At 31.6% G+C, this 144,179-nt stretch overlaps 1 protein-coding gene across 2 annotated transcripts; it reads right to left on the bottom strand.

Annotated features, from left to right (window-relative positions):
• Positions 1-51,143: 51,143 nt before the first annotated feature.
• On the bottom strand, positions 51,144-142,517 carry eya (eya transcriptional coactivator and phosphatase 2). Of its 2 annotated transcripts, none has more exons than XM_065501686.1 (5): positions 142,395-142,517; positions 61,956-62,002; positions 52,613-54,598; positions 51,506-51,750; positions 51,144-51,423 (listed from the first exon to the last, which is right to left on the bottom strand). In XM_065501686.1, the coding sequence occupies exons 1-5, from the start codon at positions 142,446-142,448 to the stop codon at positions 51,242-51,244; spliced, it is 2,514 nt and encodes an 837-aa protein (XP_065357758.1). In that variant the 5' UTR covers positions 142,449-142,517; the 3' UTR covers positions 51,144-51,241. The 2 variants fall into 2 exon arrangements, with proteins under 2 accessions (XP_065357758.1, XP_065357757.1); XM_065501685.1 differs by lacking the exon at positions 142,395-142,517 and adding an exon at positions 73,355-73,492.
• Between the last annotated feature and the right edge of the window lie 1,662 nt (positions 142,518-144,179).

Here is a 144,179-nt window from a genome sequence, read left to right as displayed (position 1 = left end):
TGAGTTACAACATGTTTGTATTAAATGGAAAATTGGTTGTGTTTTGTTTGCTGTGGAATATTTTGCGTGGAAAATGAGAAGACACAGCAAGAAATTGTGATTATACGATTGAGTCTAGTAGAATTTAAGTAAAGAAAGGTAGAGTTAGAGCTGAGTTAGGGGTACGTGAATGACGTTTTGATCAAAATATCTTTATTTTATAGCAGTTGATATATGCTTCGTCGGTATAGCATTGAAACGCCGCCGAAGTAAAATAAATAATTAATGGCGCCTACTCACCACTAGAGGCGCTGCAATCTGTACTAATAACAAACATAACGCGTAATTACAGAGTTGTCAAATAAAAAGCTTTTCTCCTCCTTTCACCACCTTTCCTTCTCCGATATATTGCCTTTCCAAAGAAAGTAACACAATTAATAGGCATTCATTGGTTCAATTCATTCATTCAGATCCAAAGCTGAACATACTATGTCCGTCCGTCTGTCTATTGAAAACACGATTGGGCCCCAACGAAAGGAACCATCCGACAAATACTCTCTGTTCATAAGGTTTGTTTAGTACTGAAAATGGGCAATATCGGTCAATGATTTCCCTTAGCCCCCATACAAATGTTCACCCCGGAATATTGTATGATCAGTCATAATTATGTTGATTATATGCAAATCCTTTATAAAAATTCCAAAATACTCCAAAATTATAACGTAGACCACGATTTGGAGGCATTACTCCATGAGGATTGTTGTAACACTCAACAAAAGCTTGCAAAATCATTGAGAGCTACTCAAGCAGCAATTGCAAAACGTTTGCGAGCTGCAAGATTCATCCAAAATTGAATACCATACGAATTGTAGCTGAGAGAACTTGAATGACGATTTTGTATTTCTGAAATACAAATTTAACACTCCAAAAGAAAATTATTTCTGCACCGTATCATTAGTTGCGATGAAAAATGCATCCTTTACGATAACCTGAAGCGTAAGAGATCGTATGTGAAGCCCGACCAACCAGCCAACTATCCATGGTGCTAAGGTAATTCTCTGTATTTGGTGGGAGCAAAAGGGTCCTATCTATTATGAGCTGCTGAAATCTGACCAGACCATCACAGGCAACTGTACCAAACGCAACAGAATATGCGGTCAGACATGAAACCGTAATATTCATCATGGCAACGCTCGACCACATATTGCACTACCTGTTAAAAACTATTTAGAATGAAGTAGTTGGGAAGTTTTGCCTCGACCGCTTTATAGTCCAGACCCGTTTTGATCAATGCAGGACACTCTCTCTGGGATACGCTTCATTTTGGAATATAGTATCCGAAATTGAATTGATTCGTTATTGGCCTCAAAATATGAGCAGTTCTTTTGGCGAGGAATCCGTATGTTGCCAGAAAGATGTGCAAAGAATCATAGCTAATAATAGCCAATGCTTCGAATAAATGATTCAAAATAAAAGCTACAAATTTCAAAAAATCCTGAATTTTTTTTCATATTTTGCAAAGGAAATGTTTCGTCCTTATCTTGGTACCGTCAATAGAGCCAAAAGTCTAAGAAATCATATTTGTGTGATTTTTGAAAATGTTTCAACATCTCTCTATTTTGTGCTAATGCCGTCAGATCTAGAGAGATCTTGCCACTGATATTTACTTCAGCGTTAGGCTGCCATTTTCGTATACTTATTTCAATGGATAGGATTTGTTGGCTTGTTCTAACCCACAGCGTATGGTTCTGGGCCAGAATACAAGTAGGATCTTACGAAGACAGTGTTTTCCAGTATATGTCAATTCTAGTGATGTCGTTAGGCTGTCATTTTCATCTCCTTATTTCAATCGATTGGATTTTTTGGCTTATTCTTTCCCAAAGCGTATGGTTAGATATGGGTCTCGGCCAGAATAACGTAGGATCTTACAAAGACAGTGGTTCACGAATACTTGCATTTTTCGTATATCACGAGAAGGATAGATTTTACATTGGCATTGAAGATGGCAATTTTCGTATGCAGAGATAAAGAGGGTGAGGCCAAATGTTTAACTTGCTTCTGCAAGCGACATAAACATAAATTACGCAATAAATCTAAGTAGAGATGATGAAACAGGCCTTTGTTATAAAGGCTCTTCCAAGAGGCACTTCCGAACTATGAGAATTGATAGCGGCAATGTTGTTGAAGTTAAATCTGTCGAATTAGCTGTTATTAATTCAGCGTTTAACAATACGTGCAAATGATAAAATTGAATCAGCTCTGGAGCAGTTGGAAAATTACCTTAAAAAAACAACTCAGCAATGAGGACTATACATGAATGGAACCTTTAGCGCTTTAGGTTATGATTACCAACTTCTTTTGGCCTGAATTGGATGATATGAACACCAATGATATGTGGTTTCAGCAGGACAGTGCTAAGTGCCACAGGGCATGGTCATCGTGATTTGACCCTGTTAGACTTATCCTTGTGGGGTTTTCTTCAGTAGCAGGTCTACGCGAATAAGCGACAAACCAAAGCGCACGGATTTATGCGCCAGAGTAATGGAAAATTGAACATTTTGAATGCGCGCTACCCAGCAAAGCTGCGGCCGTCATTTGCACGATGTTTTAGTTCATATATAATGGAATATAAAACTTCGTTGAGATCTCACACACACTTTGTTTTATTTCAATTTAATGATAGGAATTGCTTAATGAAATGCATCGCTGATCTTTAAATCTTAATCTAAAGGGAATCAGGAGAACTCACACATATCCGAACCATATATGACAACTTGAGAACTTGTTATTTGATAAAGTACAGCATGATTTTTTGATATTTATTGAGAACAAAATTTGATAACTTGTGGACTGACCTTTAACCTCAGAATGTGGTTGTAATAGTCACTGTATCTATGAGCTGTAATTGGATGTATCCGTATTGCCTTCAGGTATAAATTAAATGAAATTGCTTCTAGCGTTGATATGGTCTGACTTCAGAAGAGATATGTACAGCTCGATTTTTTTGATATTTATTGAGAACAAAATTTGATAACTTGTGGACTGACATCTAACCTATGAATGTGGTTATAATATTCACTATGAGCTTTAATTAGATGTATCCGTATTACCATCAGGTAAAAATTAATCTAAATTTCTTCTAGCGTTGATGTGGTCTGACTTCTGAAGAGATATGTACAGCTCGATTTTTTTGATATTTATTGAGAACAAAATTTGATAACTTGTGGACTGACCTTTAACCTCAGAATGTAGTTGTAATATTCACTGTATCTATGAGCTTTATTTAATGTATCCGTATTGCCTACAGGTATAAACTAAACTAAATTTCTTCTAGCGTTGATGTTTTCTGACTTCTGAAGAGATTTTTACAGCTCGATTTTTTGATATTTATTGAGAACAAAGTTTGATAACTTGTGGACTGACCTTTAACCTCAGAATGTGGTTATAATATTCACTGTATCTATGAGCTGTAATTTGATGTATCCGTATTGCGATCAGCAGTGTTTTCCAGTCTATGGCAATTCTAGTGATGTCGTTTTCGTCTCCTTATTTCAATCGATTGGATTTTGTGGCTTGTTCTTTCCCAAAGCTTATGGTTAGATATAGGTCTCGGCCAAAATACACGAAGGATCTTACGAAGACAGTGGTTCAAGAATATGTACTTGCATTTTTCGTATATCACGAGAAGGTTAGGTTTTACATTGGCACTGAAGATGGCAATTTTCGTACGCAGAGATAAAGAGGATGATTTCCAAATAGGTTTTAGGCGGCCAAATGTTTGACGTGCATTCTGCAAGCGACATGATAGTAAATAAAATTACGCAATGAATATAAGTAGAGTTAACGAAACAGACCTTTCGGATGCATGCCACCAAACGAAGCCAAGGTTGATATTTGCACGATGTTATATTACATATATAATGGCATCGATAGGCATTTCAAACGAATAAAAAACTCGTTTTTTAATATTTATTGAGAACAAAATTTGATAACTTGTGGACTGACCTTTAACCTCAGAATGTAGTTATAATATTCACTATATCTATGAGCTTTAATTTAATGAATCCGTATTGCGATTAGGTAAAAAGATCTGGATATCTTAATTGTTAGTTAAAGAATTTGATCGCTTAAATTCTGATCTGCCATAAGATTTAGGTTCTCTCGGCTTCAACTCGTATGATACTCAATTTCCCTGTTTTTGGATGAATCCTGCTGCTCGCAAACGATTTGAAATTGTTGTTTGAGGAGCTTCCAACGATTTAGCAAGTTCTTGTTGAGTTTTACAGCAATATTGGAGTTATGCCTACAATTCTTGATCTTCAAACTTTTTTATGCTGACCTGGGCGATCTTTGTCTTTCGTGTAAAAATCCGATGGAACACATTCACCATAAGCTTTGGTTAGCAATCGGTGTGATTCAGCGACACTTTTCTTAAAATTAAAGAAGTAAGTACAACTTCCCGCATATGTCATTATTGTCATTATTTATTTCTATGTTTTTCAATACTTTTTATTAACCATAAACTACAACAATTTTCTTAAAAATATTTAAAGAATATCCTATATAACTTTTTTGTTTACACTACTAAAAGTTGCATGAACTTCCTTCCGTTTGTCTGCAACTTTTGCTCCATTAATGACACTTTTGCCAACAAAAATCATAAAACTGTTATTCCCTGGTTTTTTCACTCTAGGTAAAATTGTGTATGTGTGTGTGTTTGAGTGTATAAATCATTATCACTTCCAATCCCCGGAAATTTAATAAAAGCTTAACAAAGTACTTAACAGCCTGGCCTCCCAGGCTTTAGTTGGCTGGCCATCATAATGTTTGATACAACGACATTACAAAGAATACAATTGACTGAAGAGCAGCAACAGGCAACATCAAATGACATTAATTCCAGCAGCAACAATGCTTTACAAAAATGGTGGTAAAAAATGTAACCTGAGCAATATTCAATCAAACATGTATTGTTGAGATAGTTCGAGTTTTTTTGTTCTGAACAACCCAATAGTTAAGCAAGTTAGTCAATGTATCTGACTCCAATTTGTATACGTTGAGACATTTGACATGTATATGCTCTTTGTGGTGCAGAGAGAAGTCATTTGGCTACTTTATACATCCCTGGTAATCTAGTGTGAACTCAATTGTCACTTAAGTGTCTCTAAGTAACCTAGAAAGGAGCCACTTTATACGGAATAGTCTCCTAGAACTGCTGTAAAGTCACCATTATTTTATTAAAGTTGTATTATGTTTGCTGGTTGTAAACAACCATACACCGTGCAACATTTTACATAGCTGCATATTTACATATATTTTTAAGTGCTGCAATAATATTGTCTTTTAATTTTTATATTTTGTATATTTTCAACCATTTTTGGTACCACAAACAAGCCATAAAATATTGTATTATTGTGTATTTTTCTGAAAACCAGCAAATACGTTTGTATGACTGGATAGCTAGATGTACTTGTATATAATATGATGATGGCCTTAAAATAAAAAAGCAAGCACAATCAATTCTTGCCGATAGTATTTAAGTAGTTGAAGTGTAGAGAAATATAAAAAACAGTTTTGTTAAGAGTTGTTTTAGACGTAGAGATGACCAACTATTGTAGTAGTGTTGTGTTTAGGAAAAATTGTGTCAAACTCCTGCTGGGAGGGAGACGTTTATATGGTGTCTAAGAGATAAATGTTTTATAAAGATAGATATGAAATGATTGACAGATATTATGCGTAAAGAAGAGCATAATTAAATAACTGCATTGATTAATCCTATGAATAGCGTTAAATCGATGGGGTCGATAAGGGGACATAAGAAAATATAAAACTGTATGCATTACAACTGTAGAAATATTAATACATATTGCTTTAAAATATAATAGCAAAGGTAAAATTGTTAGAAAACATTCAACCATTTAATTTGTTTATCTTATGTGGTAAAAATTTCCGCACGTTAGGTCAAAGGTCATTAGTTTTTCGTATAATTGTTTAAGGCGTACTATGAATACTGCTACGTTTTTACCTTTTAAAAACGGTGGTTATTTCCTTTAAATCAACCTGATTCTTTTAAATTGTAAACAAAAGCTCCAAGTATTAAAATAGAGTGACTTTTAATACAAACTTTAAAAACACACTTGTAATACGTTTTATTTTAACTCTAACAGCGCCTTGATATATTAACTGACTGACAACTCGCTATTACTATTTATATTAACCGGGCCATCCGCTAGAAGTCTCATGAATAATTTTATAAATTTTTTTTTAAATTTTAAAATTTTTTTTTTTAAATTTAGCGAAAAAAAACTTTTGGTGAAAAAAAATTCGGGTTAAAAAATATTTTTTTTTTGTTTTTTTAATTTTTTTTTAATATTTAGAGAAAAAAAACTTTTGGTGAAAAAAAAATTCGGGTTAAAAAATATTTTTCCGATTTGGACCCATTGTAGGTCCAACTTACTATGGTCTTATAGACGTCGTTGCAAAGGTCTTTGAAATATCTATCATTAGATATCCATATTGTCTATATTAATGACTTAGTAATCCACACAGAGAAAACAGATTCGTGATAGCAACCGAATTTGTTGCCAATCGAATGATTCGGTTGCACACATAGAATTTTTCAGTTCTAACAACAGAAAGTCGGTTGATAAAGAAGAATTTCAGTCGAGGCAACCAAACATTAGTTGCCCCTTCAAAGATATTGTAGCCACAACTGTAAAATTCGGTCACTAAGACAGAATCATTCGATTGGCAACAAATTCGTTTGCTATCACGAATCTGTATTCTCTGTGCAGATATAGGTCAAAAATAGGTCAAAAATCGAGGTTGTCCTGGTTTTTTCCTTATATCTAAGCCATTTGTGGATAGATTTTCTCGATATTGATGTATGAATCGTGTATGTAAATTATTTGGTGGCTTCGGAAAGTTGATTTCAACAGACAGACAGACGGACATGGCTTAATCGACTCCGCTATCTATAAGGATCCAGAATATATATAATTTATAGGGTCGGAAAATTATATTGTGGAAATTACAAACGGAATGACAAACTTATGTTGTATATCCTTATCACGAAGGTGAAGGGTATAACTAGAATGTCATATTTACTTTTAAAGCTGCTTCACAGTTAATGTTAAACAATGTTAAGAACAGCTTGTTATCAACATTGTTGATAAGTAGAAGATTCAAATTGATAATGCAGTTTCGTATTAATACTTAAACAATATAAAGAATAATTCTGCGTTTAATTTTTATTTTCGTAAATTTTATTAATGCCACAACGCTACTAAAGAGAAAAACGCGAGCTACTAGAGAGAGATACAAGGAGAAAATTAGATTGAAAAAACTTCTATTCCGGCTCTAGAAGACGGAGATGTAAAGACGTAAGTATGAGGAATTTTAAATAATCAGGAGTAGGAATGAAGTACCAAAATTCCACCTTTAGGGATTCCTGAAGGGATGTAAATGTCAATAGATTTGAAAAATCATTTTTAAATCTATTAGTATCTGATGATAGTGACGTTAATACCTTCGATATCCACACTTAAGAACAACAAAGCTGCGGGAGCATATGGTTTGCCGGTGTAACAATTTAAGGCTGGCGGAAGCAAGTTATTCGAGTACATGCATCAACTCATTGATAATATTTGGCTGAATAAACGCATGCTTAAAGATTGGAAACTCAGCTTGATGTGTCCTGTACATAAAAAGTCAAGACCGTGACACCATTTTCAGTTTCTACTGCGTCATCTGATTCAATTCTAACTAGACATATTTGACTAGGGGAAAAAACATTCACCCTTCGATTTTCTTTCCAAATGGATGTATTATCTAATAAACCATACGACAACTAAGAGAGGAAATCACGAAAAATCTCTTCTATTCGTCAAATGGAGAACTGAGGTCTTAGGCTTACATGGGTATCACTAAAGTATTTCTTTCACAATCCTTCAAACAAGTTGACAAGGCTCTGTTGATTGGCATATTTAAATTTCAAGATCGGGTGCTTTTGATTCATCATTCGATATCATAGATAGGCTCAAGAAAGAGACTTCATAGCGACTATGTATTGAACCAATTAAACAGTCAATCCGGATCTGATAAAGCTTCGTCGTGTTATATTTTTTAGTCCGTATTTTGCGATCCACAATTTCCCGTAGGTCTTCTAAGGTAGTGGGGTCTGGCCTAGAGGTGTGTTTTGGGGTCATTGTAGGGCTGGAATTTCCAAACTAGGGCCATATTGTTTTCCTCAGCATGTGGCTACATAACATCGTTTAAAATGGATCTGTATCCGATTCCAGTTATAGTTTCTGTTATGATATGTATTGGACTCATAACATGCCATGAACAGCCCCACACCATAATATTGCCACCTCCAAACTGGACTGTTTAATATGTGTACTTGGTTTCCAGTCTCATTCAATTCGGCTATCTCTCTCTACAACCGAAACAATTGCAAAAATTCTCGATATTTTGCTGGTCGATCGGATATTGAAAGTGCTAGAGATTATGGAAGCCATAGGCATCTCACATGGCTCAGTGGTTTCAATTTTGAAGAATAATTTGGGTATGAGAAAGCTGTCCGCAAGATGGGTGCCGCGTTTGCTTACAATCGACCACAAACACAAACAACTTCGCAGGAGTTTTTGTTTGACGAGATTTTGTGACGTTTCGTAACCGTGGATGAAACGTGGATCGACCACAATACACCAAAGACTAAACAGCACTCAAAATAGTGGGTATCTCGGGGTGAATCGGAGCCAAAGGCCAAGGTGGTTTTGTCAGCTAATCAAGTCGACCGTTTTTTGGAATGCACGCGCTATTATCCACATTGACTATCTTCAATGGCGAATATTAGCCAACCTTTTGGGTCGATTTAATGTGGATTTGAAAAATACGACCGTATTAGGCCAAGAAAAATGTATTTTTGACCAGAAAAATTCAAGGCTGAACACATGTGCAGTTTTCACTGCAAAAATCCATGAATTGGGCTACGAATTTCACCCTCATCCACAATATTCTCCGGATTTATCACCGAGTGACTATTTCTTGTTTCCAAACCTGAAGAAATTGCTCGGCGGAAAGAGATTTGACTCCAACGATGAAATGAATTCACTTATAGATGATGATCTCGGGGGATATGTTGGACAAAGTGTATAAAGCTCAAAGGAGACGGTGTTGAAAAACGGACTTAAAGAGGGGCTTTTACTGATTTAAATCTTGTATATATTTTCAGACAATACAATGGGCCAAATACTGAACTCCACGGGAGAGTAAGTATTACAGTACGTGCATCTATTTAAATATTTGTAAAATTAGTTAAACAAAACATCACCTAAACCCGGCAAAGCGATTGCTTCAAATAACTTTAAGATACAATAATATATTATTTTTCTACTTAATTAATAATGTAGAGTTATGTTGAAGTAACGAGTATGTAAAATTGTTTTTATGTGACACTAATTACTTGATCCCTCAGGGGTTAATACTGTCATTTATGGTCTTAATAATTATATAACTATTTTTGTTCATCCTTCCTATACCCTCAGCCTGCAGCACAACTTCTTAAGAATCATAATATTCTTCTAGCTGGTAAAGTCGCGACGCGTCGCCTTCAGTTGGGCAAATCAAATTCATTGCGTGTTATGTGTAAATTCAACTTTTCCACAACTTCACTCAACATCAGCAACCAGCAACAATTGCAACATCATCTTCTTCAAGTGGCTTGCCTAACTCCCCTTCTTAAGAGTTTGTTGTTGTTTGAAAAACCTGAACAAAAAACACAAAATCATTTATCTGTAAATGAAGTTTACAGAAATTAACATCATACCTTTGGAACACACTTAAATACCAAAAGCAGAAGACGACAACGACAAAACGTCCAAGAATTACAGTTTTTTTTCTTCTTCTTTCTGTTTACTCCTTACATGAAGATTTTTATTCTTGTTGTATTTATCTAAATGTGAGTTGCATAGTAAAATAGTTATAATTGACATAAAAGTGGTCATCATGCTTGTTCTTTAAGAGTCCGTAATGTTAAATAAATGTCAGTCAGTCACTCAGTTTAAGTTGTCTAGCACAAATAGCAACAAATTCAAAAATTATACTTGCAACATGCAGTTGTGAGTCCGTCCCTCCATCCATCCGTCCGTCCGTCTAGCTGTCTGTCTTTACTTGTTTTGTAAAGAGTCAGTTTGATTTATACAATTCTAAAAGTGTTATAACTGCCCTTGACGTTGATGTGTTGATTAATGTGATGAGTTAATTTAAAGTGTTGAGATTTTCAAATAAAAAAAAAAACTGAATTTGTATTAATTTAAAGGCCACAAGAGATTTTCTAATAGTAATAACAATAATAACATTCCATGACATGAATGTTTTGTTGCGGGTTTATAAAGGTTATTTTGGGGTCATAAAAGTTAAAATAATGTTATTATGAACATGTTGTAACATGCCCAATCATGTTGGGTGGAATTATTATTATTCAAAAAGGAGAAAGACATGGGTTGAATTTTAAGGTCAAGCTACAGTAATAGAAATTGGACAGTGTTTTACTAAGTCTATCTCAGCATTATAACTTATGCTATCATTCCTAACTACTTAGCTACATTTAGCTTCCTTTTTCTTAAAAACTTTTTCTACTAACCATAATCTTTTCTAAGTACTTCCTGTTTTAACCATCTTCTCTCCTGTCTAATTTTCTGCAAATTTCCGCTGTTTAATTAACTTAATTGAATCTTATTTTTCTTCAAAATCAAATTCTAAACATGCTCATCTCTTCGTTATAATTCTCTTTTGCCATAGTAGTTTCATACTAATTTTCAATTCTTGACACATTTGGTTTTGTAATAGCGAGTAGTAGCCATCATTAAAACATGTCAGCGGATGTTAGGAGATATTATTACTACCTTTTCTTTCTACTTAAATGAGAAAAATAAACTAAACTAAATGTTGTATTTAATACAGTAGTACTGAAAACATATATACTTTTAGCTGCTGTTGAAAAGCTATCAAAGGTTGCGGTTTAGCGGATGAGTTTTTTTAGGCAAAAAATAAACAGTTTCATTACTTGAAATATTAGGTGGGTTTAAATTTACGGAATTAAAGAGGTTAAAGTTCTATCTCAGTTCAATTTTAGTTATTGCTCAGGATCTAGTATATTTTCTAGTTTAGGTTCTAGTTCAAGTTTTACTTAAAACTCTATTTCAATTATAGTTCAGATTCTAGCTCAGATTCTAGATCAGATTCTATTTCAGGTTCTAGTTCTAGTTCAGGTTATTGTTCAATTCATAGTTCTGGTTCTAGTTCAGTTCCTAGTTCTAGTTCGGTTCCTAGTTCAGATTATTGTTCAGGTTCTAATTCAGGTTCTAGTTCAGGTTCAAGTTCAGTTCCCAGTTCTGGTTCTAGTTCAGATTCTAATTCAGTACCTAGTTTAGTTCCTAGTTCAGTAACAAGTTCAGGTACTAGTTCCGTTCCTAGTTCTGGTTCTTGCACAGTTCCTAGTTCAGTTCCCAGGTAAGGATATAGTTCAGTACCTACTTCAGGTTATTTTTCAGGTTCTAGTTCAATTTCTAGTTCAGGTTCTAGTTCAGATTCTAGTTCAGATTCTATTTCAGGTTCCAGTTCAGGTTCTAGTTCAGGTTATTGTTCAGTTCCTAGTTCTGGTTCTAGTTCAGTTTCTAGTTCTGGTTCTAGTTCGGTTCCTAGTTCAGGTTAATGTTCAGGTTCCAGTTCAGGTTCTAGTTCAGTTCCTAGTTCAGGTTCCAGTTCAGATTCTAGTTCAGATTCTATTTCAGGTTCCAGTTCAGGTTCTAGTTCAGGTTATTATTCAGTTCCTAGTTCTGGTTCTAGTTCAGTTCCTAGTTCTGGTTCTTGTTCGGTTCCTAGTTCAGGTTAATGTTCAGGTTCTAGTTCAGGTTCAAGTTCAGTTCCCAGTTCTGGTTCTAGTTGAGGTTCTAATTCAGTACATAGTTTAGTTCCTCGTTCAGTAACAAGTTCAGATTCTAGTTCAGTTCCTAGTTCTGGTTCTGCTTCAGTTCCTAGTTGAGTTCTTAGTTCAGTTCCTAGTTGAGTTCCTAGTTGAGTTTCTAGTTGAGTTCCTAGTTCAGTTCCTAGTTCAGTTCCTTGTTCAGTTCCTAGTTCAGTTCCTAGCTCAGTTCCTAGTTCAGTTCCTAGTTCAGTCCCTAGTTGAGTTCCTAGTTCAATTTCTAGTTGAGTTCCTAGTTAGGTTCTAGTTCAGTTCCTAGTTCAGTTCTAGTTCAGGTTCTAGCTCAGTTCCTAGTTCAATTCCTAGTTCAATTCTTAGTTCAGTTCCTAGTTCAGGTCCTAATTCAGTTCCTAGTTCAGTTCTAGTTCAGGTTCTAGCTCAGTTCCTAGTTCAATTCTTAGTTCAGTTCCTAGTTCAGTTCCTAGTTGAGTTCCTAGTTGAGTTCCTAGTTGAGTTCCTAGTTCAGTTCATAGTTCAGTTCCTTGTTCAGTTCCTAGTTCAGTTCCTTGTTCAGTTCCTAGTTCAGTTCCTAGTTCAGTTCCTAGTTCAGTTCCTAGTTCAGTCCCTAGTTGAGTTCCTAGTTCAATTTCTAGTTGAGTTCCTAGTTAGGTTCTAGTTCAGTTCCTAGTTCAGTTCTAGTTCAGGTTCTAGCTCAGTTCCTAGTTCAATTCCTAGTTCAATTCTTAGTTCAGTTCCTAGTTCAGGTCCTAATTCAGTTCCTAGTTCAGTTCCTAGTTCAGCTTCTAGTTCAGTTCCTAGTTCAGTTCCTAGTTGAGTATCTAGTACAGTTCCTAGTTCAGTTCCTAGTTCAGTTCTAGTTCAGGTTCTAGCTCAGTTCCTAGTTCAATTCCTAGTTCAGTTCCTAGTTCAGTTCCTAGTTCAGTTCCTAGTTCAGGTCCTAGTTCAATTCCTAGTTCAGTTCCTAGTTCAATTCCGAGTTCAATTTCTAGTTGAGTTCCTAGTTAGGTTCTAGTTCAGTTCCTAGTTCTATTCCTAGTTCAGTTCCTAGTTCAGATCCTAGTTCAGGTTCTAGTTCAGTACCTAGTTCAGGTTATTTTTCAGTTCCCAGTTCAGTTCCTAGTTCAGGTTCTAGTTCAGGTTCTAGTTCAGTACCTAGTTCAGTTCCTAGTTCAGGTCCTAGTTCAATTCCTAGTTCAGTTCCTAGTTCAATTCCGAGTTCAATTTCTAGTTGAGTTCCTAGTTAGGTTCTAGTTCATTTCCTAGTTCAGTTCCTAGTTCAGGTTCTAGTTCAGTACCTAGTTCAGGTTATTTTTCAGTTCCCAGTTCAGTTCCTAGTTCAGGTTCTAGTTCAGTACCTAGTTCAGTACCTAGTTCAGTATCTAGTTAGGTTCTGGTTCAGTTCCTAGTTCAGGTTCTAGTTCAGTACCTAGTTCAGGTTATTTTTCAGTTCCTAGGTAAGGGTATAGTTCAGTTCCTAGTTTAGGTTCTAGTTCAGTACCTAGTTCAGGTTATTTTTCAGGTTCTAGTTCAGGTTATTGTTTAGGTTCTAGTTCAGTTTCTAATTCAGGTTCTAGTTCAGTTTCTAGTCCTGGTTCTAGTTCAGGTTCTAATTCAGTTCCTATTTCAGTTCCTAGTTGAGTTCCTAGTTCAGTTCCAAGTTCAGTTCCTAGTTGAGTTCCTAGTTCAGTTCCCAGTTCAGTTTCTAGTTCAGTTCCTAGTTCAGTTCCTAGTTCAGTTCCTAGTTCAGGTTCTAGTTCAGTTCCTATTTCAGTTCCTAGTTCAGGTTCTAGTTCAGTTCCAAGTTCAGTTCCTAGTTTAGTTCCTAGTTCAGTTCCTAGTTCAGCTTATTGTTCTGGTTCTAGTTCAGTTCCTAGTTCAGGTTATTGTTTAGGTTCTAGTTCAGGTTCTAGTTCAGTTCCTAGTTCAGGTTCTAGTTCAGTTCATAGTTTAGGTTCTAGTTCAGTTCCTAGTTCAGTTCCTATTTCAGTTCCTAGTTTAGTTCCTAGTTCAGTTCCTATTTCAGTTTCTAATTCAGTACATAGTTTAGTTCCTACTTCTGGTTCTAGTTCAGATTCTAGTACAGTTCCTAATTCAGTTCTGGTTCTAATTCAGTTTCTAGTCCAGTTTCTAGTTTAGGTTCTAATTCAGTTTCTAATTCAGGTTCTTGTTAATTTCTCCAGTTCTAAATCGGTTTAGTTCTGATTTATAAATATTATTAGTTGTTTTTTGAACCTCCCTATCAAACCTACCAACACGTTAAACATACGGAGAAAAATAAACCTTATATTTTATTTATTTTCTTCATAATACAGCAAATGTGTCAACACATTTTATTCACAACCATGACGGCAACGATGATAAAAGGATGATAACATATGAAGAATGTAATGGCGGTAATATATAGACTAGGACGAATTTCAAGTACCCTTCAGGAAAAAAATAAATGTAGAGAAAACATTTATCAGTTTATTTTTGAAAGACCTGAGGCTTTCAGATTGAAATTGATTTTGGTTGATTTATCGAGCTTCCATTTTTTTAAAAACAATAATTGTCAAAGTTTATAAGAACGCAATTTGTTTAGTATCCAAGAAATCAAGTTTCTCACAAACAATATGACAAACAAATACCGTATAACTTTATCTCAAAAACCACCGACTAGATCATGACGATGACAATTTCCAGCACAGTCGACAACAAACCAAACCGCACGTGAATAAGATAAATATTATGAAAACATCAAAAAATCATTGAGCAACAGGAAGAAGAGATATTCCTACAGCATTCTTAAACACTTTTAAATAAAATATATGTATTTTTATGTAATCTGTAGCCTTAGTTTTATGTTACTCTGTTCACATTGGATGTATCTATGAGCCACTAAACACATGTAATGAAAAATATATTTATGAGTTCACGTTACCAGATGACATTTCACTTTTATTTTATTTTAAAATTTTTCTTTTATGTTGCTACACGTAAGTTTTGTATTTCTGTACTTTTTATCTCTTTTTGATAAATATGAAGCAGTTAAATGAATTTTTTATTTTAAACATGTTTGTTTTCGAGCAGATGAGACGACAGTCAGTTGGTTGGAAGGAATAAAATTAGTTTAATATTTTATATTTTATTAAAATTATTAGGAAATATACAATATGTTGAATAGATGTATAACCCAGCAGGAAATTTGAGAATTCCAGAACATTGCCGATTAACTAGCTATGTAATGAACACAACATTTTGTTTGCATTACTTGGAAGTAGTTTAGTAATAACTGGATTATAACACAGCTCAACAAATAAAGAAAAACATGTAGCTTTGGATTTACCATCAAATTCTAGCTCAGATTCTAGTTCAGATTCTATTTCAGGTTCCAGTTCACGTTCTAGTTCAGATTCAATTTCAGGTACCAGTTCAGGTTCTAGTTCAGGTTATTGTTCAGATACTAGTTCTGGTTCTAGTTCAGGATCTAGTTCAGTTCCTAGTTCTGGTTCTAGTTCGGTTCCTAGTTCAGGTTATTGTTGAGGTTCTAGTTCAGGTTCAAGTTCAGTTCCTAGTTCTGGTTCTAGTTCAGGTTCTAATTCAGTACATACTTTAGTTCCTAGTTCAGTAACAAGTTCAGGTTCTAGTTCCGTTCCTAGTTCTGGTTCTTGATCAGTACATACTTTAGTTCCTAGTTCAGTACCTAGTTCAATACCTAGTTCAGGTTCTAGTTCAAGTTCTAGTTCAGATTCAATTTCAGGTACCAGTTCAGGTTCTAGTTCAGGTTATTGTTCAGATTCTAGTTCTGGTTCTAGTTCAGGATCTAGTTCAGTTCCTAGTTCTGGTTCTAGTTCGGTTCCTAGTTCAGGTTCAAGTTCAGTGCCTACTTCTGGTTCTAGTTCAGGTTCTATTTCTGTAAATAAATTGATTTTAATATTATGTCCTCATCGCGTAAAAGGTGTCGCAATAAAGGAACATTGTGTGTAGAAGGTGTAGTGAATATTTAAGACAGATGTGTCTAAGATTATCGTGAGTAACTGTCACATGAGCCTAACCTCACAGTACTTTTAACACCGGATTGAATCAATGCGTCTATCAGCGCCATTGAACGACTTGCAAGGAATAAGCCCAGGACAAAGCAGCAACATCCGTCCTGGTAATCAAGTCCGCTGTATGGTCTCTGACTCTGACATACTCTATTGACCTTGACCGACCACCAAGTCCATTGACTAGTAAGATACTCAGATACTCATCAGTACTTCAACCAACGATCTTCTTCCCGCTTTGGGTTTTAACCACAACCATAACGTGCTCATTGAAGTGAACGGACCAACGATCCTACACGACAAAAAGTCCTGAGCCAAAGGATAAGACTCTAGTCAGCTTTGAATTTTAAAAAATACAATTCTTATCAGGAATGAGGTCCCCGGATTCGCTCCATATTTCCCCGTTTCTTGAGCACAAAGCTAATTGTTATCTGCTACTTTCAGTGGCTTTGTTGCTTCGGCAAACAACACTTAGTGTCCCGAAGTTTGTCACTAGCCAACAATATTCTTCCCATTTTGGGTTTTAATCACAACAACAGCGTGATCACCGATGTGGCCTGATCAATGATCCTACACGACAAAAAGTCGTGGGGCCAAAGGATACCCTCTGTACTTGGTACGACTCTAGTTAGCTTCGAATTTAAAAAATTAAATTCTTATCAGGAATGAGGTCCGTGCATCTCGGATCCCCGATTTCGCTCCATATTTCCACTTGATGCTTAACATCAAGGTGTGGAGCATCACCAAGATGTATAACCATGTCCCAAGGGGGGAATATTTAAGACAGTTGGAAAGCGGTCCCGAAGTTTGTCACTTGCTCAAACATTAGTACTTTAACCAACGATCTTCTTCCCATTTTGGGTTTTAACCACAACCACAGCGTGCTCACCAAAGTGACCTGACCAACGATCCTACACTACAAAAAGTCGTGGGGCCAAAGGATCCCCTCTGTACTTGATACGACTCTAGTTAGCTTCGAATTTAAAAAAATTAAATTCTTATCAGGAATGAGGTCCGTGCACCTCGGATCCTCGATATCGCTCCATATTTCCCCTTGAAGCATAACATCATGGTGTGGAGCATCACCAAGATGTGTAACCATGTCCCAAGGGGGAAATATTTAAGACAGTTGGAAAGCGGTCCCGAACTTTTTCACTAGCCAAACCAAACATCAGTACTTTAACCAACGATCTTCTTCCCATTTTGGATTTTAACCACAACCACAGCGTGATCACCAAAGTAATCCGACCAATGATCCTACACGACAAAAAGTCATGTACTAGACAAGACTCTAGTCAGCTTCGAATTTAAAAAAAATTAAATTCTTATTAGGAATGAGGTCCGTGCACCTCGGAGCCTCGGTTTTTTCCATATTTAGCCTTGCAGCATAACATCATGGTGTGGAGCATCACCAAGATGTGTAACCATGTCCCAAGGGGGGAATATTTAAGACAGTTGGAAAGCGGTCCCGAAGTTTGTCACTAGCCTAAACATCAGTGATTTAACCAACGATCTTCTTCCCATTTTAGATTATAACCACAACCACAGCGTGCTCATCGAAGTGGCCAGACCAACAATCCTACACAATAAAAAGTCCTGGGGCCAAAGGATCCCCGCTGTACTTGTTAAATAAGACTCTAGTCAGCTTCGAATTTTAAAAAATACAATTCGGAATGTGGTCCGTGCACCTCGGAGCATCGGTTTTACTCCATATTTATCCTTGCAGCGTAACATCAAGGTGTGGAGCATCAGCAAGATGTATAACCATGCCCCAAGGGGGGAGTTATTCGTACCATGCTCTCTTCTTTTCCAAGTTATTGAAGTCTAGCTGAGCATTGAAGACGGTAGACAGCCGATTTAAAATACAATTCCGCGGTATTGGTTGATAATGTATAATGTCGGTTATATTCCTGGCACGGGTTCAATTGCCCATGTTTCCCCCAAAAATACAAGTTTTTCTTTATTTTCTAAACCAAGAAGTTTTCAGAGTAAAAGTAGCAGAATTCTGTGATTATTGATATAAAGGATTTAAGTACAATTCAAAATAGTTTTTCTTTGAATTTAAACAAATAGTGTCTCTTATTATTTTATTAAAATTTTGTCTACATTTGTCTATGACATTTTCCATATAACCTCTGCTACCAAACCCACAACTGTATGGCCAAAAGCAATTTACTATGTTCATTTCTAAATAAACAAGAAAATGGTTAGACAATTGAACAAAAAAAAAAATAATCAATATTACACAATACTTTCAAAAACAGAAATAATCGTATCAATAAAATTTTATTTTAAGCCAATGGCTGAAACAGCTTTATTGACAATTTGTGAGGGTGTCCAACGTTTTTTTTTTGCAGTATATGAGCAGCAATAGCATTTATATGAAAATAGAGAAAAGTTTCTGTTTTTATCTTTTTGTGAGGAGATTTTCATACTAAGTCACCAATAACGCCTTTATGTCGCACACCTTCTGGTTATTTTTGAATTTATGATGTTGACTTGATTGAAAATTCACGGTTGCCTTAATGGATGCCAGCCAGCCTGTACAAAACTGGTACTTGCAACGAGGAAATCTTAACAAAATAAATGTATAGAATATGTACATGTGCAAGCTAAAGAGAAAAAAAATAATAGTGGTCTTGCAATTGCAACATGATTAAGCAATAAATTATGACAAGATTTGTTTCTATTTGTTTAAAGTTCTTTGGGGGGTTTTGCAGTTAGAAATCTTGTATTCATAATTTACAAATAATAATCATAATGGCTGTTTTTTTTTGTTTGCCTGCCAGTTATACATTCATTTTAGAAAGATACAGAGACTCACTCACAACTAACAAATCATTTATCAAATAAAAGCTTCTTTTGAAATAACGGTAAATAGGAAGTTACTTTTTTTATTGTAAACGATTTAAAGTTCAAATGATATTTGAAATTTGATAGCATCTAGTCATTACTTGGACAACATTAAAATAACTAGCTACATGTAAGGAATGTGATAACACACTGATAGTAAGATCTTGCGATCAGTAAACGTATAAAGTTGGGTTGGGAATAGGTGAAACCCAGCTACTTGTGCTTTAAATACGAGAATGGTATATAAATTTGAGAGTGATAGTGAGTTTAGAAACGGAAAAATTTAAATTTTTACATCCCATCTTTCTGGAAACATATGGATTCAGAACCAAAAGAACTGCTCATCTTTTGAGGCCAAGAACGAATCAAGCCAATATCGAATATCCTATTCCAAAGTGAAGAGTATCAAAGAGAGAGTGTTCTACAGCCAACAAAATAGTATTCAGCAGATGAGGCAAAACTTCCCAAATACTTCATTCCATAGTTTTTAACAGGTTTCCGAGCGTTGACATGATAAAATATTACGGTTTCATGTCTGGCCGCATATTCTGGGCATTTTTCGGCCAATGCTTCCTTCAAACGAATCAATTGTGTTGGGTACAGATTCCCTGTGATGGTCTGGTCAGATTTCAGCAGCTCATTGCTCCCACCAAATACAAAGAATTACCTTAGCGCTATGGATATTTGGCTTTGGTGTCAATTCGTCTGTTTGTCCAGGCTTCACATACGACCTCCTTCGCTTTGGGGTATCGTAATTGATCCACTTTCCAATGCAACTAATGATGCGGCGTTTAAGAACTATTTCGGACATGCAAAATCATTTTTCAAGGTCTGTCGGATTCAATTCGTATGGTATCTAATTTCCTTACTTTCGGATGCATCCTGCTGCTCGCAAACGTTTTTAAACTGCTGCTTGAGTAGCTCGCAATAATTTTGCAAGTTCTTGTTGAGTTTTACAATATTCTTCATGGGGTAATGCCTTCAATTCTTGGTCTTCAAACTTGTTTGGCTGGCCTAAGCGATCTTTATCTTCCATGTCAAAATTACCACTTCTGAACTGCACAAACCGCCATTCGTTTCCCTGAAAAAGCAGAGAAAAATCCAGACTTTATTCACAATTTGATAATTAGCGATAAACCCCATTTCCTATTAAACGGCTATGTCAACAAGCAAAACTGCGGGATTTGAGCTACGGAGAATCCCACTTAAGTATATTCCAAAATGACAATTGGCGAAAATTTTTTTTAAAGACATTGGACTTTTACGTTCACCGGATTTAACAGCTCCTGGAAGTTTTCTTTGGGTTTTCAATAACCATTTTCAAACTAAAACCCAACATTCGGAATGAAATCATGGCCATTATAAACAAAATTTTGCGAAAAGTTATGGAAAATATGTTTTTTGCTTATATCTCAGTCCGATTTTCTCGATTTTAAATTACAACCTAAGTTGCGCATACATTGATGTATCAATCATATATGAAAGTTATTTGGGGCTCAAATGGCTCTGATGACAGGCCATTACTCTTTTCATGAAATTTTCCATGAGTTTTTCCCAGAGATGTGGCTGTATCTCACTGATGATGAGTTGGATCTCGAATTTGAGCTCAAGAATTGTTTCTGGTTTATTCGCATAAAATCGAGATTTCAGAAAACCCCAAAGAAAAAATTACATGGCGTTAAATCGCATGGTGGCCAGTTGACATCAGAAGTTCTTGAGATAATTTGTTTTGGAAATCGTAGCTGTAATAAATCAATTGTTGAATGCGCAATGAAACCACATGTCGTCCATATCCAATGCCGTCCACTTGAGGCCACAATAACTCTGTCGTTATCATGTTCCTGTAAAGAATGCCTTTCACAGTCACTGCAATTTCGGCCTAATATTCAAAAAAGTCTTTTCATGGTCTGCTGGTTTGAGCTCCTGAGTAAGCTGAATTTTGTTCGAATGAAGGTGGAGGTCTTTTATCAAAATTAGCTGCGTAGTGCTTCGAGAAATTTTAAGTTGTTGAGATCGATCGGTTCGTTTACGCACAGGAGTCTTACTGTCCATAACCGACCCAGATTCTTTACACTTTTTGACCAATCATCGAATGGTTGGCACATTGGGACCACTTCCTCGACGAATATAATTAAAATCGGAAGGCCCAAGGTCAATATGTTTGTGATGTATTGTGAAATTCCAGTTTAAGACTTAAAATTTATAAAAAAAAACTCTCTTTGAATGACAATTTTGTATAGAGAGAAATTTTTCAGAGAGAATTTTCTATAAGAAAACTGTCTTTCAGAGACAAATTTCCTATAAGAAAACTGTCTTTCAGAGACAAATTTCATATAAGAAAACTGTCTTTCAGAGACAAATTTCCTATAAGAAAACTGTCTTTCAGAGACAAATTTCCTATAAGAAAACTGTCTTTCAGAGACAAATTTCCTATAAGAAAACTGTCTTTCAGAGACAAATTTCCTATAAGAAAACTGTCTTTCAGAGACAAATTTCCTATAAGAAAACTGTCTTTCAGAGACAAATTTCCTATAAGAAAACTGTCTTTCAGAGACAAATTTCCTATAAGAAAACTGTCTTTCAGAGACAAATTTCCTATAAGAAAACTGTCTTTCAGAGACAAATTTCCTATAAGAAAACTGTCTTTCAGAGACAATTTTCTATAAGAAAACTGTCTTTCAGAGACAATTTTCTATAATTTCTGTAAGAAAGTTTGTAAGACAGTTTTCTGACAGAAAACAGTTTTGTAAGATTTGAATAAACAAAAATATGTTTTCTATTGATAATGAGTGCTATTTTACGATTTCAATAGAAATTAAATGCTATTTTTAGTTGTCCATTGAAAATTTTATGCTATTTCTAGTTTTCCATAGAAATTTAATGCTATTTGAAATTGTTCATTGAAAATTTTATGCTATTTCAAGTTCTCCATACAAATATAGTTCTATTGTAAGTTTTCCATAGAAAATTTAATGCTATTTTAAGTTTTCCATAGAAATTTAATGCTATTTGAAATTTATCATTGAAAATTTAATGCTATTTCAAGTTTTCCCTACAAATTTAGTGCTGTTTTAAGTTTTCCACAGAAATTTAACACTATTTTAGTATTTCATCGAATGCTATTTTTAGTTTAGCAAGTGTTCCGCTATTTTATGATTTTCATAGAAAATTTAATGCTATTTTAAGTTTTTCATAGCAAATTTAATGATATTTAAAATTTTTCATTGAAAATTTAATGCTATATCAAGTTTTCCATGCAAATTTAGTGCTATTTTAAGTTTTCCAAAGAAAATTGAATGCTATTTTATGTTTTCCATAGAAATGTAATGCTATTTTTTAATTTTTGATTGCAAATTTAATGCTATTTCAAGTTTTCCATACAAATGTAGTGCTATTTTAAGTTTTCAATAGAAATTTAATGCTATTTATACAAATGTACTTCTATTTTACGATTTTCATAGAAAGTTTAATGCTATTTTAAGTTTTCCATAGCAAATTCAATGCTATTTTAAATTTTTCATTGAAAATTTAATGCTATATCAAGTTTTCCATGCAAATTTAGTGCTATTTTAAGTTTTCCAAAGAAAATTTTGATGCTATTTCAAGTTTTCCATAGAAATTAATTGCTATTTTTAATTTTTGATTGCAAATTTAATTCTATTTCAAGTTTTCCCCACTAATATAGTTCTATTTTAAGTTTTCCATAGAAATTTAATGCTATTTTTAGTTTTTCATTAAAAATTTAATGCTATTTCAAGTTTTCTATAAAAATTGAGTTCTATATTAAGTTTTCTATTGATAATGTGTGCTATTTTCTTATTCCAAACCCAAGTTATCTTTCAAATTCATTTCCAGCTTTAAGCTGTCTCTGTGATGTTTAGTACTCATCTCTAATTATCTCCACATCTTAACATCATTATACAAGTTCATTTATTTAATTTAATATTTATCTTTAATACTTATACATACAATATAATTTCAATTTAACTGATAAATTAACTGTCATTTAATTTACTTATTTTTATGAGCTCCCGGTTTTTCACTTTAGTGTTTGGCAATATGAAATAGTCATAAATTAAATATTAAAAATGCAATTAAATCTTGCACAAGAAGAACATTAAAGAAGATTTATAACTAAAACAAAAATAATATACAATAAATACTAAATAAAAATCTACAGGTATGAATGAACCAATGAATTTGGGCCTGTACAGATAAACTTGTGTCTAATAAATAAGCCACGTGTTAGGTTGTTTTGTGAGGATGGATGTAAGCAGATTTATAGCTACTATATAGAAAATATACGGTAAAAATAATAATTAAAACTAAATACTTATAGGTAGTTTATTTACCACAAATATGGTGGAACGAAATGTGAGAAATTTTAATTTATCTCCTTTTCCTAAATAAGCCCATTCGTCTCTATTCAAACAAATCTATTATGTGTAGGACTTTGGCATGGTCCATAACTGAAATATTAAGTTACTTCAAATCGCTGTAGGGGGCAATAAGCCATTACTTTGGAATATTCATGTATGTCTGCTTCAAATCCAAGCCCTAATATCTTCATTGCCGATCAATGCTGATCACTGATCCAACAGTTATTATCTCTAGTTGTAATTGAAGCTTATGAGACCAACCATCTACTACAGATTTTCCCAGCTTTTGGATGAATCCAGCTGCTCGCAAAAGTTTGAAATTGCTGCTTGAGTAGCTCCCAAAGATTTTGCAAGCTCTTGCTGAGTTTTACAACAGTGTTAATGGAGTAATGCCTCCAATTCTTGGTCTGATAAGTTGGCTGTAAATAACAGAAACAAGTTCCTGATTTTATGGTGCAAATTATTCAATTGAAGAAATAATTTATTTTATTTCCACATATTTTAGCGCCACCCTGTTTAAAGGCCCTACTAAACATATTAAAAGCTTTGCCATAAAGTCATTTTCGTTAAGGCCAAATCTTCTTACTTTTTTTTATTCCTGTAGATATTAAAACAACAAAAACAATCATCATCGCCATAAAGTAAAAATAAAACAATCTTTAACAAGTGCATACACGTACTCGTATGAAACTGAACACGTTCATATCTCAACCTCGCCCTGTGTACAACTTCCATATAGTTAGAATTAAGGCCTAAATCCAAACGTATTCATGCTCACACACGCTTATCCGCAGTCATAAACGCCCACCATATGTATAATTAGTTGCAGCCAATACCCTACAACACTTTGAACACTTAAAACCTCAATGTGGTTGGAGGAGATTTATTTATGAGTTTGATGCTCATGGTGTTTAGGAAGACAATTAATGCCGGAAATACTAATAGTTATTGGCTTGGGAGGGACATCAATTTAATTTGAAAGAGATTAAAGTGAATGATGAAAAATGACACTTTAAGGATTTGTTTAAGTTAAGGATTTAAATTAATAAGGATAACAAATTAAGATCCTCTTCCAATAGTATAGGATTTAAAATTGCAGTTAATTAAAAAAGGGTTTGTTTTGTTCAGAAGTACTGATTTTGATATGGAAGGCAAAGATCGCCCAGAAAAGCCAAAATAGCTTCAAGTCCAAGAATTGCAGGCATTACTCCATGCAGATTGTTGGAAAACCCAACAATAGCTTGCCAAAACATTGGGAGCTACTCAAGCAGCAATTTCAAAAAGTTTGCGAGCAGCAGGATTCATCCAAAAGCAGGGAAATTGAAGCCGAGAGACCTTGAAAGACGATTTTGCATGTTCGAAATGATGTTTGTACGCTATAAAAGAAAATAATTTTTTTCCGAATCATTACTTGCGATGAAAAATGGATCCATTACGATAACCCGAAGCGTAAGAGATCATATGTGAAGCCCAGCCAACCAGCAGAATCGACAGCAATGCCAAATATCCATGGAGCTAAGGAAATTCTATGTATTTGGTGGCACCAAAAGGGTCTTGTATGTTATGAGCTGCTGAAATCTTCCCAGAACATCTCAGGGAAACTGTTCCGAACGCAACTGATTCGTTTGATGCGAGCATTGGCATTGGCCACATGTTGTAATACCTGTTAAAAACTATTTAGAAAGAAGTAGCCCTTGTAGACCTTGCCCCAGTCGAATACTATTTGCTTCGATCGATCAGAATGCTCTCTCTGGGATACGCTTCACTTTGGAACAGAGTAGCCGATGTTGGCTTGATTCGTTCTTGGCCTCAAAAGATGTGCAGTTTTTCTTCGCTCGGAATCCATATCTTGTCAGAAAGATGGGAAAAGGTCATAGCTAAAAATAACCAATCCTTTGAAAAAATTTATATTGTACAAATGTATTAAATAAAAGTGATAAAAATGCTAATTAAGGTTAATCGAAAAGGTGATAAGATCCCACCAATCTTTCTTTAAATGCGCTATCGTTTGGTATTTGATAATTTCTTTATTTATATTTCAAAGAATACTGAAGATCAGCAAACTTGCTTTAGACAATGTTTATGGTTTTCTATAAGTTATGTTTACGTAGAACATTTTGGTATAAAAAACATGTCCTATTTTTCAAATACGTCATCCCTGTGTCCTTCGGAATTTGAGCTATTTTTGATCAAAATTTCAACTATAAAATCCCAAAGCGGGTATCAGAAAACGGAAAGCAGCTTTGGAATCCTTGATGTGTTCCCTATTTATCACCAAAGTATTTTCCCAGCCCCCTAGAAAAAGTATTCGCTATTGGCAAAATTGTAAAAAAATACCATTTTTTGGATTTTCGATCCAATTTTTAGGAATTCCTTTGATTCCTTTGACCCTTTGACAAGTTTTTTACACTTTGTTATGCATTGCAGTATCAGTTAGAACATGTTGTTGATATCTAAAATAAAAATGTCCTATAAACTTCTATGATTTTCCCATTGACAGCGTAACAAATCGATTTGCCTAACAGATCCCTCATAGAGTTCCCAAATTACGAACAAACTCTGACTCACCCCAGAAGCCGGTATTTTCTCTAGTATACCCATTGGATCTGCCATAGAAAGGTCTTACAAAAATATGTCGAGCCAACAGGAGACCAAATAAACAGTCCGTTTGTTCCTGTAATGGCTATCATGAACAGGTATGTAATAATTGTACTTCTCTAGTTAGTAACACACATCGCCTACTCTTTATTTCAGACGATGATAGAGCCCGTCTTAATCTTCTCCTCCAACACTTTCTATATCAAATTAATATAGCGTAAATTTTAACGAGAAAAATCTTAAAATCGTTGCTCCTGTTTCATCGATCAATCGGATCAATTTGTCAATTCATGTTGGCAAGTATGATTCCTGTTTGGTATATGAAAGCCAAAGATCCTGTTGAATACACACGAGCTCTGTAAAGTCTAACAATTATGCTTCTCTAGTTCATTGAGAGACAATGATAGAGCTCTAGAGATATCCGATATCTCAAGAGTTCTAGCAATACTAAACATTCTCCTCAAACACTTCCCAGATCAAATTAATAAATTTCAACCTGAGAGATTGATTGAATTTTCCGCTCCAGTTTCATCGATCGGATTAGTCTGTTATCTCATGCCAGCAAGTCTGATTCCTGTTTGGTATTAGAACGCCAAATATGCTGTTCAATACCAAAACCAATAGGCAAGTATCCAGCCAAGTCGATGTTATAAAACATAGTGCCAAGTAGTTTGAAAATTTCCACCGATCGATTGAATCAATTTGTGAAATCACTCAACTCATGCCAACAAATGTTTTGAATATAAGAACATCCAAGATTTTGTTCAATAGCAAAACCGGGATTCTGATGTATGAATCATTCTCAAATAGTTTGAGAACACACAAGTAAACTGCTAAGTTGACGTTAACATAAGGATGACATCCAGCTTCTTTCATAATTATCAGAGAAACTTCGTACAGAATGTTGCTCTTCACCAAGCATGTTCGGTCATTATGACTTGAAGAGGCTGTAGCATTGTCCCGAGTTCATGTAATAATACAGTACACGACTTCTAAATGGCATCTCTGTCAAAGTTTCAATATAATCCGAAATGGCCATTGTTAGCTATGACCTTTTCCCATCTTTCTGGCAACATATGGATCCGAGCCAAAAGAACAGCTCATCTTTTGAGGCCAAGAACGAATCAAGCCAATTTCGGATACTCTGTTCCAAAGTGAAACGTATTCCAGAGAGAGCGTTCTGCATCGATCGAAACAAATAGTAGTCGGACGGTCCAAGGTCTGGACTATAAAGCGGATCAGGCAAAACTGGTTCCAGCGTAATCATTCAAGATCTCTCAGCTTTAATTCGTATGGTACCATATTTAACTGCTTTTGGATAAATCCTGCTGCTTGCAATCGTTTTGAAATTGCTGCTTGAGCAGCTCCCAATAATATTGCAAGCTCTTGTTGAGTTTTACAAACAATATTCATGGAGTAATGTCTCTCATTTCTTCAAACTTTTTTTGCTGAGCTAGGCGATCTTTGTCTTCCGTGTCAAAAACACCACTTCTGAACCGCACAATCTATCTCTCTCACGTTGAAACCGTTGAAGCATATTCTCCATAAGCTTCATATTCTTCAAATTAAAGAAGTAAAGCAAAACTTCCCGCATATGACACATTGATTTGACATTTTCGAAGCAAAAAAACTTTGTTAAATAACTAAATGAGAATAAATGACAGCTATGTACCCTACAAAATGACATGTAAGTTATTAAAGACAAAAACAGCATTCAAAAGGTATTGTATTGTAAATCCCACATTTTTAAGTCATCTTCACCATACATCAATAAGACGATACAAAGGTGGTTAATGATCATCTGAACTATGGAATTTTAACCGATTTTGACTTCCTCTAGAACCAAGAAGATTTGGTAGGCATTTCATTACACTGTTGCCATTCTATTTTCATAAATAATGTCGGCAATGTCGAAAGTCCTTGTCTGGGGGAAAAACATCCAGTTGATACAGCTGTAAAAAAGAGATGATAAATTTGAGTGGTTTTGCTGCGATGATCCAACTGTCTTAGGAACGTCTTGAATTTATGCAATTACTGTTTTCTCGCAACATATAAAGGAACTAGATTGAAGTCGATGAATATCAACAAGAGATGAACATCTTGAATTCATCGGAGAAATACTTTAGTTTGCCTGTTGGTAGTTCAAATTGCTGTTGTTAAGTCAACATAGTGAGTAAAATTACGGACCTTAACCGTGAAGGTAATCATATTTTAAGAGCTGGACTTGAAGTTGATTATTTTTTTGAAGCTGGTGTAGTAATTCCCTTAAGGATAGTTTTAGATTCTTGTGTATTTCCTCAGTAAACTACGTGAGGGACGGCAATGTACATGTGACATGCTTATAACTCTGATCGATTGGTGATCCTGATAGATATTTCACGTAATCACCTGCGGAATTTGGTTACGCAGATCAAAGCAATGATTGCGTATGAGTTTTAATCTCTGGTTTACTATGGAAGACGAGATCATTTAATCTTGTTTCCTTATACGACTTAAGTAGCGTCCCCAAAAGTTTTAGTTTGTCTCCAACATCATCAAACTTCCCATGTGTGTGCCCCTTCTTTCCTAGTTTATCAAACTGTTTGTACGCCAAACCTTTTTAACAATTGTAAAAATGTTTCTTTTGTGGATTTACTACACAGCTACAAAAAAATCCACATAAAAGGGGGATATAACAGAAAGGCGTTTTATAATGTGCGAATCTTGCTATAACTCTTTTCAACCACAATACAATTAATACAACACATCGACATCCTCTGTGCAACAGCATTGAAAAAGCCTTCCAAATGGCGACTAATTAAGATGCGTATCAAGTTAAATACATTTATTTCATGTTAGAATTGTGATACGATGTAAAATATAAGGAGGCAGAGTAATTTAAGGCAGCAAAAATAATAATTATTTATTTGAAAAGAAAATATAACAATAATAAATTAAATTCATAGACATAATGCTTTAAAGCTGAAATGATAAATACAAAATCATGAAGGGTTATTAAATTTATTTAGTTTTTATTAAAGAAGAAGAAGGATCATAAGGAAAAAGAAGCAGTTAAGAGGAATTTAATATAAGGAAGAATATCTTGGGCAAATTGAATAGGGAAACCTCTAACTTTGTTTTTAAACAGAATTGAAAATGTCTTTGGTATTTTGGTCCCATTGCTGGAATCACTTGATTTCATTTACGGACTCTCTGCAACTCATAAAATTTATAGAAATATATTAACTAATAAGACAACTTTAAACCACAACAGATTGTACTATAAACACAGAATGTGGAAAAAAACTAACAGAACAAATTATTTCAATGGTCATAAACCATAATCCACAACATCGTCATAAAAAAAAGAAGAACAATTCTAAAGGTCTTTGTTTCTTCTCATTGTTAAACTTCATGTTGTTATTTACTGTAACAATGAATAATTATTGTTAATAAAAAATGATGCATTATTGTTGTGATGTGTTCTTTCTTTCTTTCCTTCATCGTTCCCATACAATTTGTCTACAAAAAAAATAAAAAACACTGACCAAAGATAGTCTAAAGGATTGTGTAAATTCATTCTCCTAGACCTAGTCAACATTTGTAATAGAATTCTGTTCAGTGTTTCTGCTTTGGAAAATTGAATCATGTTAAAGAGTTGCAATATATTTTTAGTTTTATTACAAAACATAATAATGGTGAAAGATTAAATTAAGGGTCCAGTTTTTACAAAAGCTAAATACATAACAACAAAAAAAGGTTGTTAACAAATGTCTAGTAAATTAGAGAAAATAAGTGTTAAAAACATAATAGATTTGAACAACAAAACTATGATGAAATGATGCAAGGAGTTGAGATAGATGTGAGAAAATAAAATTTTATATTTTAATGATGGTTAATAATGTAGACAAGGTTATTTAAAGTTTTAAAACATTTAAACATATTCAAAGCAATCATTTTTAACTGCCACCTGACAACTTAAGGATTAGAGAATTACGGCTCAGAACATCTTTTCAAGAATCAAGAGAATTTTTTAAATATAATTTTTGGATGAAGCCGATCGTTCCACTTCATCTGTAATCACGAACGCTCTGTTTTTAATTGTCTTTTCCAGGTACGAGCTGGTCTCCCAACTCGTCTGCATCCCTGCGGGTTCCAGTCTATACTTAGTTTTTGGAAATGCCATCGTCCATCCAAAGGTGGCTTTGGCAATTATTACAGGCCAGAAACTCCGTAAGATCTTGCGCAGGCTTTTATTGAGAAACACTTGAAGATCTCACATCCATACAACAGAGTAAATTTTATGTTGGAATTAAATCATTTGATTTTGGTTTGTTTCGAAATATTAGACGATTTCCAAACCGGATTTAACTGGACAAATGCACTCCATGCCTTATTTATGCGACTGGATATATTTTCTGATGAGCCACCAGTTGTATCAGTTGTCCTTCCCAGGTAGCAGAAGCACTTTACATCTTTAATATCTTGGTTGAATATGAAGAAACAGCGATCTGTGTTACAATTGATCCGCAGCGATTTAGTTTCGGGTATTTATATTTTCAGTCCAACCAGTTTTACGATCTTACTGATGGTGGACATTTTTGACTGCATCTCTGAGAATGAGTAGCTATGAAGACATACATATTAATGACAAAAACATACTGAATTAATGACAGCAAATTCGACAGATTTAGCATCAACAATATGGCCGATATTAACTGTCAAAGTTCGGAAGTCCCTATTAGAAGACACTTTACAAGCCAATCACATATCCACATCAAACAGTGAACTTGGTTTCCCATTTAAACTTCGCTTTACTTGGTTTAATATATTTTTATTGGTTTAATTTTTTTTTTAATTTTGTTTCGATTTAAATGAAATTTATACTCACTGAACAAATTTTAGAGTTCTATAGAATTAAATAGAAACATTTTAAACTTTTTATAAGGTTTTTTCGATTTTTTAAAATTTCGTTCGTCGCATATATTTATAGAAGTTCAGTACCAACCCGGGTACATATTGGTAAACCATGTACATAAAAAAACCTTTGGTACAACGAAGGTTAAATCTTTATTAAAATTTGTATTATTTTTATAAACAATTATTTCAAAGAAAATAAAACATATAAGTAACAAAAACTTTTGGGCGCTTTATACCGCGTTGTAAACACTGCTAACAACAAATTCTACTCAGCTACCATTTCCCTTAGATACCGTTGACATATAACCGTTTCGTATTGGTTGTTAACATTGCTATATTTCCTATACATTACGGTAATTTCTTATTCGTTGTCAGTGCATTAGGTGGGTGTCTATACTACAAGACCCAAAGGAAATGTAGTTAATTCAAACACCTAAAAGTTGTTACTACTTAACACTACGTGGCGCTAGTGGCTGCATTGCAAATGGAGTGTCAAACAGTGGTTTGCAAACCAGAAATGTGAAATGTGGTTAAAATGCCTCCTATAATCTACAGTTTATTTATATTCATTGAAAAGTTTCAAAATATATTTTTGTACTTTTTTCCAACTCAACAGTTTTGGAAAACCTAAGAAGCGTGCAATTAGTATAAACATGTTTAAACAAAGTTATAAACCTAAAGTTAAAAACTCACCATTTTTTCTTGAGCACTCCTTATTTGAATTTCTTTCAATTGATTTTCATTTTAGCATTTTAATTTGAATTTTTCCATTTTTCATTACTTTTATTATATTTATATTTATTTATGTTTATATTTTTCATCAAATATTTTTTTAATTTTTATTTCTTTTTTTTTACAAATATTTAAAAAAAATTTAGATTTTTTATACATTTTTGTTTGGTATTTTTAATGATATAGCAAAATTAATTTTATTTGCTTTAATTTATTTATTTTGAATTTATTTCAATAGATTTATTTTTAGCATTTTATTTAGATTTTTTTTACCTTCATTTACTAATTATAATTTTTTTAATACTTTTCATTAAAATTTTTTAAAATATTTAATATTTGTGAAGATTTTTTATTATTTTTTTTTGTAATAGGTATAAACAAATTAACACTTTATTTGCTTGAATTTAGTTTTATTTTTTAAAATATTTAATATTTGTAAAGATTTTTTTATTAATTTTTTGCATTTTTTTATAAAATAATCAAATTAACACCTTATTTGCTTGAATTTATTTTTTATTAATTTTATATATATTTTTAAAATTAATTAACATTTTTAAAGATTTTGTATTTATCATTATTTTTCTCTTTTTCATTATTTAAATTAAAAATTTTGGATATTTTATATTGAATTTGTTTCAATTGATTTATATTTAAGAATTTTAATTTAAGTTTCACAATTTCAGTTACTAAATATAAATTTTGAATTTTTTTAAACTCAAATATTTTATATTTTCGTAGATTTTTTTATTGTAACATAATTGTGATCATTTACTAATTAGCATTTTATCCTATTTTTTCATTATTTATATTCTAAACTATTCAAATTAACCAGTGATTTATCTTTATTTCATTTGCTCTAGCTATTTCTGCAATAAAATTAGGTATAGTTTTTTTATTTAGCCTTTATTTATTCTACTTAACTCTGGTCTTACAAAAAGTGATCTATAAGTGAACTAGGGCAAATGAATAAACGTTATTAGAAGCCTGTATTGCTGCCCAAAACAAATATGAATTGAAAAAAATCATCCTTTTCTCTCCAAACTCTAATAAACATTTATAAAATCATTAGTAATACTGAACATTTTCTATATAAGTCATCAAAACCTTTTCATTTGCTACTTTTTATTTTATTTTTCATTATTTTCATTTAAAACGATCAGTATTTTTCTTCATTTCCTCCTAACAGCTACAAGCATTCATACAAACCAATACAAAACATATTTTTCCAAATCACACTAACAACAAACACTGGTTACTGTAAAAATAACCTTGAAAATGCCTACTGCGCTGCAGTACTTCACTATGACAAAAAACGCATAAACAAAACAAATCCCCCTTCTCAAACCATTCACCACCAACCAATAAACATTCAATAATTCCAAACCAACCAACACCCTCCACCTACTTACTCATCATTACACTTGTCTCATTCACAAAAATTTAACCTTGAGAAATGGTGCTCCGCTGGCACCACACTCGCACCCATCCTTAAACAGGCACTCTCTTTCTTCTTCTTCTTCTTGTAGGTATATTTTTTTTTGGCCAAAACCACAATGACTTTGTAAAATTATTAGATTTTTATTTGTCTCACTAAATTTCCCTATAAATTTCACATTTTCTTTTAATATTTAATTATTTTTTCATTCTTTAGTTATTAAATTAACGTTTTTCATTAAATTTCTTTAAACATTTTTAATATTTATTACACTTTTCTTAATAATTTATTAATTTTCCCGGAGATAACTTTAAGCTAAACACGCACATATTAAACTCTGCCACTAAACCACAGAATATACAGAAGTGTCAAATTTGACGTTTAAAAAACGCCAAATCAGATGTTAGGGCAGTACTCATAAAAAGAGATAGCAATATATTTTGTACTACAATATCAGTGATGTGTTAAAGAAAAACGCTATATACAACACGAATTTGGTAGACAAAGAAATGTGAACAAAACAAACAAATAAATTCGTAAGACAATTTTTTCGTAGTCTGTGGCACAAAATTTTTTAAAATGGAAAATTATAAAAATGTGTGTATTGTTTACGTGTAAATTTAAATGAAACAAAATTCTTGGTTGTTTTTTACATTTGCAAAATAAAACTCCACATGTACAATGGCAATTAAAAGTGAAATATTACAAAAATAAATGATTGCACCAAACTAAATCGGAAAGAAATTGAATTATTGCGGCAGAAAATTAAGACTAAAACAAAATGAAAAGGGCAGTTACTAAAAATGAAACAAATATAGAACTATATTATTTTCTGTCTTGTGACGCCTCTGTATACTTTGTGACTAAACTAAAAGAAATGTGGAGAAAGAGACATTAACGCAGACGTATATAAGAGCAGAGCATGAAGTTTTGTTGTTGTTATTATGATTATTAACATACAATGAATGGGTGGTGGTGGGCAGATGTTTACATTTAACTGGGATTAAGAGGAAACAACAATAACAATATTTTGCTAGAGATTTATTAAAGCAAAAGCAATAACAACAACAACATACATTCATCATACAAGTCTCCCACTTTGTATGCAATCCAGGGATGTAACCATAAGAAATTTCACTTATATTTGTGGTCATAACTAATTGCAGGCTGGACCGATTTCAATGATTTTTTTGGATATTACTTATAGAAATCTCCCTTAACATTTTACATAGACTAACTCTCGAAAATAACAGAAGATAATTTTCTTTTGCTTCATACACCACAAATATAAGTGAAATTTCCTATAGTTACATCCCTGGATTGCATACAAAGTGGGAGACTTTTATGATGAATGTATGTTTTTGTTGTTATTGCTTTTGCTTTAATAAATCTCTAGCAAAATGTTGTTATTGTTGTTGCATTTTACTCCCAGTTAAATTGCTGTTAAATGTAAACATTTGCCCACCACCACCCATTCATTGTATGTTAATAATTATAATAACAACAACAAAACTTCTTGCTCTCCTCTTGTATACGTCTGTGTTAATGTCTCTTTCTCCACATTTCTTTTAGTTTAGTGGCAGAGTTTAATATGTGCGTGTTTAGCTTAAAGTTATCTCCGGGAAAATTAATAAATTATTAAGAAAAGTGTAATAAATATTAAAAATCTTTAAAGAAATTTAATGAAAAGCGTTAAATTAATAAATAAAGAATGAAAAAATAATTAAATATTAAAAGAAAATGTGAAATTTATAGGAAAATTTAGTGAGACAAACAAAAATCTAATAATTTTACAAAGTCATTGTGGTTTTGGCAAAAAAAAAATATACCTACAAGAAGAAGAAGAAAGAGAGTGCCTGTTTAAGGATGGGTGCGAGTGTGGTGCCAGCGGAGCACCATTTTTCAAGGTTAAATTTTTGTGAACGAGACAAGTGTAATGAAGGGTAAGTAGGTGGGTGTTGGTTGGTTTGGAATTATTAAGTGTTTATTGGTGAATGTAGTTGAGGAGGGGGATTTGTTTTGTTTATGCATTTTTTTGTCAAATGTAATTACTGCAGCGCAGTAGGTATTTTCAAGGTTACTTTTACAGTAACCAGTGTTTGTTGTTAGTGTCATTTGGAAAAATATGATTTGTATGGAGAAGGAAATTAAGAAAAATACGGATTGTTTTTTATATAAAAAATCAAAATATCTAAATTCGCTAATAACTTGGCCAATAAGCGTTTAATCAAGAAAAGCAGCTCGATCTGTGATCACTCATATTTCTGACCAAAATTCGAATTTTTCTATAAAAACTCAAAATATCTAAATCTGCTAATAACTTGGCCAATAAGCGTTTAATCAAGAAAAGCAACTCGATCTGTGATCACTCATATTTCTGACCAAAATTCGATTTTTTATATAAAAACTCAAAATATCTAAATTCGCTAATAACTTGGCCAATAAGCGTTTAATCAAGAAAAATAGCTCGATCTGTGATCACTCATATTTCTGAAAAAAATTCGATTTTTTATATAAAAACTCAAAATATCTAAATTCGCTAATAACTTGGTCAATAAGCGTTTAATCAAGAAAAGCAGCTCGATCTGTGATCACTCATATTTCTGACCAAAAAATCGATTTTTTATATAAAAACTCAAAATATCTAAATTCGCTAATAACTTGGTCAATAAGCGTTTAATCAAGAAAAAGAGCTCGATCTGTGATCACTCATATTTCTGACCAAAATTCGATTTTTTATATAAAAACTCAAAATATCTAAATTCGCTAATAACTTGATTTTCAATCACTCATATTCTGACCAAAAATCGATTTTTTTAAATAAAATCTTAAAATATCTAAATTCACTAATAACTTGGCCAATAAGCGTTTAATCAAGAAAAGCAGCTCGATCTGTGATCACTCATATTTCTGACCAAAATTCGATTTTTTATATAAAAACTCAAAATATCTAAATTCGCTAATAACTTGGCCAATAAGCGTTTATTCAAGAAAAGGAGCTCGATCTGTGATCACTCATATTTCTTAACAAAAATCAATTTTTTTTTATAAAAACTCAAAATATCTAAATTCGCTAATAACTTGGCTAATAAGCGTTTATTCAAGAAAAGCAGCTCGATCTGTGATCACTCATATTTCTGACCAAAATTCGAGTTTTTATATAAAAACTTAAAATATCTAAATTCGCTAATAACTTGACCAATAAGCGTTTAATCAAGAAAAATAGCTCGATCTGTGATCACTCATATTTCTGACCAAAAAATCGATTTTTTTATATAAAAACTCAAAATATCTAAATTCGCTAATAACTTGGCCAATAAGCGTTTAATCAAGAAAAGCAGCTCGATCTGTGATCACTCATATTTCTGACAAAAAAATCGATTTTTTATATAAAAACTCAAAATATCTAAATTCGCTAATAACTTGGCCAAAGAGCTCGATCTGTGATCACTCATATTTCTGACCAAAATTCGATTTTTTATATAAAAACTCAAAATATCCAAATTCGCTAATAACTTTTCCAATAAGCGTTTAATCAAGAAAAGCACCTCGATCTGTGATCGCTCATATTTCTGACCAAAATTCGATTTTTTATATAAAAACTCAAAATACCTAAATTCACTAATAACTTGGCCAATAAGCGTTTAATCCAGAAAAGCAGCTCGATCTGTGATCAATCAAACCAAAAATCCATTTTTTATATAAAAACTCAAAATATCTAAATTCGCTAATAACTTGGTCAATAAGCATTTAATCAAGAAAAGGAGCTCGATCTTTGATCACTCATATTTCTGACCAAAAAATCGATTTTTTATATAAAAACTCAAAATATCTAAATTCGCTAATAACTTGGCCAATAAGCGTTTAATCAAGAAAAGCAGCTCGATCTGTGATCACTCATATTTCTGACCAAAATTCAATTTTTTTTATAAAAAATCAAAATATCTAAATTCGCTAATAACTTGGCCAATAAGCGTTTAATCAAGAAAAGTAGCTCGATCTGTGATCACTCATATTTCTGACCAAAATTCGATGTTTTATATAAAAAATCAAAATATCTAAATTCGCTAATAACTTGGCCAATAAGCGTTTAATCAAGAAAAGCAGCTCAATCTGTGATCACTCATATTTCTTAACAAAAATCAATTTTTTTATAAAAACTCAAAATATCTAAATTCGCTAATAACTTGGCCAATAAGCGTTTAATTAAGAAAAGGAGCTCGATCTGTGATCACTCATATTTCTGACCAAAATTCGATTTTTTAAATATCTAAATTCGCTAATAACTTGGCCAATAGCATTTAATCAAGAAAAGCAGCTCTATCTGTGATCACTCATATTTCTGACCAAAATTCGATTTTTTATATAAAAACTCAAAATATCTAAATTCGCTAATAACTTGGCCAATAAGCGTTTAATTAAGAAAAAGAGCTCGATCTGTGATCACTCATATTTCTGACCAAAATTCGATTTTTTATATAAAAACTCAAAATATCTAAATTCGCTAATAACTTGGCCAATAAGCGTTTAATCAAGAAAAGCAGCTCGATCTGTGATCACTCATATTTCTGACCAAAATTCGATTTTTTATATAAAAACTCAAAATATCTAAATTCGCTAATAACTTGGCCAATAAGCGTTTAATCAAGAAAAGCAGCTCGATCTATGATCACTCATATTTCTTAACAAAAATCAATTTTTTTATAAAAACTCAAAATATCTAAATTCGCTAATAACTTGGCCAATAAGCGTTTAATCAAGAAAAGCAGCTCGATCTGTGATCACTCATATTTCTGACCAAAATTCGATTTTTTATATAAAAACTCAAAATATCTAAATTCGCTAATAACTTGGCCAATAAGCGTTTAATTAAGAAAAGGAGCTCGATCTGTGATCACTCATATTTCTGACCAAAATTCGATTTTTTAAATATCTAAATTCGCTAATAACTTGGCCAATTGCATTTAATCAAGAAAAATAGCTCGATCTGTGATCACTCATATTTGTGAAAAAAATTCGATTTTTTATATAAAAACTCAAAATATCTAAATTCGCTAATAACTTGGTCAATAAGCGTTTAATCAAGAAAAGGTGCTCGATCTGTGATCACTCATATTTCTGACCAAAATTCGATTTTTTATGTAAAAACTCAAAATATCTAAATTCGTTAATAACTTGGCCAATAAGCGTTTAATCAAGAAAAGCAGCTCGATCTGTGGTCACTCATATTTCTGACCAAAAATCGATTTTTTATATAAAAACTCAAAATATCTAAATTCGCTAATAACTTGGCCAATAAGCGTTTAATTAAGAAAAGGAGCTCGATCTGTGATCACTCATATTTCTTAGCAAAAATCGATATTTTTTATAAAAACTCAAAATATCTAAATTCGCTAATAACTTGGCCAATAAGCGTTTAATCAAGAAAAGCAGCTCGATCTGTGATCACTCATATTTCTGACCAAAATTCGATTTTTATATAAAAACTCAAAATATCTAAATTCGCTAATAACTTGGCCAATAAGCGTTTAATCAAGAAAAGCAGCTCGATCTGTGATCACTCATATTTCTAACCAAAATTCGATTTTTTATAAATTCTCTAATAACTTGGTCAATAAACGTTTAATCAAGAGAAGCAGCTCGATCTGTGATCACTCATATTTCTAACCAAAATTCGATTTTTTATAAATTCTCTAATAACTTGGTCAATAAACGTTTAATCAAGAGAAGCAGCTCGATCTGTGATCACTCATATTTCTGACCAAAATTCGATTTTTATATAAAAACTCAAAATATCTAAATTCGCTAATAACTTGGCCAATAAGCGTTTAATTAAGAAAAAGAGCTCGATCTGTGATCACTCATATTTCTGACCAAAATTTGATTTTTTATATAAAAACTCAAAATATCTAAATTCGTTAATAACTTTTCCAATAAGCGTTTAATCAAGAAAAGCAGCTCGATCTGTGATCACTCATATTTCTGACCAAAAAATCGATTTTTTATATAAAAACTCAAAATATCTAAATTCGCTAATAACTTGGCCAATAAGCGTTTAATCAAGAAAAGCAGCTCGATCTGTGATCACTCATATTTCTGACCAAAATTCGATTTTTATATAAAAACTCAAAATATCTAAATTCGCTAATAACTTGGCCAATAAGCGTTTAATCAAGAAAAGCAGCTCGATCTATGATCACTCATATTTCTTAACAAAAATCAATTTTTTTATAAAAACTCAAAATATCTAAATTCGCTAATAACTTGGCCAATAAGCGTTTATTCAAGAAAAGCAGCTCAATCTGTGATCACTCGTATTTCTGACCAAAATTCGATTTTTTATATAAAAACTCAAAATATCTAAATTCGCTAATAACTTGGCCAATAAGCGTTTAATTAAGAAAAAGAGCTCGATCTGTGATCACTCATATTTCTGACCAAAATTTGATTTTTTATATAAAAACTCAAAATATCTAAATTCGTTAATAACTTTTCCAATAAGCGTTTAATCAAGAAAAGCAGCTCGATCTGTGATCACTCATATTTCTGACCAAAAAATCGATTTTTTATATAAAAACTCAAAATATCTAAATTCGCTAATAACTTGGCCAATAAGCGTTTAATCAAGAAAAGCAGCTCGATCTGTGATCACTCATATTTCTGACCAAAATTCGATTTTTTATATAAAAACTCAAAATATCTAAATTCGCTAATAACTTGGCCAATAAGCGTTTAATCAAGAAAAGCTGCTCGATCTGTGATCACTCATGTTTCTGACCAAAATTCGATTTTTATATAAAAACTCAAAATATCTAAATTCGCTAATAACTTGGCCAATAAGCGTTTAATCAAGAAAAGCAGCTCGATCTATGATCACTCATATTTCTTAACAAAAATCAATTTTTTTATAAAAACTCAAAATATCTAAATTCGCTAATAACTTGGCCAATAAGCGTTTATTCAAGAAAAGCAGCTCAATCTGTGATCACTCGTATTTCTGACCAAAATTCGATTTTTTATATAAAAACTCAAAATATCTAAATTCGCTAATAACTTGGCCAATAAGCGTTTAATTAAGAAAAAGAGCTCGATCTGTGATCACTCATATTTCTGACCAAAATTTGATTTTTTATATAAAAACTCAAAATATCTAAATTCGTTAATAACTTTTCCAATAAGCGTTTAATCAAGAAAAGCAGCTCGATCTGTGATCACTCATATTTCTGACCAAAATTCGATTTTTTATATAAAAACTCAAAATATCTAAATTCGCTAATAATTTGGCCAATAAGCGTTTAATCAAGAAAAGGAGCTCGATCTGTGATCACTCATATTTCTGACCAAAATTCGATTTTTTATATAAAAACTCAAAATATCTAAATTCGCAAATAACTTGGCCAATAAGCGTTTAATCAAGAAAAGCAGCTCGATCTGTGATCACTCATATTTCTGACCAAAATTCGATTTTTATATAAAAACTCAAAATATCTAAATTCGTTAATAACTTTGCCAATAAGCGTTTAATCAAGAAAAGCAGCTCGATCTGTGATCACTCATATTTCTGACCAAAAAATCGATTTTTTATATAAAAACTCAAAATATCTATCGCTAATAACATGGCCAATAAGCGTTTAATCAAGAAAAGCAGCTCAATCTGTGATCACTCATATTTCTGACCAAAAAATCTTTTTTTTATATAAAAACTCAAAATATCTAAATTCGCTAATATCTTGGCCAATAAGCGTTTAATCAAGAAAAGAGCTCGATCTGTGATCACTCATATTTCTGACCAAAATTCGATTTTTTATATAAAAACTCAAAATATCTAAATTCGCTATTAACTTGGCCAATAAGCGTTTAATCAAGAAATGCAGCTCGATCTGTGATCACTCATATTTCTGACAAAAATTCGATTTTTTTATATAAAAACTCAAAATATCTAAATTCGCTAATAACTTGGCCAATAAGCGTTAAGTTAAGAAAAGCAGCTCGATCTGTGATCATTCATATTTCTGACCAAAATTCGATTTTTTATATAAAAACTTAAAATATCTAAATTTGCTAATAACTTGGCCAATAAGCTTTTAATCAAGAAAAAGAGCTCGATCTGTGATCACTCATATTTCTGACCAAAAAATCGATTTTTTATATAAAAACTCAAAATATCTAAATTCGCTAATAACTTGACCAATAAGCGTTTAATCAAGAAAAGCAGCTCGATCTGAGATCACTCATATTTCTGACCAAAAAATCGATTTTTTATATAAAAACTCAAAATATCTAAATTCGCTAATAACTTGACCAATAAGCGTTTAATCAAGAAAAGCAGCTCGATCTGTGATCACTCACATTTCTGACCAAAATTCGATTTTTTATATAAAAAATATCTAAAATATCTAAATTCGCTAATAACTTGGCCAAAAAGCGTTTAATCAAGAAAAGCAGCTCGATCTGTGATCAGTCATATTTCTGACCAAAAATCGATATTTTTTTATAAAAACTCAAAATATCTAAATTCGCTAATAACTTTGTCAATAAGCGTTTAATCAAGAAAATGAGCTCGATCTATGATCACTCATATTTCTGACCAAAATTCGATTTTTTATATAAAAACTCAAAATATCTAAATTCGCTAATAACTTGGGCAATAAGCGTTTAATCAAGAAAAGCAGCTCGATCTGTGATCACTCATATTTCTATGACTTCTATAAAATGTGTAATATTTTGCCTTAAAATTCATTGAACCCTGACAATTTTCTATTTTCAAGATTGGCAAAGTTTAAAGGTTACAAACAATTTATGTGAGACAATTTTTCCTTAAAAAATTAAGAAAAAAATCCATAAAATCAATAATTTAAAGGTAAACCTTTAAAGGTTAAATGGGGTTGAGAGGTTACACATAAATTTCAATATTAATTAAAGAAAATGTTTTTGCAAATAATTTATTTTTGCAAAATTGCTAGTACAATAGGGTTGAAGATGTTTTAAGAAAAAAATTATTAAAGGGTTAAGAAATGTTGTCTAAGATGAATTCAAATAATTTTTACCCTAAAATTCACTGAACCATGACGATCTTCTAATCTTTTTCCTTTAAATTTATTTAAGAATAAATTTCTCTTAAACATTTCTCAAAGCCAATATTATTAAGTTATACTAAAAAACTGTAACCACTGTAAATGGATTAATAGGTTACAAATAAATAAAATTGATGACGATTTTATGACAGTAATATTTGCAAAGTTTGAGGGTTAAAAGTGAATTCTTTTCTTGACTTTATTTGAAGTTAAAAAAATTGTTTGTATTAAAATTGTATCCCATAATTGTGTACTTTAAAGGGTTTAGAGAAATTATCAAATGATTACTGAGAATTTTTTAATATTTTTCCAAGCACGATCAAGGATCTACAAAGCCTTGATTGTATTTGGCAATGTGCGAGAATTTCTTGTGATAGGTGGACAGTCATCCCTTCTGAGAATAAATGTGATGTGTTTACCATGTCTCCATGAGTCTGAGGTTATGGCCAATTCTGCGGATCAGCATGGGAGCTAATTATTGCCGTACCACCAGCGAATATCGATATGTTGTATTTTAGCTATTCAATGATGACGAGTTAGGTATAATTGGTCAGGCTAGCATCCCTACTGGGATTTCGGACCATAGACTTTAGACTTCGGTTTTCATGTAAGGACGAGTGCGTAGAATCTGAACAGCTGTTTGAAGGGGGTGCAGTTTTCACTGTTGGATCCAAAATGGAATCTGGTACGGGAACCGGAACCGGAATCTGCTCATGCAGTAGATGAGGACATGAAAGTATCATACAGAATGCCAGACGAAAGCCAGGGACTTGATAAGGGAACACGTCACAGATATGTTTGTAGTTAGGCAGCACTGAGTGCTTTGAAATGCCATATGGTACACTCAAGCATAGTGCTGAACTGTAAGAGGGATCTAGAAGCGTTAATGGAACTATGTAGCATACAGGGAAATGAGATAGCAGTGAACTGGCCGGACAGTGTTCGGATCTGGTAGGGACGAGAAGGTTAAACCTCCTATATGCCACTATTATAGGTTGATCTTCGAAAGACTCCGGGACTCTACGAACCAATCCTGGTGTAATAGGACGGATTGCAGGGTGTTCAGGGCTATTTGCCCAAAGTTGGATGCAAAGGCAACCAGAATGCTAATTGAGTTGGATAGGAAAAGTCTCAGGTCTTTAGTAGGAGTGATAACCGGGTACTGCTCAATTGGAGCCTTTATTGGTAAATTAGATATGGATGCACAGGACTTCTGTAGGTTATCCGAGGATATTGAGGAACTAGAACATATTCTGCGTAACTGTCCTGGACTACTGGGTCTCAGGCAAAAATGGCTAGTGCAAGATTGCATGATGAACTGGGGAATATAGCTAGTTATGATCTAGGAAATCCATTAGTATTTATCTGTTGAATAGGATGGGTATTTTTAGATAACGGAAATATGTGAATCCCAGTCTATACTTTTCATTCTTCTTTTCTTTTTTTATTTTTCTTTGAACTAGGTTTTTCATCTGACTTCTTTCTTTTATATATACCCTCATACTAGTTCTACTCAGTTCTAGTTCAGTTCTAGTTCAGTTCGGACGTGTTTATTTTTACTCCGAGATAACTCGTTATTTTAATGTATCTATCGGAAAATAAATATAAATATCTCCTGTTTATTATTTACGCGAAAGGACGCTTTTTTTTTAATAATATTATTAAATAAAAAATCAAAACAACAACTAAAAGACAAATAAGTAAAAAAAAAATTCTTTATATTTTTTTTTCTTTTTTTGAACCTTTTTTGTGCATTGACTATTAAATAAAGATCAAGAGTGTTAACGAAAGTAATTACAAATACTCTTAAATGAGTCTCTTCAACGAAAACAGTGAGCGAAGGTTAAGTGTAAACGGCAGAAATGCATACGTTACAGTTAATGTAGACGAAAAAAATATAAACAAAACAAACAGAAGAATAGATGACAACTTGTTTTTAACAGCCAAACCTGTTAACCGCGCTCGTTCTTGTTCCCCCGCATTGACAACAACTAATGATTGTCAAACAAAAGAAAATTCAACTCAATCAGAAAATAAAAATATTTTATCTATGCCTGAAAGTATGCTAGCTATATCAGCTTCAGATACGAAATCCACCACACTAACTACAAATAAAATTAACCCATTAAGCGGCGCTGTACCCAAGATTAGTCAACCATTAAATAATGAAAATAAATCCCAAATACAGGTTGGAATGGACCGGTATATTACAGTTTTAAAACGGGCACGAAGTCCCAAGTCCTCGAAAGCGGCACCCTTGGCCAAATTATATAAGGATAGTGAACCTCATAGACTAAACAATGAAAATCGTTTTTCTATTCTGGAATGTGAAACTAATGAACCAGTAAATAAAATCCATTCTACAAAACCACCCCCCATTTACTTGAGAGAAAATAATTCGAATCCACTGGTTCAGAGCCTGATCTCATTAATAGGAGAGAACTCTTTTTACGTAATCCCAATCAAGAAAGGCACGATTCATGAAACTAAAATACAGGTCAATAGTGAAAACGATTATAGAAAGGTTGTAACATATTTTGAAACTCAAAAGAAAAGTTTCTACACTTATCAGCTGAAAGGAAGCAAGGGTCTACAAGTTGTAATAAAGGGTATTGACTGTAATGTTGAACCACTCGAAATAAAGCAAAGCTTAGAAGATAAAGGCTATAAGACAAAAAATGTGATAAATATTAGAAATCGCGAAAAAATACCCCAACCACTCTTCCGTGTTGAACTTGAACCCGGTGACATAAACCTGAAAAAAAATGAAACACATCCCATATATAACTTGAAGTACTTATTGCATCGTAAAATTACGGTAGAAGAACCACACAAACGATTTGGCCCCGTTCAATGTATGAATTGCCAAGAATATGGACACACCAAGGCATATTGCAAATTGCCACCAGTATGTGTCATTTGCGGGGAGTTGCATAACACATCCCAATGTAACAAATCTAAAGATGATCCTAAAATAAAAAAATGCAGCAATTGCGGAGGTAACCACACAGCAAACTACAGGGGTTGTCCTGTCTACTCAATTGTTAAAAAATCACAAAGCCAGAAACCAAAGATTTTCCCCGCTCAGCCATTAAATAACATCAATTTGAACTACCCCCCGTTGCAACAGACATATGACAACAAAGTAACATATGCAAATGTACTTAGAAACAACCAAACTCAGCCGCAAGTCCGTCAACCCCAAAACGAAAATATGAACCCAGAGGTAAGAGAGCAAACGCCAATTTTCAATTTTACCCGACTAGAATCTACAATAGAAACTCTTGTGCAATCGGTAAATAACTTTACAAACTCAATGAGTAACATGATGCAAGAAATGCTTAAGATGCAATCAATGTTATTGCAGGCTGTGCTTAACAGACCATGAACTGCCTAAGAATATGTTTTTGGAATGCAAACGGCATACGCCAACACAAAAACGAACTCGAATATTTTTTAAGAAACCAACAAATTGATGTAATGCTGGTTTCTGAAACTCATTTGACGTCCAGAAGTTCCTTTCGAATAAATGGATATGTAATATATGACACCAAAGATCCCAGAGGTAGAGCATGCGGAGGCTCGGCAATTTTAATAAAAGCTCGAATAAAACACTACTTAATGTGTGATTTTTGCGAAGATTATCTTCAAGCTACTACAATCTGTCTTGAAGATTTTCATCGAAACTTAGTGATTTCATCGATATACTCACCCCCAAGATTCTCAATTACAGAAAGTCAATATAATAGATTTTTTAAATCACTAGGCCCCCGTTTCCTGGCTGCTGGCGATTATAATGCTAAGCACACATTCTGGGGATCACGACTGATTACCCCTAAAGGTCGTGTTTTGTTCGACTCAATCTCTAAAATGGGTTTGCATGTGCTTTCGAGCGGCCAACCTACTTACTGGCCTACTGACCCACGAAAAATACCGGATGTTATTGATTTTAGCGTGATGAAAAATATCCCTAGAGAAATGATTCAAATTGAATCCTCGCTGGAACTATCTTCAGATCACTCACCCACTATTATTACTTTATTGAGCCCCCTAGAAATTGTATCCCCGACTGGTAATTTAGCGATGGCAGGCACAAGAATAAATTGGCTCAAATATAAAAAATACCTCAGTACACATTGCTCGGAAAACATACCGCTAAGAACACCAGAAAATATCGATCACTCTCTTATCAATTTCGATCAAAATCTCAGAATGGCTGCTCAACATGCTACCCAAACACCCCGAAAATTCAGATATAATAGAATTAATTCTGCAGATGTCGAACGGCTCTTAAATGAAAAAAGAAGATTTCGAAGAGAGTGGCAATTGCACAGATCCCCCCAACTAAAATCGAAGCTTAAAGATTGTATAAAAAGACTTAAAAAGCTCTTGGAATTTCGAAAAATGGAATCATTGAAAAAATATTTAGAAAGCCTGGACGCAACCCCACAATCGGATTACTCATTATGGCGAGCAACAAAAAATCTTAAAAGACCCGTTATATGTAAGTCCCCCTTGCGAAATTCAAGTGGTGGTTGGGCAAGAAATGATACTGAAAAAGGGAATCTGTTTGTTAATCATTTAAAAAAAGTATTTACACCGAACACATCAAACGAAGCAATTGAGTTGCCACCTGTTGCACCCTATTTTGCAGCAGCCGTACCCCTACGTTTTGAGATTCGAGAGATCGAAAATGCTATTGCTGATTTAAATCCCAAGAAAGCGCCTGGTATGGATAAGATCAGCAACAAGATGCTTATGGAGCTACCCCGGATAGCAATAAAAATAATTCTTTTTATTTTTAATGCTATATTACGACTTGAATATTATCCTCCAGAATGGAAGGTTTCACTGGTTACCATGATACCCAAGCCGGGAAAAGATCACACAAAAGTAGAATCATACAGACCCATCAGCCTATTGTCTAATATATCAAAGCTATTTGAGAAGATACTTATGAACAAGTTGTACCCGATGTTAACTGAAAACAATTGTATTCCGAATCATCAATTTGGATTTAGAAGAAAACACAGTACTATCGAACAAACCCATAGACTTGTAAATATGGTGAGAAAAGCGTTTGAAGAAAAGAAATACTGTTCTGCACTCTTCATCGACATCTCTCAAGCGTTTGATAAGGTATGGCATGCTGGATTAATATACAAATTGAGTCAAAATTTACCGGCAAACACACATAAGCTGTTGGAAAGCTATTTAACTGGTCGAACATTTAAGGTTAAAGAGGGAAACTTTTTAAGTACTGCACAACCCATTGAAGCTGGAGTCCCCCAAGGCAGTATCCTGGGACCTTTTTTATATTTGATGTATTCGTCTGATATGCCAACTAACAATCGCACTCATACATCAACATTTGCTGATGATACCGCTATTCTAAGCATTCATGAAAACCCTCAAGAAGCGTCTCGTCACTTACAAAACCACATATTTGAATTAGAAAAATGGTTAAAACAATGGAAAATTAAAGTCAACGAGCAAAAATGTACACACATTACATTTACATTGCGTAGAGAATCATGCCCCCCTATTCATATCAATAACCAAACAATAATTCAACAATCGGAAGTGAAATACCTCGGAATACATCTCGATCGTCGCCTTACATGGAAAAGTCATATAGATGCAAAGTTGACTCAAATGAAATTGAAATCAATTCAAATTAATTGGCTTATTGGCAGAAACTCCACGCTTAGTTTAGATTGTAAACTTCTACTTTATAACATGATCATAAAACCGATATGGTGTTATGGCATACAGTTATGGGGCACGGCCTCAGCGTCAAATGTAGAAAAGATCCAAAGACGCCAAAACAAGTTTCTAAGAATGATCACAGTTGCCCCCTGGTATATCAAAAACGCGAATATACACAAAGATCTAAACGTGCCCATTGTAAAAACTGAAATCTCGAAAAACGTACAAAAATATTTAAAAAAACTTGAAGTTCACCCAAACCCGCTGGCCCGCAACATATTAGATAACCGTGGCCACACTCGATTAAGAAGGAGGGACACAGCAGACCTAATCTAGAAGGAAGAATGCCAATTTAACCAAAACAACCATGAACACAAAATTTTTTCGTCCGGCACTGGCTGGACTAATTAAATAATAATATTAGATATAAGATTTGAACCACTTATTGTTAGTTCATTAAATAATGAAGATACAATAAATAAATGATGAAAAAAAAAAAAAAAAAAAAAAATATATACCCTCATTCACCACCACAAGTGGTGAATGAGGGTATATATATGAATAAGTTTGTCATTCCGTGTGTAACATTCAGAAATATTCATCTTAGACCCAACAAAGTATATATTTTCTTGATCCTTATGAAATTCTAAGTCGATTGAGCCATGTCCGTCTGTCTGTGTGTCTGTGTAAAACACGCTCAAGTCCAAAATACGGAAACAAACTTGATAGACTTGCCAAAAATATGTTTATTGGTATTGAAAATCAGCAAAATCGGTTCAGTGGAACCAGAGTTATGAACCAAAATGTGAGACAACCTAAAAAAAAACTTGATAATTTTATTTGTTATTTGTGCAAATGTATTGCAGATAATACCATAAAATTGTACACACGTTATTTTTATATTAAAGGGACTAACTCTGGTGAAAATTATAAGAATCGGTCCATGATTTCTCCTAGCCCCCATACAAATTTCTTCCCGAAATATGGTTCTATGGTCTATAAATGCCTTTAGAACTGCAGTATCCATACAAAATTCAGCAAAAATAAGTTTCGTGCTAAAAGAAATCACAACACTAAATTTTTTGTGGATCGGCCCATATTTGACCATAGCCCCCATATAAAGTTCACTTCCGAAAATGACTTAAATAAGCATAAATGTCTTATAAATATCGCTATTAAGTTGAAATTCGTCATAAATAGTCCCCATATATGCCAAAATCGCTGTACCTAATTTTATGAATATCGGCCGATAATTGGTTATAGCTCCTATATAAGGACCACTTCCGAAAAACACATTAACCTACATAAATATCTAAAAAATATCAATATCAAAACAAAATTTTACACAGATCTGTAATTTATGTTTAGAAATCATACTACAGGAATTTGTGAATATCGGTCCATATTTGACCATAGCTCCCATATAAGGTCCATTTCCGAAAATAAGTTAAGTACTCATAAATCTCTTATAAATACCTTTAACATGCTAAAATAACAAATAACACAAATAATACTCATATACATAGAAATCACTGTACCTAATTTTACGCTGATTGACCGATAATTGGTCATAGCTCCCCTATAAGGCCCATTTCCGAAAAAGATATTAACCTTAATAAATATTTAAAACAAATCGGTATCAAAATAAAATTACGCACAGATCAGTAATTGGTATCCAGCAATCATACTACTGGATTTTGTGAATATCGGTCCATATTTAACCATAGCTCCCATATAAGGTCCACTCCCGAAAATCACTAAAATCCTCATAAATTTTTTACAAATACAGTTATCATTTTGAAATTCGAAAAAAATTTGTTCAATATATTCAAAAATCGATGTACCAAATGTTACGATGATAGGTCCATAATTGGTCATAGCCTCCATATAAGAACCACCTCCGGAAAACACATTAGACTGCACTAATATACAAAATAATCTGTACTGAACCAAAATTTTACAGCGATCAGTAATTTGTATCCAAGAATCGTACTACAAGATTTTTTTAAATATTGGTCCATAATTCGGCATAGCTCCCATATAAGGTCAAATACTTAGGTCCATAACAGGTTACAGCTTCCAAATATTGAACCAAAATAGTACACAGAACAGTAATTTGTATTCAAAAATCATACTACTGAATTTTGTGAATATCGGTCCATAATTGGCCACAGCTCCCATATAATACATAAAAATCACGTTAAAATATTTTATGACAATCGAATCATAATAGGTCATAGTTCCCATATAAGTCCCACAACCCAATATTTTGAAATTTGTATACCCTTCACCTTCGTGAGAAGGGTATATATAAGTTTGTCATTCCGTTTGTAATTTCTACATTTTTCATTTCCGACCCTATAAAGTATATATATTCTGGATCCTTATAGATAGCGGAGTCGATTAAGCCATGTCCGTCTGTCTGTCCGTCTGTCTGTTGAAATCAATTTTCTGAAGACCCCAGATATCTTCGGGATCCAAATCTTCAATTTGGTAGAAGTTTGCTATTTAAAATCAGCAAAATCGGTCCATAAATAACGAAGATATGAGCAAAAAACCGGGACAACCTCGATTCAATGGGTCAAAATTGGAAAAAATATTTTTTAAGCCGAATTTTTTTTTTACCAAAAAAATTTTTTTTTTTTAAATTAAAAAAAAAAATTTTAATTTTTTTTCCAAAAAATTAATAAAACTAAAAAAAAAATGTTGTTCACCTAAAAATATTTAAATTTTTTTATTTTGAAGTATAATTTGGTGAAGGGTATATAAGATTCGGCACAGCCGAATATAGCTCTCTTAATTGTTTTTCTTTGGACTAGGTTTCTCATCTGACTTCTTTCTTTTTTCTCTCCAATATATATGTAAACTTCCTTTTAAACAAATAAAACTCCTTTTTCATTTTCATAATAATAGTGCGATTTTCGTTTTTTTTTTTATTTAATTTTTAATTAATTTAATTATTTTTGTTTTGTTTTATGAATTTTAAAGTTAAATAATTTTTATATATTTTTTTGTTGGTTTGAATACTACAGTTTTTTTTTAACTAGATAATTTATATATATTTTGTTTAATTAATAATAATTAAAGGTTGTTTTAATTAATGTTATACTCTAAACATTAAAATACTAAATAGTGCTACTTATTAAATGTGCTTTTAATATATTTATATATAAAATTATTAAATAAATTTATTACTTAAAGAAACTAAATTACTTATTATTTAAAAATTTGAAAATAAAAAAAATATACAAAATTTTACAATAAAATAAAATAAATGTGCTTTTAAAAAACCAAAATAATTAAATTATTTTGTGCATAACTTTTTAAAAATTTTCACGGCTTTGAACTTCTTTAATAAATTATTTTCAAAATATTTTGAAAATTTTTAATTTCTTTTTTTTTAATTTGTACACAAAACGTTTGTTAAATTTAAAACCAGTAAGTTAATATTAAGTATGTTTTTAGTCTTAAATCTTGTGGGGTGTGTTTTTTTTTTGTATTAGTGCGTTTTTTCCGTTTTTGTTTAAATTTTTATATGATTTTTTTTTAGATTTTTGTTAGAAAAAAATTAGAAAAATTTACATAAACATCTTTAAAATGGCTAAAGATTTTCATAAGAAACCCATATCCAAGGCGGTATATAAAGCCCTTATATCACTGTGTGAGGAAATACGCCAGAAAGGGAAATTCATGGCCTTGGCCGCTGATTCCTCTTCGGCGCCATCACCCACCACCACATAAGTGCTTTTACGGCCAAATCTGGTAACTATGCGCTCATAACAGGTTTCCTGACCTAGAAAGATTAATAAAAGAGAGTTGGAATTAGGAAATCTGTTAAATCTAATATTTATTTAGAGGGAATTTTGAATACATACCTATTTTATGAGCTGAGTAGATATTTTCTATATTAAAAATGCCTCCCAGGCCAAAGAGTAAAACTTTGGCGAGAGCTGGTGCCAGCTGGGTAGAGGTTACCAGCACATTAACACAATTTTCACGTTGAGCAATCATATTTAAGCATTTGGTGGCCAAAGAAGCCCAATTATCGGTGGCCATTTCTATGTCCTGCCGTATCTGCAGCCAAGCATCACGTTTGGCAGGACCCAATAAGCCACCCACACTAAAAACAAAAAGGAGAAACAAAAAAATTAATATAAATAAAAGGAATATAACTTAAAATAAAGAAAAATTGTGTTTAAAACCTGATCATAAAAAGAAATAAAAAGAAAAAAAAATTCAATCTTAATAAGTGAAAGAAAAATATCCTAAAACCTTAAAATAAAAAGAAATAAAAAGAAAAAAAATAAACTCAAACAAGGAAACAAGCAACAGAGCTATATTCGGCTAAACAATTCACCAAAGTATACTTTAATGAGTCAATTATGGAGGGAAACCGTACTAAAGTTGCATTGTCAGTTTCCAAAATGGTATTACAGATGGCAACTGGCCGCCAAATTGGCAACCAGAAATTTGTGTTTGCCCTCTGACAATGCAACCATAATCGATCAATAAGTTAAATTTTGCAAATAATTTAAAAAAAAAATTGGAGAATAAAAAAATTCGTTAAAAAAATGATTTTTCCCGATTTTGACCCATTGTAGGTCCACATTTCTATACGCCTTTGGAAAGGTCTTTGAAATATCTATCATTTGATATCCATATTATCTATGTGAAGGACTTATTAATCCACATATAGATCGTAAATCAACAATAGGTCAAAAATGGAGGTAGTCGTGGTTTTTTGCTTATATCTCAGCCATTTGTGGGCCGATTTTCTCGATTTTAAATAGCAAGCGAACCGTAACTACAGCGGATATATTAATGTATGAATCATGTGTGTAAGTTATTTGGAGGCTACGGAAAGTTGATTTCAACATGCAGACTGACATGATCGCTGATGAAAGATCAAGAAATTCCAAACGGAATGACAAACTTCCAAGTAAAAATAAATAAAAAGAAAAAAATAACTCAAATATACTTACTTTCCCCGGTAGGTGTTATAAATCTCCTTGATCTTGCGATATCTAAACGCCAATTTACGCATCCAGTCCACTCCTCCCCTCACACCCGTAGGCAAACACAGATTGGGTGGAGCTCCGGGCGGAGCGCCCGTATGAAAACCATCTGTGGCAAAGTTATATGTACTCAAATCCTGACCATTATCATCCGACGATACATCATCTATGTGCACTTGATCACATTCTTCGATTTCGTTGAAAAAGAAATGGGTATCGGCCAAATTAAACACCATCTCTTCCATTCTAAATGCAATGGTCATTAAAGCACTATGATCTTTGGTATAACGGCTGGCAAAAGAACCCGACAACAGGGTATGGAAGATGATGATGGTCTCATCTAAATCCCAGATGAAAACACGCTCTGGTGGCTTAACCGCTTCGCTGTTGGGTGTATCGGAGGTGGTGCTGCGGGTGGGACTAGGTTGCTGATGGCGACGGCCCCTTGATCTGCCTGTTTTGCCGGTGGGTGTGGTTTTTGGTAGCGAAGCTGAGGTATTAGCCGAGCCCACATTGGCCGAGGCATTCATATTGTTGTTGGGCGAGATCGGTAAAGGTGAATGGGGCGAGTGGGTATTGTGTAGAATGGGTGTGGTGGAGTGAGTATCGGTGGGACTTTCCGAGAGATTGGAGGCTGCCACGTGGAAACCATGACTGGCGCTGGAACTAGGCGAGCTAACGGCATAGGGCGAATAATTGGCGGGATTGTAATAATTGCCATACTGATCATTATAATACGAAGTGTAATCCTGTTGAGCAGCAGCCGCCGAAGCCGAGCCAAATTGGGCAAAATTATTGTAGCCATAAGCCGAGGGATAAAGTTGAGAGGCATTATTGTTGGTGGAGGCATACGAGGAAGTCAAATACGGTGAAGTAGGCTCTATTTTGGTGGGAGCACGACCCGTGGCTGTGGTAAACGGTGTACCATAGGTGGAATAGAATGGTGGCGTATACTGTTGCATGCTGTTGTAGTAGTTATAGTAATCATGTTTAGAATCATAGGCCACAGCGGCGGCAGCAGCAGCTGCTGTTGAATTGACCGCTGCCATAGAAGAGGAACTTAAAGAGTTACCGGGAGAATCCAAGCCCGCTAAACCTGAGGCCGTATTTGCCACCGACGAACAGCTGTATAGATTTGCGGCTGAATTGGGATTACCGTTATCCAAATGACTGCTTAAACTGGCGGACGAGTGCAGGGCCGAGTGATCAGCTTGAGAAGACTGTAAATGTTGTTGTTGCGTAGACGTTTGAGAGTGCGTAGATTGTGTTAAGCCGGGCGAACGATTCTCTGACTTTACCGAAGGCAACTGTGTAGCAGACTGATCGGCTGTTAACCAGTGGGACATACCACTAGATGTTAAAGCATTCGTTGTTGCAGCCGCAGAAGACGTCGATGAGGAGAGAGAGGTGGAATTCTCATTGGCAGCGCTCGACGTATTCGCTGTGTTAGAAGAGTGCTGCTGTTGTTGATATGTTGAGAAACTACTGCTGCCAGCAGTGTGAGCAAATTGAGAGGCTTGTGTATTAGAAAGAGAGGAGGGTAGATTGTTAACAGCTGCTGCAGAGGATGCTGAAGAACTCAAACTACAGCTACTAGAGTTTTGTAGTTGTTGTGAAGAGGGTTGTTGTTGTTGATGTTGGTGCTGCTGTTGTTGTTGCGTTTGATGCTGATGGTGGTGGTTATGAGATTGCAGAAGCTGTGAGTGGTGAGGATGATGATGTGGTGAGGTTTGCAGAGAATGATAGGAGGACAATGAAGCCAGCGAGGTAATGGTGGGTTGTAAAGGTTGTGTTTGTGGTGGCAGAGATAGAGGACTACATTGACTGGAGGCCACGGCCGCAGAGGCTAAAGCAGACTGTGAGGCCAGCAAAGGACCTTGCAAGTGGGGTAGATGAGCCGAGGCTTGATGTGATATTATTGAGGATGTTTGAGCGGCCGTTTGTGAGCAGAGGCTGTAAAAAAGAAAATAAATAAAAATTAACTTAATTTTATTTAAATAATAAAACTTATTTAATAAGTTTTAAACTCATTAATATTAAAATAATTTGATGAACATAAAACTGTCACATTTTAAACTGTAACGTTTTTTTTATGAGTTGCTTTAAAAGGAAATTAAAAATAAATAAAATAAATGTTATTCTTGTTATCATAGTTTTCCTATAAAATCGAACACATGCCTCATTTAGTCAAGTGCCCGAAAAACACACACGCACTCAATCGTTTTTTCAAATTCCTCTTTGACTTTTAGTACCACACAATAACTGGGTACGCAAGCGTTCGAATCCATAAAATAAACAGATTTATTGATTTTGTCAAGTGTTGGTTGGGTTTTTTATTGTTGGAATAGTCTTTTATTTTCTTTTTATTACAATTGTATTTTTTTAAGATTTAAAACATTATTTGTTTTACTAAAGTGTCTTTTGCGACAAATTTGAAATTTGTGTGTTTGAAAAGGATTTGATTGTTGTTCTTTAAGAGAAATCTTAAACATGTGTAAGACAAATGTGGAATTTGGAAAATGTTTTAAGGATTTATAAAAATAGTAGTAGAGAATATTAAAAGAAAAAGCGACAGTAATGAAATTTGAAATACTTGATTGATTTTGGAGAGTGTTTCATTTTGACTGACAAGCAGTTAGTTTAGGTTAGACAAAGAGACTTGGGAAGAACTCACTTTTCACTTCACAAATTTTAAAGAAAAACTATTTCAAAATAAAAAAGTAAACTTTTTAGGACCGTTTTTAATTGTAATTGTTGCTATGAGCTGTTTTATGTACAGAAAAGTAGATTTTTTCATTGATGGCATAAAAGGTATGCCAAGGTATCATCAAAAAAACTATTATTTTCTTTAAGAGTATTTGAGGTACTTTTTTTAAAAAAACAGTACTTTCTTGAACAAGCGATATTTTTGTAATGTTTTAAATTAAAACTATTTTAAAATATAACGCTTTTCATTTAACCAATTCAAAAACCATAAATTTTCTCAGAAAAGTACTTTTTTGAAATGTTTACAAAAGGTACTTTTTGAAAAAAGTACTTTATTTCTAAAAAAAAATCTAATTTTTAAGACTGTTATTAATTTTAAGCATTTTTGTAATATATTTTCTAAACTGAAAAATACTGAAATTTTGATTGTATTTTAAAAGGTACTTTTTCTGTCATTTTTGTACTGTTTTAAATTAAAACCATTTTTAATTTTACAAAAGGTACTTTTTGAAAAAAGTACTTTTTTCTAAAAAAAAATCGAATTTTTAAGGCTGTTATTAATTATAATTATTAGGAAAGTACTTTTTACGTTCATGGTATTTAGAGTACTTTTTGAAATAAGTACTTTTGGGCAATAAATTAAATATTTTGGTTTGTTTTAAATTCAAATCATTTTAAATTAAATTTTTAATTCAAACCAATTTAAAAACTACTTTTTTCATCAGAAATGTATATTTTTTGAAAAGGTACTTTTTCAAAAAAGTACTATTTTCCAAAAAAATACGATTTTTAATACTGATTTACAGAGTAATAATTTATTAACATTTTTTCTTATCAAAATACTATTATTTTCGTTTAGAGTTTTTGGGGGTACTTTAAAAAAGTACTTTTTATTAATAAAGGGCATTTTTGTACAGTTTTAAATTAAAACCATTTTAAAATAAAAAAACTTTTAATTTAACCAATTTAAAAACCATATTTTTCTTTATAAAAGTACTTTTTCGAAAATTTTACAAAAGGTACTTTTTGAAAAAAGTACTTTATTTCCAAAAAAAATCATATTTTTAAAGCTGTTATTAATAGTTAGCATTTTTGTTATATATTTTCTAAACTGAAAAATACTTATTCTGATTGTATTTTAAAAAGTACTTTTTCTCAAAAGTACATTTTTCTAATAAATGCAATATTTTGCTCTGTTTTAAATTAAAATCTTGTCAAAATAAAATTTTTTTAATTCAAACCAATTTTAAGACTACTTTTTTTTATCAGAAATGTATATTTTTTGAAAAGGTACTTTTTCAAAAAAGTACTTTTTTCCAAAAAAAAACTACGATTTGTAATACTGATTTTCAAAATAATTATTTGTTAACATATTTTCTAATCAAAAAACTATTATTTTCGTTTAGGTTATTTGAGGTACTTTTAAAAAAGTACCTTTTTTAATAAACGGTATTTCTGTAATTTTTTTAAATTGAAACCATTTTAAAATAAAACGCTTTTAATTTAACCAATTTAAAAACCATATTTTTCTTTATAAAAGTACTTTTTTGAAAATTTTACAAAAGGTACTTTTTGGAAAAAGTACTTTATTTCTAAAAAATCATATTTTTAAAGCTGTTATTTGTTATAAGTATTTTTATAACAAATTTTATAAACAGAAAACTATTATTTTCTTTAACGGCATACAAGGTACTTTTTTTTAAGAAAAAGTACTTTTTTGAATAAACGGCATTTTTAAAATGTTTTAAATTTAAACAATTTTAAAATAAAACGCTTTTAATTCAACCAATTTAAAAGCCATATTTTTCCTTAGAAAAGTACTTTATTGAAAATTTTACAAAAGGTACTTTTCAAAAAAAGTACTTTTTTCCAAAAAAAAAATTAACACTGTTTTACATAGTAATAGCTTATTTTCTAAACAGAAAATGCTTCTAATTTAACCAATTTAAAAACCACATTTTTCCTCAGAATAGTACTTATTTGAAAATTTTATAAAAGGTACTTTTTTGAAAAAAGTACTTTTTCTGAAAAACATCCAATTTTTAAGTATAAGTATTTTTATAATATATTTGCTAAACAGGAAAGTACTTTTTTTTGTACTTTTTGAAAAAAGTACTTTATAAATAAATGAAATTTTTTTAAATATTTTATATTAAAACTAAAATAAAGCATGTTTATTTTAAAGTAATTTGAATTCTAGTTTTTTTTTTGGTGCTTTTTTATACACTTTTTATGTACTTTTTTATAAAAAGTACCTCAATACCTTAAAAAAAGAGGTGTACTTTCTTGTATAGAAAAGATGTTCTTTAAATGATTACAATAAAAAAAATATTTTTTTTTTTGAGAAAGGTACTTTTTTAAAAAAGTACCTTTCATGAAAAATTTAAGAAGAAGTTCTATTTTTGTAGAAAAAATTAATTTTAAATTTTATTTAAATTTAAAACAGCTTTAGAAATTACATTTATTAATCAAAAATTAAGTAAATTTCTCTGTTATATAAAAAAATGGAAAAAGTACTTTTTTGGTTTAATGATTTTAAAGTGTTAGGTTTTTTATTTACAAAAAAGTATTCTTGAAGGATTTAGTTTCTATATCCTCCATTTAATACGTCCTTCCCTCCTACCAAATCATTCATCATTTTGCCCCTACAATTATTTAAGTTAAACACGTGACACTAAACAAAGATTTATTTGAATCTACTCCAATATTATTTGTTTCTAACAACTAAAAACCTGAGACTCCAAAAGAAAATAGGTGTCAAATTCAAAGAATTTGTTTAAGACAAAAGGTTTATAAAAATAAAACTATTCATTGAAAGAAACAAATTTTGTTAAACAAAAATTTAATATTATTATTACTATTTTCATTTTCTTTTATTATGAAAATAAACCCAACATATTTTTCATAATTATTATTAACACCTTACATTTTTTTTTCTTTAACATTTTTGTTGGTTTATAATTTTGTCCATAATCTTTTAAGTAAGTACTTAAGGGGGCGCATCTTGAACCCTCATTATAAGCATCTTTTGTGTTTCAAAATTTAAATACATACTTTCAAGATTTAAAAAGAAAACAAAAAATTGTGTTTCTGAAAACGTGCTTGTTGTATGGTGACATTTTTTTTCTGGTATTCAAGTGTTAAATACTCTTAAGTATGACACTTTTATATTTTCGAGTTCACATTTTTGTTGTTTATGTTATTGAAAATATTTGTTGGGTTCTGGTACCCAACAAAAAACCTGCCACCTTTTAGTCTGTCTTATGATGATGTCCTTTTAAAGTTCCACGAAATTTTAGCATGTGTTTTCTTGATTTATTTTTCGAAAATATTAAAATTATGAGTTTGTTAGAGAAATAAAATATGAAAAATTTATTTTTATGGTTTTGAAGCAGATATGATTTGAAAATAATAGTATTTGCCTTGTTCATGTGTTACTTGACACTTAAATTGCAGTTTTAGATAGTTTAAAGTAATTTTGAAAACAAATTGTTGGTTAAATTTTAAAGAGTTTTCCAATAAATGTTAAATAGTACTTAAAAGGCTGTGAAAATATTCTAAGAAATGAAAATGATGCTAAAATTAACTTATAAATTAAAAAAATACTTTTTTCAAAAAGTACACAAAATATTATAGACAGAAAAAGTACTTTTCCGTACTATTTCTAATAAAAGTTACTTTTTTAATGATGTTTTAAATTACAAAATTTGTATGATTTTTTTTTTTGAAACAAAATAGTACTTTCTTCGACCAATAGTACTTTTTGAAAATAGTACTTTTTCCAAAAAAAATAATTTAAATACAATTCTGTTGTATACAGAAAAGTATTTTAATGTCAATACATTTTATATACTTTTAGATGTTTAGGTACTTTTTTTCAAAAAAGTACTTTTTCTAAAAAATATGATTTTTTTTAATGGTGTTCTGAATTAAATCTTTTTTAAGTTATTTTCTGAGCCAAAACTTTATTTTTGGGAGATTAAAATATTTAAGGTACTAATTTCGAAAAAGTACTCTTTCTACAAGATAGATTTTTTAAATTAAAATCATTTTAAAGCACTTTTCTGTAAAGAAAAGTAGTTTTTGGTCAAAAATATGGTCATTTTGAAAGGTACTTTTTTTTGGAAAAAAAGTACTTTTTGTAATAAATGTTATTTTTGGCTGGCTATTTCTAATTAAAGTTACCTTTGATGATGATGCTTTAAATTACTATTTTTTATAGTTTTTTTGGAAACAAAATAGTACTTTTTCGTCTTTGATATTTGAGGTACTTTTTGAAAATAGTACTTTTTCAAAAAAAAAAAAAAAAATTCAAATAGAATTCTGTTGTGCACAGAAACATATTTATGAGGGAATTAAGGGACCTTTTTTTCCAAAAAAAGTACTTTTTATAAAAAAATATTATTTGTTCTCAATTAAACCTTTTTAAAGTTCTTTTCTTAACCAAAACTTTATGTTTGGGAGATTAATATATATAAAGTACTATTTTCGAAAAAGTACTTTTTCTACAAGATACAGTTTTTGAAGGCTACTTTAAATTAAAATCATTTTATAGCTCTTTTCTGTAAAGAAAAGTAGTTTTTGGTCAAAAATATGGTAATTTTGTTCGGTACTTTTTTGAAAAAAAGTACTTTTTGTAATAAATGTTATTTTTGGCAGGCTAATTCTAATAAATGATACTTTTGACGATGATGCTTTAAATTACTAAATTTTTATAGTTTTTTTGGTAAATAGTACTTTTTCGTCCTTGATATTTGAGGTACTTTTTGAAAATAGTACTTTTTGAAAAAAAAAATAATTTAAATAGAATTCTGTTGCGCACAGAAAAATATTTATGAGGGAATTTAGGGACCTTTTTTTCCAAAAAAAGTACTTTTTATAAAAAAATATTATTTGTTCTCAATTAAACCTTTTTAAAGTTCTTTTCTTAACCAAAACTTTATGTTTGGGAGATTAATATATATAAAGTACTATTTTCGAAAAAGTACTTTTTCTACAAGATACAGTTTTTGAAGGCTACTTTAAATTAAAATCGTTTTAAAGCACTTTTCTATATAGAAAAGTAGTTTTTGGGAAATAATATAATAATAAACAGGTAATTTTGGTTGGTTTAATAAAAGGTACTTTTTTGGAAAAAAGTACTTTTTTTAATAAATGTTATTTTTGGCAAGCTATTTCTAATAAAAGTAACTTTTCTAATGATGTTTTAAATTATGAAATTTTTTTGAAAACAAAAAAAGTACTTTTTTTGAACATTGAGGTACTTTTTGGGGTGCATTTTTTTAAAAAAAAAAGTACTTTTGCCTATAAATTTAATAAGCATTTTTATAGTGAAAAGTATTGTTTTGGAGAATTTAGTATGTAAAGGTACTTTTTGGGAAAAACTACTTTTTTCGCAAAAGTAATTATTTGGACTGTTTTCCATGCTTACACCAATTACAAGCTCTGTTCCTTGCACTTTCTAATGAAAATCACATTTTTAAGGGATTTATCATTTAAAGGTACTTTTTTAAAAAGTACTTTTGCCTATATAATTAGAAAATACAATATTAAGAACTGTAATTATTAATTTAAAACATGCTAATAAGCATTTTTGTAACGAAAATTACTATTTTGGAGGATTTAGGTACTTTTTCGAAAAAAGTACTTTTATCATAAAATAATTTATTTGGGCTGTTTTTCATGTTAACACCAATTATAAGCTCTGTTCTTTGCACTTTCTAATAAAAAGCTCTTTTTTGAGGGCAATATCATTTAAAGGTACTAAGAAAGTACTTTTTCATTTAAAATCGAAAAGTGCAATGTTATGAACGTTAAACTAATAACGTTCATAACATTGCACTTTTCGGGTTTTGGGGGATTTAGCATGTAAAGGTACTTTTTGGGAAAAAGTACTTTTTCCGTAAAAGTAATTATTTTAACTCTTTTTCATGTTAATATCAGTTATTAGCTCTTTTTCGAGGAATTTATAATATAAAGGTCCTTTTTTAAAAAAAGTACTTTTGCTTATAAAATTAAAAAAATGCAAATTTTATGAAGGTTATTAATTTAATACTTTTTATTAAGCATTTCTGTAGTGAAAAGTACTTTTTTGAGGGATTTAACATGTAAAGGTACTTTTTGGGAAAAAGTACTTTTCACAAAAAAATGATTTTTAGGACTGTTTTTAATGTTAACTATATTTATAAGCACTTTTATAGTCAATAAAACTACTTTTTCCGATTTTTTAATTTTTTGGTAATTTTTGTAAAAAGTACTTTTTTAAAATTTACTTCAAAAAAAAAAATTACTTTTTTCCAAAAAAATTAACTTATAAGAACTGTTATGTATTAAAACCTGTTAAAAAGCATTTGTGTAGTGAAAAGTACTTTTTTGGGGGATTTGGCATGTAAAGGTACTTTTTGGGAAAAAGTACTTTTTTCATAAAAGTAATTATTTGAACTGTTTGCAATGTTAACACCAATTATAAGCAAAAATATGTTTTTTTTACATAATTTGGGGTACTTTCCATAATTTGGGGTACCTCTATAACAAAAGGTTTATTAAAATTCAAAATTCTAAAGGGAAGCAATTATTTTCTGTTTTTTATTAATTCTCAACTTACCGATTTCTCTCATTCGTATCCGTATGCTCTGTTTTGGGACGTTTAACCTGCAATTAGACAATGCAAAACAAAAAACATACAATTTAATAAATGATTTTTTTTTAAACAAAAATATTATTTAAACAAACAAAAAAAAGTATTTAAGAAAAGCAAAAAAAATCATAATTTATGCCATTTAAAAACAGATTAAATACCAGAAGTATTTTTACGTGCCCAAACAAAAACCAACATGACATTTCGTGCGTGCAAACGTGAGATGGCGTGCGTGAGGACTCCCCACATATATTTTTTTGCTGCTTTAACACATATTGCAGTTGGAGTTTAGCAGGAACCTTCTTAAAGGTATTTAAAGAAATTTTAACATATTTCAGTGACACATTTCAATACTCTATAAATTATTTACAAGAAACAGGCAACAACACCACCAGTAGAGAGTAGTAGAGTGGTAGATGGCAGAATGGTTTAGATTGCATGATGTTTTTTGTTGTTTTAAGTTATTAAAACAAATGCCAAAGCCCAGAAAACTTGACAGTATTTAAACAACAGAAAGACGGGTTCCTGAAAAAGCAACATTCACACAACAAAAAGAAAAAAAAAACGTGAAAAGCTAGAATTTTGTTAAGCATCTGTTTAAACGCTATAAAGTTTATGGACCTTTTTACACCAGATCATATTTTCTTTACGTTACATGACTGACTGACTGACAGACATGTTACTGTTGCAGTTGCAGAGATTTAATTAAAACAGGATTAATGAGGCTTAAACCCCAAAGAAGGCTCAATTAGTTTAAATAATGGAAAAAATTGTTAAGTCTGCAAAAGTTTTGTGTACTTTTGAGGCGCTATAGTTTTGTTTTATTTAATTTTTTTTTACTAAAATTTACATTTGAGTTGAGTCAGCTTTCGGGCAAAAACTCGTAAATAAATAATAATACATTTAGGCAAAAAAAGTGTCTGCTTTATTTAAAAAAAATGTTTTTTTTAACAATATTTAGCAACATTTGCAATTTTTTTTAACAACAAATGGTGGGAAAATTTTTATTATTAAAAAGGTTTTTTGTGTTGTTTTTTTTGGCAAAACAAATTTTTGTTTTTATTTGTAAAATATTAAAAACAAATTATGTATTTGTTTTTCATAAAACAAACTCAAAAAAATTTCCTGCTTATCTCAACAGCAATTAAAATTAATAAAAAAAATAACACTGAAAAAATCATGATGAAGATCATGATTTGTTAAGTGGCGTGTGTGTGCTGGGCTGGTTCTAAAGAATCACGGTTAAGAGAAGGGAAGTATGCAAAACAAAAGACTTGGAAAATGAAATTTCTTACCCCCAAAAAAGTAATTTTTTTGTTCAATAAATTGATGAGAAATTACTTTTATTGTTTAAAAAACACAATATAACCGATTTTAATCTAAATATTCGGTATATAAACCGAAATTTTAACGATTATTCGGAAAACCGATTAAATGAAAATACGATTATTTGGAAAATTGTCCATATTTCTTAAATACTATAAGAATATTAGTTGAAATATGTAATTTTTAACAAATTTTAAACGAATAATGAAAAAAACCGAATAATCGATTAAAAAATTAATCGAATAAAAATAAAGAATTTATAGAAAAATTGTGCAGAATTTCCTCTTATATCTATATTAACAGATCTTAATCCAAATATTCGGTATATAAACTGAAATTTTAACGATTATTCGGAAAACCGATTAAATGAAAATACTATTATTTAAAAATTTTTCCATATTTCTTAAATACTATAAGAAGATTAGTTGAAATATGTAATTTTTAACAAATTTTAAACGAATAATGGAAAAACCGAATAATCGATTAAATAATTATTCGAATAAAAATAAAAAATTTATAGAAAAATTGTGCAGAATTTCCTATTATAGCTATATTTACAGATACCAATCCAAATAGTTGCTATATAAACTGAAATTTTAACGATTATTCGGAAAACCGATTAAATGATAATTACGATACGATAATTGGAATTTTTTTCATATTTCTTAAATAGTTTAAGAATATTAGTTAAAATTTGTAATTTTTAACTAATTTTAAACGAATAATGAAAAAACCGAATAATCGTTTAAAAAATTAATCGAATAAAAATAAAGAATTTATAGAAAAATTGTGCAAAATTTCCTATTATATCTATATTAACAGATTTTTAGCCAAATTTTCTGTATATAAACTGAAATTTTAACGATTATTCGGAAAACCGATTAAACGATATTACGATTAATTGAAAAACGTTTCGTATTTTTTAAATTGTATATAAATATTAGTTAAAATATGTATTGCTTTCATAAAATTTCAACGAATAAAGGGAAAAACGAATAGTCGATTAAAAAATTAATCGAATAAAAATAAGAATGTATAAAAAAATTTACAGAATTTTTTATTATATCTCTATTAGCAGATTTCTATCCAAATATAAGATGTATAAACCGAAATTTTAACGATTATTCGGAAAAACGATTAATTGTAAAACTTGTCATAATTCTCAAATACTTTAAGAATTTTAGTTAAAATATGTAATGTTTTAACAAAATTTTAACAAATAATGGCAAAACCGAATAATCGATTAAAAAATTAATCGAATAAAAATAAAAAATGTATAGAAAATTTTTTTAAATTTCCTATTATATCAATATTAACAAATTTTAATCCAAATATTCGTTATATAAACCGAAATTTTAACGATTATTCGGAAAACCGATTGAATAATAATACGATTATTTGGAAATTATTTCATAATTCTAAAATACCTTAAGCATATTATTTAAAATATGTATTTTTTTTACAAAATTTCAACAAATAATGAGAAATCCGAATAATCGATTAAAAATTAATCGAATAAAAATAAAAAATTTATAGAAAAATTTGGTAAATTTCCTATTATATCAATATTAACAAATTTTAATCCAAATATTCGTTATATAAACAGAAATTTAAACGATTATTCGGAAAACCGATTGAATGATAATACGATTAATTGGAAATTATTTCATAATTCTGAAATGCCTTAAGAATATTATTCAAAATATGTATTTCTTTTACAAAATTTCGCCGAATAATGGAAAACCGAACAATCGATTAAAAAATTAATCGAATAAAATAAAGAATTTATAGAAAATTTGTGCAGAATTTCCTATTATATCTATATTAACAGATTTTAATCCAAATATTCGGGATATAAACCGAAATTTTAACGATTATTCGGAAAACCGATTAAATGATATTACGATTAATTGTAAAACTTTTCATAATTCTGAAATACTTTAAGAATATTAGTTAAAATATGTAATGTTTTAACAAAATTTTAACAAACAATGGCAAAACCGAATAATCGATTAAAAATTTAATCGAATAAAAATAAAAAATGTATAGAAAATTTTATTTAAATTTCCTATTATATGAATATTAACAAATTTTAATCCAAATATTCGTTAGATAAACCGAATTTTAAACGATTATTCGGAAAACCGATTGAATGATAATACGATTAATTGGAAATTATTTCATAATTCTAAAATTCCTTAAGAATATAATTTAAAATATGTATTTTTTTTACAAAATTTCAACGAATAATGGAAAACCGAACAATCGATTAAAAAAATTAATCGAATAAAAATAAAGAATTTGTAGTAAAATTGTGCAAAATGTCCTATTATATGTATTGTTTTTAAAAATTTTAACGGTTAATAAAAAAACCGAATAATCGATTAAAAAATTAATCGAATAAAAATAAAAAAATTATAGAAAAAATGTTTTTTAGAACAAAAAATAGATTTTAAATGCTTTAAAATTAAAAATTCAATAAAATTAATTAAAGAACTTTTTCTTAAAGCATACTTCCCCTTTAAAAAAAACTTCTCTTTTGTTGTTTTTGTATTAATTCTTCTTATTTCTATCACACACACATGCCCATTCCCTTACAGACTCCGCTTAACAAAACTCAAGGAAAGAAAAAAACTGTCAACTAATTTATGGCACAAGTCGCCAAACAAAACATTAAAAAAACTAAAACCAAAAAAAAGAACAAATAAAACCTGCAACAACCAGCAACAAATGAGAATACCTGTTTAACCCTTAAAGAGCCCAAAATACACACAGACTCCAAGACCAAATACCGATCACATATTTGCTGTGTGTATTAAGAGACTCTCTAAAAGATCTTTATCTGGTTTAAAATCATCATCTTTGGCTTAAAGTCAGTCGTACATGTTTTGTTTAAGTGTGTGTTTTTTTTTAATTTTCATTATTTAAACACAAGATTTTTGTAAATGAGATAGATTTATTAAAAAAGATTAAATATTAATAAAAATAAAGAATATTAATATTTATTTTTGTTCACTAGTTTTAAAGTAGTAAGCAGTTTAGTTGTTGGGGGATTTTGAACAAATAATTATTTGTGTTTTATTTTCATAAATTAATCACAATCATAATTCTTTACTCTTTTTTTTATAGTTTCTTTCAATTGTTTGTCATTAATAATCATTAATTCATTATTGAAGGCTTTCTTTTCTTTAACTCTTTTTAAATATTATTGGTATTTTTTCATTGTCGTCATTTATGTATTTGTTTAGTTTTGTGTTTGACCACAAAAAAATATGACTTATGAAGTGCCAAAAATCTGTTAAATTCGGGGTGTTGCTTTGTTGAGAGCTTAAAAATTTCAAACAAATCTTTAGTTTTCGATAAAACTTAAAATTGCCCGGGCTTATCATCAGTGTTAAATCAGTGACATTCATTATAAGTGATTAATATTGTATGAAAAATGATCGACGATATTGTTAGAGTGAGAGCAAGGACTTGAAGCTATGAAGTAGCAGTTTTCATGTTTGTTAACCTAAATTCAAAATACACACTTGTTGAGAACCAGAAAGAGAGAGAAAGTTTGTGCATAGTAATTTATTTAAGAATAATAGTCAAGAAAAAAAAATAACACAGGAAATATCATAATATTTATCTTAGGTTATTTTCTGATTTATTGTAAAAAGTACTTTTTCCAAAAAGTACCAACAATTTAATAAACGACAAAAGTACTTTTTAGTACATAAAACAAATAAAAGCACTGTTAAAAATTACATTTATTGATAAAGTACTTTTTTGAAAAAAGTACTTTAAATGTCATTAAGGTACTTTTTTCCAAATAGTACTTTTTCAATAAATGTAATGTTTAACAGTGTTTTTTATTTGTTTTATGAACAAAAAAGTACTATTTTCGTTTAATAAATTTTTGGTACTTTTTGGTAAAAGTACTTTTTACAATAAATAACATTTTAGGCATTATATTTAATTCTAACTAATTCTTGTTTTTGAATTTGTTTGTCCTTCGTTATCTAAACCATTTTTAAACCTTTATACTACAAAAAAGTTCCCTTTTCGTTTAAGATACTTTTGGTACTTTTTGAAAAAAGTACTTTTTCAAAAAAAAAAAAATAATATAATGAATTGTATTTAATTTAAAACATTTTGTAAAAAATTCATTTTGTTAAAGTAAAAAGTACTATTTTTGATAAAAAATCTACTTTTTTGAAAAAAGTACTTTTTTCAATTAATAAAATTTTTAACATTACCTTTACTTTAAACGATGTTTATATATTATTTTCTGTATTAATAATTAACTTTTTCGTTTATGAAATTGTTGGTACTTTTTCGGAAAAAGTACTTTTTTCACTAAATTAAATTTTTAGATGTCTTTTATTTAAATCGTGTTTTTAAACTAAAAAAAAAAATAAGTACTAAAAAGTACTTTTTTGTTTCTGAAATGTTTGGTACTTTTTTTTATAAAAAGTACATTTTCTCAGAAAAAAATAATAATTCAGTGAGTGTTATTTAATTAAAAGCATTTTAAGCCATTCTGTTAAAGTAAAAAGTACCATTTTTGATAAAAAAAAATCTATATTCTTTTTAGAAAAAGTACTTTTTTCAATAAATTAAAGTTTTAAGACTGAAAAGTTGAAAAAAGTTATATTTTCGATTAAAATATTTTAGGTACTTTTAAAAAAAAGTACTTTTTTGAATGAATAAAATTTTCAAGACTATCATTAGTTTAAATGATGTTTATAACCTATTTTATGTATTGAAAAGTACTATTTTCGTTTATGAAATTTGTTGGTACTTTTTGGATAAAAGTACTTTTTTCAATTAATTAAATTTTTAAGACCATATTTAATTATATGATATTAATAAACTATTTTCTGTATAAAAAATGTACTTTTTTCGCTTAATAAAATTTTGGTACTTTTTGCAAAAAGCTACTTATTTCCAAAATAAATTCTTTTAGTGAATTGTATTCAATTAAAAACATTTTAAGCTATTTTGAAGTTGAAAAAAGTTATATTTTCGATTAAAATATTTTAGGTACTTTTGGAAAAAAGTACTTTTTTGAATAAATAAAATTTTTAAGACTATCATTAGCTTAAATGATGTTTATAACCTATTGTATGTATTGAAAAGTACTTTTTTCGTTTATGAAATTTTTTGGTACTTTTTGAAAAAAGGTACTTTTTACAATAATTAAAATTTGTATGACTATATTTAATTATATGATATTAATAAACTATTTTGTGTATAAAAAAGTACTTTTTTTGCTTATTAAAATTTTGGTACTTTTCGGAAAAAGGTCTAAAATAAATTATTTGAATGAATTGTATTCAATTAAAATGATTTTTAACCATTTTCGAAGTAGAAAAATTTACTACTTTCGATTAAAATATTGTAGGTACTTTTTGAAACCATTTTTAAATAATTTTTCTGTATTAAAGTGAACTTTTTCGTTAAAAAAGCATCAAGTTCTCTTTGAGAAGACCACTGTTTTAAAATGTTGCTGGCTAGAGCATTGTAAGTTGTTTGTTGGTCAGAAAGTTGCAAATTTTACTTCTATAATTACTATTATGTGAGTTACGTTTATATATACGCCAGGTTATCTTTGTTTACAAAGTTTCCATTTTTTAAAAACTTTGCTGACCAGGGCTTTACAAAGGACTTCTATAATTCCTACTGATTTCGGTGTCCAATGTTGATGGTAAAGCATGTTCATAATAAGTATACTTAAACTTATTTGTGGTAAGACATTTACAAATATTTCAATTCCCCTTATGCCGACCACTGCTGTGAAATATTGGTGGCCTAATTGTAACTAAGAGTTGCAAGGGCCTTTACTCCTATATAATTGCCTTTGATTTGATTTGCCAATACATACTTCCAAATGCATCAAGTTCTCTTTTTGCCGACCACTGTTTTAAAATGTTCCTAACCACAATATTGCAAAACACCGAAGCTTTTTTACGTTCAAATTAACGGTTGATTGAGGGACGTACTGAGGTGATTTTCAAGAGTCATTGGTTTTATTAAGTTCTAAATAATTTCTTTATTAAAGACATGTGCTTTTAAAACAAAAATCCTATAGGAATTTTTTCAAAGAGCCAGATGGTAGTCCTCCGAACCTAACAAATTTTGAGTGCAGAAATTGAATTTTGTCTCCCTAATTAATAGATATGACGAAGCTTTTAATTGCAATCAAACAATATTTAATTGTAATTACTTGAAGAGTTAATCGAGATCTCTTTTTAAATCCTAGTACCGACGGCGCTATAATCATAGAGAAATACACATAGAGCGGAAACTAGAAAATAAACTCAAACAAAAAAATTACTCAAAATATGAGTGTTGGTTTGGTTTTCACATAGTTTTTTGTACTAATACATTATTAACACTTAGGTTTTTGACAACTGAGTTAGGTCTTTGACTGGAGAGTTTCCGTTCTATATAATTATAGACAAATAAAGTATCATATTAGAAAAAGACCAGGTCGATGTTGACAGTCTCAATAGAAGGCTATTATATCCACAAAAAGTTAGTATTTGTTTTACAATTTGTTCCGTCGGCATCGTTAATCCGTATTTCATGGAAGAGAATGGTTTTGAGACCATCGCTGCCAATGGCGAACGCTACAGATCATTGATAAACAATAAGTTTGTTCCGAATTGCACGATATGAATATGAACGACATATTGTTCCAGCAGGAAGAAGCTTCATTTCTCACAGCAAACGATACAATGATTATTCCGCATGAATGATTTAAGGGTATGATTATCTCACGCGGCGGTAATCTTATTTGGCTACCAAGATCTTGAGATTGGAGTTTTTTGAAGATCCAGCTCAATTCTAATGAACCGCAATAGTTAGATGGCTTCAAAGTCTATATAACCTAGGCCCGGGTCTATGCAGCAGAGTAATTGGAAATTTAACCTCTTGGAACCCTGCTACAGTGCCAAGCTGCTACGGACATTTGAGCGAAGTGACAAAGATCATCCAGGCCATCCAAAAAAGTTTGAAGACCAAGAATTGTAGGCATTACACCATGAAGATTGTTGTCAAACTCAACAAGAGCTTGCAAAATCATTGGAAGCTACTGAAGCAGCAATTTCAAAACGTTTGCAAGCAGCAGGATTCATCCAAAAGCGGAGAAATTGGGTACCTTTCGAATTGAAGCTGAGAGACCTTAAAGGATGATTTTGCATGTCCGAAATGCAGCTTGAACGCTTTATTTATTTTTGCACCAAATCATTACTTGCAATGAAAAATGTTTCCATTACTATAACCCTAATCCTAAGAGATGGTATGTGAAGCCCGGCCAATCAGCCGAATCGACACCAATCCAAATATCCAAGGCGCTAAGATAATGCTCTGTATTTGGTGGTAGCAAAAGGGTTCTATCTATTATGAGCTGCTGAAATCTAGCCAGACCATCACAGGGAACCTTTACTGAACTAAACTGATTCGTTTGAATATGAGGCCAGACTTGAAATATTCCATCATCATATTGCAATAACTGTTAAAAACCAATTTAAAAAGTTGTGGTTGAGAAGTTTTGCTTCACCCGCCTTTACTAAGTATTTGTTTCGATCGATACAAAACCCTCGCTCTTGGAAATGCTTCACTTTGGAACAGAGTATCCGAAATTGACTCGATTCGTTCTTGTCCTCAAAAGATGAGCAGTTCTTTTGGCTCGAAATCCATATGTTGCCAGAAAGAAGGGAAAAGGTCAATACTTTGAATGCATTTATATAAAATTGAAGCTAAAACTTTGAAAATGAATCCCACATTTTTAAGTCATACATCCAATAATATTCCTGATACAATGTCATACATATAGCGCTCAAAATTCCCCAGAATCTATGCAAAAGAGTCATTGAATATAGGACCTCTTGGATACTTGACACCGTGTAAAGTCCCATTTGAAAAAATGACCTTTAATACCTTCCACTTAGTTTGTTTTCTACCATTTCAACAGCGATCCTGCCTTATTGAAGAACCCTTTAGTGGAGGACAATGTATAAACCTGGAATATATTTCCAGTAATCTTCTATATATATATAAAAATGAAATAGTCCATGTATGTAATGGCATCACGTTAGAACGGCTGGAGCGATTTGGCTGATTTTTTTTTATTCGATTCGAAATTTTCCGGAGATGGTTTGTAAAGAAAAAAAATGCAGAAATTCCGGGTAAAACTCTGATTTTTTTTTTTTTAGTCCAGTCAACTGTAATAAAAAAAACTCCCTAAAGTATGCAGTACAAATTTAGATATTTTATTTGCAAATAAATAAGAACAGGCAGGTGTATGTGGGTTGGAGAAACTTGAAGAACTAACATTAGTAAATGCTACCGGGCGTAGCCGGGGCGGTCAACTAGTAACAAATAAATCTCACACAGAGAGAACAGATTCGTGTTAGCAACCGAGTTTGTTGTCAATCGAATGATACGGTTGCTCACATAGAATTTTTGGGTTCTATTAATAGAAAGTCAGTTAGAATTTCGCTTGAAGCAACCAAACTTTGTTACCCCTTCTAATATTTTGTAGCCACAACTGTAAAATTCGATCACTAAGGTAAAAATCATTCGATTGCTAGCAAATTCGGTTGCTGCCACGAAGTGGAGAGACCTTGTCCAGTGCTTGATTGTAAACAGCTGCTAGCCAGAGCCCTGGCGGAAATTTAAAGTACTTTAATTATATTTACAGATTGCTGAAGAAATCAGTTTCTTTGCAAGAACCAAAATCGTATGATTCAGCTCTAATGACAGAATTTTCCAATTCACCGAGAAAACTAATCCAGTATGGGCATTATTAAATAAAAGCTTTCAGTTGATTTGATCGTAAGTTGGCAACGCTGTATTCGAATTCGAATATTCAGTTAAAGAACATTGTAGAAAGTACACCACAGAGGGCGTATGTATTAGAAAGCTCTAGACAGTTAAAGAACAATCTAGAGTGCAGATGGCAGTGTTATAAATAGTGGCAGAGGTTGCAGTCGTTAGTAAGTTTATCAGAGACGCTTTGCGAATAAACATCAACTGAGCGCCTTAAAATGTGTTCTGTATTTTTCAAGTGAATTCGTGTAAATTATAAATTGTGTCTGTATTTCTGCGAATTTATAAACGTTTATAAAAAAACATTGAGTGACTATTTAATTCTGTTGTTGTACATTTGTATAAATAAAGAGTTGTTACCATTTTCAAACTACTAAATTTGCAAAAAGTATCCGGTTTATTTAAAGGAAATAAACCAGCGTTTTGAAAAGGTTAAAACGTAACAATATTAAATTTCTGTTGCCAGAACCAAAAATATATCCATTTAAACGAAGGAATTATTCGAATGGCATTAAATTTGGCTGTCACAGGGAATTAGTTTTCTTTGTATTATTACAAGGATTTAACTGTAAATGTTTCAGCGACTTTGGTCCATAAAGTATAGAACTGTTTGTTGGCTTTTTTTGGTTAACAACGTATTGAAATCCTTGGAATTGATATGGAAACACTGACTGGGAAGTTATTGAAACTTTGCACTCTTCAAATTCCTGAATTTTTATTCAAATATTTGAAGATTGAGGAACATTAGGCACTGACTTGTAAGTTCAACTTGTTCAGTTCAAATTGAAATCCAAACTTTAATCCAAACAGTTTTAGTGTTGAAACTTTTCACTCTTCAAATTTCCGAATTTTTATTCAAATATTTGAAGATTGATGAACATTTCAAATAGGCAGTGACTTGTAAGTTATTGTTCAGTTCCAATTGAAATCCAAACAGTTTTAGAATTCTTCAAATTCCCGAATTTTTATATTTGAAGATTAATGAACATTTCAAATAGACACTGACTTGTAAGTTATTGTTCAGTTCAATTTGAAATCCAAACTGTTTTAGAACTCTTCAAATTCCCAAATTTTCCAAACACTTTGGGCATTTGGGGTTTTTATCTTAAGACACTTGTTATAATTTCCATTTTAAAATGATAAATAAATAATTTGTAGTTAACTTTGTTATATTTTTTATTGATTATAAAGTCTGTTTTTATTTTTTATTGTTAAAGTACCTTGGGTTCAATCATTTTATCAATTAATCCACATCGAGGTGCTGAGTAACTATAGGGCATTATAGTCACCATATTTTATTTAGGCAATATTTATTTTTTTAAATAAACTTTTTGTTTATAACATGTATTATCTCAGCTGGCTTATTTTAAGTTAATTTTATTTTTTTTTTGTAATAAAAAACCAAAAACTTACTGCTAAACTTTTTCTTTTTAAAATAATTTTTTTAAAACCAAACCCGTCGGCTTTTTAAATTACAATTCTTTTTTTTTTGTAAAAAAAACACTTTTTTTTCTTGAAAAAATTCTTTCGTTTTTTTTATTATAAAAATCTTGATTTTTTTGCAAGAAATTCTTTTTAAAATTCTATTGTTTTCCCGAAATGAACATAGATAGTTGCGGTTTGAGTATCTCGAGAAAACTGAATTCCTTTAACCAACTCAAAAAGCCTAAATCGCTTAAACACAACGACATAACTACAGAAACCCAATCAATGTGCCTGTGTGTTTGAGTATTTCTCATTAAAATGAGTAAGAGAGAAACACACCTTTGAGCTACATTTGTGTAAAATATTTATCTATGAGTTTGTTTTTGCTCTCTTTTTTTCTACCCGATTTTTGGTTGGGTGTTAAAGTACTCCGTTATAATGCTCCTTTTTTGTTGTTGCTGTGTAAATGTGCTAAAATAAAAGAGATGGGTTGTTTTTAAATGGTTTTTGCTTTTGTTATTAAAACTCCGCCCTCTTTTGTTACTATAAGATACAAAATGTATCTGCAAACCTACAATACATTAATAAACGTATCTTAGTGATTTTGTATGTTGTTTTTTCATTTGAGTCGTTATTATTTTCCTTCAGGTTGTTGTTGGAGGTGTTTAGGGAACTTTAATTATTAAATTTAAAGAGAGTTTTTTATACAAAAACTTAAATTTTAAGATACATCTTCATTAATCTTTAATAATTGAAACATAACACTAAAAGCTAAATCAACTAAACCAATTTAAACAACAGAATCATGCATTTTTTCTTAAGATTTTTATGAATTTCCAAAATAAAATTTAATATCTCGAAATGGTCCATGTATGTAATGGCATCACGTGATAACGGTTGGAGCCATTTGGCTGATTTTTTTTTTATTCGATTCGAAATTTTCAGGAGATAGTTTGTAAAGAAAAAAAAATTCCAAAATTTTGGGTAAAACTCGAAATTTTTTTTTTTTTGAGTCCAGTCAACTGTAATAAAAAAGCTCCCTAAAGTATGCAGTACAAATTTTGATATTTTATTTGCAAATAAATGAGAACAGCCAGGAGTATGCGGGTTGGAGAAACTTGAAGAACTAATATTAGTAAATGCTAACGGGCGAAGCCGGGCGGGTCAACTAGTTATAAATAAGTTCAAATTGTTTTTAAAGCTAAATAAAATACTGAAAATTTAATGCTCCTTAATTGAAGCAAATTTTCTTTTACTAAAAAGTTAAAAATTTCAAACTTTCCAGCCACCCTCAAATTGTCCGATGTTAGCAAATTTATAATCAAACCGGTTTTCTACATAGAGAAAACAGATTCGTGATAACAACCGAATTTGTTGCCAATCGAATGATTCGGTTGCACACATAGAATTTTTCAGTTCTAACAACAGAAAGTCAGTTGATAAAGAAGAATTTCAGTTGAGGCAACCAAACTTTAGTTACCCCTTCCAAAATACTGTATCCACAACTGTAAAATTCGGTCACTAATACAGAATCATTCGATTGGAAACAAATTCGGTTGCTATCACGAATCTGTTTTCTCTGTGTACAAGTTCTAGAGGAAAATCTTCTACATGCAGCAGTAATTATTTTCTTCGCAAAACCAGTTTTTAACAAGCTCCTGAGTTCAAATGCCTATCGATCGGCAGATTCTTGGCGCAGTTAGATACTCCTCGACCAATTTTCGTCAGCTACCAGCAGATTTGCTTTAAGAAAGTTTTGTAATTTCATCTGAAATAAACAGACACTGAAATTATGATTTAAAGGTCAATATAATTCATCATTTAAAGAAAGAAGTTTCCATAAGTCTGCATCGACCAAAGAAAAAACCTTCATATTTCATACAACTGTTGAGGAGTTGATTATTTTTGGCGGACTTGTATCTCTTGAAAGGGGTTTTTGTTTTAACCAACTTTAGGTCATTCTGAAGGGTACATATTTTTCATTTCTTCTCACTTAGTTATTGAACATTCTAATGAAAACAACAATTTTTTTTTTGATTCCAAAATTTCCCAATTTTGTACCAACAAAGCGGCATATGCGGGAAGTTTTGCTTTACTTCTTTAATTTGATAAAAGTGCCTTTCACTAAAGCTTATCATGAATGTGTTTCATCGGTTTCAACGTGCGACAGACACGGACGACAAAGATCGCCCGGGCCAGCCAAAATACTTCGAAGACCAAGAATGATAGGCAATACTCCATGAAGATTGTTGTCAAACTCTTCATGAGTTTCATGCGAGCAGCAGGATTCATTCAACAGCAAGTAAATGCAGCACCATACGAATTGAAGCTGAGTGACGTTGAAATACGACTTTGCATGTCTTTAATGCTGATTGAACGACATTAAAGAAAGTGATTTTGCCACTTTGCTTGCAAAATTGATCCATTACGATAACCCAAAGCTTAAGAGATCGTATGTGAAGCCCGCTCAACCAGCCGAATCGACACCAAAGCCAAATATCCACTGCGCTAAGGTAATGCTCTTTATTTGGTGGGAGCAAAAGGGAATTGGAGGAATTACTCCATGAAGATTGTTGTAAAACTCAACAAGAGCTTGCACAATCATTCGGAGCTACTCAAGCAGCAATTTATAAACTTTTGCAAGCAGCAGGATTCATTCAAAAGCAAGGAAATTGGATACCATACGAATTGAAGACGATAGACCTTGAAAGACAATTTTGTATGTCTGAAATGCTGCTTGAACGCCATAAAAGAAAATAATTTTTGCACCGAAATATTTCCTGCAATGAAAAATGGATCCATTACGATAATCCAAAGCGTAAGAGATCGTATGTGAAGGCCGGCCAACCAACCAAATCGACACCAAAGCCAAATATCCAAGGCTCTAAAATAATTCTCTATATTTGGTGGGAACAAAAGGGTCCTATCTATTATAAGATGGTGAAATTTGGACAGACCATCACAGGGAACCTGTACCGAGAACGCAACTAATTCGTTTGAAGCGAGCAATCGCCGAAAAACCGCCAGACATGAAACCGTAATATTCCATTATGACCACACTTGGCCAAATGTTGCAATACTTGTTAAACTTGTTGCAATACTATTTAGAATGAAGTGGTTGAGAAGTTTTGCCTCAAACGCGGCTGACAAAAGATCGCCCAGGCCAGCCAGAGAAGTTTGAAGACCAAGAATTGGAGGAATTACAATTTAAAACTTTTGCAAGCAGCAGGATTCATCCAAAAGCAGGAAAATTGGGTACCATACGAATTGAAAGACTATTTAGCTGCTTGAACGCCATAAAAGAAAATAATTTTTGCACCGAAATATTTCCTGCAATGAAAAATGAATCCATTACGATAATCCAAAACGTAAGAGATCGTATATGAATCCCGGCCAACCAACCAAATCGACACCAAAGCCAAATTTCCATGGAGCTAAGGTATGCTCTGTATTTGGTGGGAGCAAAGGGTCCTATCTATTATGGGCTACTGAAATTTGGCCAGACCTTAACAGGGAACCTTTAGCGGGAAGTTTAGTCTCAAACGCTTTATAGTCCAGTTTGTGACGCGTCGGATTACTGACTGTTTCGATCGATGTAGAACTCTATCTCGGCTTGATTCGTTCTTGGCCTCAAAAGATGAGCAGTTATTTTAGCTCGGAATCCATATGTTGCCAGAAAGATGGTAAAACTTCATAGCTAACAATGGCCAATACTTTGAATAAATTTATATTATACAAATGTTTCAAAATAAATGTTCAAAATTTTAAGAAAAAATTCGACTTTTTTAAGTCATACATCCAATATAATAACAGCAAATAGCATGTTATTTTTATGCTGATCACTGAATAAGAGTAAAGCCGTAAAAATCTTATCATTCTTTATCATTCCGTTTGTAATTTGCGACCCCCATAAAGTAAATATATCGTTATAGATAGCGGAGTCGATATTGCCATGTCCGTCTATCCGTCTGTATGTTGAAATCAACTTTCCGTAGTCCCCAAATAACCTAAATACATGATTCATACATCAATATCCGCTATAGTCCCGGTTCGGTTGCTATTTAAAATCGAGAAAATCGGCCCACAAATGGGTGAGATATAAGCAAAAAACCACGACCACGACTATTTACCTATTATTGATGGCTATCTATATGGATTACTAAGTCATTAATTTAGACAATATGAATATCTAAAGATAGATATTTCAATGACTTTTCAAAGGGCTTATTTAACTCCATAGTAGTCGGATCTACAAAATCAAATTGGGGAAAAATATTTTTTTTAACCTTAGTTTTTTTTTCAGGAAAAAATTTTGTATTTACCATAAGTAAACTAACCCCCTTGAACACGAAATCTGGTTATGTATTAACTAATGGTTATACTGACAGTTTTCATACAAAAATAATTTTAACCGACAGTATAACTATTAGTTAACACATAACCAGCGCTCGTGTTAATGGGGGTAAGAAATATTCACTTGAAAATTAGTTTCGAAAACAAATTGAAATTTATTGTGATGTCAATAAAAAATAATGTCATGTCAATAATTTTAAAGGATTGTTCAGCATTTTTTAAACAACATGGAGTTTAAAGGTTCAAAAACCTTAAAAATTATTACAAAATAGTTTCTACGGGCTTATATTGAAATTAATTTTAAAAATTTCAATAATTTTAAAAGATTTGACAATTTTTCTATAAACAGCTAAAGATGAAAGGTTAAAAATAACTACAAAATAGATTAATTTCTTTAAATTATCAATAATTTTGAACAATTTTGCAATATTTTAAGAACAACGGAGGTTAAGAGGTTACAAAAAACATTAAAAATTACTCCATAATTTATTTTGTGTGTATCAAACTTATTTGAAAGATTGAAAATGTCTTTAAAATGTCAATCATTTTAAAGGATTCTGCAATATTTGAAGGTCAACAGGGCATGGGATAGAGACCTGCGCCGACTAAATTCCAAGGCGGCGGTGGCTGACACCAAAAAAATTTGGTGGCTTTCAGGTTTTCAGGTTTGTTAACCGACTAAAAAAATAATTATTTAAAATAAAGAATTTAAAAATTTTAATTCCGAAAATTTTTTGAAATTATTAAGACACTTTTATCAAAAATGACGGCTATTTTTAAGCCGACTTAAGCTGAAATAATTTCGGGGGCAACTTTTTTAAATTTATCGTCTGTTCGGCTCATTTGTCATATTTTGTGATCTTGACAGAAAAAGGAAAGATTGAAAATTTGGAAATTTTTTAGCAAAAATTAGGGATGAAAATACCTTGAAATACAGATAGTTAATGGGTTAAGATATGAGTTTTTTAAATAAAATAAATTGTTGCTAAAAATCTTATATGATGCATTAAAATACATTGAAAATTTCCTTAAAATGTCAATAATTATAAAGGATTTTGCAATATTTGAAGGTCATCAGGGGTTGAAAGGTCAATAGGGGTAGAGAAAACAAATAAAATCTTAATTAAAAGGTAGATTTTTAAAGGGTTAAGATTTGTATAACAATTAATTACAAGAAATTTGTCATATTTTGTGATCTTGCTAGAAAAAGGAAAGAGTTAAAATTTGAAGATTTTTTTCACAAAATTAGTGAAGAAAAGTGGATTAATTGAAATGCAGTTACTTAAAGGGTTATGATTTGTGTAACAATTAATTACAAGAAACTTGACATCTTAAGGATTTTGCAATTAAAAGAAAAGAGTTAAATATTGTAATTTTAATTGAAAAACAGCTACTTAAATGGTTAAAATACGAGTAGCAATTATTTATAAGAAATTTTACAGTTTTGAGATTTTGCAATTAAAAGGAGTTAAAATGTGTTACTTTTTATCCAAAAAAGTATACAATTGAAATCTAGGTATCGAAAGGGTTAGGATTTAGGTAAAAATTAATTATAATAATCTAGACATTTGATAAGATTTTGTAATTAAAATGAAAGAGTTAAAAAAGTAAAAAAACTCTTACTTGCTTGTCCTTAAACAAGGAAGAAATTGGATTAATTGAAAAACAGGTACTTAAAGGGTTAACATTTGGATGCCAACCTTAACATGACACTGGCTACAACCAGGAATGAGATTTCTTTCTGTAGGATACTATATAACGGCGACCTTAATGGTAATTAAATACCGATTGCAGGGGCTTAATGGGCCGCTAAAAGCTCCATAAATTTATTGTGACTTAATCCAACTGCATTTTTGATTTAAGATGGGGAACTACTGTCTGCGATGGGAACTTGTGATGGCTTTCAAGTCATGCGCTACACAAAACTTAAAGTATTAACCCCTTATTCATAATCAATTCTTAAATGTATCAAAACAAATTTTGTATGGAAAAATATATGGAAAAAAGTGTTGGAAAAATATAGGATTCTATTTCCAACATTTTTAATTAGTACTGCACCCTTCAATTTTATTCAATTTAAATTCACAAGATCATTTTGGTTCATGGATTTTTCTTTAAGGTAAAAAACTAAAGAAATTTTATTGATTTTTATTTGAAATTTTATAAAATGCAATAATTTACAAAATTTTTACTAAGTAACCTCTCACCCTTTTAACCTTTCAACTTCTGCTAATTTTGTTTAGTACACAAGATCGTTTTGGTTCAGTGATTTGTTTTTAAGTCAAAAACACCCTAAAAACTAAAGAATAACTAGAAAATTATAGATTTTTTATACAAAATTTTTGTAAAAACTTACAAAAATTTAACCCTTTAACTGTAATGTTTGCTACATTGTGTAACCTTTCAACTTTTATAAATTTGTAATGGTTTACAAGATCGTTTTGGTTCAGTGAATTTTCTTTAGGGCATAAAACCCTTAGAAACTAAAGAAAATTTATTGTTTTTTTTTATTTTGCAATAAATTCTGTATTTTTTAATTAGTTGCCTTCTATTATTTAGCTGTTTTAGTAAGTTCTGCCAACTAGTGTACCTTTAAACTTTGGTACTTCATTTTGGTTCACATGATAGTTTGCATTAAATCTGAAGCCAATTATATTTTTAAGGTTATCCAGTAGTTCTAGCTCTAGTTCAGTTCTAGTTCAGTTCTAGTTCAGTTCTAGTTCAGTTCTAGTTCAGGTTCTAGTTCAGTTCTAGTTCAGTTCTAGTTCAGTTCTAGTTCAGTTCTAGTTCAGTTCTAGTTCAGTTCTAGTTCAGTTCTAGTTCAGGTTCTAGTTCAGTTCTAGTTCAGTTCTAGTTCAGTTCTAGTTCAGTTCTAGTTCTAGTTCAGTTCTAGTTCAGTTCTAGTTCAGTTCTAGTTCAGTTCTAGTTCAGTTCTAGTTCAGTTCTAGTTCAGTTCTAGTTCAGTTCTAGTTCAGTTCTAGTTCAGTTCTAGTTCAGTTCTAGTTCAGTTCTAGTTCAGTTCTAGTTCAGTTCTAGTTCAGTTCTAGTTCAGTTCTAGTTCAGTTCTAGTTCAGTTCTAGTTCAGTTCTAGTTCAGTTCTAGTTCAGTTCTAGTTCAGTTCTAGTTCAGTTCTAGTTCAGTTCTAGTTCAGTTCTAGTTCAGTTCTAGTTCAGTTCTAGTTCAGTTCTAGTTCAGTTCTAGTTCAGTTCTAGTTCAGTTCTAGTTCAGTTCTAGTTCAGTTCTAGTTCAGTTCTAGTTCAGTTCTAGTTCAGTTCTAGTTCAGTTCTAGTTCAGTGCTAGTTCAGTTCTAGTTCAGTGCTAGTTCAGTTCTAGTTCAGGTTCTAGTTAGGGTTCCAATTCTGGTTCTAGTTCAGGTTTTAATTCAGGTTCTAGTTCTAGTTCAGCTCAGAGTTTGAGGTCTGACTATTTTTACAAACTAACTTGTATTTGTTTTAAACTGTAGCGTACTTAATATCCTTTGTTTAAAATCTCATACTTGTTTCTTTACACAGTAGCACCATCATAAATATTCCGAACAAAATAAAGCAACATTTAGAAAAATAAACAAAATCATTAAAAATTCATTTTGCCAACTATGCGTCTTACAAGAAAGAAAATAAAATCATAAACATGCTACTGCCTCTAAAGGGTATCAACTCTTTTATGTGTTTTAATAAACCGCTACTGTTCCAACTCCTTGGTGTAGGAAAATAAATAAGAATGAAGCAAATTTTTGAACAGCCAACATGAAAATAAACAAGTGAAATAGTTATATACGACTAAAACGAATCACAAATACGCTACGCCCTGAAAATTAGCTATTTATTGAATAATAAAGATTTTTGCCAACGCTATTGTTAGGGGTAGATTTTGATGATTTTTAAAAATTATATTTTTAAGTTCTTAAAGAACATATAAATGATAAAGAAAATCATTAAATACTTTGCTTTTTCTAGATAAATTGATTTAAACATACAAGTAAAGAAGTGATGGAAGTAAATCCATCAAAAAAGGATTCCGAATATACATGTTGCAAACGTAATATTAAACTGATAATAGCCATTCTAAGTGTAAAAAAGAAACATTCAACTACAATTGTTTATTATTGAAATTGACCACCAAGTCAGTTCCTTGGAATTCAACTGAAATCTCATTTATGTTGTTTGTTCTACGAGTTGTACATATTTGGTGGTCAGAGGAATTGTTTTAAGTTTTTTTTTAGTTCTTGGCTTTTTTAATTACTTTTAGAGCTGTTTATTTTGAATGTACGACCGAATGTGTTCATAAAAGATGTCTGAGGGTATGAATGGTACAAATAATTGTTGCCGCTTTTAAACATAAATAAATTTTGCATTAAATTGGTTTTTGGTTTGTAATTTTTTCAATAAGAATAAAAGAAAACAAATATTAAGATTTATAGAAAAATCACAAAACAGCACAAGTTAATAAAGAAACATGTAAATTTTCATGTTTGTAATAAGAGATTTAAATCAATATTTTGGATGGAAAAAATATGTACACAAGTAACTAAAATGATTGATAAAGTTATGGCAAATGAAATTTAATTGAAATAAGTTTATTATAACCGAAAGTAGGAAATAAATAAGACCACAGGCAGGCATTTGAAATCTGGGAGGTGCTCACAGTTAAAATGCAATTATTGAGCTGAACTAGAACCTGAACTATAACCTGAACTAGAACCTGAACTAGAACCTGAACTAAACCTGAACTATAACCTGAACTAGAACCTGAACTGGAACCTGAACTAGAACCTGAACTAGAACTGAACTAGAACCTGAACTAGAAGCTGAACTAGAACCTGAAGTAGAAGCTGAACTAGAACTGAACTAGAACTGAACTAGAACTGAACTAGAACTGAACTAGAACTGAACTAGAACTGAACTAGAACTGAACTAGAACTGAACTAGAACTGAACTAGAACTGAACTAGAACTGAACTAGAACTGAACTAGAACTGAACTAGAACTGAACTAGAACTGAACTAGAACTGAACTAGAACTGAACTAGAACTGAACTAGAACTGAACTAGAACTGAACTAGAACTGAACTAGAACTGAACTAGAACTGAACTAGAACTGAACTAGAACTGAACTAGAACTGAACTAGAACTGAACTAGAACTGAACTAGAACTGAACTAGAACTGAACTAGAACTGAACTAGAACTGAACTAGAACTGAACTAGAACTGAACTAGAACTGAACTAGAACTGAACTAGAACTGAACTAGAACTGAACTAGAACTGAACTAGAACTGAACTAGAACTGAACTAGAACTGAACTAGAACTGAACTAGAACTGAACTAGAACTGAACTAGAACTGAACTAGAACTGAACTAGAACTGAACTAGAACTGAACTAGAACTGAACTAGAACTGAACTAGAACTGAACTAGAACTGAACTAGAACTGAACTAGAACTGAACTAGAACTGAACTAGAACTGAACTAGAACTGAACTAGAACTGAACTAGAACTGAACTAGAACTGAACTAGAACTGAACTAGAACTGAACTAGAACTGAACTAGAACTGAACTAGAACTGAACTAGAACTGAACTAGAACTGAACTAGAACTGAACTAGAACTGAACTAGAACTGAACTAGAACTGAACTAGAACTGAACTAGAACTGAACTAGAACTGAACTAGAACTGAACTAGAACTGAACTAGAACTGAACTAGAACTGAACTAGAACTGAACTAGAACTGAACTAGAACTGAACTAGAACTGAACTAGAACTGAACTAGAACTGAACTAGAACTGAACTAGAACTGAACTAGAACTGAACTAGAACTGAACTAGAACTGAACTAGAACTGAACTATTGGATAACTTTATAAATATAATTAAACTTTAGTATATATTCTTGGTTATTTTCTGAGAAACAGTGAGAAGCTAGAGTTTCCTCTTTGAGATATTTTTGATTAGAGAGCAATGTAAAGCACCAAATATGAAGGGAATATTTGAGTAAACATTGGTATGTTTATCACATTCAGTTGGCATTTATGATACTTATTTTGTGAAAGGGTGAAATTTTACTATTCAACAAATTTATGCAATTTGTAGAAAAAATTATTCAGTTTTTAAGAGATTTTTGCCTTAAAGAAAAAACACTGAACCAAAACTATCATGTGAACCAAAAATATGTACCCAAGTTGAAAGGTTGCACTGGTTTGCAAAAATTACTTAAATAGTGCAAAACTATTAATTAACAAATATTAAAGTTATTGCAAAATATTAAAAAAAAACCTAAAATTTTCTTTAGTTTCTAAGGGTTTCGTGCCCTTAAGAAAATTCACTGAACCAAAACGATCTTGTCAACCACTACAAATTTATAAAAGTTGAAAGGTTATACAATGTAGCAAAAATTACAGTAAAAGGGTTAAAATATTGTAAGTAATTGCAAAAATTTTATATAAAAAATCAATAAATTTCTTCAATTATTCTTTAGTTTTTAGGGTGTTTTTGATTTAAAGACAAATCACTGAACCAAAACGATCTTGTGAACTAAACAAAATTAGCCAAAGTTGAAAGGTTAAAAGGGTGAGAGGTTACTTAGTAAAAATTCTGTAAATTATTGCAAAAAATTTCAAATAAAAATCAATAAAATTTCTTTATTTTTTTACCTTAAAGAAAACGATCTTTTGAACATAAATAGAATAAAATTGAAAGGTTCAGTACTAATTAAAAATGTTGGAAATAGAATCCTATATTTTTCCAACACTTTGTTCCATATATTTTTCCATACAAAATTTGTTTTGATACATTTAAAAAGTGATTATGAATAAGGGGTTAATACTTTAAGTTTTGTCTAGCGCATGACTTGAAAGTCATCACAAGTTACCATCGCAGAAAGTAGTTCTCCATCTTAAATCAAAAATGCAGTTGGATTAAGTCACAATATAGTTATGGAGCGTTTAGGGGCCATTAAGACCCTGCATTCGGTATTTAATTACCATTAAGGTCGCCGTTATATAGTATCCTACAGAAAGAAATCTTATTCCTGGTTGTAGCCAGTGTCATTTTAAGGTTGGCATCCAAATGTTAACCCTTTAAGTACCTGTATTTCAATTGATCCAATTTATTTCTTGTTCAAGAAGAAAAAAGTAAAAGAGTTTTTACTTTTTTAACTCTTTCATTTTAATTGCAAAATCTTATCAAATGTCTAGATTATTATAATTAATTTTTACCTAAATCCTAACCCTTTCGATACCTAGATTTCAATTGTATTCTTTTTTGGGTAAAAAGTAACACATTTTAACTCCTTTTAATTGCAAAATCTCAAAACTGTCAAATTTCTTATAAATAATTGCCACTCGTATCTTAACCCTTTTAAGTAGCTGCTTTTCAATTAAAATTAAAAAATTTTAACTCTTTCCTTTAAATTGCAAAATTTTCAAGATGTCAAGTTTCTTGTAATTAATTGTTACACAAATCTTAACTCTTTAAATACCTGTAATTCAATTATTCCACTTTTCACCCCTAATTTTGTAAAAAAAAAAATAATTTAACTCTTTCCTTAACCCTTTAAGTAACTGTATTTCAATTAATCCACTTTTCGCCCTTAATTTTGTATAAAAATCTTCAAATTTTAACTCTTTCCTTTTTCTAGCAAGATCATAAAATATTAAAAATTTCTTTTAATTAATTGTTATACAAATCTTAACCCTTTAAAACTCTACCTTTTAATTAAGATTTTATTTGTTTTTCAACCCCTATTGACCTTTCAACCCCTGATGACCTTCAAATATTGCAAAATCCTTTAAAATTATTGAAATTTTAACGAAATGTTCAATTTGTTTTAATCTATCAAATAAAATTTTTTGCAGCAAATTTATTTTATTTAAAACACTTATATCTTAACCCTTAAACTGTTTGTATTTCAAAGGATTTTCATCCCTATTTTTTGTTAAAAAATTTCCAAAATTTAACTCATTCCTTTTACTTGAAAAATCTCAAAAATGTAAAATTTCTTGTAATTAATTGTTTTACAAATCTTAAGCCTTTAAAAACCTAACTTTTAATTAAGATTTTATTTGTTTTCTCATTGCATATTGACCTTTCAACCCTTGATGACCTTTAAATCTTATAAAATCCTTTAAAATTATTGATATTCTAAAGAAATCTGCATCTATCTTGAAAACTATTTCTCAACAGATATTTACGGTTCTAATCAGTGATCAGCATAAAGAAAACATGGAATTTGGATTATAATATACTCTGGCCAGCTATTGATTATGACATTCTCTTTTGACAAAAAGCATGAATGTCTCTTTGTTGACATTTCTGTTATTTACAGATAATTAAACGATCGTGATCGTTTCCTGATGGCTATGAGTGACGATCACTAATCTAAACCCACCAGAAGAGTACGGCAGAAGCATGTAGCTGACCAGAAAATATTAATATTTTATTCTTTACTCACTTGGGAACTACTTTTTTTCCATTGCAACTAACATTTTTAGGTTAAGGTTACTTAAACTTCCTGCTAAACCAAAAAAACATACAGCTCCCATGAATATGACAATGATGTTGATGAATCTAGCAGACAGTATTAAACATTTCAATTAAAACAGTCTCAAATGAATTTATTAACTAATAAATTAACCACAGAGAAAAAGGCCACCTAATTAATTACAGCAATGATTAATTTCAATTGTTAATATGTATTAAATGACCTAAATTTAGCTTAATTACAAAATACAATGACTAATTTAAAATACATTCAAACTAGCTATCATTATTGCTTAAATAGTTTCCGCATAAAACAATTAGTTATATAGGAAACTGCGCCATAAACACAAATTTAACAAAATTTCCACAACTAACAGAGGAAATTGCTGACATTTACCAAACAAGCAAGTAATAAAAATTAAGTAATTTAACAATTTTCAAAACAAATTCATTAATAAAATAAGAAAATAAGTAGGTTGCCATTTGTTGTATTGGAAAAGAACCTCCTAAATTTATCATTTAACCTTTTCTTTTTTTGCTTTTATTTTCAACAATTTATTTTTATTACAAAATCAAAAATTTATTTAATTACTGCTTTGCTTATTAAAGCTCTCTCGTTACAGAGTATGGTGTCTCCACACCACCACGACTGGGCACACCACCATCATTAAATCTCTGACACACTAAAACATCTAAAGTCAAACAGTCAAAGATAATTTTCCGCTTGAAACTGATCACTTAGAGATTTCAGCATTAAATTAAATTTTTCTTTTTTTTTCTATTTTTGTTGTGGCGATCTTAGCTTTAAATCGTTTTAGCACGATCGTGAGACAACATGTCGTCAATTATATCTACCACAGCGATCTTTAAGCGTCAAACAAATCGTACATTATTTATAAGACAGAGAGGGAGAGAAAAAAAATAATATATAAAAGAAACTGCATCAGCAGAGTTGCGACAAGAACACATCCAACCACCATCCATCCAACCATTCATTCATGTACGAGTATCATACAGCCATCAAGACTTTAAAACGCCTGAACGTTTTTCCTATGAGTAATGAAATTAGTGGCGTAAAAAAGTAACGATTAATCGCTGGTTATAACTTGCAAATACACACAGAAATTGTTCGATCAGCAATGACTTCAATTTACTCAGACTTTGCTTTTATTACTTAAAGACATTATTTAGATCATAGACCGATTACTGATGATCAATTTACTAGTTGAGCTACAACACTAACTATCTATTCTCCCATTGACAATTGTACTCTTATTGCAGTCTATTTTCCCAAAATCATGAATATTTTAAAGAAACAATAACTGCCAGTTTTTAATTATTTTAATTTGGAATCAAACTCCACTAATCTACTACGAATAAGCTCATCTCACTCCTTTTGCACTCCTATTGCAACCTATTCGTAATGAATAACAATAAATTGGAACATTGGACCTTTTCCTAGATAATATTATGAAATAGGAAACTGTTCATAGGGACTAGCAGTAAATTGGAACCATTTTATAGAGAATACCATGAAATTGCAGCCTATGAATAGAGAATAGCATGAAATTAAAGCCTGGAATTGGAGAATAGCTTGAAATATGAACTCTTTCCTAGAAAAGAGCTTGAAATTAGAAACTATTCCTAAATAATAGCATGAAATTGAACATGTTCCTAAAGAATAGCATGAATAGGAACTGATTCCTAGAGAATAGCATGAAATTGGAACCTATTCAAAAAGAATACAATGAAATTGAGACATGTTCCTAAAGAATAGCATAGAATTGGGTTTCTTCCTAGAGAATAGTATGAAATTGCAGCTTTTGCTATAGCACAGCGTGACTCAGCAAACTATTCCTAGACAATAGATTACGATTGAAGCAAAAATTTAACATCAAAAATAACAACGTTTGAAGCTAAAATGAGATAACGACTACAATTGACCCGAAATCGAAGTATTGAAAGACCTAATATTGAAGCTCAAATTGGAGTAGAGAAGGACCTACGATTGAAGCTCTAATTGGAGTAGAGAAAGACCTACGATTGAAGCTCTAAATGAAGTAGAGGAAGACTTACAATTGAAGCACAACTTGGAATAGAGAAATACCTACGATTGAAACTAATTTTGGAGTAAAGAAAGTTGTAAGATTTAAGCTCAATTTGGAGTAGAGAAAGACCTAATATTGAAGCTCAAATTGGAGTAGAGAAAGACCTACAGTTGAAGCTCAACTGGGAGCAGAGAAAGACAACTTTGAGTAGAGAAAATTGTACGATTGAAGCTCAACTTGGAGTAGATAAAACCTACAATTGAAGTTCAACTTGGAGTAGATTGAAGATCAACTTGGAGAAGAGAAAGACCTAAGATTAAAGCACAAATTTGGGTAAAGAAAGATCTAATATTGAAGCTCAAATTAGAGTAGAGAAAGACCTACGACTGAAGCTCAACTTGGAGTTGAGAAAGACCTATGTCTAAAGACCAACTTGGAGAAGAGAGAGACCTACGATTGAAGCACAAGTTTGGGTATAGGAAGACCTAATATTGAAGCTGAAATTGGAGTAGAGAAATACCTATGACTGAAACTGAAATTGTAGTAAAGAAAGACCTAAAATTGAAGCTCACATTGGAGTATAGAAAGACCTACGATTGAAGCTCTAATTGGAATAGAGAAGGACTTATGATTGAAGCTCAACTTGGAGTGAAGAAAGTTGTACGACTGAAGCTGTTTATATATAAACTGAGTGGCCAATTGAAGCTCAAATTGCTTTTTCTTTAGAACAGCATGGAAGTACAACCTTTTTATAAAGAGTAGGATGCAATTGGAACCTGTAAATAAAGGATTTCATGAAAATGGACCTTCCCCATAGAATATAATGAAATTGAAACCAGTTCCTACAGAATATTTCGAAATTTTACCTTTTTCTTGAGAATAGAAAGAATTTGGAAACTTTTCCCAGAGAATGGCATAAAATTGGATGCATTTCCTAAAGAACAACATGAAATTGGACCTTTTCCTAGATACTATCATTAAATTAGAACCTGTTCCTAGATAATAGCATGAAATTTGACCTTTTTGTTGACAATAGCATGAAATTTAACATTTTCCTAGAGAATAGCATAACTTTGGAATCGGTTTCTAAACAATAGCTTGAAATTATAACTTCTCAAAACGAACATCATTAAAGTGAAATGTTTCCTAGAGAGATACATCAAAATGGAACTAGTTCCTAGAGAGTAGCATGAAATTAGACCTGATTGTAGACAATAGCATGGAATTGGAAACTGTTCCTAAAGAATAGTATGTAATTGAACCTGTTCCCAAATTATAAGTTGAAATTGGAACCTGTTTATAAAGAACAGCATAAAATTTAAACTTATTCCTGGGGAATAGTATTAAATTGGAACCTGTTCCTAGAGAATGGCATGAAACCGTGACCTGTTCCTAGAGAATAGCTCGAAATTTGAACCTGTTCCTCTAAAATAGAAGGAATAGTAGGAATTTAAACCAGTTTCAAACTAAGTATAGCATGAAATTAGACCCTTTCCTAGATAATAACCTGAAAAGTGAACCGTTTCATATAAAAAAACATAAAAAATGCTCCAGTCACATAGATTCGTCTCAGGCGAATACAGTTCTCCAATTTGTTAACCATCTATTCGATTACTCAAATACCGCTTACTATTCCCTAACTTTTCCAGCAACACAACACTAAGACCCCTATTTAAATGTTGCTTAATAACCAACCAACAACACTCCTGCTAAAATTTCACAACACTATATAAAACAACAGAAAAAAAAGTTCAAATTTGAAAAAAATAAAAAAGAAACAAATCTTGTACCCATCCACAATTTTGTTGCATTTGCATAATTTGACTCATATTACACCCCACCAACCAGCATTATCAGCAAACACCCTCATCATTATCGTCGTCATCATCATTTCATTGCTTGGGTTTTCCTTGCAAGAAATTGCATCGTTGTCAATGACCAAATGGTTGTTTGAGTAACTGACTGCCTGGTTGGTTCAATTGAGGTTTTAGCTGAGTTTCAACAATTTGTTATTTGTTGTTGCTTTACAATTTTTCTTTACAAATAAAAATTGAAAAAAAATAATTTCCTGAAGTTCGTGGCGATCTTGCGCCATGTTGCATTTATAATTCTGTACGTGCTGATCGTGCGCAACATACACAACAGCAACAAACTCAGCTTATAACGGCTGCTAACGTTGTTTTGTTTTAGGTTTTTTTCTTTTCTTTTCATTATTTCTTTAGCCAAGAGATTTACGTTCAAATTGATCGTCATGGACCTCCCGAGTGTTAATTAAATTTTACGCTTTTTAAATTTGAAATTGTTGTTGATGGGGAGGGAGGGTAGTTACGTTCCATCGTTTGTTTTAGCGCACTGTTTGTTTATTAGTTTTATATTATGGATTGTCGTTGCTGTTATTTATTTAAATACGCTCAATGAATTTTATTACTGATTGCTGCGTTCACTGAATAAGTCATTGACAAATGTACAAAATGTTTTTCAAATTTGTTTTTCAAATAATGTTTTGGGTGGCCCCTTAGTTTTATTTGAGTTTGTTAAATGGGGTTGAATTTGTTAACAATTTGTCAGTATTTAATTAGATTTTAATTGCTAATGATCGTTTGATTTTAGGGATCTAATTTTTACATAAATATTCTTTATAATTTGGTCTTTAAGATCTATTAAAATATTAGCATGACAAAAGATTAAAGATTAACCCCAAATTTTTATATTGTTCAATAAAAATCACGATTAATTTAAGAGTAGAACAATTGTAGCCCACAAACAATAGAAAGCTCAAATTGGATTAGAGAAATACCTACGATTAAAGCTCAAATTGGAGTAGAGAAAGACCTATGATTGAAGATCACATTGGAGTAGAGAAACCCCTATGATTGAGGCTAAAATTGGAGTAAAAACAGATCTACGATTGATGCTCAAATTGGAATAGAGAAAGATCTATGATGGATGCTCAAATTGGAGAAGAGAAAGACCTACGATTGAAGCTCAAATTGGAGCAGAGAAAAACCTATGATTGAAGCTCAAATTGGAGTAAAGAAAGACCTATGATTGAAGCTCAAATTGGAGTAAAGAAAGACCTACGATTGAAGCTCAAATTGGAATAGAGAAAGACCTACCATTGGAGCTCAAACTGGAGTAGAGATAGAGCTATGATTGAAGATCAAATTGGAGTAGAGAAAGACCTACGATTGAAGCTCAAATTGGAGTAGAGAAATACCTACGATTGAAGCTCAAATTGGAGTAGAGAACGATTCACGATAGAAGCTCAAACTGGAGTAGAGGAAGACCTATAATTGAAACCCAAATTGGAGTAAAGAAAGTGAAACCCTGCGATTGAAGCTCAAATTGTATGGAAAGACCTACAATTGAAGCTCAATTGAAGTATAGAAAGACCTACGTTTGAGTCTAAAATTGATGTGTGGAATGACCTACGACTGAGGTCTAACTTAGAGTATATGGAGGCCTACAATTGAAGCTCAAATTAGAGTAGAGAAAGACCTACGATTGAAGCTTAAATTGGAGTAGATAAGACCTACGATTGCAGCTCAAATTAAAGCAGAGAAAATCCTATGATTGAAGCTCAAATTGGAATAGAGAAAGACCTATGATTGAAGCTCAAATTGGAGAAGAGAAAGACCTACGATTGAAGCTCAAATTGGAGTAGAAAAAGACCTACTAATGAAGCTCCAATTGGAGTATAGAAAGACCTGTGATTGAAGCTCCAATAGGAGTAGAGAAAGACCTACGATTGAAGCTCAAATTGGAGTAGAGAAAGACCTACGATTGAAGCTCAAATTGGAATAGAGAAAGACCTACGTTTGAAGCTCAAATTGGAGTAGAGAAAGATCTACGATTGATGCTCAAATTGGAGAAGAGGAAGACCTATGATTGAAGCTCAAATTCGAATAGAGAAAGACCTATGATTGAAGCTCAAATTGGAGTAGAGAAAGACCTACCTTTGAAGCTCAAATTCGAATAGAGAAAGACATATGATTGAAGCTCAAATTGGAGTGGAGAAAGACCTATGATTGAAGCTCAAATTGGAGTGGAGAAAGACCTGCGATTGAAGCTCAAATTGGAGTGGAGAAAACCTGCGATTGAAGTTCAAATTGAAGTAGGGAAAGACTTACGATTGAAGCTCAAATTGGAGTAGAAAAATACCTACTAATGAAGCTCCAATTGGAGTATAGAAAGACCTGTGATTGAAGCTCCAATAGGAGTAGAGAAAGACCTACGATTGAAGCTCAAATTGGAGTAGAGAAAGACCTACGATTGAAGCTCAAATTGGAATAGAGAAAGACGTATGATTGAAGGTCAAATTGGAGTAGAGAAACCCATATGATTGTGGCTCAAATTTAAGTAGAGAAAGACTTACGATTGAAGCTCAAATTGGAGTAAAAAAAGACCTACTAATGAAGTTCCAATCGGAGTATAGAAAGGCCTGCGAATGAAGCTCAAATTGTATAGAAATATCTGTGATGGAAACTCAAATTTGAGAAGAGAAAGTTAAAGTGAAACCCTGTGATTGAAGCTCAAATTGGAGTAGAGAAACCTATGATTGAAATTCAAATTGTAGTAGAGAAACCCCTGTGATTGAAGCTCAAATTGTATAGAAAGACCTACGATTGAAGCTCAAATTGGAATAGAGAAAGACCTATGATTGAATCTTAAATTGGAGTAGAGAATAATAAAGACCTGCGATTGAAGCTCAAATTGTAATAGAGAAAGACCTATGATTGAAGCTCAAATTGGAGTAGAGAAAGAGAAAGACCTACGTTTGAAGCTCAAAATGTATTGAAAGACCTGCGATTGAAGTTCAATTGAAGTATAGAAAGAGCTACGATTGAAGTCCAACTTGGAGTATTTGAAGACCTACAATTGAAGCTCATATTGAGATATAGAAAGATCTACAACTGAAGCTCAAGTTGCATAGAAAGACCTACGACCATACTACTGCAACTAGATTGATCTGGCCCTTTATGAATCCATCCATGTTTTATTTATTTAAAATTGCCTCAATATTCCTTCAATACCATAAATTAATTTGTATTCTTCATAAAAGATTCCCGGATGATAATTCTCATTTGTAAACAACTTTGTTTTCCAAGGTCTTGTTAAGTCTTTCTGAGTTGTCAAAGAGAGTGTTGTTTTTCTCCCAAATAAAACTGCCACTTTCAATTAATTTCCCCAGCTAACTTTTACTTTTTAATGGCCATCAACCATAATTGAAATTAACACAATCATATGACTAAACAAAGCCAATTTGAAACTCCCCAAGCGAATCATACAAAATAACAATGTACGAGTATTAAAACCTACATACACTTTGAAATTATTATACACTTAGGACATGTAAAGTGTAAATTTACACCGGATAATGTTGCCTGCTACACCAGCAAGCAATCTTTTACTTACTCCTCCACTTTTCACATTTCTTTCCATACATTTATGGAATGCTGGTTTGCTCTCGAATAGGGCTGTTGGTTGGTTGGTTTGTCACACTTTATTTGTGATGAGGCTAGCATTATTGTACTTGACTTGCAACATAAGTTGCGAGATAAACATCTTATGTACAGGATTTTTTATTGCCACCCAAAATGTGTTGTTTTTTTGTGTTAAGCTTATTAATAAAATAAAGGAAAATTATAATAATATTATTTAATTTTTATAGCACTCCCCCTTTTTTGTACATCTACAAGGATAAAGCAAGCTTTTTACAGCATTTTTAATACTAAATTGTGTAATGGAAGAGGATTGTGTTTAGAAGAGAGAGGGAGAGAGAGTGTTTCAGCTATTTCCTCCCCTAAAAGTCGGCTATTATTTATTACAGAGTTGTGGCTTCGAGGATTTGTTTTTTTGTGTTCTGTATTGTTTTATTTTATTTTTTTTTTTGGCAATTTATGAGTCTCTAGAGTATAAATTAACACTTATAATTAAGTTGTTTTTTAAGGATCCTTTTTTTGAAGGACTCTAACAGATGTTAAAGTGAAATCAAAGTAGAGTTGGGGGGGGAGGATTCGAAATGTTAAACAAATTTAGGGAAATCTAAGTTTTAAACTATGTAAAACATAGTTGTTTATATGTTTCTACTTAAAATATTGGGAGTAAGACATAAAAATGCGAGATTTTTTAAATTTTTAACTTTTATTTTGAAACATTTGTAGAATATAAATTTATTCAAAGTGTTGGCCATTGTTCGCTATGACCATTTCCCATCTCTCCGGCCACATATGGATTCCGAGCCAAAAGAACGATTGATGCTCAAATTGGAGTAAAGAAAGACCTACGATTGAAGCTGAAATTGGAGTAGAGAAATACCTACGATTGAAGATCAAATTGGAATAGAGAAAGACCTTCGATCGAAGATCAACTAGGAGCAAAGGAAGACATACGATTGAAGCCCAAATTGGAATAGAGAAAGACCTACAATTGAAGCTCCTATTGGAGTAGAGAAAGACCTACAATTTAAGCTCAAATTGGAGTAGAGAATGACCTACAATTGAAGCTCATATTGGAGTAGAGAAAGTCCTACGAATAAAGCTCAAATTGGAGTGGAGAAAGACTTACCATTGAAGCACAATTTGTAGTAGAGAAAGATCTGTGATTGAAAGTCAAATTGGAGTGGAGAAAGACCTACGATTGAAGCTCACATTGGAGTGGAGAAAGACCTACGAATAAAGCTCAAATTGGAGAAAGAGCTATGAATAAAGCTCAAATTAGAGTAGAGAAAGAACTACAATTGAAGCTCAAATTGGAGTAGAGAAAGACCTACTATTGAATGTCAAATTGGACTAGAGAAAGACCAACAATTGGAACTTAAATTGGAATAGAGAAAAACCTACGATTGAAGCTCAAATTGGCATAGAAAAAGACTTATTATTGAAGCTCAAATTAGAGTAAAGAAAAACCTATTATTGAATTCAATTTAGAGTAGAAAAAGGCCTACAATTGAAGCTCAACTTTGACTAGAGAAAGACCTACGATTGAAGACCTACGATAGAGAAAGACCTACGATTGAAACTCAAATTGGACTAGAGAAAGACCTAAAATTGAAGCTCAAATTTGACTAGAGAAAGACCTACGATTGAAGCTCAAATTGGAGTAGAGAAAGACCTACGATTCATGCTCAAAATGGACTAGAGGAAGACCAACGATTGAAGCTCAAATTGGATAGAGAAAGACCTACGAATGAAGCTTAAATTGGAGTAGAGAAAGACCTACTATTGAAGGCCAAATTGGACTAGAGAAAGACCAACAATTGGAATAGATAAAGACCTACGATTGAAGCTCAAATTGGCATAGAAAAAGACTTATTATTGAAGCTCAAATTAGAGTGAAGAAAAACCTATTATTGAATTCAATTTGGAGTAGAAAAAGACCTACAATTGAAGCTCAACTTTGACTGGAGAAAGACCTACGATTGAAAGGCCTACGATTGAAGACCTACTATAGAGAAAGACCTACGATTGAAACTCAAATTGGACTAGAGAAAGACTTAAAATTGAAGCTCAAATTTGACTAGCGAAAGACCTACGGTTGAAGCTCAAATTGAATTAGAGGAATACCTACGATTGAAGCTCAAATTTGACTAGAGAAAAACCTACGATTGGAGCTCAAATTGGATTAGAGAAAGACCTACGGTTGAAGCTCAAATTGAATTAGAGAAAGACCTACGATTGAAGCTCAAATTTGACTAGAGAAAACCCTACGATTGACGCTCAAATTGGATTAGAGAAAAACCTACGATTGAAACTCAAATTGGACTAGAGAAAGACTTAAAATTGAAGCTCAAATTTGACTAGCGAAAGACCTACGGTTGAAGCTCAAATTGGAGTAGAGAAAGACCTACGATTGAAGCTCAAATTGGAGTAGAGAAAGTCCTACGATTGAAGCTCAAAATGGACTAAGGAAAGAGCTACAATTGAAGCTCAAATTTGACTAGAGAAAGACCCACGATTGAAGCTCAAATTGGAGTAGAGAAAGACCTACGATTCAAGCTCATACTGGAATAGAGAAAAATCAACGATTGAAGCTCAAATTGGAGTAGAGAAAGACCTGTGATTAAAGCTCAAATTGGAGTAGAGAAGAACCTACGATTGAAGCTCAAATTGGAGTAGAGAAAGACCTACGATTGGAACTCAAATTGGAGAAGAGAAAACCTTTGATTGAAGCTCAAATTGGTGTAGAGCAATCGGTGTGTTTCAGCGGCACTTTTTTCAAATTAAAGAATTAAATCAAAACTTCCCGCATTTTATATCTGTTTTATTTATAATATTAACCTGTCTCTTTAAATATTTTTTAAATTCTTTTAAATTTTATTTAAAATGACTTTTATAAACCAATTTATTTTTCTGTTTAAATAAAATATACCTACCGGTTGATTATTTTATTCCATTTGGAAAAAAAAATTCTTTTAAAAAACCAGAAAACACATGTAAACATTAAGTAATACGAAACCCTTTGTGTGTATGTAGCTCTTGACCAATTTATATTGATAGATAAAAATTAAAATAAATAAAATTAAATCAACAATTTTGTGTATAAATATTTATTCAATACAGCAAAAACATAAGCAACATTAAACAAACAAAGGAGATTCTTTGGCAAAAAAAAAATAAATAAAAATTGTGTGTAAATTTATTTTTGCTAAAACAAAAAAAATCTATAGTTTATGGAAATTTGAAACCCAATTTTATAAACATTAAAACTCAAACACGCATATTCACATGTTCTTATCAAAATGGGAAGCAAAAAAATATAAATGAATTTAAATATAAATATAAAGCAAATAAAATAAAAAATAAAGTGTAATAAATAGTATTTATAATTTCCCAAGAAATGATTTTTAAAACAATTTTAAAAGTTTTAAACATTTATTAGTTTACACTTATGTTATTTAGTAAACATTTCCTTTTAATGGCCATATTAAATGATTTTTTTTAAATAAATTATTGTTTTAGGTTAAATTTTCTCTAAATACAATAGATTTCATTGTTTAAAACATAGTTAGCCGGAAGTAAATTATTCTGCCATTATACTCGTACTTGTTGCTAATTAGCTTATGGACTGTTAAGTTTAAAGACACAGAACTATCGAAATTATACAAAAAATAAAGTGTCTTGCAATATTGACTTCCGAACTTTCGCGGCCATAATAAATAAGTCCGTGACCAATTTCCCGCCTCTTATTTAAAAGTTCCACTACTCGCTACAAAAATTTACTTTTGTTAAATTTGTTTCCATTACAAAACCGATTTAGAGCACGTTTTATTGTTATGAAGCTAAAATTTAAACGATTATTCGTTTGCAATTATTCGATTAAAATTGTATTCGTTGCAAAAATCATATTTTATACTAAAAGTTTCTTATTTAACAGTTTAGATGAAGTTATTATTACAAGCCTGTTGATTCTAACCGATTATTCGTTTTTAAATTATTCGAATAATATTTTATTCGCTACAAAAATCTTATATTTTTAATAGTTTTAATATCTGTATCGATTTGTTTTAAATTTGTTGGTTTTGCAGATAAAATTGTAACGATTATTCGTTTGCAATTATTCGATTAATTTTTTATTCGTTGCAAAATTAATATTTTATACCAAAAGTTTCATATTTACCAGTTTAGATGAAGTTTTTGTTACAAGCCTGTTGATTTTAAACGATTATTCGTTTTTTAATTATTCGAATAATATTTTATTCGTTTCAAAAATCTTATATTTTTAATAGTTTTAATATCAGTATCGATTTGGTTTAAATTTTCTGGTTTTGCAGATACAATTTTAACGTTTATTCGTTTGCAATTATTCGATTAAATTTTTATTCGTTGCAAAAATCATATTTTATACCAAAAGTTTCATATTTAACAGATTAGATGAAGTTTTTGTTTTTAACCGTTGATTTTAACCGATTATTCGTTTCTTAATTATTCGAATAATATATTATTCGCTACAAAAATTTTATATTTTTAATAGTTTTAATATCAGTATTGATTTGGTTTAAATTTTCTAATTTTGCAGATAAAATTTTAACGTTTATTCGTTTGTCATTATTCGATTAAAATTTTATTCGTTGCAAAAATCATATTTTATACCAAAAGTTTTTTATTTAACAGTTTAGATGAAGTTTTTATTTTTAACAGTTGATTTTAACCGATTATTCGTTTTTTAATTATTCGAATAATATTTTATTCGCTACAAAAGTCGTATATTTTTAATAGTTTTAATATCAGTATCAATTTGGTTTAAATTTTCTGGTTTTGCAGATACTATTTTAACGTTTATTCGTTTACAATTATTCGATTAAATTTTTATTCGTTGCAAAAATCATATTTTATACCAAAAGTTTCTTATTTAACAGTTTAGATGAAGTTTTTGTTACAACGCTGTTGGTTCTAATCGATTGTTCGTTGTTTAATTATTCGAATAATATTTTATTCGCTACAAAAATCTTATATTTTTAATAGTTTTAATATCAGTATTGATTTGGTTTAAATTTTTTGGTTTTGCAGATAAAATTTTAACGTTTATTCGTTTGCAATTATTCGATTAAAATTTTATTCGTTGCAAAATTCATATTTTATACCAAAAGTTTCTTATTTAACAGTTTAAATGAAGTTTTTGTTACAAGGCTGTTGATTTTAACCGATTATTCGTTTTTTTAATTATTCGAATAATATTTTATTCGCTACAAAAATCTTATATTTTTAATAGTTTTAATATCAGTATTGATTTGGTTTAAATTTTCTGGTTTTGCAGATAAAATTTTAACGTTTATTAGTTTGCAATTATTCGATTAAAATTTTATTCGTTGTAAAAATCATATTTTATACCAAAATTTTCTTATTTAACAGTTTGGATGAAGTTTTTGTTACAAGCCTGTTGATTTTAACCTATTATTCGTTTTTTTAATTATTCGCTACAAAAATCGTATATTTTTAATAGTTTTAATATCAGTATCGATTTGGTTTAAATTTTCTGGTTTTGCTGATCAAATTTTAACGATTATTCGTTTGCAATTATTCGATTAATTCTTTATTCGCTACAAAAATCTTATATTTTTAATAGTTTTAATATCAGTATCGATTTGGTTTAAATTTTCTGGTTTTGCAGATAAAATTTTAACGTTTATTCGTTTGCTATTAATCGATTAAATTTTTATTTGTTGCAAAATTAATATTTTATACCAAAAATTTCTTATCTAACAGTTTACATGAAGTTTTTGTTACAACGCTGTTGATTTTAACCGATTCTTCATTTTTTAATTATGCGAATAATATTTTATTCGCTACAAAATTCATATATTTTTAATAGTTTTAATATCTGTATCGATTTGTTTTAAATTTGCTGGTTTTTCAGATAAAATTTTAACGTTTATTCGTTTGCAATTATTCGATTAAAATTTTATTCGTTGCAAAAATCATATTTTATACCAAAAGTTTATTATTTAACAATTTAGATGAAGTTTTTGTTACAAGGCTGTTGATTTTAACCGATTATTCGTTTTTAAATTATTCGAATAATATTTTATTCGCTACAAAAATCTTTTATTTTTAATAGTTTTAATAACGATACTGATTTGTTTTAAATTTTCTAATTTTGCAGATAAAATTTTAACGTTTTTTCTTCGATTAAAATTTTATTCGTTGCAAAAATCATATTTTATACCAAAAGTTTCTTTATTTAACATTTTAGATGAAGTTTTTGTTACAACTCTGTTGATTTTAACCGATTATTCGTTTTTAAATTATTCGAATAATATTTTATTAGCTACAAAAATCTTATATTTTTAATAGTTTTAATATCTGTATCGATTTGTTTTAAATTTTCTCGTTTTGCAGATAAAATTTTAAAGATTATTCGTTTGCAATTATTCGATTAAAATGTTATTCGTTGCAAAAATCATATTTTATACCAAAAGTTTCTTATTTAACAGTTTAGATAAAGTTTTTGTTTCAAGGCTGATGATTTTAACCGATTATTCGTTTTTTAATTATTCGAATAATATTTTATTCGTTTCAAAAATCTTATATTATTTAATATTTTTCATTGTTATACTGATTCCCATTAAGTTGTGTGATTGTGAAGCCAATATTTGAACGATTATTCGAATAAATTTTTCTGTAATATTCGAATATTATAGCAAAATATTTTGAATTAAGTTCTCACACTCATTTTTCGTTGAGATCTCACACTCATTTTATTTTATTTCAATTTAAAGATAGGAACCGATTAATGAATGACCCGTTACCTCCCATAGTGCGCTGTAAATATATTCTGTGGGAAATGAACCCGCAACTCTCCTACAGATAGTCTTTCGAGACAGTCATCTATCCCACTCGTTTTGATTTCAACTAACCAACACTACAGGTAACCGGGTGTTGATTTAATAAATTTCCCTTTTAATAAACAACCCAAACATAAGGATTAGTTACACTTTAATGAGGTATACAAATTCCCTGCCCCCTCCTCTTCTCTCTAAACATTACAGCTGTAATGTGTCGAAAGTTTTATTAGATGAAAGCCCTTCGCCTTATGAATGAATGCTGCTTGCTGCTTGGGGTGCACTCAAGTGCAATTATTTAATTTCAACTTTTTGAACGATAAGCCAAAAATAACAATGTTATTAAAATGAATGAAACACTAATTTAATTAAAGAGTACCAGGTTAAAATAACAACCACACACATTATACAGCATAAATCTAAAATATTGAAACAACCACCCTTTTACATTGCCCTAACAAATAGGTTTTCTTTTGCTGGGCACTGTATTAAGAGGGTTGGGGGGTAAAGAAGACACGAAACACGTGTTTAATTTTTGGTGTAGAATCCCAGCGAAAAAGAAACTTTATTTCTAAAATAAGCTGAAAAAGAAGTAATTAAGCCGTGTCCGTCTATCCGTCTGTATGTTGAAATCAACTTTCTGTAGCCCCTAAATAACATACATACATGATTCATACATCAATATATCCGCTAAAGTTCCCGTGCGGTTGTTATTAAAAAATCGAGAAAATCGGCCCACAAATGGCTGAGATATAAACAAAATACCACGACTACCTCGATTTTGACCTATTTTGTATGTATATCTGGATTACTAAGTCATTAATATAGACAATTTGGATATCTAATGATAGATATTTCAAAGACCTTTCCAACGACGTATATAACATCATAGTGGTTCGGACCTACAATTGGTCAAAATCGGTAAAAATAATTTTTAACCCGTGTTTTTTACCATAAAATTTTTTTTAACCAAATTTTTTCACCAAAAAATATTTTGAATCTTCGGGTAGGATATATAAGATTCGGTACAGCCGAAAGTATTGCAGTTCCATTTAAAATTATAATCGACATTTTTTGCTGGGATATAAGCTTTTCTAAAGCTATTTGTTTGTAGCTGCTGCTCTATTGCTCATGTTGTTGTTATTCATGCTCTCTGGTGTTTCCACTTGAAATCTTCTTCATTATTTCAGATCATAAACAATTTTTGTAAACATTACATTTTTTGACATTTACTCAAACTGACAGTTTTGTGTATTTGTTGTTGTTTTTTATATTAGAAGTGACACACGTACGTATGTACGTGTACATGATTCACCTAGTGGGTGGTAAATTTGTTTAACTGGAAATGTAAACTTAACACGTGTAAGTTATACAAAGTTGCCAAGGTGATTTGTGAGTAAGAGCAAAAAAATATTTATATCTCTGTGGCAACCAAAGGTATTTTTTTTTGGGTAATTTGTGGGAACCGTGTTATAATAAAGGTTTCAAATAATTAAAACAGAATAAAGAAATATTGTATGAAAATAAGTATTTTTCAGAAGCTACACAGAAACAAAGTTTTCCTCGAAATTTTCATATATACTCCACAATGAATCACAAAAATAAATATTTTCATTCCAAAAAATTAAAATATGAAAATCGGAATTTAAGAAACCGTTTTGTTTCTGTGAGAAAAATCGAAGGTTTACGAAAAAAAAACAGCGACCACATCGATTTTTTCATGCAATTTCCACACCAATGTCTTTCACAGAATTTTTTTCACTTTTTTACCAATAATTTTTTCTCCAAAAAATTTTATTCACCAACATTTTTAGATGTTAAGTTTTCCCTAATTAATTTGTCACATAAAAAACAGAAGATTGACATGTTATATATTGTTACGTTTTAGCCTTTTCAAAACGTTGGTTTATTTCCTTTAAATAAACCGGATACTTTTGATTGCAACCTCTGCCACTATTTATAACACTATCATCTGCACTCTAGATTGCTCTTTAACTGTCTAGAGCTTTCTAATACATACGCCATCTGTGGTGTACTTTCTACAATGTTCTTTAACTGAATATTCGAATTCGAATATACGGTCGCAGCAAACAGCGTTGCCATACTTACAATCAATGGTCAACTGAAAGCTTTTATTCAATGTTAATAATGCCCACAGATATGTTAAAGTTTGGGCACTGCTATTTGAAAGCATTATGCAACTTTAAATCAGCCGTTAAAATCGTTATATTTGAATTCAAGTACAATTTCGTAACAATATCAATGGATAGAGGATTTTATCTATTTTTCAAAAATATATATAACTTTGGACAATTAAAAATTCCATTTTCCATTCCATTATTTTTATTGAGTTCCGATTGAAATTTAATTTTTATTTATGACTATTTTTTAATGAAATTTTATAGCTATATAGGTTTTTCTATTAAAAATGCAAAAATAAAAACAAAATTTTGAAATTATCAGGAAACCCTTAATTCCCAAAAAGTTTTGAATTGTTTTATTTGGTCATCTAAAATGGGTTACTATATTTTGATATCGATTATGTGATTTGAAAATTGTTGCCCCAAATTGGATTTATTCGGTATTCAAAAATTTAAATTTTTTTTTTTCATTTCAATTATTTTATGTAAAGTCAGCTTTTTAAAAAGTATAAATTCCTTATACATCTTCTTAGAAATTTTTTGAGACAACTTAAAAAGAAGAAAAGTATTTTTTTTCCAAAAAACTATCGAAAAATCGCCTTTTTATACCCTTCACCTTCGTGAGAAGGGTATATATTCTACATTTCTACATTTTTCATTTCCGACCCTATAAAGTATATATATTCTGGATCCTTATAGATAGCGGAGTCGATTAAGCCATGTCCGTCTGTCTGTCTGTTGAAATCAATTTTCTGAAGACCCCAGATATCAGCAAAATCGGTCCATAAATAACGGAGACATGAGCAAAAAACCGGGACAACCTCGATTTTTGACCTATTTTTGATCTATATCTGGATTACTAAGTCATTAATATAGACATTATGGATATCTAATGATAGATATTTCAAAGTCCATTGCAACGATGTAGATAAGGCTATAGTAAGTTGGACCTAGAATGGGTCAAAATCGGGAAAAATATTTTTTAAACCGAATTTTTTTTTCATCAAAAAATTTTTTTTGTCATACATTTTTTTTCCTAAGAAAAAACAAATTTAAAAAAAAAATTTAAAAAAAAATTTGGTAAAAACTTTTTTAAAAAAAATTTGGAAAAAACTTTTTTTAAAAAAAAATTTGAAAAATTTTGAAAAACAATTAAAAAACAAAATTAAATTTTGTTTACCTAAAAATATTTAAAAAAATTTATTTTAAAGTGTAATTTGGTGAAGGGTATATAAGATTCGGCACAGCCGAATATAGCTCTCTTACTTGTTTTTAATTAAAATGCATATAACATTGAAGTCGGTCATGATTTTTAAACAATTCTTTTTCTGTTTAACATACACATTTGCTGTTAGTCCAATAAAATGGAAAAAACATAGGGAAATATTTTCAAAAAACTGTAGTAGGTTGGGCAAAAATATTGAAAATTAAATTTTAAAATGCGAATATCTCCTAAACTATAAGAGATACTTGATAGCTATGACGAGGTTTTTTATAATGCTCGATAAGGAGATTCTTTAAGTTTTTTGAAATCGGAACCCAAACGAAGAAATAGGATCGTTTTAAAAACGTGTCTTACTTTGGGGACCCCTGGACAAAACCCTGATAGGCCCATGAGGTCCAAGCTCAAAACATAAACTCGACAACACTTACGCTTTGCGCATGTTCAATTTCATTGAAATTGGACTAAGCGTTTAGAAGTTTCAGATTTATTTCCCTCGATTTTTTCTGACCTACAATTTGTAAAAATCGGAAAATATTTTTTAACCCGATTTCTTTTTTTCATCACAAAAATTTTTTGTCATAAATTTTTATACTAAAAAATGTAAAAAAAAAAATTCAAAAATTAAAAATAAATTTTTTTAAACAACTATTCAGAATATTACGATCCATCATAAAAAATAGATATACATGGATATCGATAGTGGAAACAATGAATGAGAAAAGAAGAAACATACGAAAAGTCGTGGTATTTTGAATCCCAATGATAAAACTACAACTGAAATAGAACAATCAACAATTTTTTAAGTCATGGAAATATAACCATATATGACCACCAGTACGTGATAAAAGACCAAAAAAAAGACCCGTGTCTCCCAGTTTTGCCCAAACTCACGCACTTCTTTTATTTATGTGATCATTTTCTCAAACTCATATCTTGCAAACAGTTCGGAATTTTCATTTACTCTCTGTGGCAAAGTTGTAGCCCTTGTCATAAAGAACAAAAATTGTGAACATATAAAATAAAAAAACTTCATCTTCAAGATCAAAATCGCAAAAAAATTTAAAATTCGATTTTTTACATTTTTGTGCAATAAAGTGTTGCCAACCAAAAAGCAGTGTTTGACAGCTGACAGTTTAGGATTAGAAAACATGAGCATTACATAGGAGCACAACAAGTTTTCATTGTTGAACAATATTTCCAAAAACTAATGTAAGATTGACGGCCTCATTTGCAGCAAGATCATTCTAAGCGATAAATCACATTTTTACCTTGATGGCTTAGCATGTGTGATTATTATTTTCAAAACTTTTCTTTTTAAATTAAAAACTTGAATAAATCAAAAGATAATTGCATCAATCCTTTAAAGAAAACTAACACTATAAAAATTCAAATTTCCCCTGACCTTTGACATTTTTTCTTTTGGTTCTCATTAAATGCAAGAAATGAGACAAGTTCATTACAGAACCCTTATAATTTATTTTTTTTTCTGTAGTTAATTTAAGAAACCTTAAATAAAAAGACACTCTGCCTAAAGATTATCAATGGGCCTTTTTCGTTTTAGTTTTTAAAGGGAAAAAAATTGCAGTTTTTAGTGCATTTTCTGCTGTGCATGTTGAATTTTGTAAATATCCTGCCAAAGGACATAAAAAGGTAGTTAAACTAAAATGTTCAAAGGCTTCTTTTGGGAAAAAATTTTTATATAAAAAAAAGTATCAAATTACATGACATACCTTTTTATGGTTGCTCACCGTTTTTTTTTTTTTTGGTTTTAATGGGAGACAAAAGTTGGTAGTTTTTTTTTTATTTTGTTTTAAATGTGTCAGGAAAATATTTGCGAATGTAAGAATTTACAGTTTTAATTACAATGGGGCACAATATTTTAAACATTTAAAGGGTGTTTTTTTAAGCTCAATAGAACCTGAAATTGTATAAAAATAATACAAAAAAATTAAATTTAAAAAAAAAAAAATTATTCGAAAGATCAATATGTACATGGTTTTGACATTTGAACATTCTTTCGAGCATATGGCCACCGCGCCTGCTCTTGACGAAGCGCATTCCGGATTTCCAATTTCAATCAATCATTGCTGTCACGAATAACCCGAACAATATTGGCCTCCTATATACTAGTATAGCAGTAACTTCACGTGGCCACACAGGAAATAAACGAGAGGTGTCAAATCGCACGACCAGGTTCATTTCTCGAAATCAAGTTATCGTTAAAATTTTGGTGTCAATAAATCGATGGTTGTGGTCGCCGTATGAAACGTAGCGCCATCCTGTTACAACCACGAATCAATTTCATCCATATTTTCAAACAAAAATTGATATTGGCGATCTCCATTGATCGTAACGCGATCCCCGACTTCATTTATAAAGAAATTATTGTGCGATGATGCCAGCAGCTAGTAAATCGCTCCAAAACGATGGATTTTTCTGGATGAATGGAGTCTGTAGGGTCTAACTCCATATGCGGCAATTTTGTTTATTAACAAAACCGTTAAGCTTACTCAGATGGACGATTAGGTGCACCAAAATAAAACCACGAAGTCGACTATAAATTGCGCGAATCGATGACTGATTCTCAAAGTAAATTTTGATAATTTGGTAGCGGTATTCAAGAGTCAATCTATTCATGATGCTTTAACAGAGTATACTGATCATGTCAAAAAGTGAGGGCAGTATGACAGTTTATTTGACAGTTAACCCTTTTGTAACTTCTATTGGGCTTAAAAAACCCCGCTTTACCATCACATTATATGATTTTTCCTATTAAAAGTAATTTTTTAAAGTTTTTCCTAAAACTCTTTCACATTTTGTGGCACCCGGGGGGAAATAAGTCTGTGAAATGATATTAAATTTTAGCACAAATATGGCCTTATAAAACTATTAACAAAATGATTTTACTCTTAACAAGTATGAGAGCTATATTCGGATGTGCCGAATCTTATATACCCTTCACCAAATTATACTTCAAAATAAAAATTTTAAATATTTTTACGTAAAGAAAACTTTTTTTCCATTTGTTTTTTAATTTTTTGAAAAAAAATTTCTTTTTGTTTTTTAATTTTTTTTTAATATTTAGCGAAAAAAAAACTTTTGGTGAAAAAAAAATTCGGGTTAAAAAATATTTTTCCCGATTTTGACCCATTGTAGGCCCAACTTACTTACTATGGTCTTATATACGTCGTTGCAAAGGTCTTTGAAATATCTATCATTAGATATCCATATTGTCTTTATTAATGACTTAGTAATCCAGATATAGATCAAAAATCGAGGTTGTCCTGGCTTTTTTCTTATTTCTCAGCCATTTGTGGACCGATTCCGGAGATATTGATGTATGAATCGTGTATGTAAGTTATTTGGGGGCTTCGGAAAGTTGATTTCAACAGTCGGACGGATATGGATTAATCGACTCCGGTATCTATAATAATCTAACGAAGGTGAAGGGTATACAAATTTACTTAGCTGTCATTTAAAATTGTGACCAACTAATGACCTTGTCATTTAAAAATTGTTTTTTAAATATAATAAAATCTACAACAAAGTATCACACAAAAAAAGAAACACAAACATATCCATATGTAAAGAAATATTTAAAATTTAAACAAAATTAAGTTTAACTCTGCATATTTATTTTTACAATTGTTGCTCTTTCGTGCAATGACAACTGTCACATCAAAGTGTAAATGACATGTGACAAGTCAGCAAAGCGTTAAGATTACAATGTTTTCTAGTGAAAATTTAATATACAAATTGTCTGGTTTTTTTCTTTTTTTTTTGGTTGTAAAACCAAAACAAATGAGTTAAATATAAAAAAACTATTAAAAAAAAGAAAACAAATTTTTAAGTATCATTATAAAGTTGTCATAATTTATTTGACATTTAAGAAGAGTTTTTTTCTGTTTAAATTCTCTGAAATTTATTAAGTTTTCTAACTAAAAAAATCACAACTAAACAAATTGGAAAACCACATTTGTTGTATTTATTAATACTTTGACAGTTTCCTGAAATTTTTTCCATCTAAAACAGCAGCAGCAGCTATACAAATAATGTGTATTTTTAATGCAGCAACACTTTCAATTTCATTAAAACTATTTTCTAAAATATGTATGTTTTTTTTTGTATGTCTTTCCCCCTTTTTAAATAAGGTGTAGGTCATGTTGACAACTCTTTGACATTTGGCGCTCTTTAAGATGTTTCATTCAATTCTTTCTCTACACTTGTCATTGTTAAGACATGTGACATATGCTCATCGCTATGCAGCATATAACAAAAACACTGATGCTAAAATTGTAATTTCAATTTGTTTCAATGAATGAGTGTTTGGTTGGTTTTACTTCATTGAAGGTAACGGCTACATTTCCGGCTTAATGTGCAGCAGATTGCAAGCAACAACAATAAGTAGTAAGTAAAACTGACATTAGTGATTATTGTCACACTCTCTAATCTCTCATATGCCTGGGGGAGCTGTCAATCATATTCAATAGTCATTTAATTTTAACAGAAACTAAACTTATTTAAATATTTATTTAAAATACTGGTCACTAAATGAGTTTTTTTAGTTCTTAATAAACAACTAAACAAACCTAAATAACCGAAAAGTAAGAGAGCCATATTCGGCTATGCCGAATCTTATATACCCTTCACCAAATTATACTTCAAAATAAAAATTTTAAATATTTTTAGGTGAACAAAATTAATTTTTTTCCAAAGTTTTTTTTTTATTTTTTGGAAAAAAAAATTTCAAATTGTTTTTTTGAATATTTTTTTTTAAATTTAAAAAAAAAATTAAATTAAAATTTTTTTTTTTGGTTTTTTAAATTTTTTTTAATATTTAGCGAAAAAAAAACTTTTGTTGGAAAAAAAATTCGGGTTAAAATATTTTTGACCTATTGTAGGTCTTATATATGTCGTTGCAAAGGTTTTTGAAATATCTATCATTATATTATTGTCTATATTAATGACTTAGTAATCCAGATATAGGTAAAAAATAGGTCAAAAATCGATCGATTTTCTCGATTTTAAATAGCAACCGAATCGGAAAAATTCCGGAGATATTGATGTATGAATCGTAAAGTCTAGTATTTACAAAAATGGAAATTAACCCTTAAGAGCACTTGGGGTCAAAATGTTTTTCGTGATTTTAAAAGTTCAGGGTCATTTGAACCCCAAGTCCTCTTAAGGGTTAATTTCCATTTTTGTACTGTTTTGTAAATACTAGACTTTATGTTATATTTTTCTTAAGTTTCATCAAAATCGGCCCAAAAATATATAGAAATTCCAAATATTGAAAAATTTTACCTTTGACCTTCACGATTTAAGGTTTAACGTTTTCCGATTTTAGTAAGACTTTCAGAATATATTTAAAATTACCTGGAATATAATATTCTTAAAAGATTTTACTTAAAATTAATAACAGTAAGGAAATTGGGTTCATTCGCCAAAATATGGCCAAATAATTAGTTTTTCTCGAAAATCGCAAAATTTATATCGCAGGTACGGAAAAACTATAGAAGGTATTGACATACTTCTCGCACATTTTTGCTTTTGAATACTCCACTTTATATTGATATAGTTGATAATAGAAGGAATGTATGTAACACCAGAACAGCAACCAACAAAAATTGAGGGTTACACCATTTTTGCACTGATGGCTTCATATAATTTTGTTATTCCGTTTGTAATTTATACAATTTTCATTTACTTTCTAATCTGTTATGGATCGTTATAGATGGTGTAGTCGATATAACCTTGTCCGTCAGTCTGACTGTCTGTTGAGATTAACTTTCCGTAGCCCCCAAATAACTTTGATACACGATTGATACGAGGATTAGTCAAAAAGTCTATGCCCTTTCTAATGAAAAAATTTATTTTATTTTTCAACATAGTTTTCTTTGAGGTCTATGCATTTTGGCTAACATTTCTCTAATTTTATTATCTCTTCCAAAAAATAAGATTTACCGAGGTCGTTAAAATAGGTATTTTTTGTGAGATGATTTCATCGTTGGTAACAAATCTCTTACCGCCGAAACTTTTGTTCAGGTTTGGAAACAAGAAATAGTCACTCGGGGCTTATCCGGATGAGGGAGTAATTAATTCGTAGCCTAATTCATGGATTTTTGCCATGGAAACTCCACATGTGTGTACCCTTTTCTTCACCCAATTGTAAGCAAACGCGGCAGTAATCTTGAGGAAAGCTTTATCCTACCCAAGTGATCATTCAAAAGTGAAAATTGCTGGTACGGCCACAACGAAATTCATTAAATCACTATTTTACCATTAAAATTGATGGTCCAGAATTCCCATAGTATTTATCAAACTTAGCCTTTATTTGAGTGATGTTTTTTTTCCCCCACCAAAAAACAATGTTTAATGACTAGACGAAATTCACTTTTTTACAATTTCACCTCAAATCACGAGGTACATTTCTTGTACTACTGGCCTGAGACACATTAATGACCTTTCGATTTTTTAATAACTTTAAGATTTTTTAACCCATTTTTGTGTTTTATATCTTATTAGAACGACAATTACGTACACATTTCGATTCTTTTAAATTAGATTGCAAAAGTAATTATTTTTTCCCTTGTAAATGCTCTTTAAAACTAAATCGAAAGTCGGCACAGGTTGCCCTTCTTAGAACAAGCTAAAAAATAGTTTGGTGGTATTTTAGGTCATTACGAAAGATTTCAGCGGGTACCGTTTCATCATTTCAAAAAATTTAATTCTAAGGGACACTCTAATATATTAGTATACTAGGCCGGGTCGAATTGTATGGACGATAAAAAAGTAAAAAATCGTATAGAAGAAACGCATTCTACGGAAAATTCTAAGAAATTTTCCCCAAGAAACCATAGGTCTAAAATCAAATCCTATCTTGAGTATTTCGACTTTTATCCAATGATATTTCAGTATATATATTTTTTTATTGGATAAAAGTAGAAATGCGCAAGATAGGATTTGATTTTAGACCTATGGTTTCTTGGGGAAAATTTCTTAGAATTTTCCGTTTCTGGTATATGATTTTTTATGAAAAAAATCGACCCAGCCTAATGTATACCCTTCTCACCAGGCGCGGATCCAGGTCAACCATTTGGGGGGAAAATTAAAATTTGTTCTACATTTTTCTATTTATTCCTGTTTTTATATGAAAACATTTTAGTTTTCAAAACAGGGAAAGAAGAGCAGCTGAAACTGCCGTGGGACGCGAATCACGTCTTTAGGAAAATCGGGAATGGGCATCTACGTCTAGAGACGGGAAGAGAACGAGAATCACGGCTTCAGGAAATGCGTCGCAGTGCATCTTCATCGAGACACACAGACACCAGACTACAGAGACACCTCAACATCATATCAAAAGACTAGAAGCAAATCGCTCCCGAATGGCTCGATCAAGAGAATGAAACGATTTAAAGTTGGCGGCATTTCATTACAATAATTATGATGACTACAGGAATCACAAGGACGTACTGATTGGCGCAATGAACAAACTTTGCTTACATTGCAGCGTTTTTAAGTTCCCTAAGGAATCCCCGGGAATGTGCTGTTCGAACGGTAATGTTGTTTTGTCACCAATTATTGAGCCGCTTCTAAGCTACATTTCCATCGCCACCCCTATTTCCAAGCACTTTCTTCATAATATCCGAGATTCCAACTCATGCTTTCAAATGACATCCTTCGGGTCAACTACTTCGGCTTCATGCCCACCTTTAAAGTTTAATGCCAAATGTACCACAAAATTGGATCGCTGCTCCCGCTTTCCAATGTTGATGCGAAATTCATTGAAATTTATTTCACTGGAAATGAAGCTACATAAGCCGAACACCGTTGCTCAATCAGTACTGAAGTCTGACGGGGAAATTGTTTTGAGTCTTCAAGCATTATTACACGAACACTACAGCCTTATCCGACTACTCAAAACAGCCCTACACCATATGCCGACTGATGCCTATACGGTTGTGATAAGAGCTGACAAGACACCGGCTGGTCAGCATGAGAGGCGCTTCAATGCGCCGGTGATAGACTACGTCGCAGTTGTTATGGTTGTCACAGACTTCGAGCGACATGATATAATCATCCATCCACTATAAGAAGCTCTTTATAGTGTGTACCTACTGAAGATTTTTTGCTTGTCTGCAGAAACTCCCAGAGTCTCTGGCAGGAATTGAACACGGTTTTAACTCGCAACCCCTGGATTAACAGTCCAGCACACTATAGTATAGTCTATCTGATTAAAAATATCAATTTACACAAAAACTGAAGCCATAATCATTCTAAGTGCTGAATCAATCACATTTTCACCTTGATGACTTTGATAATTATGAAAATTACTGCCTTTGGGTTCCAGAGAACCTGATTACTCTGATTTGATTGCTCCCAACTTATTTGATTGTATTTTCAAGTATGTGTTGAATAGTCTTAAACTTGACACAACTTCACAAGAGGACATTAAATATGCAATTGCCTCTCTGTCGTCTAGAATATTGAAGTAAAACCCTCTGAAACGAGCTCAGTTGTGTCTCAGTTGTGGCGTCGATCAACTAGTCCTGATTATTGGTAAAATCATAAGATTAAACTTTGCATTTCAACAACATTAAATTATAAAGACTTCAACGTGAATCAAGCGCATTTTTTCATGAAAGCGTTTCGCTAAATCTAGCCCAAAAAGATCTAAATTGACAATTCTGGAGGCTGGTCTAGCAGCGACTGTTACTGCTGATCGATATCGTGACATGTTAATACAGTTCTTTCTGTCTAAATTGGATGATATTCATGGGGACTTTAAGTAGTTTCAATATGACAAACCGCACTTCAAACCAATTCAACTAATGCATGAGACATTTGCTGATCGTGCACTCTTTCATTTCGGTAATCGGTATAGAAACATTGGATTTCCTTTTAAGTGGTTTATTTGAAGTTAAAGGTATTTTCCAAGAAGCCCACAACCTCTCTCACATTGAAGGAGGAAGAGCAATGCTGCATCAACGAATTTCAGTCCCATTAATGCTAAATCTCGCCCAAAAGCTCTAAATTGACAATGCTGTAGGATGATCAAGCAGTGACGTTACTGGTTGGCATGATAGCAAACTTCTGTCTGTCTAAATTGGATGATATTGTTGTGGACGCCACCAGGTTTCAACAAGAGAAGATGGTGCCACCAATTCAATTACAGCATGAGTCATTTGCTGATCGGTGATCAGTATAGGTCCGCTAGATCATGTGATTTAACACCATTAGATTTCCATTTATGAAATTATTTGAAAGCCAGAAAGACCACAACCTTACCGTGCCTTGAAGGAAGAACTTCAACGCTGCATCAACTAAATCCAACCACATTTATGTTAAATTGAACTTTGCAGGCTGATCATGCTTTGATTGTTACTGGTGCTTGATATAGCAACATTATATCACACTTCTTTCTGCCTAAATCTGATGATATTGATGTGGACGTCAAGTGGTTGCAATGAAAGCGGTGCCAAATAGATCGTGAAACAATACATTTCCTGATCGTGTACACTCTCTTGGTTTGGTGATCTGTATTGATCCTCTAGATCAGACATCGGCAAAGAGCCACCTTAAGAGCTCTCTGGTTTTATTTTCCTTCACACGTACGTAATTGGCAAAAAAAATTAAAAGAATCATTCTCGCAAACAACTTTACCAACCTTTGGCTCAGTGCACTGAATTCCAGAGAGCTCTACTCAAAAAACGCAAATACAAAATGAATTGGTGTTAGTGTGCAAAGGCAATTTTACGCTCTGCCGATGTCTGCCCTAGATCGTGTGATCTAGGTCTAGACCAAGAAGCCCACAACCTGCGGTGCATTGAAGGAGGAAATTAATTCATTAAATCAACGAAATTCAGCCAAATTTATGTGAAAGTTAATGAAGATTTCATATGTGCCAGCATTTTGAGAAGCATATAGAAAATTTGTCTTAAAATCTCATAGTTTTTAAAATGATTTTCTAAGAAATTTTGTGGTTAAACACTTTAACATTTTATACAATTTATTTTGTTTAATTTCATGGCCAAAATCTATATTTTTTTCTACAAACTGCATATTAAAATTGTTCAATGAACTCTCCTAGTAGACTAAGGGATAGAGAGAGAGAGAGGGTGACTGAAACTAAATAAAAGGATTAGTTTTCATTTAACTTAAAATGAAATTTGATGCCCAAGCAGGGCCACCAGGTGGCCTTGCCACACATCATTGACAATAAATGTTATACAAAAAAAAAACCTTCAAACAAATCAAATAAAATTATAACAACGCAAAAACCCACAAAAATTCTAACTAAAAATTTAATATTTTTTGGTTCAAGAAACATTTTGTTTCTATTTTTTTCTTTAGAAAATAAAAATCTGCGGGTTAAATTGGAAAACAAACACTAAAATCTATAAAAAAAAATATTGAAAACAGATTAATTACAAATCAACACAAAAGAATAGAAATAAAACATGAAAAAAAAAGAAACCAAATAAAATATAGACCAGACAACACAACAATTAAGTGTAACCGATACTTAAACTTCAACAATATTGGGTTTGAAATTATAGCAATGACCCTGTACGGAAAATAATAGAAAAATCAAGGAAATTTTTTGTGCAAAAACGTAACTATCAAAATTGATAATTAACTGGAATGTAGAACAGTTTTTTGCCAAAGAAAACTACAAAATTGATAATTATCTAAAACATTAAGTCAGCGAAAGAGCAAAAATAATTATTTTTGATTGAGAAACCAATAATTTCCACTTTTATTTACTTGACTGGTTAAAATGTAATAGATATTTAGCAACAAAATATTAAATTTCCATTATTTTGAAAATTTAAACAAAAAGCACAATTTTCGTTATTGTTCTCTTTCTATATCTTTTAGAAATTCTTTTACTAAATCACCTTTTTCCCCGTATAACTGAATAATCCTTTTGTCTTTCAAAACTACTTGTCTTGTTTTTGTTTGTACTTGTGTAATTATCCAGGATTAAATCCTGCTAAGAGTCCTTGCAAAAATCTTAAACTCAAAATCTTAATTTTGCTTCAAAAACTGCCAAGCTGCTGTCGCCAGCCACTTCAGGCTTTGCTCTAATTCTGTAGGCTTTCTTTTTTTTTTTGCTATTTAAAATAGTCTAGTGGATTTCATTTAGCCAGCTTAAGCATAATGTTTATAGTAAATAATGTTTTAAGACCTGAAGCCAAAAACAGATTTAGCAGATTAGCTCATGCAAGCAAGCAAGACAAATAACACTACTTTTGCACAAAGGATTTGCAAGGATTTTAAAGGGACATGTTTGCAAAATATTACGATAAGTAGGAGAGAGAAAAGGAAAGTGCAGAATATATAACATAACCTAAAAGAATTTTGCCAATTTCTGTAGAAACTCAAAAAATAGGAGTGTTTCCCTAATATACAAACTGAATCTCAATTCCTCAAGAAACACTTATGTAACTAGTTCTGTATCACTTACACTTTCCTCTAGTGACACTTAGTTTATATATTTAATCAAATAGTTTTGAAAAGCCTTTTGCTTTCGCCCAGTGTTTGATGCTATCTAATACATCTTTGGTCTGAAAATATTTTATTACGCCAAGATATAGGATTAAATGCATCAATTTTCTTCAAAATGTTTCTATTGGGTGAAATTTTTTAAAATTTTTAGCTTTTATTTTGAACAAATGTTTCAATATAAATTTATTGGAAGTATTAGCCATTTTTAGCTATGACATTTTCCCATCTTTCTGTCATAAAATGGATTCCGAGCCAAAAGAACTGCTCATCTTTTGAGGCAAAGAACGAATCAAGCCAATATCGGATACTCTGTTCCAAAGTGAAGAGTATTCCAGAGAAAGCTTTCTGCATCGATCGAAACGAATAGTAATTGGACGGGGCAAGGTTTGGACTATAAAACGGGTTAGGCAAAACTTCTCAACCACTTCTTTCTAAATAGTTTTTAACAGATATTGCAACATGTGGACGTGCGTTGTCAAAATGAAAATATTACGGTTTCATGTCTGGCCGCATATTCTGGGCATTCGGCCAATGCTCGCTTCAAACGAATCAGTTGCGTTCGGTACAGGTTTCCTGTGATGCTCTGATCAGATTTCAGCAGCTCATAATAGATAGGATGCTCTTGTTACCATAAAATACTGATAATCGGCATTGTCATAGAATCCAATCATTGTCGGAAAATATACATTTGACTTAGGAAATCCAATGTAAATTTTTGTTTAATCGATAAAGAAGTTAATTCTAGAACGAATATAAAACCGATAACATTCGACTTCAAGATATCAATGTACTTTTTTTTTGTCGTTTTCAAAACCGATTCTATGACAACCCCGAATTACTTTAGCGCCTAGGGTATTTTGCTTTGGTTGCGATTCGGCTGATTGACCGGGATTCACAGACGATCTCTTACGCTTCGGTTTATCGTAATGGATCCATTTTTCATCACAAGTAATGATTCGCTGCAAAAATTATTTTCTTTTATAGCATTCAAGCATCATTTTGCACATTCAAATTGGCTTTCAAGGTCTCTCAGCTTCAATTCGTTTGGTACCCAGTTTCACTGCTTTCGGATGAATCCTGCTGTTCGCAAAAATTTTGAAATTGCTGCTTGAGTAGCTCCCAATGATTTTATAAGTTCTTGATGAGTTTTACAACAATCTTCATTGAGTAATGCCCCCAATTATTGGTCTTCAAACTTTTTTTGGCTGGCCTGGGCGATCTTTGTCTTCCGTGTCAATGAAACACACTTTGGTGAGCAATCGGTGTGCTTCAGCGACACTTTAATGTTCAGTAAGTAAGTGAGATTCAGGCCAATTTCGGGATCAATGGCTACGTTAACAAAAATAATTGTCGAGTTTGGGACGATATCAATCCATTTGAGATCCAAGAGTTGTTGAAAAAATCACAGTTTGTTGTGGATTTTGGGCTAGTGCCGTCATCAGTCTATATGTTTTTGAGAACGACGGTTTTATCAGAACGTCTCTACGTGCCACACAGCTCATGCCAAATTGGACATTCTACACGATCGATTTGAAGGCACGATCATCTCACATGTGAACTGGCAACTCAGATTGTACGATTTGACCCAGTTAGACTCTTTCTTGTGAGTCCTCAAAGCCAAATGTGGCCGAATATTATTTGAAAGCATTAAATTTCCTCCTTTAATTCAAGGTTGTTTCTGGCAATGTTGTCATAGATCTTTATTCTCAAATAACCCAACCAAAACATATTCAATGATGTTAAATCTAGGAGGCCTATACTGATCACCGAAACGATCAAGATATTAATTGTTTCAAGGGCTCTATGGCATGTAACAACGTCTTCTAGAAACCACTTGACGTTCACATCAATATCATTCAATTTAGGCAGAAAGAACTATGTAATCTTATGACGCGATATCGAGCACCAGTAACAGTCACATCATGACCAGCCTTTGGCTTTGGCATTTTATCGCTTTTTGGCTAGATTTAGTATAAATGTGGCTGAATACCAGGAGGTTTTGGCTTGTTGAACTTTTTTGCTTGGCCAGCCTCCAGCATTGAAATTTTAGCGCTTTGGGCTAGATTTAGCATAAAAGTGCCGGAAATTCGTAGATACATCTTTGAATTTCCTTATTTAATGGACGGCTGGTTGTCGTCTTATTGGCATAGACTTCAAATATCCCCAAGAAAAAAAAAATCAATGGTGTTAAATCAGATGACCTAAGAGACATATTTAGCGTTATTCAATAACCCAAAATATCCATGTTTGTCAGTCAGAGCTTTCTTGAAAATGCTCTATATTGGCGTGTTTCACTTTAAAGTATTTTTAGTTTAATATTGTTGAAATTACAAAGTTTCATTACAAAGTTTCACTATTAGGACAAGTTGTTTGTCGCCAATATTGAGCCACAACTGCGAGGGTTTAAAAATAATTTAATTAATAATCCAAACGAAAGATATTCAATTTCATCTTTTATATTTTCTTTTACAACTCTCATGTTTGTGTCCAGATCACATATACTCGAAACTTCTGTGAAATAAGTTGGGAGCAATCAAATCAGTGGAAAATTTGGTTTCTAATTTTAATTTATTTTCCCAATATCTCTCATAAGCGGATACCTAAGGGTCTGACAAATTCGCCCGCTTATGAGAGTAGTAGATAATCCAAATCAGTTTTCTTGGGACTGAAAAAAATTTCCGTTTACAGGACATCTCCGCTATAGAGAGGTGTCCGCAAAGAGGAAGTACACTGTATTATCGCTTTGGCCACATTTCAAAACAATTTTCAAATGAATATAGTAAATATTAGACATTACTGTCAGCTTAATTTTCAAAGAACTATGGTTCCATGATATCTTCAGCCCAAAATCAGCAGCAAACAGTGACACGTTGTAAAAGCATTTGTTATTCGAAAACCTCAAGTGGTTTCTCTGAACCCCTAAATTCACCAATTTTGACAATTTTTATTGAAAAAGTCATCAAGTTGAAAATAGGCTTCATTAGAATGATTTTACTTAAAAAATCAGTATCCAGGTTTAATAATTCATTCAGCGAACTTTCTACGCTATTCGCATGTTCATTAGGCTTCAGTTTTTGTGTCAATTGAACCTTGTAAGCTTGGAGACGCAGATTTTCAGTGAGTATATGCTGTAAAGAGCTTCTCAAGATTTGTCCTCGATGATGTTTTTGGACTTTCACAAACACTCTCATTGTTTCGATATTGTTACTTGAATGGCTTGTTTTTGAAAAATCAGAATCACCAATTATCCAGTCTCTCTGAATTGTTCAGATAATCTCTTCATAGTTGACGAAGTTAAATCAATATTCCGGATGTTAAATTAACATTTCCAGTACGAAATTTGCCAAAATATGGCCGCCAAACTTTCATTATTTTTGAAATATTGTTCAGCAATGAAAACGCGTTTGCTATCTCGTGTAATACAACATTTGTACTAAAACTACAATGTCAGCTGTCAAACTGTTATCTTTTTTTGTTTGGTTGGCAACACTTTACTAAACAAATAGTGCCAAATTCAAAACTTGGGTAAACTTTGGGACACCTTATATTAGTCCCCTTTTATTAATTTGTCAGACCGAAATTGCCATTGCCGCTTAGCTATCGATATCGAAATAAAAGCAAATACAGTTACCGCTAAACTAACATTACCGAAATAAGCATAAATACTTTTAACTGTTAACTATCCGTACCGAAATATTTCAAATTAGCGTTACCATCCGTTAGGAATCGTCAGCCAATTTCGCTTGATATTACAACAATATATGAAGAACAATCTTGGAAACCCAAAATATTTTAAGTTTCTAAAGAAATCCGTTTTTCAATTAAGAAAATTATAAAAAAAATTATTAGAAAATTTCCAAATAAAACTAACAAAAGATTTTCCTACATATTTATATTTCAATTTCCTCTACTTTATTTAAAATCATTAATGAATTTCATTTTTTACTTTCAAACTACAAAAAAACACTTTTTCCCATCATATTTTTTAATGATTTACCAAGCCCCTGTACATCTTTGCCATTTCCATTGTCTAATCTACAACTTCCTCATTATCTTGACATCAAAATTGCCTGACATTGTTGTTCAATACAGTTTTACAGCCAACAAAAAAAATTAAATAATACAAAAACTACAATCATACATAGCTGTTACATACAAAACATTCATACATAGAAAAAATCTAAAACAAAACCTATACAATTTGTCTATTTAAAAATAGATCAAATGGGCGTATCCAATATCATCGAATTCTTTTTATTTTGTTCGCTAAAAACCTAAAACCCACCCCAAAAATAATCAACTGACAGACAAACTCGTACGTACAGTGTGTATTTCTGTGCTGCTTCTTCATTTCTATACAAGACGTCATTGTATTGTTGTTGTTGTTGCTGGGTTTGTAGTTGTATTAAACAATACAATTTTATTTACCTGCCAAAAAAAATGTTTGTTGTTTTTAATACGCCATCATCAGATAAATACCAGTTTGATTTGTTGTTGCTGTTTTCTGTTGCTCGAGTTTACGAGTTGAAACGAAACATACAAATGAGTGAGAGTGAGTGAGAAATTATCACTCAAATGTTATTAACGAAGAGAGTGGGATTGTGAGATATTTATATTTATTAGGCAAAGTAATGATGCCGGTATAATTTGAATTTTTTAACCAAAATTTAGCAAATTTTGTTGTTATTTTATTAAAATATATGTAAATATTTTGAAGGGATCCATATTTATTAAGTAGCTAGTATTTTAATCTATCAAATAGTGAAAAATAATGTTAATTGTGAATTGTATTTCGTACAAAATAGAACTGAACTAGAACTGAACTAGAACTGAACTAGAACTGAACTAGAACTAGTGTTTATAAACCGGTTAACCGGTTAACCGAAAAACCGGTTTTTCTTCGAAATCTCGGTTTTTTGCGAACCGGTTAATTTAAAATGTTGATTTTCGGTTAACCGGTTTATCCGGTTTTTATCACTCGGTTAACCGGTTTTTAAAATTTAGGTTTAAAATTAAGAAATCTCATGGTTTTGTGCATTTTTTATATTCATTGTACAAACATTATTGGTCTGATTTGAAACCTAAACTGCTGATTTACAATATAAACCTATTTAGATTGATATTTTTAAGAATTACAATGATTCTAAATAGTAGAGGACGATGAGTTTACTTAAAAACTTTTTCAGAATAAATTGCACATAATCAAACTATAAAAATTAAATTCCGCAGAATTCTAGAAGTTAAGCAACATCTTAATAATGATTCATTATAAACTTAGTGATGATTTTACCAAACGTCTAGTTGAATTTGATGTGCATACCTTCTTTCAATCAATTTGACTTCATTAGTGTATTTTGTTCTTAAAATTTTATTGTATTATTCATTTCGTTAGCTTAGTGTACAAAGTCGTTTTCAGAAATAACAACGTTCCAAAATCCATAATTTGAAATATTTTGAAATCAGATAATGGAGTTTTATTAATTATTTGGTATGATTTATAATGACAAATAATCACAGCTAAGAAGAAGTTGCATCTTATAGGTCCTTTTTTGGGACTTGCTACATTTTCTGTTCCATATCAGAAAAATTTAATGAATAAACCAATAATTAAAACAAGTATATTATATATTTAGTAACATATTTATACTCAATTCCATTTGACTGAGATAATAATTTTTACAAAATAAAATGGACTTAGCACTTTTGTATATTCATAGGTATTTAATATTAACCATTACTGACTACTAAAAACTACAAATTTTAAAGCTGTATATACTTTATTGGACATTTTATGTTTTCTACATATATATGACGGTTAACCGGTTTAACCGGTTTTTTCGATGTCGGTTAACCGAAAAACCGGTTTTCTAAAAAAGGCCAATTTTCGGTTAACCGACAAACCGGTTTTTTAAAAAGTCGGTTTTTTATAAACACTAACTAGAACTGAACTAGAATGAACTAGAACTGAACTAGAACTGAACTAGAACTGAACTGGAACTGAACTAGAACTGAACAAGAACTGAACTAGAACTGAACTAGAACTGAACTAGAACTGAACTAGAACTGAACTAGAACTGAACTAGAACTGAACTAGAACTGAACTAGAACTGAACTAGAACTGAACTAGAACTGAACTAGAACTTAACTAAAACTGGACTAGAATTAGAACTAAAATAGGTTATCAGCACCGATTGCTCACCAAAGCTTATGGTAAATGTGTTCTTTCGGTTTCAACATGCGAGAGATGGTTTGTACGGTTCAGAATTTGTGATTTTGAAGAAGTTTTTGAAGTTTGCAGACCAAGAATTGCAGGCATTACTCCATGAAGATTGTTGTAAAACTCAACAAGAGCTTGCAAAATCATTGGGAGCTACTCAAGTAGCAGGATTCATCCAAAAGCAGGGAAATTGGGTACCATACGAATTGAAGCCGAGAGACCTTGAAAAGAAATATTGTATGTCTGAATTGCTGCTTGAACGGTATAAAAGAAAATCAGTTTTGCACCGAATCATTACTTGCGATGAAATATGGATCCATTAGGATAACTAGAAGCGTAAGAGATCGTATGTGAAGCTCGGCCAACCAGCCGAATCGAAACCAAAGCCAAATATCCATGGCGCTAAGGTAATACTCGGTATTTGGATTGAGCTAAAGGGTCCTATATATTATGAGCTACTGAAATCCAACCAGACCATCACAGGGAACCTGTACCGAACACAACTCATTCGTTTGAAGTGAGCATTAACCGAAAAATGCCCTGAATATGTGGCCTAATATGAAACCGTAATATTCCATCATGACAACTCTCGGCCACATGTTGCAATACATGTTAAAAACTATTTAGAATGAAGTGTTTGGGAAGTTTTGCCTCACCCGCTTTATAGTCCAGAACTTCCCCCATCCGACTACTATTAGTTTCGATCGAAACAGAATGCTCTCTCTGGGATACTCTTAACTTTAAAACAGAGTATCCGAAATTGGCTTGATTCGTTCATGGCCTCAAAACATGAGCAATTCTTTTGGCTACGAATCCATATGTAGTCAGAAAGATGGGAAAGGTTCATAGCTAAAAATGGCCGATACTTTGAAGAAATTCTCAAGGCATTGTCTCTTAATGTGTTGTCTTTCAAATACAAGAAACTAGGGTAACGTACTCCACACTCCATAGAAACTGCGGGAAAATCCGTACTTGAATTTCAAAAGCCTGGTACGACGAGGAGTGTCTCAATGCAACTGCAGAGAAAAACGTTGCATACCTGGGAACACTGCAGTCCGATGTAACGCAAGTAGTACGGTAGAAGTACCTGGAGAAATGGAGAGAGAAGTAACGCCTGTTCTGTAGCAAGAAAAGTGAAAAAGAAAGGCGCGAGTGTGAGGAGATCGAGATGTACAGGAATAGAAACGAAGTTCGCAAATTCTGCCAAAAAGTAAAACATCAAACAGAGGGCATTGGTACTGGTAGGATAATCTGTAAAGAAAGTGTACTGAGGACATGGAAACAACATTTTTCCATGCTGTTGTTATCAGATGATAGTAGCGACGAAGATACCCTTGAACAAATCATTGACGACAGTGTCGAATGTGCAAAACCTAGCCAAAATGAGATTGAGGAAGCAATATCCCGGCTGAAGAACAATAAAGCTGCAGGTGCCGATGGTTTTCCCGCAGAAAAGTTTAAAGCCGGAGGCGACAAGTTGTTAAGCCGGTGCATACTCGGCCGCCGGGAATGGATTTATGGTCTTGTTCAAGTGAGCTCATTCACAAGCTCATAGCTGAATGCTACCGGTCGCGTCCATAGGTTGCGGATAGTGGAAAGTTCCGCAGATTTGCGGAGCAGCTGCCATGGCAGTCGCGTACAATCAGCGGTTCCGAGTGGAGAGTCTCAGAGGGCTTCCGGGTGGCGCCGGACTCCTAGAAAGTTCTGAATTTCTATGATACTTGGAACTTCAAGGCGAGTTATTGGAGCCTTCAAATAACGAATAGCCAACAACTACCAGCGACTGTCCCTCATTTTGGAGGCAGCTGGAAGCAGGCGTCGGATCTTGTAACAAGCGGCTCGCTATATAAACGTGGTGTAAGGCTTCTAAGCCAGGCAGCCTGGAAGTAATGCTGGCAACCCCAGTTCCAGAATTGGATGCAGAAGCCCAATCGTCTTAAACCAACTGATTACCGAAACCTTAAGAAATGAAGAAGCTCTATGTTCCTTATAGGAATTAAAGCGATTAATAATAATAATGCTCTGGCTTGTTAGAACCATTTGGGTAGAAGAACGATTTCCCGATGACTGGAAGCTCAGGGTGTAGTGTCATGTGTGTTTAAGAAAGGAGAGACAAAACCGTATGCGCCAACTATAGAGGTATAAGTCTCCTTAATATTACATACAAAATTCTATCCAGCGTACTATGTGAACTACTGAAAACTAAAGTCAGCGAAATAATAAGACCCTACCAATTTGGCTTTAGACCTGGTAAATCGACTACATTACGGCAGATCCTGGAGAAGACCCAAGAAAAACAAATCTACAGCTATCACCTATTCGTTGACTCCAAAGCTGCTTTTGACAGCCTGATACGAACAAAGGTATTTAAAGCCATGTCTGATACGCTTATGCAGAATGACTTTAACTGATAGGAGATCATCGGTTGCAAAACCAAACAAATAACAACAGTTTGGAGATAAAACGAAGAACTATTCTCGCTAAAAAGTACACAAAAAGTTTAAAGTGACTACACTCTAGTTTACTTAGAGACAGTAAAGTAACAATTGACTTCATGCTAGCTTAACGGGGATGTCTTAGGTAACCAATTGTATTTTATTGGCATTACAAAGAGGACATACTTGAACAAATGACTGAACAATATATAAATTGAAGTCAGTCAAATAATTAGGCATTCGAGAGAATTACTAACTTGCAAAACTACTGTGTATCCAAATTTCAGTCTTTATACAGAATTATCTGGCATTTACCTTTCTTCAGTTTTAAAATTAATTGTTAGAGAACCTGGGTGAAAGCAAAATTTCCAACTGTGATCATTTATTATAAAAATTTTAGCAATTGTCATTTAATGGCTTCTTATTTCTTACAGACATTTATTTGCATTTTATGAATTAAAATTATAAATAATGGCGCCATAGTAATAATAAAAAAAAATTATTTTTTCCTGGTGCAAGTGTTACAAAAGTAAATTTCAAACAAAACGAAGAAAACGTGAGTCACACCGAAACCAAAAGACAGACAGACGGAGGGACGGACAGCATTCACAAGCCACCATTAACAACATTAACCACAAATAATTGTAATAAAGCTAATTCATAATAATATTTTTTTCTATATACAAAAAAATAAAGGAAATATGAATACCAAAAATGAATACAACAAACTAAACAAATATTTGTAATGTTGAATGTTAATAATGATGAAGTAAGATGATGATCATGATCTAATGGAAAAATGATTTATGACTATGAAGAGAATTTTCAAATTTATAAAGGAAAATCTTTCAAAAAATATTGACAAAATCCTTAAAAACTTGGAACATTAACAATTCACAGGCTAGAGTTATAAAAGTAAAAGGCAGTTGCCTGACTGGGTTGTTTAGCAGCAGCATTAGGCAAACAAAAGCAAAAAAAAAAAGAAATACTGAATTCATTGAAATCTGAAACCACAAAATGTGTGTTCTAAACGAGCAGCAACAGCAGCTAGATACGTTTTTAACAACAGTAATAATCATCAACTCCATCAGCATCATCGTCATCATCATCATTTTGTTAATAAAATCAACCATAACTGAACAGCTTCGTTAAAAATACAACAAAAAATAAAGGGAAAAAGGAGAGCAAACATAAAATGTCAATGGCAACGGTAGTCCAGGACAATATAATGACACTAATACACACTAAGGTTTTATACATATAAAACTACAAAGACATACAAACCAAAAAAAGGATCAAACTTGCACAAATACACAGCCATTGTACAAATACTCCTTTAATAAACAATGTATAAATGTGATTTACTCCTGACCCAGTAGGAAATGGAATATCCCAGCAGTTTAACGAGCTGTTTATAGGTTACTTTATACCTCTCCGGTAATGTAGTGGGTAGTCAATTGTCACTTAAGTGGATCTAGGTAATCTGGAGTGTAGTCACTTTAAGCTTGTTTGTACTTTACTGTACTAAACTAGAACTGAACTAGAACTGAACTAGAACTGAACTAGAACTGAACTAGAACTGAACTAGAACTGAACTAGAACTGAACTAGAACTGAACTAGAACTGAACTAGAACTGAACTAGAACTGAACTAGAACTGAACTAGAACTGAACTAGAACTGAACTAGAACTGAACTAGAACTGAACTAGAACTGAACTAGAACTGAACTAGAACTGAACTAGAACTGAACTAGAACTGAACTAGAACTGAACTAGAACTGAACTAGAACTGAACTAGAACTGAACTAGAACTGAACTAGAACTGAACTAGAACTGAACTAGAACTGAACTAGAACTGAACTAGAACTGAACTAGAACTGAACTAGAACTGAACTAGAACTGAACTAGAACTGAACTAGAACTGAACTAGAACTGAACTAGAACTGAACTAGAACTGAACTAGAACTGAACTAGAACTGAACTAGAACTGAACTAGAACTGAACTAGAACTGAACTAGAACTGAACTAGAACTGAACTAGAACTGAACTAGAACTGAACTAGAACTGAACTAGAACTGAACTAGAACTGAACTAGAACTGAACTAGAACTGAACTAGAACTGAACTAGAACTGAACTAGAACTGAACTAGAACTGAACTAGAACTGAACTAGAACTGAACTAGAACTGAACTAGAACTGAACTAGAACTGAACTAGAACTGAACTAGAACTGAACTAGAACTGAACTAGAACTGAACTAGAACTGAACTAGAACTGAACTAGAACTGAACTAGAACTGAACTAGAACTGAACTAGAACTGAACTAGAACTGAACTAGAACTGAACTAGAACTGAACTAGAACTGAACTAGAACTGAACTAGAACTGAACTAGAACTGAACTAGAACTGAACTAGAACTGAACTAGAACTGAACTAGAACTGAACTAGAACTGAACTAGAACTGAACTAGAACTGAACTAGAACTGAACTAGAACTGAACTAGAACTGAACTAGAACTGAACTAGAACTGAACTAGAACTGAACTAGAACTGAACTAGAACTGAACTAGAACTGATCTAGAACTGAACATCTTATGATAAACATTTGTTAAAGATCTTTATTATAGTTCCTCGTTTTTCTCTCCCAAAAATTATGTAAATTTTAGCTGCGGTATAAAAACACCCACTCACTTCTAAGTATTTTAATTTATTTATCTCAAAAACAAATAAATTTTTCATTTTAATATGTTAAACACATAATAAAACTATACTAAATTAATTAGTACTTTTTTAACCGCTCCCCAAAAGCATAGAATTCATTAAAAAGTCTAACTAAATGTTTGGTTTTCCACATTAGTTAATATAAATTGCAGCCGGTGGAAAAAAATCCAAGCCTAGACCACATAGGGCGATAACAATAGAAATAAAGCCCACATATTAATGCCATAATTATGTAAACAAAAAACCCACACATTTCTTTAAAAAGAAGACTTGCTCTGCTGGATTTATAACTGCTAAATGGCTAAAATGAAAACCAAACAAACAAAAAAAACCACAGGCGAAAATGTGAACACAAATATAGCCAACACAATTAAGTGACAAAGTAAAATAAACCAAAGTCTAACAATGGCAGCAGCAAAAAAGCACATTCATAACCATGATACCCGCAGTTTTGTTTTTCCTTTAAAAATAAATTCGCTAGGACTGGACAAATAACAAAGGATTCCTGTTAATAATATAAAAAGACGGCCATTTTTTGGATGGCAGCTTCATTGGTTGGAAATGTATACTGTTTTTAGGATGAAAGAAATTCCCAAACAAATTCTAGCACCATTTTTATATGTTTATGTAGCCTAAAAACGAATTAATTGCGCTTTTTCAGGCTTAACAAAGCATCCTTTTTGTTGCTGAATATAGCAAAGAAAACGTCCTTTTTTCTACAGCAGCAGCAGAAAACAGATCCTTTTCAATGTTCGTTAAATGCAGCACAATACACAGTTGTGTACCACAAACTCTTAGCTACCGTTTGCCATTTTTTTCCCGTTCAGTTTTGTTTAAAATTCTATGTACTCGCACAATTACGAGATACGTTATTGTTCATTTTGGATTTGTATTGTTTTAGGTTTTAGGGAGATAAAAGACCCAGTAGGAAATTTTGAAGAAAAAAATGATGGGCAAACAAATTGCTTTGTAGGTAATGTTGTAAAATCACTACATTATAGTTCTAGCTTAGGTTCTAGTTTAGGTTCTACTTCAGGTTCTAGTTCGATTCTAATTCAGATTCAAGTTCTAGTTCAGGTTCATTTTTAGTTCTGGTTCTAACTCAGGTTCTAGTTCAGTTTCAGTTCAGGTTCCAGTTCAGGTTCTAGTTCAGATTATCGCTCAAGTTCTAGTTCAGGTTCAGTTTTAGTTCTGTTTCTAATTCAGGTTCTAGTTAATTTTTAGTTCATGTTCTAATTCAGGTTATAGTCCAGGTTCTAGTTCAGTTTTAGCTCAGGTTCTAGTTCAGGTCCTAGTTCAGGTTCAGTTTTAGTTCAGGTTCTAGTTTAGGTTCTAATTCAGGTATTAGTTCAGGTTTTAGTCTAGGTTCTGGTTTAGTTTTAGCTCAGCTTCTAGTTCAGGCTCTAATTCAGTTTCTAGTTCAGGTTCTAGTCCAAGTTCTAGTTAAGGTTGTACTTCAGGTTCTAGTTCAGGTTCGAGTTCAGGTTCTAGTTCAGGTTCAGTTTTAGTTCAGGATCTAGTTCAGGTTCAGTTTTAGTTCAGGATCTACTTCAGGTTCTAATTCAGTTTCTAGTTCAGGTTCAGTTTTAGTTCAGGATCTAGTTCAGGTTCAGTTTTAGTTCAGGATCTACTTCAGGTTCTAATTCAGTTTCTAGTTCAGGTTCAGTTTTAGTTCAGGATCTAGTTCAGGTTCAGTTTTAGTTCAGGATCTAGTTCAGGTTCTAGTTCAGGTTCAGTTTTAGTTCAGGATCAAGTTCAGGTTCTAATTAAGTTCAGTTCTAGTTCAGTTCTAGTTCAGTTCTAGTTCAGTTCTAGTTCAGTTCTAGTTCAGTTCTAGTTCAGTTCTAGTTCAGTTCTAGTTCAGTTCTAGTTCAGTTCTAGTTCAGTTCTAGTTCAGTTCTAGTTCAGTTCTAGTTCAGTTCTAGTTCAGTTCTAGTTCAGTTCTAGTTCAGTTCTAGTTCAGTTCTAGTTCAGTTCTAGTTCAGTTCTAGTTCAGTTCTAGTTCAGTTCTAGTTCAGTTCTAGTTCAGTTCTAGTTCAGTTCTAGTTCAGTTCTAGTTCAGTTCTAGTTCAGTTCTAGTTCAGTTCTAGTTCAGTTCTAGTTCAGTTCTAGTTCAGTTCTAGTTCAGTTCTAGTTCAGTTCTAGTTCAGTTCTAGTTCAGTTCTAGTTCAGTTCTAGTTCAGTTCTAGTTCAGTTCTAGTTCAGTTCTAGTTCAGTTCTAGTTCAGTTCTAGTTCAGTTCTAGTTCAGTTCTAGTTCAGTTCTAGTTCAGTTCTAGTTCAGTTCTAGTTCAGTTCTAGTTCAGTTCTAGTTCAGTTCTAGTTCAGTTCTAGTTCAGTTCTAGTTCAGTTCTAGTTCAGTTCTAGTTCTAGTTCAGTTCTAGTTCAGTTCTAGTTCAGTTCTAGTTCAGTTCTAGTTCAGTTCTAGTTCAGTTCTAGTTCAGTTCTAGTTCAGTTCTAGTTCAGTTCTAGTTCAGTTCTAGTTCAGTTCTAGTTCAGTTCTAGTTCAGTTCTAGTTCAGTTCTAGTTCAGTTCTAGTTCAGTTCTAGTTCAGTTCTAGTTCAGTTCTAGTTCAGTTCTAGTTCTAGTTCAGTTCTAGTTCAGTTCTAGTTCAGTTCTAGTTCAGTTCTAGTTCAGTTCTAGTTCAGTTCTAGTTCAGTTCTAGTTCAGTTCTAGTTCAGTTCTAGTTCAGTTCTAGTTCAGTTCTAGTTCAGTTCTAGTTCAGTTCTAGTTCAGTTCTAGTTCAGTTCTAGTTCAGTTCTAGTTCAGTTCTACTTCAGTTGTAGTTCAATTCCGATTCAGTTCTAGCTTTTACACTTTCCTTTCTATTCATTACTAAGTAATGCTGGTGGTAGCCATTACAAACTTTATTAAGCACCTATAGTCTTTACTTTGTTTTTATTCTGTTTTATTTTCTAGTTTTTACTTGTTAGCAAGTTCTAGTACAAGTTATTGCCAGGTACTAGTTTTCTTACTTTGTTTCATATTTCTTTTAACTATTTTTAAATTGTGTGAATTCTTTTGAAATATTTTTTTATTTTTATTTATTATTATTGCATTTTTAAGGTTTCTTTTTTTTATTGTTCATTTGCTGTTAATTCGTTTCATCTCTCACTCATTCATTCACTGACTAGCTGGCTGCTCCACCACATGATTTCCTGTCACATTACGTTCGCTTTGGTGGATTTCAAAGTAGAAAAATTGCAGCAAAAAAAAAAAATCAAGAAATAATTTTATAATTTTTTTCTTTTTGGTATTTTAACACTTTCATGTTTAGATTCTTTCAAGTTCTTTCATTCAAGTTTAAGTTGTGTAATTTTTTTTAAAAAATAATAAAACAATTGCCCTTTGAAAGATTAAAGAACAAATAGAATGATAAGAGGATAAATTTTAAGTTATTATAACTAAATGCTTATTTTGCTAAAAAAATTTAGTCATCTATTTTATAGAAATTATAAATCAATATTAATTTTTATTTTTAATATTTACCAAATATTTTTTAATATCCTGCTTCTAAAACCTAAATTTCCATTAGTTTCTTTTCAAAATCTTTAAATATCTTCTGCTTTTTTTGTTTAATACTTGACAAATTGACAGTAAACTGTCAACGTAAAGCAATTTAACATAAAGAAGATAAACCATATTCAAACGAAAAAGGTTCTTTCAAACATATTCATGCCTACAGTTGTCATTAGGAAATCAACAAGGTTTTGTTTAAATGACAATACTTTTCAAGACTTCAACTCACAACTGAATAAAATATATAAAAAAAAACCTGACCCACTAAATATTTTTGTTGAACAAAAAGATTCTTATGAAGCAATGTAGAAAAATTCAAGGAATTAAAACCACAAAAGCAAAATATATAAAAGGTAAAGGATCAACAAAACTAAATAACTGTCTGTCTGTCCAACTGTCAAAAATTCCCAAAAAACACACACACAAATTTTCAATACATTTCAGGTTTTATTTTTTGTAGAGTTTAAATATTTGGCTTCTGTTTGAATTAAAATAGTTATTATCAGCTTTAAATTTAAAGCAAGAAATAAGATTTTAGAGAGAAATAACAGCTCAAGGATTATTGTGAGAGAGAGTTAAATAATTGCTGCTTTTTTTTTAAATTAAGCCTTAAAATCAAAGGTCAGGTCAATCTTAATTTTTTGTTTCAAAACCCAAAATTCTAATTGCTATAACTAACAGCGCCACTTAAATTACTTTCCCTGGGCTGCTTTATTATTAAACAGTAGCCAGTAAAATAAATCCTAATTACCTGAAAAAATGTTTTGCCTTTTTAGGAAAAAAATGAGGTTAGATTTGATGTAAATGATAAGAAATATTTGTGGGCGGTCAAAATGCCAAAATATTGTATAACACACACATGAGTTTATTTCAAAAAGGTTTGAAAAATTCACATGTTTTCAACAAAAAAAAAAGGATTTTCAAAACAAGAGCTTATTGAGTTGGAAAGTCAATAATGAATTTGTATGCTCTGGATTATTTTTAGAGATTTCATCTAAAGATTAATTTGATGTGGAAAATTGAACAAAAGTTAGATTTTTTGACTTTTGCCGCTTTTGAAAATTTAAATAACAAAAAAAATAATTGAAAACAACTGAAAATCCATTAACAAAAACGGTTTGAAACGGCCTAAATTAAAGTTATAAGAGAAAAAGTTTGGATTTATATTGAAATAACTATAAATTATTTATTTGTAAGTTCAGTGACCTGTCAAAAAGTGCCAATTTCACTCTTCTAAAGAAAACTTTAAACCCTTTAGAAGGCAACGGGAAACCACTGATGTAACCTCCCTTGAAAACCAAACAATTATGAATTTTAACTTAGGAATCCCCGGAGGTAAAGCAAGGAAAACATTTAACATTGGTACTTGAAATGTAAGAAGCCTCTACGAATCAGGAAAACTAGCTAACACAATAGACGAAATGAACAAACTCAACATAAACATACTGGGTGTAAGCGAAACATGGTGGCCCGATGGTGGCGAAATCATATCCCATAACACAAGGATGTACTATTCTGGCAATCTTAATATCCGAAATGGCGAGGGAATGATAGTAAGAAATAATATTGCAAATTCCGTAATAGGTTTTATACCGAAATCAGATAGAACAATGCTCATAAAACTAGAAGCCAAACCAATAAATATAAACATTATTCAAGCATATGCTCCAACTGCCGACAAAAGTAACGAAGAAATCGAAGAATTCTATAACGAAATTAAGGAACTGATGAACATGACGAAACCTCATGCGATAAATATTGTCCAAGGAGACTTCAACGCTAAAGTAGGAGAAGACCATGTACCTGGTATAACAGGAAGATACGGATTAGGAGATCGGAACGAAAGAGGAAATAGACCAACAAATTATTCAGTCCGAAAGGAGAACATTGTGAGAATCAAATCGATTATATAATACGTTATTCCGTACGTATAAAACGTACGATACCCACGTTATTCCTCATTTATTGCGAAAACCTCAACCCACCCAGGAGCCGATGTACCGTCCGATCACACTCTATTAATGACGAACATGTGCTGTTAAAATATCCTTTACAAAGAAACAAATATTGCGGAAGAAATTCGATATCGGAAAGCTCGAAAACCCAGATATTCGAAAAAATATGAAGGAACATATAAATCGTGAATTAAATGATGTAAACAGCGAAGACGTGTAGAATATATGGAATAATTCACTCCCGAATTTATGAAAAATGCGAAGAGGTAATGGGAAACGTCAACAGAGTACAAAACTTTAAATATCTCGGGGTCACAATTAACGAAAAATGGGAAGGTTCAGCAGTCATGACATCAATATTGAGTCGAAGTTGCGCTTCATTAAAACACATATATGGTCAGTTCTTCTATAGAAGAACTATGCTTCAGAGGTATGGACAATAAAAGCCGTAGATGTAAGGAAACTGGAAGCTTTTGAAATGAGGATTTATCGCCGTATCCTAAAAATTCCCTGGACATACTTCATACCTAATTCAACGGTTCTGATAAGGATAAAACGAGAAAGAGAACTTATACAAACAATAAAGAGAAGAAAAACTTCATATTTGGGTCATATCATGAGAAACCCGAAATATAAACTTCTTCAATCCATAATTCGAGGAAATATTGAAGGAAGACTCTACAGAGGAAGAAAAGAAACAACATGGCTTGATAACATACACATGTGGACTGGTATCCGAGATGTGGGTTATCTTTTTAGCAAAGTCAGAAATAGAGATTCTTTTGCAGAAATTATGAAAAATATTTAAAATTATTATAAAATACAATAAAAAAAAATTATTTAATTGTAATGGTCGCTAACATTCGGAAAACGAATATGCAAATAAAGAAGAGAAGAAAGATATAACAGTCATTTTCAAATAAATGGCTAGAACTAGGACCAGTTCCACACCAGTTCTTTCTCTCTATAGTTAAAATATAATTTTACATTAAAGGTTTTGAACATAGATGACAACTAGACAGGTAACTGATAGCCAAAAACCTAAGTCTGTTGTCAAAAACTCACTATTATAGTAAATCAAACATTCAATAATAAATATTTACTTTATATGGGAGGGGTACGTTCCTTTCTCTGATCCCCTTAATTTTGGCATCAACGTAATTTACACAAAGTTTAAAGACTCTCACAAATACAGTTCATTTGATATCCTATGCCAGCTTGCACGACCAATAATCCCATCCCGACCATTTTCAGACAAACTATGTAAAACTATTGGGTGCCCCGATAGACCAGTCGATAGTGTGCTGAACTATTAATCTGAGGGTTGCGGGTTCGATTCCCACCAGAGACAATGGGTGTATCTGCAGACAAGCAAAACGCTTCCCAGTTTGTGTTTGTTTAAAAAAAAAATGATGGGAGAGGTATTCGGACAAGTTTGAATAATCTTGCAATTAATGGTTCTAAACATATTTAGAAATAGCTATTTACTTTGTATGATAGGTGACTCACCCTCTGTTCCGGTCCCTTCCATATTTTTGGTTAAACTTCATGCAGTGATACCAAATTGATTCATATAAAGTTAGAAGAGTTTTACAATTATAGTTCTCGAGATATTGGAAAATAATTATTTACTTTGTATGATAGATGCCACGCCCACTAATACAATCTTGCCAATTTTCAGTCAAACTCCGTAGAGTAATAAGAAATTAATTCGTACAACGTTTAAATACTTTTACGACTACAGTTCTTCTTCAGATATTTTAAATTAAGAACTTATATTGAATGGGAGGTGCCAAGTCCACTAATATAATACCGCCCATTTTCAACCAAACTAGGTTAAATAATAAGGCTGCTGTTAGGGCAAAATGTGAAGACAATTATAGTTCTCCAGATATTCGAAAATTATTATTTACTTTGTATGAGAGAGTCCACATCCCCTATTCCGATCCAACCCATTTTTGGTCAAATTTCGTGCGCTAATAAGAAATTGATTCGTATAAAGTTTTAAGACTGTCACAGTTATAGTTCTGCAGATATGCGAAAATTACTATTTACTTGGAATGGTTGGTGCCACGCCCATTTTTCCAATTCTTCCCGTATTCATCCGAAGTACTGTGACTTTCACAATTATAGTTCACCGTATTTACCAGATATTCCATAATAACTATTTACTTTTTATGCGAAGTGCCAGCGCCCACATGAAATTTAATAAAAAAATAAAAAGTATCCTATATTATTCCTTCCAGATATAGAGGAATATACAGTAACAATTTCAAGAGAATCGGTCCAGAAAAACAATCAATTTTTGGTATAACATATGAGTGATCACAGAATGAGTATTTTTTCCCTAAAATCGCAGTATTTAGGAAGTTATTAACATAATAAAATATTTTAGTTTTTTTCTACTTAAAATCCATTTTTGGTATAAAATATGAGCGATCACAGATTGAGTTGCTTTTCCCTAAAATTGCAGTATTTACGAAGTTTTTAAGGATTTAAGATATTTGAGTTTTTATACCCTTCACCATGAGTGGCAAGGGTATATAGTTTATCATTCCGTTTGTAATTTCTATATTTATACCCTACACCACCATAGTGGGGAGGGTGTTATGCGTTTGTGCAGATGTTTGTAACGCCCAAAAATATTAGTCTAACACCCACCTTAAAGTATACCGAGTCGATTAAGCGATGTCCGTCCGTCCGTCCGTCTGGTTGGCTGGCTGGCTGTCCATGTAAACCTTGTGCGCAGAGTACAGGTCGCAATTTTGAAGATATTTCGATGAAATTTGATACATATTATTTTTTCGGCTCAAGGACCAATCCTATTGAAACTGGCTGAAATCGGTCCATTATTTCACCTAGCCCCCATACAAATGTCCTCCCGAAATTGGACTTTATCGGTCATAAATGTTTAATTTATATATGTATCTCCACAAATTCCGCTCCAAATAAGTTTTATGTATACAAAATTCATGTCACCAAATTTTGTTACAATCGGTCCATAATTAGTCATAGCTCCCATATAGACCCGCTTCCGAAAATCACTTTAACGTGCATAAATCGCTTAAAAATGTTGGTAAACACACAAAATTCAACATAGTTAACTTTAATATACACATAAATCACACGACCTAATTTCATGGTTATCGGTCCATAATTGGTCATAGCCTAATATAAGGCCCACTTCCGAAAATCACTCAAAAATATAAATTATTTAAATTTTAAAAGAAAATTTTTTTTTCTTTTTACTTAGTGTAGGGTATTAGGGCTTGACCGACCATACTTTCTTACTTGTTTTCATTTGCGATACCACAAAGTATATATATTCTGGATTGTTATAGATAGCGACGTCGATATAGCCATTTCCGTCTGTATGTTGAAATCAGCTTTCCGTAGCCCCCAAATAACTTAAATACATAATTCACACATCAATATATCGGGAATTCTTCCCGCTCAGTTGCTATTTAAAATCGAGAAAATCGGCCAACAAATGGCTGAGATATAAGGAAAAAACCGGGACAACCTCGATTTTTGGCCTATTTTTGATCTATATATGGATTACTAAGTCATTAATATAGACAATATGGATATCTAATGATAGATATTTCAAAATCCATCGCAACGATGTACATATATAAGGCTATATATAGTAAGTTGGACCTACAATAGGTAAAAATCGAGAACAATATTTTTTAACCCGAATTTTTTTTTCATCAAAAAATTTTGTTGTCATAAATTATTTTAAAAAAAAAAAAAATTAAAAAAAAAATTGGAAAAAACTTTTTTAAAAAAACAATAAAAATCGAGCAAAATATTTTTTAACCCGAATTTTTTTTTTCATAAATTATTTTTCTCAAAAAAAAAATTGGATAAAATTTAAAAAAAATTAAAAATCGAGAAAAATATTTTTTAATTCGAATTTTTTTTTCATAAATTATTTTTAAAAAAAAAAATTTTAAAAATTAAAAAAAAATTTGGAATTGGATAAAATTAAAAAAAAAAATATTTTTTAATCCGAATTTTTTTTTCATCAAAAAATTTTTGTGTCATAAATTATTTTTCATCAAAAAAAATTTTTTTAAAAAGAATTGGATAAAATTTAAAAAAAAATTTGGAAAAAAAATTAAAAATTTTTATTATTATAATTTATTTGTTTACCTAAAAATTTATTTTAAAGTATAATTTGGTGAAGGGTATATAAGATTCGCCACAGCCGAATATTCCTCTCTTACTTGTTTCATACTAAAAATCAATTTTTGGTATAAAATATTAGTGATCACCAGTGAAACTAAAAATGCATGTTTTTTCTGGTGAGTCTAATGGGCACATGGATAAGATATTTACACGTTTCAGAACTATTTAAGAATTTTGGCATCGATTTGTTAGTGCATATTTTTGCATATTTTACCCTTAAATGCATATTTTTGCATATATTTGTTTTAAGAGCATATTTTTCCGTTTTTACAACATATTTTACTGTTTAATAGCATATTTTCACTTTATCAAAAACAAATTTTGTCTTACTTATTTTTCGCTGTTGTGTTACAGGTTTTTACTTCCTTTGTTTAAAATTCAAAATTGAAAAATAGATGGCTTTTCATCAAAAAAAAATTTAAAAAACAAAAAACAATTCTAAAAATTTTTTTTCCCAAAAAAAAAAAATGAACAAAAAATTTTTCTTCACCTAAAAATATTGAAATTTTTTATTTTGAAGATATGAATTGTATTGATTTTTTTAAATAAAAGTATATTTTTTGGTTAAAAATTATGTAAAAGTTAGTTTTTTTAAGAGCATATTTTTTAAATTTTAAGAGCATATTTTAAAGTTTTTTCTGCATATTTAAAGCGCTTAAAACGATTTTTTAGAGCATATTTCCGGTTTCCATGGTGATCACAGATTGATTTGTATTGGATTTATCTGCACCTTCACACTCGAGTTTCAAATAAGATCATGTTACTTAATTTTTGAATAACTGCAGGAACCAAAGTTTAAAATTTTTTCAAAATTGGCTTGATAATTTCGAATAAAATATGTTTTCCCGTTTTTACCCCCTTCTTGGTACTTTCCTTGTCCCTATTGAAATTATATTAATTTTATTTAAACAAGTTTCAGTATCGTAGTAAGCGATCGTAATAATTTATGTCAATTTAAATAAAAAACATTCTTTTATGTAAAAAGTACCAAAATTTGTACCTCTTTATTGTTCCAATTTCCAAAAAGTACCAAACTTGTATTTGTTTTATTTAAATTATTAAAGAATGCGATTTGAAATGTATGTATTTCTATGTTTATACATATAAAAGATACCTGGGATAGCAAAAAGGTACCAAACTACAGTTTTTACCCGTTTTCTCCCTTAAAAAGATTCGAATTTCAAAAAAGTATAAAAACACCTGTCTGCCAATTTTTTAAGTAGGGAAAATTCATTTTAAATTTGGTTTGTATCTGTATTAGTTTAGAAGATATAAGGTTAATGTTCAAAAATTCCTTCTTAGTAGATCTACATAGGGAAAGGGGTACCTTTAGTCCAAAATTTCATGACTCTACCTTTTGGCGTTTGGGCTGTGCTATGTTGAATCAGTTAGTCTCTCAGTAACGTTTAACACTTCCTTGTTAACTGTGCAAATACAGGTGGCCTCTTCATTGCTCTCAGCTCCACCTTTTCCTTAAATTCCTTGCTTGAAAACTATTTATTTATTTTATAATTAAAATTGTTTGTTTTGTTTTTATATTCCAAGCCAAAAACAAAACCATTTAAAACGCTTTATGTTTCTACCAAATTTAGGAAATGAAATTCCATTTGTATGTAAACAACTCAAGTCGGGGCAAATGTTGTAATGAAATGTGTTCTGTTCCAAAGACCAAACAACAACTGTCAACTCTCAGGGCAACCCCCATTTTTTTTTGTGTTGGTACAAACTAAAGTTGAAGATGATGTTTTATATCTAGATGTTTGTCAATATTTTACTGAATGAATGACTGTCTGTCGTTATGTCTGTCTTTCCTTTTTTAGAATTCTTGTATGCTTCCATTTCCATTGATTGCCGCCTTGTGTTGTCTTGTTTGCCTGATATGCTCTGTTTAACGTCATTGTTTATTGTAATTTTCTGCTTGTAATCTGAGCTCCTTTCAAGTACTCGAAATAAATTTTATTTTTGTTTCTTAAGATTTTCTTTGTTTTACTTTTGTAGAAACAACTATATATTTCTATTAGTTTTTAGTGCAAAAATAAAAGAATTTTTGTTTTGTTTTTGTAGTTTTGGTAAAAGGAATTTAGAGAAAATAGATTTTGTTAGGAAATCGCTTAAGATATCTTTTTTAAATCTAGAATATAAATTTATTCAAAGTATTGGCGATTGTTAGCTATGTCCTTTTCCTATCTTTTTGACACCATATAGATTCTGAGCCAAAAGAACTGCTTATCTTTTGAGGCCAAGAACGTATCAAGCCAATATCGGATACTCTGCTCCAAAGTGAAGCGTATGCCAGAGAAAGCGTTCTGCATCGATCGAAACAAATAGTAGTCGGATGGGGCAAGATCTGGACTACAAGGCGGTTGAAGCAAAACTTCGCGACCACTTATTTCTAAATAGTTTTTAACAGGTATTGCAACATGAGGCCGATGTTTGCCATGATGGATTATTACAGTTTCATGTCTGACAACAAAATTGCCGCATATGAAGTGAGACCACTCCACAGCAGACCCTACAGACTCCATTGGCATCAACGGACCTTATTTCTTCAAAACTGAAGCCGTAGCTCGCGTTACGATCAATGGAGATCGTTACCACACCATGATCAATGTTTTTTGTTGGAAAATGTGGATGACATTGATCCGGACGTGATGCGGTTTAAACACAATGGCGCTACGTGTCATACGACGACCTCATCGATTTATTGAAATCAAAAATTTGGTGATAACTTGATTTCGAGAAATGAATCTGTCATTTGGCCACGAAGATTGTGTGATTTGACACCTCTCGATTATTTCCTGTGGGGACACTGGTTTATGCTGACAATTTTGTTCGTATTATTCGTGATATACGGCCAGCAATCTTCAAAAAGAAGGGCGTTGGCTATATGCCCGAAACCATTTGGTCTAATTTTAATGTAATTTTAATGTCATTTCGAATAAAACCATTATTTGTGTTTATTTTTACAATTTCAAGTGCTATCGGACTTAAAAAACGTGCTTTAGAGACCTAACTGAAAGCATTAAGAGAATTACAACAAGAAATCATCAATATTCTTCAACATCGCTATGGGTATTCGATCACTAGCAAGGAGTGCGAGCTATACTAATCTCCCTGGCAAGTATTCTTCTTAATTTTCAAAACAACAAGTAAAAAGATGCATTTAATTTGGAAATCACAACATAAAGTATTAAAGAGTCATCAATATTCTTCAACATTATATTTGGTTTTCGATATTTGCCAATAGGCCCTAGAATATAAGGCTTTAAAGTTGATCTCTGGAATTTTTTTTGGCGTAAACAGCTGAACAGTTTTCTACTCACTTTTTATTACGAAGTGTATAATAAGCGTCAAAATCCCGTAGAAATAAACAAGGAGTCCCTCAGGGTGGGGTCCTGTCGCCGCTCCTGTTTAACTTCTAACTCTCTAAACTCACAGAGCCCCCACATGGTATGAGTGTAATCACCAACACGGACGACTGCACTATCTTGACGACAGCTTTGCGGTATGGTAAATGGTTATCTCAACGAATTTCTCCACTGCACGTAACCAGCAGATATCACCAACGAAGTCATCATCAGCACTCTGCAACACCTGGGCAAAAGAGGTAAAACTCAACTTAGGCATCATGATCGACGGCGTCAAATTCCGACAGTGAACCATCCGAAATTCTCGGGTGTAACTTTTTAATAGCCTTTTTACCTCCTCAACACATGCCACTCCAATCACTCATAAACTGCGGAACAAGGGCCTCAAGGCACTAGACGGCAGCACTTGGGGTATGGTCGCCTTCGTTGAGTGCTACTCAGTGGAGAAATATTCAAAGCTGTCTAAATGCAGCCTTAAGGCCTGTCACAGGCTGCCTTCAAATTACCTCCGAACACCATCGTCACGAGGAAACTAAGGTTCTACCGGTCAAGGAACACAACATCATCTTGACGTAACAGTTCCTTCTGGGATGTCACAGGAGGAGTCATCCAAATATCGACATCACACAGTTGGAGTCTCCACCGAGGCATGTCAGACAGGACCTACGCTAATACGAGGAAAGCATACAGAGGTATGTGCAGGATCCATTTGATGACCGGCATTCATAGAGACGAATCAATTACGCTGTAAAAGGATTCGATATGAATGCCGTATTTAGAGGTCGACCACCACCGATAGCAGACGCCAAGAAGATTCTGCCGAGTAAAACAAGAGTCTTTCAGGCACAACTAAGATCAGGATGGACCAACAGGCTCAATGCCTTTTGGAAGAACCTCCTAATTAAATATTGTAAAATTGTTTATGCTGTTACAACAAGAACAATATAGACCTATGTCAGCTGGGTTTCACTACTGCATTATTTCGTGACTCAATATTGAATATATGTACAAGGTGGCGCAAAAGTAATCCTCCTATCAGAAAATGCTATAAATTTTGCGATTGGCCCCTAATGTCAGTTCTGTTTTGACATTTGTCGTCGGTGACGATTGATGATTTTTCATTAAAAATAATCATGAGTGATGAGGCCCATTTCCATCTTAGCGGGTACGTAAATAAGCAAAATTTACGCTTCTGGGGCACTGAAAATCCGCGTGTAACCCACGAAGAGCCATTACACCCGCTCAAAGTCACTGTATGGTGTGCTGTTTTCGCTGGAGGAGTCATCGGACCTTTTTTCTTCGAAGACGTCGCGGGCCAAACGGTTACTGTGAATGGTGAGCGCTACAGAGCAATGATCAACGAGTTCTTTTTGCCGCAACTTGATGAATTGGGATTGGAAAACATGTGGTTCCAACAGGACGGTGCAACGGCACACACTACACGTGCCACAACCGATATGCTGAAGGATGCATTTCCCGGGCGCCTAATATCCCGTTTTGGCGATTTGCACTGGCCAGTAAGATCGCCTGATTTGACCGCTCCTGACTTCTTTTTGTGGGGCTTTTTGAAGTCGCGGGTTTATGTCAACAAGTCTCAGACTCTTGCAGCTCTTAAAGACAATATCCTCAAGAATGTGATGACCTATCGCCGGAAGTTTTGGCCAAAGTGATGGAAAATGCCATAAAAAGGGCTCAAATGACAATCAACTGTGGCGGCGGCCATTTACATGACATCATATTCTCGACTGGATGTAAAAAAAAAATTAAAAGAGAAAATAAAAATAATCCACAAGAAGAATCAAAGTTTTTTATTTTTTTTTTTTAATTACAGCCAAAAAACATCGGAAGTTTACTTTTGCGCCACCTTGTATTTTCTATTGCGTGTAGTTTCATATGAAGTGTTTAGGAATTCGGTTCTTCATTTCATAAGTAGTTATCTCAAGAATATTCCAGACGGTTGGGAATTCTCTTATCATTATTAACAAATTTGTTGGCTTAGTTATTGTAAATTCCCTTTTGTTTTGTCTAGATTCTTTGATCAAGGTTTATATCATTGTTTGCTTTCTGCCCCTGGTAGCTACAAGTGCCGACCACTGCTTTATCCTTTTCAAAATAAAGCTTAGATCGTGGTGTAGGAATTCCCCTAATATATTTTATTACAATATACATAGGTAAAATTTAAAATCCCATTTTAAATTATTTATACTTCATCATACTATTGTAATCCGAAAGGTATCAAAGAGGAATAAGAAAAGCTTATCATAGGACCAAAGAGTTTTGAAAATGTATTAAAATGTAAGGAAATTTTAAATACATATGTATTGCAAAATCTATTTAAGACTTTACTCTATATTCTGATGTCTACAATTTATAAAAAAAAATTCCAAAAAAATAAAAACTCACCTTGTAGTAATCCAGTGTTGAATAATTTTGATAACACGGTACATTATACAACATAGTATCTTATGAAGTATAATATTTAACCGTGTTTATGGAACAGGAATTGAACAAAAATTAAGCCGAAAGACAACTTAACAAATAAAATATTTAAATTATATTAAATTCAAATGCAAGAATTAACACTTTTAATAAAAATTTCTTTTGATAAAAGAAACATTTTGTAATATTAAAATAAACTTCAAAAATTATTTAAAAAAATCCTTTAATTTTTTTTTTATTTCTTTATAATTTGTTTAAAATTTTGCAATTTTAATAAAATCATTTTGGTTTTATTTTGTTAATATTTGTTTGAAATTACTAATGATATTGTAAATTTGACACTTGTGCTGACAGCTGGCTGCTAGATATAAAAAATTGTTTTATAATTTCTATGTGCTATGAGTATGTTGGAAATTTTGCTAGATTTCAAGACATTGTGTTATGGGTTGTTTTATTGTAATTAATACTTAATTTATAGCTGCAATAATTTGCATGTTTAAGTTTAATGAATTCAAATTTTCTATTTTTTTTTTTGTTATAAAAAACGACGAGACAGGGCTTGTTTAAAAGCTATAAATTTACATTAATTCTTATGTTTGCTGGTAATTATTAATAGCCTTTAATTAATGACAATTAAATGACATTTCAGACATATATTTTTTTTGATGTTTTGTTTAGACTAAAACAGTGCCATTATTTGCTAAACAAATATTTGAAAAATAAAAAAAGCCGTCGGTTTTTTTTAATTTTAAACACTCCTTTTTTCTGCTTGTATTTATTATTTTTTTTATTCTTTTCTATAGATTTTATCATATAAATTATTTAGGTTTTGTGTTGCCTTTAAAATTAACATTCCGCTAAATTAATTAATGAAATTTAACTTAACGTTTTTTAACGATTGCGTATTAACCGTAACTTTTCAACTGATTCGCATAAATTCGCGTGTAATTTGCTCAAGCTTTAGCTTGTCAAACACACACCACATCCACATAACATCCGAGCATGCTAAAACACGTAAAGCCAACATAAACAATAAGTAAATAAAACAACAACAACCAGAGAATACGACAAAATATGAAAAAACGAGTTAATTTTCATAAACGAGCACAGCAACACTCACACATTTGTTTTGTTATTTGTTGTTGTAGAGGTGGTGGGCTTCGTAAACAGCTGGCTGGCTACTCGTTGTTTGTTTATGTTGTTGTTTTTGTAAAATCCTCTTTTACAACGTTGTTATTTACTCATTGCAATTTGGCCAAAACAAACGCAAAAAAAGTAACTCTCTCTCTCTTCACACAAAGAATGGAATTGTGTGTGTGTGTTTATTACTGCTACACAAGGTAGCATCTTTGTAATGTTGCCAGATTTGATGATTTTGAAGGCAAATATTGAAGAATTAACGAATTTGATAGCAAATTATACATTATTTTCTATTAAAATATGTGTTTAAATAACATTTTCATAAAACCTAAATGGCAATGCTTCTGGAACATAGTTGTTTTAATGATATTTACCACCTTTATTCATTATTAAGTTCTACAATTATGCTTTCCAAATGAAGTGAATCTGGCATCTTTTTCTTTCTGAAAATTTTCCCCATACATTGAGTGTTTTTTTAAAGCCAGTTTTTTCTTATAATTAAAAGAGCAAGAGAGTTTTTTATGAGTTTATTTTTTATTTTATTTCCATCATATAATATCTTTTTTTATTATTTTTGCTATTGAGTTAACAATAATTGTTTGTATAAAA

Source organism: Calliphora vicina, chromosome 2, assembly GCF_958450345.1.
Source record: "Calliphora vicina chromosome 2, idCalVici1.1, whole genome shotgun sequence".
Lineage (NCBI taxonomy): Eukaryota > Metazoa > Arthropoda > Insecta > Diptera > Calliphoridae > Calliphora > Calliphora vicina.
Note: the sequence above shows the minus strand (reverse complement) of the source record. Positions and strands in the feature narration are given on the sequence as shown.

Excerpts from the sequence above, each read along its gene's own strand:
- eya (XM_065501685.1), bottom strand. The coding sequence starts at position 73,426 with ATGGTGACTATAATGCCCTATAGTTACTCAGCACCTCGATGTGGATTA. Across the intron at positions 54,599-61,955 it reads GATACGAATGAGAGAAATCG|CCTCTGCTCACAAACGGCCG; the intron begins GTAAGTTGAGAA and ends TCTTTTTTACAG. Across the intron at positions 51,751-52,612 it reads TATAACACCTACCGGGGAAA|TGTGGGTGGCTTATTGGGTC; the intron begins GTAAGTATATTT and ends TTTTGTTTTTAG.